The sequence below is a fragment of the Argiope bruennichi genome, chromosome 10 (assembly GCF_947563725.1).
Source record: "Argiope bruennichi chromosome 10, qqArgBrue1.1, whole genome shotgun sequence".
Lineage (NCBI taxonomy): Eukaryota > Metazoa > Arthropoda > Arachnida > Araneae > Araneidae > Argiope > Argiope bruennichi.
In genome coordinates this window covers 83,815,501-83,959,679 of record NC_079160.1, presented here as the reverse complement: position 1 = coordinate 83,959,679, position 144,179 = coordinate 83,815,501, and the positions used below count along the sequence as shown (strand labels likewise).

Genomic DNA, 144,179 nt, shown 5'->3' with positions numbered 1-144,179 from the left:
ATTGTGCAATTTCTTATTTTATTTCATTGCATTCGGAACAAAAGAACATTCGTTTAAAAATGGCGCATCCTATGTTACCCGTCCCTTGCGTGCTACTTTGTTGTCTCGTCGTTATAATCTCGTATCTCTAAATTGGTTAAGCAGACGATAAAAATGGAATATATGGAATTAAATAGATCATATTTCGCAAAAGAAATTGAATTAACAGGCAGGTGATCAATGATATGCTTATTATTATTTTTATTTGAACCATTTTGTTTAGATTTCATCCAGGATCGTTTGAGCAAAAGGAACTGAACTGGATTAAAAACTTAATTCTTTGATTTCACAACATATTTTTGAAAAATTCATTCTTGCAAAAACGTCACGTGTCATAGAAGTATTCTTCTTCTTAGCAATAAATTAGTAATCAGAGGAGATATTCTTTCTTGGTTTTTTTAAAATATATTTCATTAAAATTGCCAATTTTGTGCCCATTTTCGTCATGGAGGAGAAAGATGTTCCTTTTACTGATTGAATGTCACCAAATAAATCATAGATACGTAATTTTATTGACTAGACCATTTAAAAAATTTCATTTATTTATCTTGTTGAAATTTTGAGCTATTACGTTCAAATACAAATAAATCGCCAGACATTCAAACAGGGGACGGATTTGAAATAAAATTGAATTAATTAATTCACATCCAAACAGACAAATTTCTCATAGACTGATTTTGTCCAAAATTTGCCACGTATCTACATACTTGGTTTCAAAATCCCAAACCAAATTTGATTTATCTAACTTATTTTATTTTTGATTTACTGTGTTAACATACGAATTTCAAAAACTGATTTTCTGGATCCAGGAATATCTGAAATGTAGAGTTTCGTCAAAATATAGAGATCGCATTTTTTAACGATTACAATACAGTATCTTCCCGAGTATCCGGTTAGCGACTGTCCGACCTAGTTTTCTTTTACCGTAATTAATTGAGGAAGGCAAGGCGTTGTATCGGCAACAATGTCAAGGCATTGGAAGCGGGAGTTTGCTAAGATCCTCCTACGTGAAGTGTGCAAAATAAATAGGAAAAGAGCAGCGTTCTGCACGTTGTTCATTGTCATCTAGTAAGGACTTTCAAAAATTAAAAACTGAGTTTTGACTCTCATCTTAGAATTACCTATTCACATTTGTGTAATCATTTATTAGTGAAAAATAAAATAATTTTGAATTAATTTTCTTAAGAAGATTTACGATTTACGTTAATGTTTTGTTTATGTTTCCTGCATTTCAATTAGGCATTACAGAATTTATGTTAAAATGTGAATAGTAATAAATTAATTTACTTTTTCCTCTAATAAATTCTTGAAACGTGCAGTGCATTATATTAACATACATAAACTACAGAGCCTTCTATTTTAACTCGACACGTTACTGCACCTGCTTCTATGATTCAACAGGCCGCGAGTGCGTTCACTTCTACTTGGCTTGATATAAATGGAAGGCTTAGTATTCAATAAGAAAATACGTATTGTAACAGTAAGTTGTCTATAAAAAATTTGACTTCTGCTATAGGTGGGCAAATAAATGAGTTCATAGAACTCCGGTTTATCCGACCTGCCCCTCCGCCATATTAGGTCGGATACTTGGGAGTGTACTGTATTTTCTTTCTTTCTTTTCTTTTCTTTTTTTGTAAACTTCACATATATGAAAATAAAACTTAAATAACTCGATTTCTTGTTAAATAAACCTTATGAATCAAATTAAATTCAGTGAATGTTTTTTTTTCTCTAGTATTTTGACAAACAAAGTTCGAAGGTTTATAATATTTCGTGTTAAACACCTTTGCCGATCAGTTAATTCTCCGGATGGTTATATAAAATTTCTTCATTATAGGAGAAATTTTCATTATATTTCTGAGGAATCATTAAGGTAATATTAGTGGTTTCCTTAGCGAAGTATTTTTGAATTTCAAACATTGATATCATTAGCACAGCATTTAAGATATTATGCAATTACGTGTTCATTGTGCTACAAATCTTTTTGATTTTCTTTATTTTTATTTTCACCTAAAATATGAAGTTTAAATTTCAAAGGAAAAGTGATTTAACTTTAACAAATCAAGTAACATGCTTGCTGAATCGAAATACTAAATCGAAATCATAAAAAAATATAAAGGTGTGGTAGAAAAATCACAAAACATCGAAGTTTTGTATTACAAGATATATTTCATAACATATAATACATAAGATAATTTAATAAAAAATTTTTTAATTCAATAAAAAAAATCAACGTATATCTACTAAAGAAAAAAATCTCCAAGATAAAATAGCGATGTTTAAAAATACCCTAATTAAAAAAAGATCCACTATTCCTTATTTCTAAAGTTAAGAGCAAACCTTCACATTTTTGAAAAATAGACCAAAGTTTCATATCCTGATCGTCAACGATAGAAGGGAAAAGTTAGAATATAATATTAGCAACAGCAATGAAAACTAATTTGTGTTTCACTTACAACAATGAAAATATTGTTGTAAAATATACTTAAAAATATTTTTAAAAAGGCTTATACTTAAAAATATTTTCAATGAATACATTCATTGAAATTTGTATGATATATAAAGAAGTATAGTTTATTAATTTGATAACTCAAATGTTCCATTGAATAAAATCTAAAAGTTATCATTTAATTTCACAAGAAATACAAATTATGTGCATCCAAGGCTGCAACCATGTTAATTCCAATTTAGGTGAATCCATGATAATTCCATTTAAGTGAGTCCATGTGTCAGAATAGTAAGATATTGATTTCAAAATTTCAATGAATGATAAGTGGCAAGAGCTGGAAGACCAAGTAAAGTAAACGATGAGTAAATGATTCGATTAATCGAGGATCGGCCATCGATTGCAATTGAGGAACTCTCCAATTATTTCTGGATAGATCTCACTAGTGTACCGAAGCAATTAAATAATAAATACATTTGGGTATCTTGATAAATGAATTTTATATTAATTGACAGAATTGTTGATGGACAAACGAGTTCAGATTTGAAAATCACTGCTGGAAATGTTGAAAAAATTACTCAATCTAATTACTCGATCATTTAATCATCTTCAATTAGAAATAAGGCTACTATGGATATATTTACCAAACAATTCAGCTGGGTTTGAGAGCAAATATTTTCCAGACACACAGTAATTCACAAGAAGATCCTATTGTCTGTTTGGTGGAATCGTCTATGTCTTTCTTCTCAGTAGACAATCAGTCAATAAAAGTATTTTATGGCTATTTGGACAACGGTGATGAAATTTTGAAGCAGTATTTCACGAATGTTGTCCAAATAGCTATAAAATACCTTTGAATGCTGTTCAAATAGCCATAAAGCATTTAGGATTTTTGGAATGTCTTTGCTGTTCATATCGCTTGTGAACTACAAGGAAGTTCTTTATTTCCAAGATAGCTCAAGTCTGCGCAGTATAATAGTTACAAAGACAAAATATTCAGGAAATTTCTGGACCTATTTCATGCTCTCACGATCTTACTTCCACTGACTCCAACCTATCCCTATTCATACGGAAAAAGAATAAACTAAACAATTCTGAAGAGATCCAAAATGAAGTCATCATTTATCTAAACTAGAAAACTCCCGAATTTTTCTGAACTTTAAACTTTGCAAAAAGTGATACAGAAAAGACTGAATGTTACAGATAATAAGTCGGATTTATTTCTAAGAAGATATTTTTTGCTTGTTACTTTTTCATATACATAGTGTAGAAAAATTATAGTAATTGTCAAAAAATTTGAGCTCGATGATTTGATGAATCTCCACGTTTTAGAATTCCCTGAGTTCCAAAAACACATTTTTGGGGATCTATCAGCATATTTGCATGTACGTGAACGCGGTTATTTAAAATCGCAACGACTTTATTAAATAATTCTTATTTAATCTTATAACATAAATCTTATTTTAATTAATATCCCATCCTTTGAAGACATTCCAGTTTTCTGCAGTGACATTAAATTCAACAGGAAAAAAATCTTAGATCATTAAGTGGTTATTATTGATATTAAATAACTTTCTTTTTACCGTAAATATAAATGTACTGCTGTCCAATATTTGTTTTTACTTTCTTGCACAAGAAGAGAGAATATTGTAATCGGTGTATACTTTATGTAGCATTCGTATTATGTTTGCGAAAATGCGCTTCTGTAGCACCTCTTTTTCCCCTTGAGCAGAGAGCGCCCCCCTTGTGGCGTTTTACAGAAGACAAGCAGTTGAACAGCAGACCTGCATCCTGAGACCGACTTTTTCCCTATGCGCAACCCTTGCGCTAACGACGAATGCTTTCTGCTGGAAATGGTGGAATCCCTCCACCATACTGTTTTCTTTAACCTAATTGTCTACGTGTGTTTGTAAATTTTGTAGTGTAGCTGTGCTTGTGGAAATTAAAAATATTGTATTTAAAACCGGGCAGCTCATTAGAAAATCACAACACACCCACTATACTTCTAGTAAATGCTCTGGGCTTCACAATATATATTTCTTTTTGAAACAAATAGGTATACATGTTACTGGGCTCAGGCAAAAGACAATACTGTTAAAATGCAATTTTATATGCCATGCAACATCAATTTTGATATGGGTTTTGTGACTACAACTGCAGTTCTGCATTTTTGTTATAATAGGTTGGGAAAAAAGCGCCCTATTAAAATATAAATTCGATTTTCGAATACTAATAACCTCATGCCAGGAATTAATCGCCAAAAAATTGTGATGATGTCATTTTCCTCCAATTAAATGTGCAATACAATTTAAAATTACCGATGAATGGTTGACGTGTATCATGTGAGCATGGGTTCACTTCTTTTAAGGAGATATTGAGGTGTCAAGAGTCAGAGGATTAAGAAGAACAAGACTAAAAAATTTGAATCGACGAAATTGATATTTTTAAAAGGATAACAATATTTATTCCATTTTTTATTTTATCATTCAAGGATACTTTAGGGTAGACAATATTTTATTTATTACTAGCTGGTTTCCAACGCGTCGTTGTCTCAAAAGAAATAATTTTGGAAATATCAGTTGAAATATTTGTCTTGTTTAATTAGGAATGATAGAAAGAATGATATTTAAAAGATGTGACCATTTAACATTGCACCACGCGTGTGTGTTAATGCAGCTGCTAAAAATCAGAAGCACTATTGCAAATTACACTTAAAAATTGTGAAAATTTTTTTTAAATTAGGAAAGAAATTTTATGGAAACAAAATTGATTTAATTGTAATGTTAATTGTTGCAAACACTTTTTGTGCGATTATATGATTTGAAAATATTGAGGAAAAAGGATCAATTTTGAGTTAAAAATTAATTCTTTTAAAATGTATTTTAATTAAGAATTTAATTAATATTGTGAAAAATCTTTTTTCACTGAAGAAGTTTAGAACCAACAATTAATTAATTCCAGATTTGAAACTTTAGATAAAACGATAATTATAAAGTATTTTGAATGATTTTTATACGTATATGTCGCAGCTTACAGATAGTTTGCCAATTTATTAATATTATATTTAAAAAATAAATAAAATGAACAAAGACAAAGACAATTTTTACAGTTTTTATTCCATCGTATAAAAAACATTCATATAGATGCATCTTAGGAACAGTTATGTATGAAAAAACAGCATTTTATTTTTTATGTGATAAGAAGTGAAATCAAGAGAAATGAGAAGAGACTAGACAGACAAAGCCAATTTTTCACATGGCAAAATAATACTGATTTAAAAAGATAATTTTAACGAAATGCAGATAAAATGTTAGTCAATGAATACTAATTCTTTTAAAATTTATTTAAAATTCTTTAAAATTAAACATAAAATAGCAATTATTCTTGTTCATTGCTTTACTTTTTACAGTTAAGTACTTTTTTTTATATACGCATGAGTAAACAATTATATATTTTCCGGTTATCGGATTATACAATAAATTATAATATTTTTTTTTTTTTTTGCTTCGAATCGTATCTTTTTAAGGATATCTTTTTTATCTGTTCTTGTCTCTGAGACAGGAAATGAAGATCTGCAGATGTAAGCTCAGTACTTAGTGGTGAGGGTGTTAGCACAGGACACATAAGCTTCTTTAGCTGCATCTTGAGACATACCTGCGAAAGATTGACAGAAAACGTTCGTTTAGATAGCGGCAAACATTTTAAACCCTTTTATCTTCAAAGGAAGTTTGTAAGGTTTAAAGGATTGTAAGGAATATAAAGTAAATAAAGGTAATATTAGAGTTTTAGTAGAGAATTTGTAGTTAAAAATCCTTATGTTGTATTTATTTACTTTAGAATTAAAAGAGCAAACTCACGAATTATTTGAACACTGTTTTTTCCATCTGGTCATTAATTTTTAGATCAATAATTTTTCCCATAAGAGTTTTGAAATGAAGAAGTTTAGACCGAGTAAATTATAAGTTTAAATACCTCAAATTCATGTTTTTCTTTGTTTTCAGATTTCAGAAATGTAAAGCAAAACATTTTCCAGCAAACGATTTTATTAAATGGGTTTCATTTTATGACTTTAATTAATGGTTTATTTTTATTAATTTGGTATTAATTACATGCTTATCTCCACTTATTACTTATAATCTAAAGTATTTTAGATTTATTATACTTAAAACTAAAAAGTACATATTCATCCATTACAAAAAAAAAAAAAAATCTCATTTTTTATTAGAAAACATTAAATTACATATATCGAAATTTTCTTCTTCACGAATATAATAAATTTATTTTTAATTAATGCTAAATTCAATGCTTAGAACATAATGCATTTTTCTGAGTAAAAATAAAATATATCATGCTTACAAAGAAAGATAAACAATTAAAATGCAGCAAAATTGTTAACAGTTCAAATTCGTTTGAAAAAATTATTGTTTATTTGTTGATTGTATCATCAAAACCTTTTTATTTCTCAATGGTTTAGGACTTAAAAAAAAGAGAAAAAAAAGCTTGACTTAAGTTCCTTTTAAAACAGCAATTTCGAAACTGCTAATAATTGCTAAGATTTTCACTACAAAATTCTTTCTGATTATTCAGCGAAACTTTAAAACAAAGTGACCCTATGCTAGGACAGATGCAAAGTGAATGCTAGGACAGACACTTTTTCGACACGTGATCGATTTTTGTTCTGCTTCTAGTTCTGGCAACTTAGCAAACACCAGACTGTTTAGCGACATCACTATGGTGATTCAGTTAAAATAAATAAACAAATGAGAGATATACAGACATTCCAGGTGTTAAAATGATGAAAATGCTCTCCAGTGCTTATAATAATTTCAGCTGTTTGTAGCTCGCCTTACAAAATAGTATACTTTTAATAAAAGTTATGAAATAAAGTTTTATACGAGTATAAAACTTTTACCTTTGTTAAAACGTTTTATGAAAGTGGGAATTCTGAAATATTCTTCGGCAAGACCTTTATTTGTACAGAAAAAGAGAAAGTTATGAATCAAAGTCACGATGCATTGATATACAGCTGTTTTCTCGAAACAATGAAAGAACCCAAAACACTGAATTATTCCAAAATTAATTCTTCTATAAATAGTCTTTTAAACAACGAAATATTGCTGACTCGATTTTGGTGGTTAATAAATTCCTTTTTGATGAATTAAATGACATTTATTCTTTTAAATTTTAAATTAAAAAGGAAAAAAGATCTTAAAGGAATTTTCTTTCCAAAACTTTTCGTAAAATATTATCATTATTTTGATTAAAGGCAAATATATTACTAACAATTAATAAATTTAAAAAAATAATTATTCGAGATATCGGAGTTAATTTTTTTAAAAACTCGTCTCAGATTCATATCTTCTTTCTTTTGTCTACCAACAATCTCGTAATTTCCAAAACGGTCATTTTGTAAAATTCATTCAAAATTTTTTCCAAAGATTAAGATTTAAATTTATTTAGATTTATTTATAAGGTCTTTGATATATGTTCACACTACAGTTATTTTATCTCTAGTTGCTTCAAATAACCTTTTCTTGACTTTTTAAAAGTGCTATCTAAAAAAAGGTTTTTTAATAAAAGAAGTAAAAAAAAATGATCCTGATTTAATATTGAAAACAGATTGGTGAAATGATTTCTTAACTGAATTACAAATCTGAATGGCTTGTAACTTTTCCAAGCTATTTCTAATATACTCGAAATGCAACTGTTTTGCGCTCGTCGTGATCATAGAAGTGAACAATTATCAATTATGTATCAATTTTCTCGTCAAATAAAAGAACATTTTCTTTCTTTTTGAAAGAAGATATATTTTGGTATCGTGAGGTGGATCTATTCTTTTCAATAAACTTAAAATATTTTCTTTTATAAACAAAAATTATGTTTATAAAGAAATCATGTTTATAGAATCTACTTTTACTTGCCTCTTTATGTAAAATTAAAACTATATTTAAAACCTACTTAGGCACAATTCTCTTCGATTCAGAGTTACACCATAGCTTTCAACTGCCCATTATGCCAAAAATAATGATGAACTAAAATTATAAAAATCAGAAATAATAATTGATGATATTTAAATTTCTCAAATGGCAACAACCAGTTTATTGCGTAATTTTAAGCAACTAATCATTAAAAAAAAATTTTTTTTTGAAATTTTTACTTTTAAATAAGCATAATAAGCAGGATAACGTAAATAATAGATTCATTCATGTTTAAAAATTCTGCATTCCTCCAAAAATATTTTTTTTTCCTATTGCATTATTCTATTCTTCCTACACGTAAAATAAATATTACCTTTCTTTCCATTCCATGCTTCCCACTTTGCTTTGGCTTTCAGGTCCAGTGCACCTGGTTGGTCTGCAATAAAACAGAAAAAGTCATTCACTGATTACAAAAGCGAGCATTTTGTATATCGCTTTATTCTAAATTAAGGAAAATGCTAACACAGGGTATTTATGTCATCAGTTCGATGAACCCATGACAAATATTCTTTTTTCAAATTGGTAAAAATGGAATCAACAGCTATTATATCATGCTTTTAGTTTTTTTTTTGTATCATGTACCAGTGATTATTAAAAGATAAAAAAGCTACAATGAAAGAAAAAATAAAATTTTCTTCCTTATCTTTTTATGGTTATTGGAAAAAAGTTTTATGTATAGAAATAAACTATTCTCAACACATTCAGACATAAGATTATAAAATTACATAATTACATTCGGAAGCATAACGAAAAAAAATATTAATTAAGGTGACTAACTAATTTAAAAGAGGTTAACTAAGCGAAAATTTCTCTTGCGGAAACAACATATTTTATTTTTGGATTTTCCAATCATCTGAAACATCTGCCTGAAACTAAACGGAACAAACATTTAAAAATCGTTTTCATATTTCTTAGAATAAAATGCTACAGCTCAAGCAGAATAATTATTTGTTTTTTCATTTTTAATGATGTTTTAATTAATTAAATTCATATTTAACAGATCTTTAGCTTGTAATAAAAGTTCTAACTTAAATTAAGCAAAGCAAGGTTTTTTTTTTTTTTTAATTAAATGTGAAAAATTAGACAGCTAAATTCTTTTTTCTCAATTTTAAAAAAATAAATAAATCCAACTTTTAAATAAATTTATACGGAATATTATTTTTAATTAATTATGATTCCTACTTAAGAATTAGACCTTGCATTTCCATAAAGGAAGTTGATATTTTTATGCCGATTGTTCAATTTGATCATAGATTAAAAGCTAATTTTTAAACCATTAGAAATAGGCACATAGTACCAAATGGATTCCCGTCCCATTAATCGTATTTAGTAAGATATTTTTGACTCTTTAACATTTTTAAGAAAAGAGATCTAAAATTGATATAAAGATCTAAAATTGATCGATGGATGTCGCTTTGAATATCCTCATTTTAGACCATTTTACTTGTCCCTCCAGAAAACCCTTTCATTCATCAGTTAAGAGATGATTTTTGCTTGAAATGATTATTTCTCAGCTTAAAATAATAAATTTCGATGCTTAGTAATTTGGTCATTTTTAGTAGCAAAAGACTGGAACTTTTTTTGTTTTAAAATGTTGCTTGTCAAGAATATTTTATTAAATATAAATGATAACTCAGAAATCTGCATAAAAATTCAGATTTCGTAATTTTTTCAACGTGGCATTTACTGATACGAACCACATGAAATATAATAAATATGCAAATCTATCTCTTTTTTATTTATATATTGTATCGAAAATATTTCTTCTTTTTGTTCTTTATATAGAAAATAATTCTACTTTAGAGAAACCTTAAAAATAATCTATTTTTTCCCCCTCCCGAATTTCCATTGAAATGTTTAAGATTGTTCTTATTAATAATATTGCAACTTTGCATTATAAGTACTATTATTACTCATTCATAATTTAAAAGAGCGCCATTAAACAATTTATAAGCAAAAAAATGAACACAAACACAAACGCGACAATATTGATTACGCCATGGAACTCTGATTTGGCGACATTATAACCTTGATTTAAGCTTTGTAACTAGTAATTTTAATGTCAATCAATGATGTAGAATTTAGGGCTGACTGTTAAAAAATACAGCGTTTAACTAATCGCTTGCAGCGGACAGATTCAAGTTAAACCAATCAAGTTATTTTTAATGTCAAAATTTTTTTGAATGAACCATTTTAGGAAAAGCGTTTTTTTTTTTTTTTTTTTTTTTTTTTTTGACTAAAGAGAAAGTGGCGGATTTTCTTAGAAGAATCCATTGCAGTAAAAGAATAATTAGGATATAATAAAAATACCAGCTACCACTGATAATTGGCTTCAATGGTTTAAAAAAAATGAAAAAAAAAAAATGGAGGGAAAAAAACTAAATCAAACGTAGTAAAACAAGCATTCACTTATCTCAGTTCAAAATGAATATCATGATTCAACAATTTAAAAATAATTTGAAGCCATTTTATAGTTATCTGCATATAACTGGTTGGAGATTTGTTCCGTATGGCTTTATCCCCGCCAGCTATCTGACAGTGATCGCAACTGAGTTCAAGTGGCCGTGTTTTGTAGTCAAATGGCCATTATCTCGCATCTCCAACCGTTTTTCGGTCTGATGATTTTTCTTGCGAAGTCAAATAATTTTTACTCACCAATGTTGCAGTCTCCGATGGTGGCCTGCTTGTACAAAGCATACAACTCGAGGAGTTCGGAGTCGCTAGGACGATTTTTCATATCCTTGACGGAGGCGGCGGCAGAGTTAAATTTCTAGAGAAAACGTGGTCAAAATTAGTTACTGTTTCTAATGTTTCATGACATCATATTAAAAAATTTTTAGTAAAATATATCAGATAAATATGCTTGAATTTTTATTATCTTATATTCAAAATCTATAAAGGTGCTTATATGTATTTTTATAACATTATTCGGAACTTAAAAAGTTCATATTTTATTGCCTAAAGTACACAAGATAGGGTTATGTATGGAATAACACATGGGGCAAATGGCCTCCATGGCTTTGCTGGCACATACGCACTCTTTTGTTGAAATTTTCCATGACCATTTTGCATAAATGTTGCCCAGTTTCGTTGATGCAGCGTTGAATTTCAATTTCCTCTTTCAATGTAAGCGTGCTCTTGGGTTTTTTGGCATAGACATTTGACTTCAAATAACCCCATAAAAAGAAATCCAATGATGTTAAATCAGATGATCTAGGGGGCCAATTCTCAAACTTTCTAACTGTGGCCGTCAGATTTTTATTATTTTTGAAATATTGTTCAACAACAAAAACACGTTGTTCTATCGTGTAGCCCTTCATTTTTACTAACCCTAAGTTATCAGATGTCAAAAAGTGTTTTAATAGGATTGCTAACACTTTTCTGTAAATTGGTGGCAAATTGAGATTTTGCGTAAATTTTGGGACACTCTTTATATTCGTAATATGTATGGGTGTAAATTCAGCAACTAAAACAGTGAAAAGTGTTGTAAAATATATTTCAAAATATAATTATAACTGAAGAAAAAAATGTGCGGAAATAGAATTTGCATCTGGAAAAAGCTGAAAGTGATCTAAAAATATTTTTTGTGCATTAATATGCTTAAAAATAATTGAAAAAAAACCCGTTAATATTTTAATTAATTTTTAATTTAAAAATTAATAAAAATTTAAGAAACTCCTTTCATAGCGAGCATTCACTATCAAAGAAGCAACTACGTTCCAAATTTAATAGTTCTAAGACTAACGGCTTGTCCTGTGGAAGTGTTTGAATTAAATGATTTTTTTTTTTTTTGCACCCAATATCTTGCAATTCGCATGTCGCAGTTTATAGATAGTGTGTATGATTATGTTAAAACGAAAATTAAATAACTATTTGATAAAATAACCTTGGAATATCATCTTAATTTGATAAAAAAGAGATAGCAAGGCATATATGAAAGAAATTAAAGCATCATCCTACTTATTAAAACTTAATTTATTGATTATTTCTGTAGATAATTATTCATTTTATGCCATTTAATTAAGAAAAAAAATCAACTGGACATTCATTATTTATCAATCAGAAGTATGCTGTAACACAAATAGCAAATCAATATTCATAATTTAAGCTTTGATACTTGTATAATCAGCATAATTTAACCATTTTTCAAGGGATTACAGGACAGACGAGTTGAATTTTAAAAAAACAGTCTCTGCAAACAACGCATTCTCACAGTAAAAGTAATTTGTAACCCTGGATAAAATTAACTATTGCAGAGACTAAAAAACGCATTAAACAAAAACTAATTTAAAATATTAAAATTCCACTCTGATTTTGATAAAAGGATTTATCTCATACATAATTTCAGTCTCACTAGAAGAGTGCCATAAAACGTCTTTTTTATTAATAAAATACAAAGCATCAAGAACTTGAAAACCGGAATGCTTGTTTTTATCTTTAGCTTATCAAGATGAGTGATATTCCACTCTTCCAAGCTGTCAGAAATTATGGGGACGGCGTTCCTTTCTTTTTAAACACCGCTTCAATTATGGGAACGTTACCTTCGAGAGCAAAACAACTTAAAAGAATGTCTCTAAGGAAAACCTGATTTAGCTTCATAACTTTAATCTCTTTCGCACGTTACCGCAGATAGACAACACAAACTGTGAGGCTATTTATTGGGGAGGAATTTCAACTGTGAGGTTTTGAAAAGTTATTTCCAAGGCACGTCCGTCGGCATCTCACAGGTGTGCATTCCTTTCCCAAGAGCTACCTAACAGCGGACCTCCCTGGGTGGCTAATCGTTGACCTTTTCGTCGAAAAAAAAAGCTTCTTGAGAGAATTTCTGAAAAGACCAATTTAATGTGTGTGTCTAGTATAGAGGAAAACGAAACAAATATCAAAAAGAAAGAAAGAAAAATTACTTTAAAGTGCTGAGAAACATAACATAATCACATAATCGATTTTTGAACTTTTAAAGCTCTCAGAATTACGAATTTAATGCCATTATATTTTATAAAATGCAATGCATTATTTGAATGAGCGGCTATTTTTCCTTTATTGTTTAGGATCCGGATAGAAGTTTAATTCTACAGATTATTTTTTTTCTTTCAAATTTTGCGTTTTCTTTGAATTTTAATTTAATTCGATAAATTGATATTCTTTCAGAAAGCTACATGACAATGGCTTATAACCGACGAGGCAGCTGCCTAGAACTTCCATGTTGAGGGAGATAGAATGCAGGTAGATTTAAAAAATGTTATTTGTCTAGTTACCAAATAAAATCATAAAACCATTCTATGAATTATAAAAAATTTGTATTTTACAATACCGAGCATCTGCCTTGCATAACATCGTGAAGAAACGTTGCTGCCACGCATTCGTATTTCATAATAAATAAATAATATTACATAAATATCCCTGAAGTTTTAAATTAAAATTTAAAATAAATAATTAAAAAACGATACTAAAATGTGAATTAAATTAATCATCTTATGAAAAAGTGGGCCTCAAATACGTACTACCTAGAGCCTCTAACTGCCTATATCCCCATTCTACTCAAGAGCATTTTTAGAACGGAACAATGCTCAGATGACGAGGAAAATGTCTGATACGGTATCCTATTCTCTGAATTGACGATATTAATCTGGTTGGTATAGTTAATGTTAATTATTTGGTCTAGCAAATCTGTTAAAGTCCATAAATCAAGCATTTATGAAAAAATAGAAATGGTCTTCTTCTGTTGCATTCTGAAATAGTGCAACTCCTGAGAGACACATAAGATAGACGTCTGCCATTGATATGGAGAAGCAGAAATATTCTTCAAAGAAAACGGGCTCATATTTGTATTCCGTTTGGGGGAAATCCATAAATTATTTTCAGAAAAGAACGGGTGCCCTAAATTTTATTAACATCGCAGGAAAATTGATTGCTTTCTATATGAAGAAGGCAATCAATTATAAGACTTATATACAATTATAAGAATATCTCGTAATATTCTTTTGAAATACTCCATCATTTATTGTTTAATCGAATCCTCTATGTTATCATGGAATTAAAGAAATTCTTAAATGGGTCAAAGTAATTCTTTGCAATATAGCCGTAAATATTAATAACGTCCATATTAGTTCTTTTAATATCTTGCAATCTTGAAATATTTTTTGTTTGCTAAATTAACGCATTTGAGCAAATGAATGGAAAATAGAGGAAGTGCATAAATTTCGCAGAAAATAGATAATATTGAGAGCTAATAATTATAAATAAAATTTCCCATTTAAAATTTTTGAATAAGGTGTGCATGAAAACAACAACAAATATAAAAAAAATGAGAAAAAAAAATTAAAATTTTCTTCTGAAAAAATTCCTTACGTATATTCCTTTCCTTCTATGCATTTATTTGCGTGATAATAGCTTATAAAATAATTTTCTAAATCTTCTAAATCTATAAATTTCCATCCGCTTTGAAAGCAAAACGAAGAGTAAGTAAGAACCGATAAGCTGGTATCTGACATTGACGAATAGGATTTATTAAATCGAAATCAGATTTCATTTTCAAAAAAATGCAAACGATTATAAAAGCTCAGAAAATGAACTGAAAGGAAGATAAGCGCGCTATGAGACGAATGGAATTTATTAAATCGAAATCAGGTTTCATTTTCGAAAATTGCAGACGATTATAAAACCATATAAAGTGCACTGAAGTAAAGATAAGCTTGATGTAATTTAAATGCAACTGAATATGCTGCATTCTTTGATAATCATCTTTCTACAATAAAAAGCACTTAGCTCTTTAAAAAAATAAATAGCTTTTACTCATTCCAATTCTAAATAGTTACTTCATTCTTTTTTTTTTTTCTGTCCCACAATTCGATCCGGTGCCAGATTAACTCGACTCACGTATTCCACTCACGAATAATCTTTGCTTAACCGAACGTGGGAAAAGCAAAAGAAATATCACATCTCCGAGAACGAGAAGTCGAACGATTAAAATAAAAGAGATGCACTTCTTTTTTACCAGCTTGTCTTGGAATCTGGTTGAAACATTTGTGAATGCTGAGCTTGCCCTGCAGGGACACACAACTCAACTCCTATCTTGCGTGACGGAATATAGTAGTCGCGTGAGGAAAGTAGTAATTTGAAAAAAGAAAAAGGAGATTAAAAAAGTAAAATCCGGTCCATAAAAAGTTGCTATTTTTTTCGTGTTTTATTTCCCGCGTTAACATCAAGCACTTCGCAAGACTGCTTCTAACAGGATGTGCGATGGCGGGAAACTATTTGGCGCGCTCTGCTCTTTCGCGGTCAATGGTCGCACGTTTTACCTCACTCGTAACCCTTCCACCCTTTCGCTGCATTCCATTCTCTTGTAAGTTTGACCCAGAGGGCACAAGAGGAAAATCTACCTATTGTCTCTGGACACTACTCGTTCTCCTGGAGTGATTTTTCCAACAACTTTGGATACAATAACGTAGAAGCTTGCAAGGATCATTAAGTTTGGTGCTTATGACATCACGTAATTTTTAAAAAGTAAACTTACCTCAAGACAACAAAGGATACTCAACAACATGCTATTTTCAGAATATTTTATAATACTGAAGAATACCCTAAAATTATTCTGCAGTATCTTTGTATTATAAAAAAATGCAAAATTTTATATTTGCAATAAAAATTCTTAGATAAAGCGAAAACTAATTATTTGTATGGTGTATAGCAGTTATTATTTGTATTTGCAGTTAAATTTAACTAATCATATTTTCTCAACATCACCCCAGATGTTGTAAATCAGAGATTCCTGATCTTTCTTGGAACATCCCTCCCAACTTTTATGGGAAAAAAAAAATCATTGCAGTTTTTCCATACTATTAGGCGCTTGCATGTATTTTGATCATTTTTTCACTTTTAAAAGGCATTTATTGAGAAAAATTGGAACAATATATATATCAATGAAAATATTTTCCATCTTTTTCTACAACTTTTTCCCATTTCGTCCAATAAGTCTTGCAATTAATTGTCTTCGAATTTCTTTGATCCTCCAGGCTGTTCTTTGTCATTGACATCGAAATCACCATTCTTAAATCGTTGAAACCAAAACCGACAACTGGGATATGACGGAGCAGCATCGCCATAAGTTTTTAAAAATGTCTGATGGGATTCAGCGGCAGATTTCTTCAAATCAAACAAACAAAAAAGCAATGGATGTCGAAAATACAATTTGGAGCATTCCATGATTGGAGTCTTTATACACTGAATGACTCATTAATACTAAATGGAAAACTTTCAAAATGTTAATGATAAAGTAATAGTAAATTCGCAAAACTCAAAACCATTGTCGCTTATATAGATACTTCGCATGTTTGCCAATAGATGTCACTGATTAAAATACATGCAAGCACCTAATAATTAATCATATCAAAAAATTGTTGTCACTATATATGATCTGCTATAGCTTCCGGAAAGACATTAACGCTCACTGGGGAACGATACCGCCCACGTTGGGAATCTATACTCCAGATTTTGAACGGCGGATGAAGTCAAGAAAGAATTGGAAGATTAAAGTTGTCCGGGACATCTAATTATTTTACTATTGATTTAAATAATAGCAGCTTATATATAGAATTAAATTACATTAAAAAATGTAGCTAAGACATTGGGATTATTTCCTAAATGAGTTAACTTCTGATCAAAATGAGATTTTTGGGACAGCATTTTAATCAAATTCGAAGTCAAATCCGGGACAAAATGTCTGAAATCGATATTGACCCGAATCACCTAATTTTTAAAATTAAATACAGAAAATTCTAATCTTAAAATGATCGACGAATTAAAAAAAGCCCTTTACTTAGTTGTTTATTGGCAAGGCTTATTTCTTCTGTAACAGCTATGATTTTGTTTAAAATTTGATTTCATAAGGCCTTCTTTACTTTGTCGCATACGAAGCATAAAGAATGCACGTAATCATCAAAAGAATCTCCACCTTTTGGATGCCCCGAGTTTGAAATATGCATTGTTGGAATCATGTCTCTCTGTCTTTCCGTCCATCTATCTGTCTATGACCAGGATGGCTCAAAAGTACGTTGAACTAGACCAGGGATGGCGAACCATTGTGGCACGTGACACCATATTTTGGGCGCGCCGCCGATCAAAACGGTTTTTTTCATTTCAGTTCAAAATAACAAAGTTCACTATGAAGTATTATGAACAAATGCTAGTGTTCCCATTCCACTTAAAAAAAGACACAGATATTTGTACGGTTGTTAAAGTTGTTGTTCGCTTGCTGTGAAAGAATAAGGTTTTGGGAAATCACTTCCACTGATTATTTGTAAGAATGCCTGCAAATTATTGAAATGAGCGGCAGTAATAAAATATTCTTTCGGTTGTGACTTGCTGTACTTTTAGGAGTGTTATACAATTATGAAAACAAACAAGAAAAATTTCACAAAAAACAAAAGCATTTTAATTTTTTTTCCTCATTGTTAAAAAAGTTCTTTATGCCTTTTTTTGTTTATTTAGACGGCACTCATTCCAATGATAATTTAATTCTCTTCAAATACTGAATCCTGTCATGCCATTGTCGATATTCGTAAAATCCTAGGTTGTAAGGTCATGGTGTGTATTCAGCTTAACTAACAATTGTAGTATGCATATAGTATCTTTTAATGCAATTTTAAAGGAAGAAAACGGAAACCATAAAACTCGAAGAGGTCTTACAGAGAGACATAAAAAAAGTTAAGCTGTCTGCAACGTATCGACAAATCCATCATTTCTTCATACAAAAAAAAAAAAAAAAAAAAAAAAAAAACTTTCTTTTTCACGTTCTGATTCCTTACCTTCAATTTATCACGTTTCCCTCTCTTGTTGTTTATACGGTAAATTGAAAAAAAGAAAATAAAATTTTAAGGTTTACTTCTTGCCTCGTTTACCATTGGAGAATGTAATTACTATCTTTAAGTAATATTGTTTCAAAAACCATAGAACATTTTGCAATTACTTTTATGTAATCTTATCAAAGCACTATCTATCAGATCTATAATCAATTTCATATTAAAGTAGTATGTCATTCTCAACAATAACAAACAACAGAAACAACAACAACAGCTATAATAAAAAGCAAAAAGTGGCCAAAATTTCAGAAGAAATATGTGTCCCACGTTGTTAAGCATAGAAATCAAAGCGCATAGATGGTTTTTCAGTCCTATTGTTCTCAATCAGTGATGCCATCCTTTTTTGAAGTTATATTTAGGATTCGCTATTTTACAGAGAAAGGACAATCCATAAATAAACCGTTATTTTGTTTATGCATTCTTGTTCGGGATAAAGAATTACTTTATTCAAAAAATAGCAGTGAAATTGCTAAATATAGATTCTGTAGAAATTATCTTAAAAGTATGTCGGCAGCTTTGGAAACTATATTCTACACGAGATAAGAAATTAATTACTGAACTCAACTGAAAAATCACAGTAATTTCGAACAATTTGGTTTCGATTTTTTTTCTCGGTATTGTTATAAAAATAGATACTATATAATCAGATGCGTCACGTTTGTCCGCTGGTCAGCTAGCATTGATTGATTTAAAAAGATGATATACGATTCATTATTTTTTAGAAAATAACAGTAATTTCGTCATTTAAATTGATATTCGATGGTGTTCATGATTTGTTGAAAGTGATATTCGTTTATTCTATTCTTTCAAAAGAAACAATAGAATTTTTTTTATTGTAGTTACCACAATATAACAATTGGTCAGAATTAAAAATGTGTTAGAATTAATACATAGATAGAACAATTCTAGCGATCACATGAAAGCCAAATTTCTACAATTCAAAATATGAAGAAACGAAGACCTCTAAATACTAAAAAAATATGATATATATAAGTAGTTTACGTGTGCAATCTATAACGGATAAATAGATAAACATTCAAATGTCAATTTAATTAATGCGTTGAATGTAAAATAAGATGACGAGTTAAAAAGTAAAATAAAGTCATTTTTACAAGATTTCCCTATTTTTTAAAAAAATATTTTTTATCATTTGTTCCGGGTTTTTCGTTACCATGAATATCGATTCACTTTTCTAATTAATTCCGATTATTCTGAAAATTGGAATACTCAAGTACAGTAAAAAATTCACGTTATTAGGAAATTTGAATTATGTTTTTATTTTTTGTAATACTACATTAAAATTTCTTTTGTTATGTGAATACTCTAAGCCCATGTGAAACTCTCAAACATTTAAACCTTCTATCTCCATAGTGGTGTAGAATGGAAGAATGGGGCTGGGGCCATAATATCCTTTTTAGGAAAAGAATTTGAAAATAATTCTGTTCAAAATATCAGAGTAAAAAAAAAATGACGCAATATTTGAAACATTTGTGGATATCATCTGCATTTTTACCGCTTATAATAAAGAATTTAATTCAGTGGAGTAAATCTTTTTTCATTTTTTTTTTTTTTTTTTTTTTGCTGGAAGATGGCTCAGTCACATAGGATTTATAAGTAAATTGTCTTATTGCCCATGCTTGAATTTCATTTATATATTATTCTCAACAAAGAGAAAAAATATCAAAATATAAAATTTTAATATAAATTTTTTCGTATATTAATGTACATTGTCTCCAAAAAGTGATAAGATATTTCGGCAGGCTTTTAAATTACCGCCTTCGAAAATTACTCAGTAGATGTCGCCACGATGGAAAGACCGATGTGTAATAACTCGCAATAAGTTAATTATTTATTTAAAAACATCATTAGCATGGATGCTTAGCTCGAATTATTTCGGAAACATTTTTTAAATGCATAAATATTATTTAAATTTCTTCGTTGTTGTTTTTATATGCAAAATCTTGATATGAAAGACCATCAAATTATTTATAACAAAAAATAGCAGTTATAAAATTGTAAAAAAAATGATGTATTTACTACATCATGAAATTAAAAGAATTATCGATATTATTGGCCATGATATTATGCAGATATATTGTGATAATAAGACAAATTCATCGAAAGTAAGTTCACTAAAAGTTTCTTCGCATATTAAAAAAGATAAATAATATCGAATGATTATGCTTGGTTGTTTTTATACTTATAAATTTAGAATTAATATTCAGAGTGAAGATATTTATTTTTTATTGACAAAAAAAACTTCTTTTGAAAACGCTGACAAATTACATCTCAATAAAAAAAAAGAAGTACCGACATTTCATTTTAAGGACACAATATAACATGGAAAAAATGTATCATGAAAGGGATCTTTAAAAATTCTAAAAAAAATCCAATTTTCATTTGGTTCCTATTTAATTTAATAAATGTATGAAAGTTGCCATCAGTTGTAAGGTTTGTTGTCTATTCTATCAAAGTTTATCTTTTCAAAAATCAGGTTTACAAATTTTCAGTTGAAATTGTTCATTTATTTTGTAGTATTACGTCACCATAGTAACCAGGAAGTCTGACTATAAAGAGAAAATCAGTTCTTTATTCAGATTATTTCTAAGACAGACGATAATTTTATTTTGATACATTGGAAAGCTGAGTCACCACAGAAACAAGGAAAATAGGCCAACAAATCATCATTATGAATTTTTCCACATACAACTTAGATTGTCGGTAAGAAAAAGAAAACTTCTAAAGCTTTTGAAATACAAGGAAAATATCGTTTGTCATTGTAATACGAAGTAGGATATCATTTGATTAAATTTATTGTTTCAAATTTTCTTATCCAGTGACCTGATTTTGCAACTTCATCCTTCGATGCATATCTATACTCAAGAAAAGGGGGAAAAATCATAAAAATGAAAACTGATTAATAGACGTTATTTCGTGGCTGCTGTTGCTAGAAAATACAATTAAAAAGTGTCCTGGTCTTATTTTTAAAACTAAGATGTACAGAACAGAAGTAATCAAATGTTGTTTACTTTTACAATTTAGTTACAATTTTCGTTGCAAATTCAGAAGTATTTAAATAACTTCAGCACTGCTAGAATTTCAATAAAAACTTATTTCTAAAGATTTTTTTGTGGGGCTTTGAAGTTTATATCATAACATTTCTTAATTGTAAATTTCTTCTAAAAAATGATTCCTAAGGATTCGAATTTTTAAAGTCATAATTAAAAAAATTTTGAAGACTAGTTTTTAGAACATTTTCTTAAAAACGAATAAAGAAAAGTAAAATATCAAACGCATATTTTCGCAAGGTTTATTTGTTTTACTTTTCAAAATTCTGGATATATAAATCTAATTGGTATCTCTTTGTTTTTGTTTATATTTTCAAAAGTTACAACAGAAAAAAAAATACAGCATACGGATATAGCGTATTACAAAATATTACGATTTTGAACAAAATTAAGTACAGCCTGTTCTTTCAATATAGAATTGAATAGTTTTAGAACAATGATACCAGCACACTCAAAGTAACAACTCAAACTTCTATGTACTAAAAGAAACTATTTAAATAATACATAAATGTAATCCATGTACCTTAATATCATTCAACTAGTATATGATTTCAGTTAATTTGGTTAAAATTGCATCTTTTTTTGGGCTACACGAGAGCTATTTTTTGGATCTTGTAATTTTAGTCTGTGGCTAGATGACGAGGATGGTATCTGAACCATTTACCTCTTATGAAATTCCTTCATTTTCATTTATTCTCTTCTCTATCGTCATACCTTTCAACCAGTAACTGACCAATTATTTATAAAGAATTTTTCTTACAAACATATAGGCATATTTTCTTATTTTATACTAATATCCGCCTTTGGAAACAAGATGGCTCGTCTGAAATATTGCTTCATTTAAATTCAGTTAAATCTTTTAGACATAACTTCTGTTTATAAAACGTTCTGTTTATAGCATAAATCCGAATGGAATTCAAGTCCCATTACATCATAAAGCTATTAAAAACGCATGTATATAGTCCATTTATTTTTCAAATTGCGATTTCTCTTTTTTATTCTTAACCGCCATTAGCGACCATCTGGTGCACCGAAAATTTTAATATTTAGTTTTAATAAAATCTCTTCTTTATTATTTAATATTCATGACACTTTCAAGAAAATATTCTTAAGCACGTTTAAGCACGTTATTAAAGACGTTTTAGTTTAATAGACCAACACCTGTTAATTATATACATGAACTATACAAATTGAGTCGAGTTCGGTGATATAATAGCAATTAAAAAATAATTATATGGTTCATTTCCTTCTATGACGGCGTCCTTCCATAAGGTAGCGCATCTTCCCCGTGATCTGGGCGTCCCGGGTTCGGGCATGGTTGTTCTTCATCTGTGTTCTATCTGTGAGGTGTGTGAATGTACATCTCTGTAAAAAAAGGGTTGTGCAAGCGAATGTGTGAGTTTCATCTTCATACGAGCTAGAAGTCAGATTTCTGCCCTCGGGTGCTCAGGGGTCTTTACCCTCAGAAGCTACTGCACCCTCTTTCCGTGGTAACGCGGACACAACATCATCATTTTCTTCTATCTTGCTATTGCAACATCACTTTCTTATTTTTCATGTATATCTATTTATCTATCTATATGTATATATCTGTATCTATCTATCTATCTCTATATCTATTGCTTAAAAATACTGCATAATATTAAATTAGAATCATGGTATTAAAAAATAATTTTTTTCAACTTCAAGATGATGTAAAAAGTTTTTTTTATATATATTTTAGGGAATTATCTCTAAAAAATGGCAAAATCTAAATAACTTTTACTTTTTAATTAAAACTCTGGTTCAAATTTCAACTTCAACAAAAAAATTCAAGACGCGCATTTTCATTTTCTAAAGTATATTTCTGCCATGTTTGATAGCTTTAAGTCTAAAAATCTGGCCTATAAAACACCAACACGCATATCCTTTATTATTAGAAGAGATATAGATTATAATACGAATTATACTTTATTGTAATAATAATGCATTAAACAGTGATTCGTTGTATTGAAAATATATCTGTATTTATTCGCAAATGTTGCATCTAAATATAGGTTTAAGAAGCCTGTTAGAGTATTAATTGAATGAAACGTTTTAAATTACATAGCTACAAACAGAAGGATATTATTTAGGCTCACGCAAGTTTGAAAACTTTTATGACAATTTTCTCCGATCTAAATATCCATTTTAACAATAAAATGGAAAAAAAAAATGAATAAACTCTCTTGTTAGGAAGATTCTCTGAAAGTAAAGAACTTCCGGCTATGTAATTTTTAAAAAATATGATTACATTTAGTCTACTGTGAAAAATAAATCAAAATAAATTTCGTGAAATGTAATTATGGTGTCACATAAAGTGAAAAGCCGTGATTAAAATTGGGAAATCCTTCTGAGGAAAATGGCAACAGCGGAGAACCAGATGTAACTTATTAAGAAAATCGTATATTTATCCAATCATACTGCAAAACGCTTACATCAAAATTCTGACTCCAGACGTTTTAAGTATTTCTGTAGGCGAAAAGAATGTTCTAATAATTATTTTCAACAAAACATTAAAAATATTCCTTAAACAAATAAGGAAATCGAAAATTCTTCTTTGCAATTCAGTTGAAATTCATTGTAATGCAAATTGCTTTAATTATAGACCCTACAATGAAAAGTCATTCAAATGAATTTTAAAGCCATAAAATTGTCTTGTATTGCCTCAATATACTTGATTGCCTCTGTATCTGTCAGTTTCAACATTTTGAAGTATAAATAATCGCTCAAATCATACTGAATCATTTAACTAAAATGATTATTTATGTTAACGAATTACCGCATTGAAGAAAATTCTTTAAGTTAATTATTGATCAGAACCTCAGTGATCTGTTTTATTTTCTGACATATATGCATACTTGGAGGGAAAATTTGTGCAAAGATGGGATCACGGAATATATTTTAAACACGAAATAGAGTCGCGAATAGAAAGAGTTTAGAATCTCTAGCTTAAATACCAATCAATAAAAAAACATCTACTGAACTTGTATAACATTTTATAATATGATCACTTAGGAAAGGTCTTATTTTTTGACTTTTGAACTTTTCATTACTCATGAAATACAAATTTACAATCCTTTAAAAAATGGTAAAAGGACCATAGGAAAACAATTATAAAATAATTAAGAACTGGAAAAAAAATACAAATAAACAAGAAATTTTTGGACACAGAGAAGCCATGGTGAAGTCAATCGAGGGTGAATTATCTCTTGAGTTCGCTTTATGGACTTTTCTTTTTTAAAAAAAGCTTTAAATTTGATGGTTATTCTTTAAAATTGAAAATGCCTACTGAACAAGTTTTTAAAAAAGAATATTTTTTCAGCACATAGGAATATTCTTAATACGTTTTCAAAACGCAGGAATATTTTTTTACCAAACGATTTTTTTCGTGTACATAAAATATAAGAGAAAAAAAATCAGCTACAGAAATAAACTTCGATATTATATATCATAATATTGCATATGCATACTTTGCATTTCAAAATGCGTATATTTCTGTTTAACTGGCAATTAAATAGTTTAAAAATAAATAACTTTTTATAAAATGACTAAATATTTGTAATTTATACATTTTACAATTTTTACATCATCAACTTTTACAGGAATTTGCGAACGTTTCGATACATCGTGAATTAACTGCTAATCATTCAATATATGTAAAATTCCTAAATTTATTAATAGCTATTTATTTTAGAACAATCGAGTTATATTTCACCCATTTTAATGTAATTGATGAATGCGCAGATATTTTTTACATGAAACGGCATCTTTCGAAACGGGATAGATAAATTACTTCATTTTTAGAAAATTCAGCACAGTATAAGTATCAACCATTGCTTAATCCTACTAGTAAAAAAATAATCTTCTAATTAGATATAATATAGCTAAATTATGTTTTGTGTTTGATTTTTTTATATTTATTTTATATCCTAATTTCTTTTAATGTGTGGCAGGATTTAATGCATCGCAGACTTGAACAGCAAACTTCCAAAGAAGTAGAATCAGCAATAACCAGCTTTAATCATAATAGTAAGCCCATTTCAAATTTTCTTCATGTCTTACTTTATATCTTTATTGGACATTAAAAAAATGCATTTCCATATCTGATTTTAGCTTAGTAATATGCTAATATTAAACTACATAGTGTTCATTTTAATTATGGACCAATAACTAATTTGTAAACCATTAAAATTGGGCTTATACTTCCATTAGAAAAATGCTTTAAATAATACAAAAAATATATTTTATGTGGTTTAATAAAAAAAAAAAAACTGCACAGCTAAAAAGATTATGACATCAAAAATTTTACATCGTTCCAATTACATTAGCTATATTTCATGAAATATTGGTAATCCACCGATAATGTAAGCAAAAAAGTTCCATCCTTCTGAAGCTAAAACAGACCGAATTATTAAGCTTTGCCTTTCATTAATTTGGATCAATCAATTGTAGGCACGCGGAAAGGGGGTGCGCTGTTTTGCGGATGTCTCTCTAGGTGGCCATTTAAATGAATCTAAAATCTCGAATATATAACTATAATATAATAGCGATATAACTATAACGATCAGTTTTAGTTGCAAGAGAGTGGAACCTTCTTTTTTTTGTTTAAAATGTTAATGTGTCAAAAATATTTAAATAAACTTGGTGAATAGGACTAAAAGATTGAATATAAATTTCAGACTTTTAATTTTTTTAACAATACATTTATTGATTTGAACAACAAAAATTATATTCTTTAAGAGTTATTATTTTTTGAATTATTATTATTTTCATTTATTTTTCATTATTTTTCGAATTTTATTATTTTCATTTATTTTTCATTATTTTTCGAATTTTATTATTTTCATTTATTTTTCATTATTTTTCGAATTATTATTATTTTTATTTATTTTTTATTATTTTATTTATTTATTATTTATTTTAATTATTATTTATTAAGTTTTATTATTTTCGAATTTATTATTTTTTTATTCTTTTATTTTTATTATTTTTTGAACTGGAAGAATATGTTTTATTTCAACAGCTTACAAATTATCTCTTGTCTCACATTGAAAGTGCACATCCTATGTTACATTTGTCTGGGAATATTAATTATACCAAACGATTTTTAAATTGTGGAATTTCTTGAAAAAGAAATGCAAATTAAATCAACCGATTTAAAAAAAAATCCTTTCGCAAACTAATATTTAAAATAATTAAACTTCCATAAGTTATAATTAATAATTTTTAAAGAATGATATAAAATTTAAAGATTATGAGTGTCATTTCGGAAGCAAATAATTATAAAAATTTAAAGTATCTATAATATTTTCATTCGATCAGAATGGAAACTCTAAAGATAAAATAATCGTTTCAATATAGGGAAATATAGATTTTAATTAATAAAAATAGCTATTTAATAAACTTTGTTCGCGCTTAATAGCATTTGTGAGCTAAATTTAGAAAATATTTTCTGCATTTTTTATTTGTTTGATGAACAAAATATTAATAAATTTCTTTTTTTATAAAGATTAGTATATTATTTATAATATTAAATATATCTCACTTGTAGACTAATAACGGTTGCGAATCGATCGGTGTGATAATTTAACAAACTTGACAGGTGCGATATGAATAATGTGCGATATTTCCTAAAAATTATACTGAAATACAGGTTTCACATCTAATAATAAATCAGTACATTAATTTGGATGCGATTTTCGATAGAGATATCAATGAAGGGGTTAGTTGATTTTACATTCACTTTATTTTCTGAAAAGTCTTTAGAAATTATGTCAGGATAAACGACAACATGCCGATAAAATAATATGAATCAATGCTCAAATGCATATAAGGAACAGAAATTATTTATCCAAAGCTTTATAAATAAAATTTTCATGCTTAAAATTTCCAAATATTTCAGTTTTATTTTGCAGCCAAATACAACGAATAAATTTAAAAAGAGAATGTAATTAGAGAATTATTATTCATTAAATTTAAAAAAAATGATGAATTTTCACTCTTAGAGAAAATATAAAATTGGAAAATTATTTTATAAAATTTATTTTCCTGGTATTATCCTAATATTGAATATATTTCAATTTTTATAATTCCTAAAGGAATGAATTTTCACATATAAATTTAAACGCGCGTTTAATTAAAAAAAAATTATCGATTATTTTTTACGTTTAATTTTAATTTTTGCATTTAAATTACTGAATAATAAAATAATTAGATTCTAAATTTATAACATAAAAACTACAAACTTTAGCAAAAGATAAATTAAATCATATCTGATACATTAAATTAATTAATCGTACTTTTCCAAATTTAATATATAATTATATATTTAAAAGTAAATAATTAAACCAAATTATCGACTTGAAAAATTCTTAGAAAAGGAGGGGAAGAAAAAAGAACTTACTTCATCCAAAGACATGATTGAAATTCTTCTGAGCTGATCTGTAAAAATTCGAAACCTTTCTCTTTCGAGTTCTGATCTAAAACTGCGCGCTTGACGCAGCGCTCATTCATTTTTTGTAGCTCGATGAGAGGAAGCGACGTCTGGCGAGCTCCGCTCCAATTACTACTGCTGCCGTATCTTCCTGGATAACCGACACTTGATTCAATCCTGCATTTTTCCTTCCTCGTGTCCTTATTTTTTTCACTGAAAACGGGAAAGAAGTCTTGTTAAGGCACTGAAGGATTAAGATTTCATGCACGAAAGGGTTATGTCAGCGATAAAAGGGAATGAATCATGCTTTTGATCTGCTTTTCATTTGATGCTGAAGAAATAAAATTTGCGATTTGATATTGCATTATTTGATATGTAAAAAATGCGTGGAATCATACGAGTTATATTTGATACTGCAGGGTTACTGATAGTTTGGAAAATCAATATCATTGACTGTGAGATGGTAAATTGTCTTTAGGTAAATTGTCTTTTAAAGGGATTTGAATCTCTGACCCAAAACATAGAAGCATGATAATGTTTCAGATTTTTGAATTCAGAATTCTTTAATATTGTTACAAACCAGATAGGAAAAAATGAAGCTATTAAAATAGTGAAAACTACTGTTGTTAAAAACGTACTTAAAAATATTTTTGAAAAAATACGAGGAAAAAATTGTATCAAAATAACATTGATATCACTAAAACGTAATTTTTTAAACTTTTAAATGACGTAAAAATAATTTTTATGCAATTATATGTTTTAAAATATGTAATTAATGTTCAATAAATATGTAATTATATTTTCAAATTATGTAAAAAAAAGCAAAACTTCGATTGATTTTAATTAAAAATCTAATTAAAATTTTATAAAATCCTTGTTTAAATGGAAGAAATTTATTAGCAAAAAAATTACGGAAAAGAAATATCAATCATACTAAATTCGGTAGATCTAGATTGAAAAATTAGTCCTTCAGAACATTTTGCATGATTTTAATCATGTACATCACATCATACCTTTCACAAAATCGATAAAAGAATATTTGGTAGATTAATAAAAATATGTTCAAAAAATAGAGGGAATGTTCAACTGATTAGATCAATGTCGCCTAGCACATTAAATAATAATTCTCCTTATTTTTTTTTCCTTAAAAAGAATGTAATATAATAATGACTCGAATATGACGTGCATGAATGATTCTGATAGTGTTATAATAATGATTCAGATGTTTTACTTTAAACAAAGAATGAGTTTTAAAGATGGGTTAAATGTTAAGAAATATATAAAAAGAAATATTATTAAATTTAAAAGAAAATACTTCTCAAATTCACTTATAAATTATAAAGTAGCCTTTTTATTTTTATTTTTAGTCTTTAATTTATAACTTACTATTACAAATATTGTAGAAATTCGAAAATAATTTGTTAATAAATAACATTTGTAAAAAATCTAAATTGTATACAAATTTTTTAAATTTTACAAATTTTAAAGACTTTAGCTCACAATAAAGGGCCAGAAAAACCGATTACGAAATTCTATTATTATAAACATGAAGCTAAAGAAATTAAATGAAGCCATATAAAAAGAAAATGCCAATTTTGGCAATTAAATTATGTAACGATTTTAAAATGTTTTCGTTCATATGTACTGAGACAAAATCAGAGCCGGCTTTCTCTGTAAAAGAGCCTGGGTGCATTTAGGACCCTAATTTTTTATGAAGCAAAAAACAAAACGCAAATCCGAACATATATTATTAATGCATGTTTATTTAATACGTAATTTTTTTTGTTAATACATTAATTACTTAACAAGAAATTTTTTCCAGATTCTTTTTTGATGCTTAATATAGCAAGTGCATTTAAGCGTTCTGAACACATGCTTGATCGAATTAATTCTTTATTAATTTTAATTTGCTGAAAGAGCGCTCGGCACTTGATGTAGTAATTGGCAACGTAAAGAAAAGTTTGAACACAGTTAATACATTTAGAAATAACTCATTATAATTATTATTTAGTATGTATTTCAATACGTCTTGTGCGTTATTTACATCTCTTCCATTCAAAATCAAATCCGGTAGCAAACAAATTTCCTGGATTGTTTTCATCTACATTTCTATTATAAAACCTTACAAAGTTTTTGGAACATTTCTTTAATTCATGTTTTTTTAAAGTTTTTATATCAGTGATTAATTTGAAATCAGAAATAATATTTCGCATACTTTTAAATCTATCTTCTATTTGTACAATAACACAACCAATTACAGTGTTAAACTAATAACACATAAATTCCTCTACCGAGTTTTTTATAACTTCGGTTTCTGCTAATTCGGAATATAATTTTTTCCTTTTTCTTCGTTTTTTCAGCAAAATGTTCTGAAATGATCAAATTACGAGCAGGCACTTTTGTTTCGTCTAAAAATGGCTTAAATTTTATTCTTAAATTTTGGATTTAAGTTTTAATTTTATCGACTAAATTGAAGGCCGAGTCAAGAACAATTGTTTATGATTTAAATAGTTTATTGACAGTGTTAATTTTGGACAATAGTGCAAACCATACTATTAAACATAAAATAAAGGGCATTTCTTGTATTCCATCCAATAAACTTTTCGCTTCGGATACCGCCTGCATTAATGTTACTTACACCAATAAGTTCGTCTAAGGCATTACGTGTTTGTTCAAACTGTGCCTACATTGCTTTAACCGAATCTATTTTGGCTTCATATCGAGTGTCACATGATGGCTTAAGAGTAATGTTTAAATGCTTTTTGTAGAAATTCCCATCTTTTTGTAGATGCAGAAAATAAACAATATAAGCTTTGCAATATCCTACATTTTACAATATACAAGGAATATAATTACAATATACGAAAATATTTACAATATACAAGGTGATCAAGAAATAACAGGAGGTGTTTGGAAATCTGTAGCGTGTTATATACTGGACGAAATATAACAAAATTAATACCAAAAAAATGCCAATAGGGGAAATAATGGCGCTGCAAGCGCATAATATGTGAAAAAAAAATACATATTGCCAATGGAAACAGTACAATACAACAATACACCAAATATCAATGAAAAACGTTTATTATAACAAGTTACAAATTTGGCTCTAGGTGATCACTAGACTGATGTTCCAATAATTGCATGTTTGTACACAAGGTTTCGACTTTGGCTCGCAGCATATCGGCAATTATTCGTCTGACATGTAACGTTATTTGATCTTTTAAAGTACGAATGTCAGGAACATGTCCTTTCTATATAATGCCTTTCAAGTAGCCCTACAACCAGAAATCGCAAGGATTCAGATCAGGTGGCCAATTCATGGGAAATGTCCGACTAATTACTCTAGCGTCTGTGAAATGTTGACGCAGAACAACCTTCACCGAACGTCCAATGTGCGGTGGAGCACCAACTTGCATGAAAATGGTAGAATCGATACAATTTTTTTACTGCAGTTGAGGTATTACAAAGTTCCCGAGCACATGTCATATCTATTGGAATTGACAGAGCAAGTTACTAGTCCATTTCTAACAACTTTTTTATAAAAATACGGCCGATGATAATAGAAGCAGTGAACCCACACCAACTGTGACTTTCGGCGAATGTGCTGGGATCTGTTCACCAACGTGTGGATTTGTATCAGCCCGAATTCGGCAGTTATGTGTGTTGATATTACCGTGCATATGAAAGTAAGTTTCATCGCTGTATAATATCCGCCACGGCCATTCGTCATCCACTTCCATTCGAACCAGAAGTCTCAAAGCACACTCAAATAGGGTATTTCTGTCCCCTGGAAACAATTTTTGAATCGGCGTTATCTTATACAGATACAATTTCAGGATCTTACGCAATATCTTCTGCATCGTCGAGAACAGGATATCTGTTTGTCGTGATATTGAACGTGTACTGCTGGTACCCTGCTTATTAGCTATCGCCTGATCCATAACGGCAGTTGCAACTTCTTCAACTTGTTCTTGCTTGAAAACTTTATGTCCTCTGCCTGGTTGCACATCAAGAATTCCTGTTGTTTCAAATCTTTCAACCATTCTTCGTGAGTTAGTTATGGTCATTGATCCTCTACGTAACTGTTTTTACCGCCGGTATTCACGAAGAGCAGCACTGGCCTTTTTATTCCGTTGATAAAACAGCTTGGCTAATAAAGCACGTTCAGGTAGTAACAACGCCATCGACGGGCGAATTCTTTCAGAATGACTTGAATTCCCGTAACCTTTCATTTTATCCTCGATATCGTGTCACAAAGTACCTAAATATGCAAATTACATAGTTGAAGTTTTCGATTGCAGCGCCAGGATTTCCCCTATCGGCGGTTTTTGGTACTTTTTTTTGACAAATCGAAACCGGATACTTTAATGTGTATGATGGCCAAATTTTGTTATATTTCATCCAGTATATAACACGCTACAGGGCTCCGAACACCTCCTGCTATGTCTTGGTCACCCTGTATAAGAAAGGAATTTTGACTTTCCTTTTTAAAATTAGATTAATAAATAATAATTTGAAAAAAAATGGAAACAAAAAAAGAGTAGAATGTTCGATTAGATAAAAATGTTCTACACACACACACACACACACACACACACACACACACACACACACACACACACACACACACACATATATATATATATATATATATAATGATTCAGATACATTGAATCATTATGTCGAGACGCATTGTTCATATTTCGCGGCTGTTAAATTCGTCTCAGCACCGACGAACACAAACACTTCCTTTTATGATTATAGATATCCAAACAGCATTGTCTTGTTTTATAGAATCTGATTTTGCAATTACAGCTTCAAAAGCAATAGAATACAACATTCCGGAGACATTTAATAATAAAATGTCTAAATTGGAAGGAAGAAGCATTGTTTCCACGATCAAGTTTTTGATTGTTTTGACTAGACAATTTACCATTTCAGAAAAAACAAATATATTTCGTTGTGTTTGTTCATTTGAATGAGTAATTAAGACAGTTACGTAAAATTTTAATAACTTCTAGTTCCGTTTAGATATTTACTTGTTTTTAACATTAATTCGACATTGTTAAAGAGGGTATCACGCGATTATTATAATGGAAAACTTCCGATAGGATTCATGCTACATCCAGGAACTATTTTATTTAGCATTTATGGGAAAAGCTAAGTTGTAAAACAATACTCTCATTTAAATAATAATAAACATCATTTGGATGTTTTTAATTATTTTGTTGTTGTTACTTATGGCGCTTGTACAAAGCCCGCTGACGAAGTCATCGATTTAAGCCGAGTTTGCGCAGTAGCTTTTGAGGATAAAGGCGTGATCTCTCGAGGGTCACGCCAGGATGCCGGGTTTTTTAATTATAATGGATATTAACTGCCTTTAGAGATACGCTATATTCGTCTCGTTTTAACAGCATTAATTTGTAATGTCAACAAACTTTAATGAATCATATTTCATCACATGAAATGAAATTTACTATTTTAAATTACATTTACACACTAAATATCGAACATTCCGATAGATTAGTTTTGCAAGTAATGTATAGAAAATAATTGATGAATACAATTGACAAAATGTGAAAATTTATTAAAGCTGGCATTGTTTGCAACAGTTTATTTTGCGATATTTGTAAACCCAAAACTTTTTCACATACTCTCTAATAAATATATGCCATCAAAAACATAACTTGTAAAAAAAACCAAGTCTCGCAACTCAGTTCTTCTATCGTAAAAAGTTGTGAGATCCATTTAATACCAAGTCGGTCCATTTATTCAGTCCCTACTTAAGGGTGCTTCTGTCTTAAGTTATTACGTAATTAGCTAACTTAACAACATCTTATAGTAACCATATCAATATTAAAAATCTTTTATGGTTAAAATAAGTAGATTGACTTGGCCATCGCATAGATTGACTTGGCTTCTCGGTGAACTTCGGGATGAGACCCCATCGCATGAAATCACAATGTATCTTTACATTAAATTAGATTACATTAACATATTATATTAAATTAGATTGTTTAGTGTGATTGCCAAGTCAATCTATTTATTTTAACCATAAAAGATTTTTAATATTGATATGGTTACTATAAGATGTTGTTAGGTTAGTTAATAGGAGATACAAATATTACCGGTGCCAATCATGGAGATGGTGTGGTAAAGATTATAAACCAGTTAACATTTACGCTGCACGAGCAATTGCTTTTGTATCGTGGTCATGTTACTGGACTGCGAACCACAAAGTCCAAGGTTCTATCCTCTCTCATACCCATTCGCCACAATGGCAACGGCAACGTTGTGATATTTCGGAGTTCCGCATTGTGACTAAATGATCACGAGGACCTCCACATCTTAATTTGGAATCGCAATTATAATTTGTAAGTTTGAGGGAAAGATTAAAATGAATTGAACTAGTTTAGACGAGTTCTAACGTCAAGAAATTTGGTATAATTTTAATTAATATTTTTTATGATATAATTATTAATAGAAAAAATATTTTGATTATTTATGAGGGAATAGAGAAATGACGCTGCACCTGCCTTTCACTACGGGGACTGATTTAATTAACTATTTTGATAAGTTATTTTCGAAAATATCCAGAAGCATGTAGCTCATCGTAGCTATCTAAGACCGAAACAAAGAAAATTTTGAAAAAAAACAAAAAACTTTAATCCATCCACGGAGTTAAAAATTCTCTGTCTTTTTAAGGACGGAAAATTAACGTAAATATTGTCAACCGCAGCCCTAGGTCTTTTCCTAAAGCTAGGTTCAACAGGATCATATGCTAGCAGTTGAAGTAACTCGTTGCGAATCTGGGATAACTTTTTGAAAAACTGCTAGTGCATTTGTATTGGTTTTTTTAAACAAAATATAATCAAGAGGCGAAAAAATATGTCTAGCTACTTCATTTACTAAGTTACTAATCCATTTTGGAACAAAAATATTGAATGACACCCCAAACATCACTTACCTTCATTACCCCTCTGACTAGTACTGGTCCTCCCGCCGGTGTGGTGCGGTGTGGAGAGGGGGATGCCATCTCAGGTGTCGTCCTCGTCATCTGACCGCGGTTCAAAATGACGAGGTCTGTCCCAAAATAGCCTTAGTGTTGCTTTACAACGGGACGTTAATACAACTAAACGAAACGAAACTGACTAGTACTGACTGCACTTAATTTTCAGGATATAATTATAAATTATTATGTTTTCAGCTTTATGTGCTTTCTTTGTATATTACAGATATTTTTTAGCTTCCCTGTACCCCTATACCCATATTTTTACTTATCATAATTTCTCAATTTAAATGAAATAGTTTTTGCAGAAAACTAACTAGAGTGCCCTTCTCGAATCATTCTACTATACTTTTCATTAAATATGCCTACATGCCACCGAAGTACAATGCCTCATTACGTAGTGATTATTGAATGATTATTGGTGGATTGCTGTTTTTACGCAAGCAACAGAATATATAAATGAGACGCCTTTTTTTCGGCCGAATGAAATTAAAATTTGATGCATAATTGCAATTGTAATCACAAAGTGGCATACCACATTGCATATATTTAAGTCACTGTGTTTTTGAGTTATCACTTTATTATGTTATGCAAGTACAGACTGATACAGTCAATCCAATCTATACTTAAGATTTTAAATCCATGTACCAAATTTTATCCATTTAATTTTCTTAGTTTTCTAATTATACTGTTAACTTTCTCTCAGACTAACCAAACAGGCAAATTTTTTCTGAATGGATTTCGTTCACAATTGAATGAAAATCTATAAATTTGGATTACGATCCATATACCTAATTTCATCTGCCTTGGTCAAAGCATTTTTGAATTACCGTTCTCACAGATAAACAGACGGACAATCAGACTGACATAAAGTCAAAAATGCATTTTTCAAACTCTGGAAGATATGAAACGCGAAGATTCGTCGAAATCTCGCGTTCGATTTTTCTGCCGATTACAACATTTTCGCTTTGTATACTTTCTGCATGAGAAAAATAAAGAGGCAGGAAATATTTTACATGACACAAAATAAAACATAAAAAAAAACCCAAAAATAAAAGTAGTAAACATTAAAAACACTAAAAGATACATTAAGAATTTAAAATTAGTGATCACTACATCTAAAAACATTGTATATAGGTGCTTAGTTTGGCATTCAATAACATTTCTTGTAGGAGGGTTCTAAAGCTAAAACTAAAGAATAAAACCCAATTTCACAATCAGATACTAAAATGCATGGGACTATAAGGCCCTCCCCATAGAAAAAGGTAATGAAAATTGTCGATTCTATATTTTGTGCATAAGAAAAGCCAGCACTCTAAAAATGTTGCAAGTGGCCAGGAGAACCCAATGTTGATTACTAAAAGATTATTTTCTATGAGCTCCATTGTGTCATCCATTACTGAAAGCGTATCTTTATTTTTTCATTGTTTTTGTCGTGTGCCTATTTTTAAGTCAAATTTTTGAGCAGTAGCTTCTGAGGTTAAAGACTCCTGAGTACCAGAAGGCAGAAGTCTGACTTCTAGCTCAAATGAAGATAGCACACACACACTCGCTTGTACAACCTCTTTTTACAGAGGGGCTCATTCACGCACCTCACAGAAAGAACACAAGAAAGAGAACAACCACTTACGAACCAGGACTCGAACGCGGAACGCCTAGATCACGGGGAAGACGCGCTACCACTAGGGCAGGACGCCGCCACTTTTCATATACGAGGTATATAAAGTCAAAAAAATCTAGCTCTAGAATTTTGTCGAATTCACATTTTAGATTACCTGAGACCGAAATCACGTTTTTGAAATTAGTCTGTCCATCTGTGAATACAATAGCTCAAAAATACTTTAAGCTACACACATGAAATTAAACATACAGTTTTTACACCAAATTTGTAGATTTCTCTCACATTTTGAACGAAATCCAATCAGAGGAAATATGGTAGCACGGTAAATGCAAAACTAATAGAAATAGATGAATAAAATTTGGTACACAGATAGCTAAAGTACATATATTATCAAATTTGGAATCAAATTCATCAAGAGGCTGGCCATCTTTTTGTCTGTACTTTCGCATGCCTGTAACCGCAATAACTCGAAAACGTAGTGACTTAAATAAATGAAATTTGGTATGGGATCTTAGGGTAGCAGTTGTAGCTGTATGTCAATTTCAATTGGTCGGAAAAAAGAAATTGAAAGCATACACTCGGTGTTCTGATGCTTATATAAAAACCGCATTTTAGCGAGTAATCATCATTAAAAAAATCCCTCACAATATCGCACTTTAATAGGTTCTTTCGTAATAATTGTTCGGCACTGGCATGCGGGCTAATTAAAATACAATTACATTTATTAAAAAAATATACAAGAAGCTTCGAGGGTAGTACTTCAGCTGATTTTATTACTCGAATTTTAATGAAATTTTGAGTAATCTATTTTTCGTTTACTCGTTGCAACTATCGATCCGGTCTTGCTCCAAAGGAGCCAAAATCACTTCTACTGCGAAATTGACCTCTTCCCTTCAATTCCTTCTCTAATCCAAATATATGAAATTTAATTTCATTTCATTCGTTTTAGCCGAAGATGTTTTTAAACAGAGGAAGTTATTTGAAGACCATTCTGTATTAAAAAACGTATTAAAATATTAAGATTTTCAGGAAACTTAAAAAAAAATTAATTGAATTAATAAAAGGATAAATTGTTTATATAGTTAAATTTGGCAAGCACATCTCTGCTCATAAGAAAAACAACTGTCTGTCTGTGTGTATATATGGTGAATAATTGTATTTAGAACTATTAAATTTGAAAAAGATATTTTTGAAGCGATTTCTTTTGAAATTTTGATTACCATACAGAAATTGTTTTAAATATCATCTTGAAAATAAAATAATTGCTTTTTTAATGACACCAGATTATTTTTTGTGCAAATTTCTCCCTAAATTTTGATATTTTTAAAACGATATCTTTATGCAATATATGCACACATGCTTTGTAAAAAATAGCAAATTATATATTAGAAAATAATAATTCAAAGATCCCAACTCTATTGCTCTGTTATTTTTCTCAGCTTTTCCAATTTTTAAAAATTTAATAGTGATTCAAACGTCTAACCCTAAACATCGAATTCGTCTATCTTTATATTTCATTTTTAAAAATTACTCTTAGTAATATAGCAGAAAATAAAAATATATTCAATATTTTCGCAACTCACTTAAGCAAAAATAAAAGTTAAAACTGAAATATTAAGTTAAAGCAGAAAGAGTAGAATCTATTATTGTTAAAGACAATAGCATAACGGAAAACTTACTAAAATTAGGGAAAGAAATTATTCGGATATAAAAACTGCCATCTCTAATAACCTTATTTTTTTAATTTTAAAATGATGCAATTATAAATTTTGATAAATAATTTTTTCCAAATCAATTGGGAAAGATTTTAAAATATTAATTAAGTTTTATTTAAAAATTTAATTAAAATTTTGAAGAATTTCTTCTTAGAGTACACTATATACTGAAGAAGTAAATAGGCCGAAAATTCATTAAGCTGCCATTCCTGTATTTCATTTAAACAATTTTTGCACCCTAGAATTTGCAAGTATTATTCATTCTATAAAAGTTAACATCAAAATTTTTATTTTATCTTATTTAAAATTATTTATGGCATAAACTATTTCATAATAAATCCGTATATTCTTTTAGTATTTTCTTATTTATCAAAGATCACGTTAATGGAATTTTTTCCTTACTGACCCTTTGTCTAAGAGTGATTTCCTGTTTATTCTTTTCTCTGAAGTAATGATGAAATAAAGGTGATTATGTGATAAAAATTTCAAAATTTCTAGTCATGAAATAAATTAGATTCGTCAAAATTTAAGACTGGTGAGAAACAAAGATTTCTTATGACAACCTTTTTTGTCCTTTTGAACTTTTTAGTTATTGTGCATTTGTTTTTAAGACGAAAGACATTAGACGGGAAAAATGGACATATATAATCTTTGATTAAAACAAAAGAAATCATTCATCTATACCTTTTATCATTTAAAAAAATCAATATAAGACCTTTTCTCTTATAAGAATATATCACTGTGATCAAAAAACATCCGGAATACTTAATTTAAAATGCATCTATTGAAGATATGATTTTCAATCTTTTGTCAAACATTTTTATGATTTCTATAAACATCTTGCAGCAATGAAGAATTTATTTCAATTTATCGTCTGCTCTTTTTTAATCGTCTTTTTTAATATAAATCGAGTCGTAACTTTATCGATTTTTCCAAGAAGGTAAATGTAATTGAGAAAAGAATCTGCATTGAAATTTGTTTGTAAATGCTTGAATTTTAAAGAGGTTGAAAGTGACGGTAATGTGTAAGAATAGTTTTTGTAGGATAATATATTCAAAAGTTATTAATTAAAGTCGTCATTTAGATTATTTAAAAAAATTAAAATTTTGAAAACTCCTTTCTAACCTTTTTCCTTTTTCCTAACACCTACTACTTGAGAAGCAATTTCACATCATATTTGGTAATTTTAGGTAAATATTTACATACATAAGTACTCGGGATACACGAAAACCATTTTTGAAAAAATTAACATAAATAATAATAGCAATTTATTTACACACAAAGTAATGAAAAAATGAGAAATGAAATAGGAATATTTTTAACATATAATACAGAATTCCAAACGATATTTTTTGAACTCATTGAAATTGATTTAGTTTTAACTGTGAAGTTGCCAATTAAGGAATAAAAACTATTTTTCGGACTGTAAAAGTAGTTCAATCGCGACAATAAACAAGTTATACAGTTTCTTGGGGTAAAAAAAAGTACTCCAACGTTTTCTGCAGAGTATTTTGTACTATTTTTTCATCATTCATGAATCATCACGAAAATTACTGATAACATGGTAGAACATTATAATATTAAAAGTATTATTTGAATTTAAAAAATTGCAAAAGTTAGAAATAAAAAATTATTGCGTTACATAATTCAAATCATGAAATTTGCAATTGCTGAAAGCTTTCTGCTTTTGCATTTATTGTATACATTAACTATGATACTGGCAATTAATTATTTATTTGTTCAAATGTTAAATGATCCTTGTAGTGATACTAATGAACGGTTTTGGATTAATTGATGCAAAAATATCACATTAAATCGTTTAAAAACCAAGAAAAAGGAAGCCACATTGTAGGTTGGTTCCTAATAACATTGCAATGAGATGCAAAGGCAATGAGGAAGAACACTGAAGCTTCTGTTTTTGGTTAAAATCATCAAGCAGAAACAGTTTCAGCATCAGTAGCGATTTAAAGGATATGGAAGTTCAAATTACCAGGGAAGAAATTTTGTTGATTTTATTGAAATTTCTTCAAATCGTCCTTTCGAAAAATGACACCAGTGACAACAGCAGTCATTTTTTTCCTTCCGAGTTCGATGATCTTTTTTCACCTCGGCTTTAGGTTAACAAACTAGTTAAGACTTTGCAAATCTCTACTAATAATAAAAATGAATGCGTGTGTGTTGGGCTTTTTCAAAATAGACCGTTAGACCCAGATCTACTAATTTTGATAAGGATATATTTTGGAAGATGGAAATGTGCACCTATGTGTAATTTTTTTTTTTGAAATTTTAATTAAATTTAGCTGAATTTCAGCTTTCTTCCACGATAATTTCAAAAAATATATGCTATTAATTATAAATTTTACATTGTATCAAAATTTTATAAAATGTCTTTTTAATAATATTAATCTGATAATTATACAAATTTTTCCTGACTTTTTACTGTTAAATTTTTTTTTTTTGCTTGATTTTCAATAATAGATTACATTGTTGCTCTAAAATTCAAACCATTTTCAATGTTTCATTGAGTATTGTTATCGAGTATTGTCTTCCATTGTTGAAAGGAAGAGAAGAAGGATTTCTCGAATTATTCGCGTAATTTAGAAAACGAATAAAAAAGTGAATTAAAAATACATCTAAAGTTAAAAGATTGTTGAACTGGACATTTACATTTTTAATAGAGCTATGATATCATAGAACTAGTGTCCAATAGAAAGACTTATGTACTCAAAAAACAAAACTTTTGTGAGATAATTAGAATACCAAGGTTTTAAAATCTGACAATTTGATGGAATCACGAAGCAATGTTTAAAGAATTTAACTGAAAATAAATATGACCAATATTCCCGACGAACCATCCAGTTGCCAAAACCGACGAGCAAATAACAATAAGAGCGAGATTATATGAGTACATCATTCTCGACGAACCATCCTATTGCCAAAACTGACGAGCAAATAATTATCAGAACGGGATTAAATGAGTACATCATTCTCGACGGTTTTCGTTGTTTGATTAATTTTTAAAATATATTCTTATATTCTTTAAAATTAGATTTCCAAAAGAAGCCGAATCTTATTTCTAATTTTAAAAAATCGAAACAAAAGTAGATCAGTTTTCGAATTCCAAGAATTTTTTCATATTTTTTTTATTTAAAAGGTTAACTAATTATAAGCAAATCAAATAATATTTTATTATAGAACGATATTAATTTAAGGCCGTTCCTATTGCTTATCTTTTTTGAACGATTTTTTTTTAATCTTCAGAATATCACTAAAAGTCCAAAGTATTTTTCAAATTATATGTGATTTAAAGATCCATTTTCAAATGATGAATTTATCATGGAACAATAATCGTTTGAAGCTAAAACTCTATGCTCGATATTACTTTTAAAGAGGTTATCCACCTTTGAAGCGAAATGACCTTAAAATAGAAGTTCAGAATTCTCAAATTCTCCAGATACTGATCGGCAACTCAACGTTCGTTCCAAAACGTTAACAGCAGAGTGAATCTGAAAAAGTTAATGTTGCGTTTACTCTTTTTTGTTGTTGTTGTTGTTGATTATAATTCCAGTGAGATTGAAGACCTGTTTGTTGGTAATAGAATGAGATAGGAAAAGGTATTATGCATGTTGCTATTATTCCAAGCTCATGTCTGAGATTATATATTTTTATTTTTTTAGATAAATATTTCTCATATATTCGTGAGAAGAAAGCGGAATGATTTATTTTTTTCAAAAAACATATTTAAATGATGAAAAGTTCAGATCCATTAATAGAAATAAGTTTGTGTAGAATTCGCCATTTTCTTTTTTTGATTCATATGCTTCGGATTCTTAAAATTCTTCTGTAAAGGCAATCATTAATGATCCATCCTCTTATGGTTTCATTTTCACATGTGAGGGTTATTACCATATCGGAATTTTTTCAATAAGTAGAGATGAAATTTATCAAAAATCGAATAAAAAATAATCATATTACGATCGTCTGATGGAAATAATGATTTTTGTTTGTAAATTTAAAATTGCGTTTTGAATCTTTTTATAAAATTTTCACTGTTCTCTTATTATTAAAGCCTGTTTAAGACAACATGTTATTTTTAAAACTTCTTTAGAAGGGGGAGGAGATTCTTAACTTCTAAAGGATTTTTGTAATTTTAAATTTAATAATTTTTTACTGAATTATATTCAATATTCATTAAGTGCAGAGTAATAGTAATTCTTTTTTGCCTAAACTGTTTACTTTCTTTAAAATAATCACTTTTCTAAAAAGTTCATTTCGTGGTATTACCCCCTATAGTGGGAGTAAAGGCACAAAAATGAACTTTTTAGAAAATTTATCAAAATTTTGTTAGTATTGAAATAGTCCCTAAATATTTTTTCGTATATTTCCGGTTGTTTTGAACCGATTTGTCAAAAATTTTATACCTGTAAATTTCTTATTACACAGAAAAGACGAAAGATTTGGGTTGTAATCGGAACATTCGAAGAGGAGGGGAAAAAACCCTATGGATTGCCCCTTATCAATGCAATTAACACATTTTTAAAGATGACATTATTCCAAATCGAATGGCACTTTACTTTGAACTTAGTTTTTAGCAAGCAATATTAAGTGTTCCGGTACTTTTCTGGCGGATTGTACAACACATACTTAGAAGAAATTAGAAATACTTAATCCAAAATGATTTTCTCAAATTGTCAACTAGTAATTTATGTGTACTATCTCTACAGGATTTTTGTTCCCCTATGGCAAGAAATTTTCATTCCAGCTCAAAAAATTGTTGTAATGACGGGCAATTAAGAATTTATGGGAGACAGAAATAAAATTTTCCCTTTTTGATTATTCTGTGAATGGGAAGTTTACTTTTGGAGAAATGATGAATTAAAATATTTTTAAGTGCAATACAGTCTATAATCTGATGTGCAATGTCTTAATTCTAAATGATTTAATCTTTAGATTATTTAGAAGTAAGCAAGCTAGATTTATTTGATATTAGCCAACTTTTTAATATTCACTGCTATTATAGCCATTAATTTATGTTTGTCATTAAAAAAAAAGTAGATCCATCACGATCAAAGATGCAGGAAAACAGTACCTAAAAGTTCACCATTAGCTTTCTGAAAACATAAATTCTAAAAAAAGCTTTTTTTTTCAACCTTTAAATTTGAGTAAGAATTTTCCTCATTGAAAAACTATCATTTTTTAAAGATAATGATTGTATTGTTTTTAAAATGTACGCATCTTTTAAATATAATGGAATCACGGAAAATAAATTATTCTTACGTGCAAAAAAAAATACCTTTGAGTTTTAATTAAACTGCACAATTAAAATGCTTCAGTTAATAAATGAAACTGAAAAATATAATTAGAAATGCTCTGGTTAAAGCTCATCAAAATTTATATTCACTCAGACGAAAAAAGATGTAAAAGAAATCAAGAAATAGGAATCAAGCAAAGTTTAATTGGGCGCGAAAATAGGATCGGTCATTTCCAGATGGGTAATAGCTATGACTTACCATAGTATGGAAATTGATTACCATATCTAAAAAAAAACTATTACCTCACAAAATGATAGTTTATATCGTGTTAAAATTTTTAAAAATTAACTTTTCAATGATATCAATTTAATTTCTGCAATATGCTTTCTTTATTTTTAACAAATTGTTTTAATGTAATAGACAATTTATAATTTCAATGTTATGAAATTCAAACTCATCCATTTTATTTTTACCAAATTATTTTAACATAATAGACAATTTGTAGCTTTCATGTTATGGAATTCAAACTTATCCATTTAACCATTTAACCGTGTGGTTTTACCAATATTAAAATTAAGATTTAAAAAAAAATGTGTTCTACAGAGATTATTTACGAAGTAGGGTTTTTATTTCTGATTTTATTTCGTAGTTAAAGTTTTAATTACGAAATTTGCATGCGTTATAATTTGTCTTGATTTATACAGTTAAATTCTTATTTTTCGATTTTATCAAATAATAAGGTAAAATTAATATATATATATATATATATATATATATATATATATATATATATATATATATATATATATATATATATATATATATATATATATATATATATATATATAATATACCACATTAATATTTAACAGCCCTTAAAATTAACAACTGGTCGCCAAAGACGGCTAGTTCTTAAGAAAATTATACGAATTCGACTTTAGAAATTAGCACTGCAAATATACCTTAAAGATAAGTCGTTTAAATTAAAGCGCCTTTCAAAAAGTATTTTCTTACAGGCCTGCATAATTAAAGTTCATTTTTCTATAAATTGTTCTTCAGAACGCATAAAAAATGATCATAGAGTTCATAGAAACGAAAAATATTTAAATTAATATAATGAATGCTAGTTATTTCAAAAAATAATTCTTTATTGTGATTCCGAGATTTATTTCAATTGACCCTGAAATACATCTAGAAAATCAAAATATGAAAAGTACGAATCAAAAATACAAATAGTTCATTAGAATGAATTACGAGTAACCAAAAAAAAATAATAATAACATCAGAAGCAAATAAATTTATATTTATATTTATTTAAATATTTGTGTGTGTTTTTAAAATAATTTTATAACCAATTAACTATATTTACTTTTTCTGGAGTATCTGAAAATATAAGATTAATTAGATGCATAAAATAAAGAAGAAATTCTAAAACAGCATTTGAAAAAAATGGCCGTCTTCTCAAAATAATGCAAAAAAATCTTGAAGCTGCATTTTACAATAACTGATTATTCGTTTATAAATAGTTTGTTGTGAAACGAATTATGATTGGCTTCATTTAAACCAGTAAACAATATGCATTCAATAATAAAGTTTGCATAGTAAATGCGAAAGCAAGAAATGGTAATTGATTTCTAACCGCATAACTACATCCAGCTTAAATCCTTAAGTGTTATCGTTATAAGCAGGAAGCAGAAAAGAGGGTATGAGTAAATTAGGAAAACAATTGGAAATTTTTTTAGAGTTCATATCGCTTGACTATTATATCTAGTTACCATAATAATGCTTTAAATATGCTTGATGCATATGCTGTTGTATTACTTTTTTAAAAAATGTTTCTTTTAATTTTTACAACTGCGACAAAGAGTTTATTTAATATAATTTTGTCACAACACGGGTGAATATAAATCCAATTACTAAAACAATAAAAAATATGTTTAATATACTTGAAAATTATTAAAATCTGAGAAGAATGGACATTTTAAATTCCAAATGGTGTAAAAAAGCCATTTATGGAGTAATATATATTGCTCTTACATTTCTGTTATTTTGTGAAAACTTTTGCTTTTACATTTATTTTTAACTAGCCGCCTTTGGCGACCAGCCGGTTCGCCAATCTTAATGTTCGTTAAAATTTTAATAATTAAATATTTTATGCAATTTCTACTTTAATAGCTTCTTCATCAAAATATTTTAAAACTTCAAATTTTGATTATCATATAATTCATTCATAATATTATAAAGGCCTTCAGTCATAACGTAATATGTATCTCTCTCATTTTCTGTTAGCACCCGTAGAATTTATGCTTTAAATTAAAGTGGAAAGAATTTATCTTCAATTAATATAATAATATTTTTTACTGAAACAAAGCCTTTTTTTATAATCTGATTACTGAAAATAGAGTCACTCAGCGTTTAAACTTTATGGGCACTATAGAATATCTTTTTAAATTTATGTAATATCTCAAGAGTTGGTCAACAAAATTTTCTTAGATTCATTATGAGCAGATCGATTAATTAACAATGTTTAAATTTAAATGCATCAAACACTAAGAAAATAAAACGAATCGTTTAAAATAAACGGATGAAAACAGGTTTTAAAAAACTACTTAAAAAACGATGTACTTAAAACTATAAGCATATACAAAAAATATATAACTAACATAAATACAATTTACTTACAAAAGCATGCAACTAACCCAAAAATAATTTAAATCATCCATTGATAACGTTGTCATGGCAACAATCAGAACAGAATGCGCATGCGTGAATTTTCTTCGCCGGTTACGTAACGCAAATACGTGATTTTTTCTACGCCAGTTGGGGTAACGCTATGCGGATTAGAAATTTTTAATTTCCTTTATTCTGTTTTATTTTAATTCAAAATTACTTCAGAATGAATCTGAAAGATTGATTCCTTAACAATGTTTAATTTTAAATGCATCAAACATTAAGAAAATAAACAGAACCGATTGAAATAATCCGCCGAAAAATTTTAACCCTAGCCTCATTACTGTTGGGAGAAAAAAAAACTGAAGCCTTTCTCGTTTGGCGCTGGGGATAATGGAAGATTTTTTTGGCGAAAAAGTTGGCGGTGGGGAAAATGGAAGATTTTTTTGGCGGGAAAGTTAGTTTTTAATTAATAATTAAAATTCTAATTAAAAATTCGAAAAAAGAAACCCCAGGTGCACATTCTCAGCTTCCAAGGTATACATGTACCAAATTTGGTAGCTGTATGTCAAACGGTCTGGCCTGTAGAGCGCCAACACACACACACACACACACACACACACACATTGAGCTTTATTATAAGTATAGATTAAAATGTAATTCAAATTTGGAAAATTCTTTTCTTAGCGAGATCTATACTTAAGAAATAGTAAAGAAACAAAATTAGTAGCTTTAAGCCTCTGGAACGTTTAGAGCGATTTTATAAAGCGCTTGGAATGATTTTGGCGCCATGTAATCAGTGTTAAGCAATTTACACAAATTGTCCAGCATAGACGCATTATTAAATTTTTAAAAAAACACTTACTTTCGAAATATATTAAAATCGAGGACGTAAATTTCCCTAAAAGTATCAAGATAGTAATACAGTTGGACTAAATAAATAATTAGTACGTAAATAGACAAAAACAAACTTTTAAAATTGCAATGACAACCATTTGTCCTTGTCCCGTTGGGGTCACGTGATGTTCATGAGGTAGGCGTGACCGTCCATTGGCCTCGTTTGAACGCTGCTTTACTAATTACCCATCCATACAAAGAGATGCACTGAATCTGTGAAAAAACTGGTTAAAATAGCCCAGTTACTGGGGTTGGAGGAAGGGGGAGAAGGCAGAATGTATCAAGGTTTTTATTTTGAGAAATTTCTCTGAAAGTGTACGGAGGTGAGGGGTTGGTAGTCTATTGCTAATGTAATTAAATGTCATGAGCTATCAAACAAAACAAAAATTGCAAAATGCAGGAAAATTTTCTCGCGTTTTTTTTCGTCCTAAACAATCTAGAGTGATGTAGCATTTTTTGTGTTTCTCTCAAAATAAAAATCATGAAATAAATTTGATGTAATCAGGCCTGTGATTGGGAATTGAGTATTTTCGTAAATTTCCCTAATTATTTTAAATGTACAATTAATTAGCAGTTGTCGATTATGATGCTTCGCAGTAGTTGAAAATAACTAATAACTAAAACGAAATAATTCGATCATAAGTCTTAATAAAATATTCTGGAAGCTAATGTATATGCAGTAAAATTCAATGAATATAATGCACATTGATTTTGTAATTATATTCTAATATTTATATCATATTTACAAATTCTTTGAGAAACACTTAACAGTTCGTAAAAGTACAGTAAAAATCGTAAAAGTGCCATTATAAAGTACACAAAAAGTTGTTAGCAGAATAAACATGAATTGCATATTACAAGAATGCGATAATCAAAATTGAAAACAGTTAAAAAACGACAGACGATATTTTCGCGTTTTTTTAAGGCGTCAGATTAATTAAACTAAGAAACCAAACGATAAATTAGTAACATCGTCTGAAAGCGAAGTCATTTTATAGAAAAGCTGAACAGCAGTTAACAGGAGAAGTAAAAATGATTTGCGATTAATCTGAGAAATATAGAACTAAATTTAAAATTATCTATGAAATAAGAACTAATAATTAAAAATTTGTCAAGGCAACATTTAAATACATTTTTGCAACTGTTCTGATGATTAGAATTTGAGCAAAGCTATCATAAGAGAGCTATCATATCATATTTGTCAAGTGTGGAAAATATGGCAAATATCTTTCGAATACACTTAATTCATGCTGGTATAAGACAATTTGAAACTAGCCCGGCAATTTGAATTATTTCATAATTTGTAGGTAATCTTAGATATTTTTTTATTTAATTTCCAAATGCAGAGCATTTGAAATTTCATGCACAGTGACTAAAAATATATTGGTAATTTTTAATTTTTTAAAAATGTTTTACACATTTTTGTAATATGATAAAAAAATTCTATTTCATTACATCGGTGCTTTGAGTAATCAACAGCACAACTATTTTATTATTTCAAATTTGTTTCATTTGCTTTCTTAAAATGAATCCGATATTTTAACAAAAGCTCACGATTTATTTAATCTCTACCAATAATAAAGAATGTTTTCATGTCTATATTTCTCTTGAATATGTTGTGATTTCACAACTTTTCAGACAATTAGACCTAAAAATATTATGTAAAAACTCGATTATATCTACTTTGGAGGATGGAAATGTACACTTTGGGAAAAGTTTTTACTTTCTCGTACACATAGTATAGAGAAAGTGTAGTAGTCATCAAAAAAATTCAAACTCGGGATTTTGATGAATTTTTACATTTTAGACATCCATAAGTTCGAAAAACACATTTTTGGAAAATGTCCGTCTGTATAACAACAGACGGACATAGATAACTCAAAAACGCTTTGAGCTAGACGGGTGAAGTTTGGTATAGTCTTTACACCAAATTTGCAGATTTCTATCATATTTTGAGTAAAATCTGTTCAGAGGAAGTCCGTCTGTCCAGATGTTCGAATCTAAGTTAAAGTGATACTTACAAAATGAAGAGAGTTAAATGGATAGAATTCTGCATACAGATTTAACATCTATAGTCAAATTTTGAGCCTAATCCAACTACGGGTTGATTGTCAATCGGTCTGTACTTTCAGAAACATGCAAATGCGATAATTAAAAAATGATATGACTTAAATATATCAAATTTCGTATGGAGTTTCGTGACTACAAGTGTAGTTCTTTGTTAATTTTAGTTTTAATCAGATGGGATAAACGTATCTAAAAGAAAAATTCGATTTTCAGATATTATAAACGGCATGCTAGAATTAATCGCCAAAGAACTCACCAGTGATGACAAGATAGGTTCAGTAAAAATGCTGAATTTACGCCAAAGGTTACTATTTCTTAACTATTGTACGCCAACGCCATGCGAGGTGTTCTTTGGATAACACTTTATTGCGATAAAGTTTTGAGGAGACCACTTAAACTGATTTTTTTTTAAAGTTAATTACAAACTATGTGAAATTTTTACTTTTTATCCTTGAAATCTATCGAAAATATTATAACATAAATCAAGTTTTATATCATCTTTAAAAGATTAACACCATTAATTTTTGAATGTTACAACATTTTTTGTCATATTTTTTTTCTTTTTTTATTTAAACGCTTACTTACTTGATTTTTTGAAATATTTTAAATACTTTTTACAATAAAACAATATGCTTCATTGTTCAAGTGAAACTCAAGTCATTTTCATTGATGATGCTACTATTATTTCCTCCAGGTTTCTGCGGAAAGAAAGATATGAAATTCGTCTTATTTTTCCATGTTGTGTAAGTTTCAGTACAAGTTATGTTTTTCATAAATTTTATAATATTTTGTTATAATTAAGACTTAGTTTAGGAATGAAGCAATGAGGAAAATGTTTTTAAATGTGCCCTGTAAAGCCCTTTAAATTTAGAACCCTGTTACTCTTTTCTGTGATATAATTGGATGTCTATATAAAGATATAGAAAGAAAATTACGGAACTGTATAGCACAATGAACGAAACGGTATAAGGCATGAATGCTTCGAATATGGTAAAGTAAAATTTCAATAATATCACATTTTAGATGACTTGATAAATTAATACAAGCACCATACGAATCCATATTTCAAATTAAGTGATTTATATTTTGCGGTTGAACATTTTAGTGCGAATGAATCTTTAGTGGTAAAAAATATGACAATATCGATAATATTAACTTAATTATTGTATAAACTTTTTCTTAATCTCGTCAATTTTTTTTAAAAAAAATATTCTAATGTTTAACTTTTAATAATACTGTCCATTGTTGCAATAATATCCAAATCGTTTTTATTACTTCAACAGATATTTAATTACGCGATTTTCTTTCATTATTGAAGAAAATGTCAGAGGATAAAGACTTATTTATTGCCTGCTCAGTTTACATAAGTTTATGGTTAGAAAAGGAGGTTACAGCATACAAAAGAAAACGTGCAGTGAGAAAATAGAGCACCAAACGGGTACTTAATGCATATTATATGTTGTATATCCTCTATAATGTCATGAGACAATTCCTTCTGGAATATTCATTTACACAATTAACAGAACAGCTGATAAATAACAAGTTTTAATGTCTTTACAGTACAGTTTTTGATTCTTAAAAATAATTTGTTGAAAGAGTCATGAACATCAATTTAGCCGGCGTCCTGGCATAGGGGTAGCGCGTCTTCCCCGTGATCTGGGCGTCCCGGGTTCGAGTCCCGGTTTGGGCATGGTTGTTCTATCTGTGAGATGTGTGAATGTGCCCTCCTGTAAAAAGGGGTTGTGCAAGCGAATGAGTGATGCGTGAGTGGCAATACGTACTCTTGGCCCTAGTTGGAGCTGCTATAAAAAATAAGAGACGTTCCCCTCAGGCTTAAATCGCTGTCTTCGTAACAGTGGGCTTGTCAGTGGCAAGTGCCATAAGAAACAAACAAACAACATCAATTTAGGCATAAGCGATCGATTTGGTTGAAATTGAAAATGGAGTACATAAACAAATAAGAGCTGATAGTCGAAGGCGACTAGTGTTTGATAAATCTCAGAATATATTTCCTTAAACTCCACTTCCCCCCTTTCAAAATGCACCAGTTATAATTTTAAGAATGATGAATTGATATTTTCTTTCCCAATCCTTTTCTTTTTTAATCTCAAGCTGCATACAAATTGGTTCATAAAACAGCCCAACTCTTGGTACGACTTGATAATGATATGAAACATTATAACTTTCACATTCCTGTCGTCTTAACTTATCACTCAGACATGAGTATTTTTCTTTTAAGTCATTAACTATTCCAGACAGCTCCGGAGATGCAAATTTATAGATTCGCAAAGTGACTCCGCTTCACGATATGTTCTAATCTGAAATTCAGAAAGCGTTCCTTTTTTAAAACTTAAAAAGAAATTTAAAAAAAAATAGAATTCAGAAATTCGACGTTTTTGTGTGTATTAAATTATTTAACATTATCGTTTGACCTTATTAATAAGATCATTTATTTCTCAGTCAAAACTCTTCATTAAATTGGAGATTTCACATTATAAAATTTTTTAAATATAATCATCCAGATATGTTAGTTCACTTGCAATTCCAAATTCACAAACAATAAAATTAATTTATTATATTAACACAAGATTAATTGAAAAAGTTCCAGATGACTTCAATCTCTTTTATTTTTTTATTATTTTTTATTAATATATTTCTAATGTAAAAATGTTAAATGATATATATTTTGAATGTTAAATGATATATTCTGTCGAAATTTTTGTTTTTTTCATTGCTTATTTTTAAAATTCAAAATTTGATTTTTGACCCTTCGTATATTTTTTTTAACCAAAAACACTTTAAAAAAATTTATTAATATAATTTTACTCAAAAAGAATATTTTCGCCAATATATGGACGTGCGTTGATGATAGTTATATTCATAATATAAAGCATTTAACGTATTCTTAGAAATCTGTAATACTGTTTTCCTGCGAGTCACTTTCATAATAAGGAAGGCAACGCTAACGGATTCTGAATGGATGTTGGATTGACTCACGCGCTTGGCTTTAATTTTAAAACCATTTGACGACTTTGATGATAAAATCAGGTATTCCAGGAACAACAAGAACCTTGATCGTAGTTCATTAGCACACGAATTACTTGTTCGAATTCGATTCTTCAAGAACTTTCTTTGTCCTGTTACGGAAACCTAAAAAGTCGAGAGACAGAGCTGAAGTCAGTCAGATGAATTGAGCACAAGCGAATAATTGAATTCTCTCTGTGCACTTTATGTCGTTACATTTATTTTTACTGATTTGCTTCTTGTGTGCTACTGTTTACTGCAAGTATTGCTCTTGTGTATGCTTTGGCTGAGGTTTGTTGCTTTTTTTTTCGTGCTTCGTGTAGAATAAAGTCTTGTTACTTGTTATTGAGCTTATCGGGCTGTTTCACTCACTACGACGGTATATGATATTTGAATTTATTTTTCCGTAACAATATTGATAGAACTTAAAAAAGAAGTTTTTATAAAATTGGTCGTAAGAAATATAATTACTAGATAATTATAACTTTCATGTAATTAGAAGAATATTTATTACACATACTAAATACAATTAAGAAACTTCGTGGATTTAACGCGTTAACATAATAATTACAATACATATAATTAATAAAATTCAATCTAAAAGGCTGTTATTATAGAACTTAATGCAAAAATAATCATGAAATTTACATACAAAATGGATAACTGCAGCTAATTAAGATTTTAACTTCGAAATATTTAAATTCTAAATTAATTAAACACACTTGAAAAAATCATTTTTACTTTATTTTCTAACTATCTAGGAATAGTTAATTTTTATATTAATGACTATTTCATAAAATAGCTAATAAATATGAAGAATTATTAATTTACTACAAAATTTAATTGAGTATCGACACTAGGTTTTACGTGAATATAGCTTTAACGGTAGCATACACATTTCCCATGAGCGGAGTAGTGACATCGGTCGAGATCTGTCAGTCTCAGAGCACATATTGTCACCGAAACGCTAAACAGGAAACTCGAAAACTCAATTAATAAGCTTCGAGCTTGTGGGCTTTTCCGAACAACTTCCTTTTTAGAATGGACAGCAATTACTCAATTAGTTACGCTCACGAACATTGTTTACTCTGGTGACTCAGCCTCGGAAACGGGACCGCATCAGACTTTGCTCCTGCTTACTCACTCGGGACATAGATTTTGACGACAAAATGACATTTTACGGTTTTCTAAGACATTCCTTGACAGTTAAGCCAGTTTTAAGAAACCGTTAAGCCTTCCCACTCGAACAGAAGAAAAAAAAATGAGCATCGTAAAATATTTATCTCATAAGAGGAAAAGCTGCTTCGAATTTTGAGGAGCAATTAAAATAATGAGAGCCATTTTCTTTTTAACTAACCGCCTTTGGTGATCAGCCACTTCGTTAAGAATATTGGTTTTGCTTCATTTCATTAAATCTTATATAACATGATGTCCATGATTATTTCAATAAAGTATTTTTAAATATAAAATTACAAAATTTATAATAAAGGCATAATGATAACCATACACTTGTTCTTTTTATTGTGTACCTGAACCAAAAAGAGTCAAGTTCCATGATATCATTGTAACTTTAAAAATGTAACAATCGGTGCAATCTACTTTAGAATTTCACTTCGCCTTTGCGGTACTAACACTTCACTTTCGTATCCCACTCTCGCCTCCTGTAGCGACCATCTCTTCCGCTGGAAACATCGATCTTATTTTAAGCATAATTTAGTCTCCCAAGAACTTATTCGAATTATAACTAACATTAATACTATGTTATTTTGATATAATAAATTTATAGTTGCTCTGCTTATTGTGCACTAAAACATTCTTCATGGTATCGAGTCCCATGGATTCATATTACTATTAAAACGCAAGTTACCATGTAAGTAGTCTTATAATTGAATATTGTCATTCGAGGTATTGGAACTTCCGTTTCATTGTATGCGCTGATAAGAAACAAAGTCTTTCTTCTGTAGCTTTTGCAATAATGGAAGAAAATTAATCTATTAAATATTTAATGAAACATTGGGAAATGATTTTAATTTCACTGCAACAGTAAAAGTACTTTCGAAAATTGTGTTCAAAAATATCTTAAGAAAATTATCAAAATTCAGAAAAAAGTATTACAATGTAATTAAATTGGTATAATTAAAAAGACACTGTCTCGAATTGCTTAGAAATTATTTTGCGCAATACTATTTTAGGGAATTATAGCGAAAAAAGTTCAAAATATCGGTCAATTTTTAATTAATTAAAGTTATAATTTTTGGGAAATTGCTCCAAAATGCATATTTACACCTTTTTAAGTTTATTTTCGTCATTTTGGTAAACTTGGGTCAAACTGTCTGGTCCGTAAAGCGCCAAAAAACAGATATATACACAGACACACCTCCTTTATTATTAGTAGGAATTAAGTTAAACACAAGTTTTCCTTATTAGGTTGTTTTGATTACATTCATAATTAAATCAAAGTTCTGTTTTTTTAAAGAACTAACGGAGTTATTTGTAAAATATTGAAAAGCCTGCTTTTCTCAAACCTCTTCTCAAAGCAACAAAACATTTAGAGACTGTCAGTAAACTGATAGGAGACGTTTCTCCCCCTCCCCCAAAAAATATTTATGCCTTTTGTGGGACACTTGAAATTAAATATTCAGCATATTGTTTACACGGAACAGCAAAATTTACTGATATGAGCGCATTTGCAATTTATAACACCACTTTACATAATAATATTTGATACCAGAATTAAACAATTTTTAATTTTTATTTAATCGTATGTGAAGTATAGAGAAAGTATTGCAATCGCCAAAAACCCAAACTCGAGATTTTGACGAATCTCCACATTTAGACCTTCCTGTGTTCTAAAAACATATTTTCGACAATATGTTTGCCTGTCTGTGACAAAGATAATTTTGAAATGTTTTGAACTAGATCAACGAAATTCCATATAAAGAATGAACGCCACATTTGTAGCTTTCAGTTAAATTTTGAACGAAATCCATTCAGAAGAAATCTGCTTGTCCGCCTGTATAAGTTAAAACGATAAATACAAAACATAAAAGACTATTTAAATAAAATTTCGTTCTCAGATTTAGCATCTAAAATATAGGTTCTTATCTAATTTTGAACCAAATATGTCAAAAGGATGACTGCCTCTCTATCTTTACTTTCAGAATCATGCAAACGAACAAATTGACAGACAGATTCCCCCTGAATAGTATTCGTTCAAAGTTTGATAAAAAAAAATCTACTAACTTGATGTAAAGAACATATGCCGAATTTCATCAGCCTAGCTCAAAGGGTTTTTGAATTATCATGTTAAAAGGCAGACAGATTTAATTCTCGGACTCAGGAAATTCTGTAATGTAAGGATTTGTCAAACTCTCGTTTTGCCATTTTTTTTTTTTGACGATTACTACAACTTAATATAGAGGAAAGTAAAAAAGTAATGAATTAAATAGCTGAAAGCTGGCATTTCTGACTTAGTTCTGTGTCAAATTTTGGTTTTAAAAAGCGTTGTTGTTTCTTATGGCACTTGCCATGAACAAACCCGCTTTTACGAAGACAGCTATTTAAGCCCGTGGGGGAGCGCCTCTTGTTTTTATAGTAGCGCCAACTAGGGCCAAGAGTACGACTTTGCTACTCACGCATCACTCATTCGCTTGCACGACCCCTTTTTACAGGAGGGCACATTCACACATCTCACAGATAGAATAACCATGCCCAAACCGGGACTTGAACCCAGGAAGCCCAGATCACGGGGAAGACCCACTACTCCTATGCCAGGACACCGGCTTAAAAAGTGTTTGGTTCTATGTCAAATTTTCGTTGGAAGAAAGACGTCCAAAATACATATGCGATTTTATTTGAAATACTACGAAGCATAAAACGTTCATGTGTAAGATTCTGAAAATAAAATATGAACACTCGTCACATTCACAACCTTACAGCTATATGTGAAAAAAGGGGTAGCACATTTTTTAGAGAGTACTGGGAGACCATTTCAGCCTGGTATTGTACTAAAATTCAAACCAATTTTATTGTTCCGTTAAATCTTCCACTCGTTTGCTTTCATCATTGTTAACTTTATATTTAAAAAAGTGCGTCCTTTCTTTAAGTATTAATTTTAAAACGAAATTTCGCTTTTATCTCTACTAATAATAAATGTGAGTGTGTATGTACTGGCGTACTACAGAACAAAAAATTTGACATAGAAATACCAAATTTGTCACAGATGTACTTTGGAAAGTGAAAATGCTCATCTCCGAGCAACTTTTTGAAATTTAATTAAAATATTGATTTATAAGAAATTCAGCAAAAATTCAGTGCTTTTCTAAAATAACCACCAAGAACATTAGTTGATTTGACACCCAAATGAATACTCATTTAATCTTGCAATTTTTTTGCCAGTAAATTTTTTTCCCATTATCATTGCTGCAATGGAATTGAAACCGTTTTCATTGTTTCATCAAACATTTAATTGTTTAATTTTTTTCCATATATTGAAAACTTAAGAAGGAAGACTCTGTTTATTGTCAACGCACATTTTACATGAAGAATTAGGAGTTGAAATTAGAAGACACTGCTCAATTTGAAAATTTTGCCCAAATGCTTAAATTCATAAGCATTTGGTTGGTTAAGTTCTTAAATACTATGTTGTCATCCATAGTTTGATTCCATTAGTAACTTTCATACACGCAATGAACATAACATATATAAATTAATAAAAAATACGGTTTTAATGTCTGTCTATCATTTAAAAATTAATATGGGGAGGGGATCATGAATATAAAATCATGTGTAAAAAACTTATTCACAATTAATATTTCCAACTAACCAGTTAGTCATCAAAGACAGCTTATTAATAATGAACAATATTTATGTTTTTTAGACTGCCATTTTTTTTTTTTTTTTTTTTTGTAAAATGAGTCTTATAAAAGCGTTGCACATAGAAGCAAGAGTTCATGCAATCAAACCAAGCGAAGACAAGACAGACGATTAACGCTTAAAAACCTTATCATGCTACAATGGTCCTAACTAGAAGTTTAAAATGTTTCTTTTTCATTTCATAGAATACAATACATCTTCAGTACTCATTTTCCAATTATCATTAAGAAAAATCTGAACTGATAAATATTACTCTCACGCTGGTTTAAAAACACGTGATTAAACAGCACTGAGAAAGCCTATCTCCTCATGATAATCGTGCCTGTGCTTAGATTCGTTTATAGACGGAATAACAATTCATCACAATGTCAAGGATGTTTTAATTTTTCTTTTAACTTAAATTTTAAGCGAAGAACGTTTTTAACTTAAACTGAGTATGTTATGAGACAAATAGTGAAAAAGCTTAAACATTCATATTATATTTCTCACTGTATGCTTTATATTTGTTAAAAAAAGCGATGTAAATGAGAAATAATATAAAAGGAAGAGGCTGATAAAAAAAATAATAGATATTTGTATCTGCAACGTTATCATAATAATGTTTTACATTTAATCCATCCATTTTTATTTTATATATGCTTTTTATATGATTCATATAGCATGTGAACTGTTTATGCATATGCTATAATATATGTACTAACAGTAAGAGTATTGTTATCAAAACCTTCGTGCATACCCTCTAATAATATGTGAGTTTTATTAACCGCAATTCATTGACGAACACTATTTCTGAAATAGCCTTGTAGTATTCGATCCTTAACAGGGATTTTTTTTTTTGCAATTAATCGTCGGGATGCGGTTAATACACAAGCATCAGAAAATCGAATATATATTTTGGACGCCTTTTTTCCGGACGATCGAAACTAATATTTGACACAACTGAAATCGCAAGAGCACAAACTAAATTTCATATCTTCAAGTGATTAGATTTAAAGATATTGTGTTTACCTGCTTATGAAAATGCAGACTGACAGATTGGTCAACCCTTTGACAGAAGCTGGTAACAATCTACACTATAGCTACCAAAAGTGTGGACCAAATTTCATTTATCTAGTTTTTAAGCTTTTGAATTATTGTATTTATATGCATACAACAGAACAGACCGACAGACATTCAATCGACGGATATACTGGCAGACAGACTTCTTTGAATTGAATGGAATTTGATACTCCACAAATTTAAAGTGAAGTACCAAGTTTCATCCATCAAGCTTTTTGAGTTATCATGCTCACAGACAAGCAAATATAATTCCAAAAATGCTTTTTCAGACTCAGGGTGGTCTGAAATGAGAAGATTTATCAAAATATCGATATGGTAATCGATATCGAGTAAAAACGGGTTTAACATTGTCGTAACGAGCGTAAGTTCAAATCTGGTAACTATGTGACGTCAGGTGATCATTTTCAGCATTTAGGTATATTTCACGATGTAGACGTTTTCTTGTTTACCAGTTTCTCTGTTTTGCTGTTTGCTATTTTTAAAAAGGCGAGAGCAATTATTTTCGAAAGCAGATGCATGTCGAGATTTCAGATATTATCAAATCATTTAAGCAGAACAAACTAAATTCTGAGAACGCCGAAAATGATAATTTCTTTTCCAGATTTTATCATTAAAAGTTTGCATCTTCTATTGAGTGTTATCGTGAAATTATTTTGAACTGCTTTGAATCAGATAAAGCATTGACTTCCTGCTTTTAAAGCATAATTTTAATTCTATCTTTAACATATTAATTTAAAAATAACATATATTATGCAGTTCGGTTTTATTTTCAACTTCGATCGCTAGAGTTAATATTCAAATTGGGAAAGATTGATATTAATGGAAATTAATCCTTATTTATCCATTTGAAGCAGAATAAAAATTGAATTTTTAAAGCTCTTGAACTGTATTTCAAGCGTATAGATATTTAAATATTCTTAATTAAATCAGAGGATAAATAAATACGGGGTGAGTCTAAAATCATGGGACAAACTTTGAGGGGTGGTAGAGCACCTATTATTATTGAATAATTATTGAATAGGAATATATGACCGGAAGTGACGCGTTGAGGTTCAAACACAAAAAATAACACATGAAATGTAAAACAACAAAAAATGCTCAATATTGCGGCCACCGACAATAATGTAAGCTTGGTAGCGTCGGTGGAATGAATGGCGAAAAGATTCCCATACCCCGGGTATTTCACGTACGCATGCAGCCGCACAGGATAGTCGAACAACGAGTTCTTCAATGGAATCAACTGGAGTCACCTAAATAAGGGCTTTCAAATGTCCCATAGGAAAAAATCGAGACTCGATAAATCTGGCGATCGCAGTGGCCATCGGACTGGCCCACCACGTTCAATCCAACGCACCCCAAAAGTAGCATCCAGCAACTATTTTGACATTTTCTGTATGGAATCACTGGTTTCCTGCTAATGAACATTTTATGATTCCCTTAATGTGTTATTTTTTTTTCTGCTTGTGCCTCAATGCGTCACTTCCGGTCATATATTCCTATACAATAATTGTTTGTTATTATGAGCTCTACCAAACCTCAAAGTTTGTCCCATGATTTTAGACTCACCCAGTATATAAAAGAGATTCAATCCTATAGTCTGAAATATCATAGAATCATAATGTTTTAAGACTGGTTCCTTTATCTTAATCTCTAAATGATATAGCGGCGATATAGTGCATATAGTCCACTTGAGTAGTCTCCCCGAAACTTTCTCATATACTCTCTAATAAATGTACTTGTGTACTATTAACCACATGCCATTGGCGAACAATAGTTAAACAATAGTTAAGAAGAAGCCTATTAATGTGCAACTTTTGAGGATTAATCACTGGAATGCGGTTATTATACAATCAAGAGAAAACTGAATGAATATTTTGGACATCTTTTTTGATCGACTGAAATCAAAATTTGACTGAAAACTACAATTGTAATCACAAAATCAAGTACCAAATTTCACATATAAATCATTGCGTATTGAGGTTATCACATACATACATGTGAAAGTATAGACCGAAAAACAGTCAACAAATTGACGGATTTGGTTTAAAAGTCAATTCATATCTACTCTAACCCTCGAGGGGCACCTCGAAATGAGGATGAGATGCTTCCGGTATGGTGGTTGGATCTCGCCACCCGGGTGGGTACATAAATAGGTGGGGGATCTGGCTCCTTCCATCGATGACGGGACGTACTTCCTGCGGGGAGGGTTGTACCGTGGCCGGTGATGGCCCTTAGATCTCACCCATAGTTCCCACAAATGTTGCTATTGCAGCGGTCCGGTCATTCAGTATTCTTTATCTGTGTGCCTTCTGGCTGGTCGGAGAGTCAGTGACATGACTTATGTACATATCTAAACATGTTAAATCTGAATAAGGAATTTTATCTAGCTCTCTTTGGTTTTTAGTTATAGGGTTAACTTATATTTGGACGGAAGTCTTACACGGACCTACGTTGTTACAACTATTTACGTTTGTGTTGTTACAACTATTTATTACTGTTTACTGCAAAGGCAGTTTTGTGCATAATTCCTCTTTGTATTGTTCCTGTGAATTTGGGCTTACATGGAGAATAAAAATATAGGATAAACTAAATTCAGAAAATTATATGGCTTAGAAAAGAAACATACTCAGTAAGATCATTAAAAATTTATTAAATGTCATAATTTTATTTCGAAATTCTTATTTTATAATTTACAAAAATAAAAAAAAAATGTAATTTTAATTTCTACACTAATGTATGATTGACAAAATGATTTCAATTAGAATATAACAACTTTTCCATTACGATCGAGACCCGCTTTCTGAGAGCCATTCTGGACAGTAAGCCCGCAGAAACCAGATGTAATGCGTTTATTATCCATTTGCACCGTCAAATAACGTTTGGAGTAACAGCCGACATTCAGACTGACCATTGGCGTGTGAATAGCCATTTCACCGAGCGTTGGTAAGACAGTTATGATTCTCTGTCTGAAATTCTGCGATACTTCAATGTTCCCGTAACGATCCTGTTTGATTTGGGTACCACCAATGATCCAGACATCATCCCCATTCTGATAAGTCTTGTGAGCTGTTTTCGCTACCATTTCATAGCACCTCTCCAACGAATAATCAAATTGTTGTTGTTGGTCGTAGAAAACATCCATCGAAAGATCTCTCCTGAGATCCATAAATCTGTCGGCTGTAGATTTTGTACCAGATTCATCCACTAAATACGCCAAGCTACAAGCAGAAGACGAAAATACGATACCTCTTTGGCAAATCTTCGCGATCCGGTTCTGAAAGGTCATCACGTGCACATCCTGTCCATCCTGATAGACGCGGCTGTTCAAGTGAATGATACAACTCTTAGTTCCAGTGCTGTTGATAACTGCGACTGATTCCCCTGGAACATTCTGGACTAAAATTGCCCCTTCTGGATTCAAATCAACTCTCACCAAGTGTCTCAACATGATAGTCACTGATCCATAGGTAGTTACCATTGGATAAGGCTGCAAGGGGTCGGGATGAACAGTCTCATCGAATTGGCTTGTGGTTCCATAACAGCTTTCATTGTCTGCTGATGCTATATCTATCATTGTGGGCTGAGCGAATAATACATCATCATTTTTCCAAATATCGTAGTTCAGAAGATTGTGTTGATGTTCTAAAACGCTCTGTACATTGTATTGTTGACCAAGTTCCCCGGGAAGGCTATTGACGGCGAAATAGGAGACATCTGACGCATCTGATGGAATAGGAGCGGATTCAGGTGACAGGATCTGAGGCCAAGAAAATTGCTGAAATGGACGTTGGCCTCCATTCTCGTTGGCTGAGGCGACTTCTTGTCTTGATGGTGAACTCTCGCCAGAAAGAAGGGTGTAAGTTGATTTTAGTCTTCTCATTTTTGGGAATTTTTTTTGTCAGTTTACGATTAGAACTAATTGATTCAGTTTGGCATTCCCTGTAAAATGTTTAGAAACAAGTAAGAAATGAAACGTATCTTTTCATTAGGACAATAGCAGAAATCGTTAATCATTAGTGTTGGAGCTTTTTACCCTTGCTAATATTACTTGAATTCGGTAGTAAAGTAAAATATAATACCTTTATTATCCTTAAAAAGTCGAACTGATTCTAGTTTTTTAAAAATAATTAGATAAATATGAAAATGAAATCTTTTGTGTATTAAAAGCAGACATTTAACTACCATAACAGAACTTCTATTTAAAAAAACCCACTTAAATCTAAGCCTTAAGAATTTCCCTTTCTTATTGAAACCAAAAATATTCACATTAATTAAATATCAGATTAAAAATAAATGCAAAAAATGTAGATCAAAATCTGTGCAAAATTGTTTAAATAAGTACTATTGGAATGCCATCGCGCTTATGTCCTACGCTGACAGTTGATAAGAAAATCTCTTATCTTTGATTATAAGCAGAGCAAATTTTGAATCATAAATTTTAATTTTCATTATAAAATAAATTTAAGTTGATACTTATTAATTAATGCTAAAGGACTGGCGATTCCTTGCGGATAATTGCTTTGGTGAAAATAAGATTTACTTTCTATAAACTTTGCATATACAGCGTAAACAAATGTCTATTTTCTTTTTGTAAATTACGCGTCCTCAGGTTGGCAGATTTTCATGCTGCATTTGGCAAATTTTAGTTTTCCCACCACTAATTAACACTTTAAAGTTTGCTATTTTGTATTTAAATTATTGGCATTACTAAGCTTAAAAGATTAAAGGTAGGAATTAAAAATTAATAACTTTGGTGAGATACAGAAATAGGGTGCGTTTTCTGGAAATCCTGCCAAAAGTAAGTCCTCTGTAATATCACAAAAATCATTTGTAACATCACAAAACTACCTCATTTGGCGAGAAATTTTCAAAAACTCCAACTTTGACAACTGAACCTTATTCTTAAGTCGTGCCACATCTTTACTAATAAAGAAATAAATAACTAATAGTGAGATAATCAGTTATACGTGTATTAAACCATTTGTTATTTGTGTATTAATGGCATATCAGCAATTAATTGCCAAAGGATTGTCAAAGATGTCATATTCATTGGAACAAGTGATTAATCACCAAAGCTATCTTATTAATAATTGCTAAAATTTGTCTATGCTCGCCAATGATATAGGGTTAAGCCAAAAATTCGCCAATGGCATGCAATTAATATAGAAATACAATGATTTTTAATGATAGGTTAATGGATGATATTAAATGGCATGAAAAATGAAAATGATGAATATATTTTTCATAGAAAAATCTTACCGTCATGGTTATGCTTAGAATTGAATTAGAAGAAAATTTTATAAAAGTTTCAGCAATGAAATTCGTAAAGTGCGAATCCGTACTGAACTATTACTAGATGTCTCTCAACTATCAAAATTAATTAATACAGTGTTATATTAATATTGAGGAACTGTTCATTTTACATGACTAGTAAAAATATATGATATTAATATTACATTTCTTATTGAAGGGGCAATATTAAAAAGATGGTAGAAATTAGAATACTTATTTATATTTATGGGTCGCAGATTTTATAACAAAGTTACGAGATATAGCACCAAAATTGTTTGCATTATGTGAAAGAGAACTTGCCGACCTTGTATAATAACCTGAAAATCTTCAAGTAAATTTGGAGGCTGTAAGTACCAAAGTAAGAAGAGCAATAAAAAGTTTTCAAAAATTAGAAACTTTTTTCAAATTTCAGAAATTGGATCAGCATTTGAATCCGAAATCATGTTCAATATATTTTAAAAATTTTTAGTACAATGCCTATATATTTGCTTGTATCACAACTTAAAATTTTTGTCATAGTATAAAGATTTATAGAAAAGTGACATTCAAAGTTGGAAAAAAAAAAAATCTTAGTCTTTTTCAAATTTATATGTAAATTCTAGCGAATTAAATGAACTGGAATATGGTGTATATTTTAGTTCTGAAGTATTCAATACTATCTACTACAGAGATAATTTAACTACTTATTTTTAAGATTTTTGAATTATTAGATATTGTATAAAAAAAAAACTTTGGCCGAAAAAATTAATTTTTAGATAAATACTAATAAATTAGCACATAAACGGGAGCAGTATTTGGACATTTTTAATTTTCACTCGAATAATTTTTAAATTTAGAATAAAGGAGTTTTGAAATACCAAACAAAAATATTCATTCTAATAAGGAAATAATGAATATTCAGAGACGACAAAAGTCTTTAGATAATTAATAATGCTAATATATTTGTTTCGTCATGACTTATTTCATTATTATAACTAGATTTTTGCTGCAATGCTTTATAGTTAACTGTTGTGGCTAAGTTTTTGTTGCTATGTTTTATATTTAATTATTATAATTCAGTTAAAATTGACAAATATTTATTCTATAATAAAATTTGCCGTAATATCTTGCATCTAGAAGTAAAACTTAGTTTCTCCTACAAGAAATATTGTTCAATATGTATGTAATGATTCCATGAGATTCATTAATCCACGAATGGAAACGACAAGTAGTAAATAAAAATGATCGAACAGTTTCTTTTTCTCATGTAACTTTGAAAAAGTTTCAGAATTTATGCTTAGTACATAGAAAGTATTCTAAACCAGCCAAAATATTATACCTGTATTTCTTTTCCAGTCCCTAGAAGCGAAGCGATTTAAGTTTTGAAGAATCAATTCAAAACGAAAAATTTGTACCAAGCGATTATGTTTACCTGATCGCGTGAGAAAAATTCAATCACAGTTATAGCAAACACGGATGCATAATTGTCAGACAATCATTGGTGGATTATAGCACGAGTCATAAATATAATGACTCAAATTATAAAATCCTTTAACTAACGATCACTCTTAACAATTTTGGGAGTAATCAATTTTATGCCGGGTTTACACCACTCAGCCGGTTATAAGACGGCAAGTAGGTAGCGCATGCGTAGAAAGGCAGAAAAATGTTGTTCGCTCGAATTCAAGCAATTGTCCCGACAGGACAACTACAAGCCGCTGTATTGTATTTTTTCTTACTGCGCAAGCGTTGGTAGAATTTGGCTGTTTTTTTGGCATGAAAAAATTGATCACTTATCATAGATTAATTCCGATATCGTTTGCTCTTTGTCCTTTCTGATACGAGGTTGTGTTTTTTTTTTCATTTAATTTGCCATTTTTTTATAGTTTTCCAAATTTAGGTATATTAACCTTTTTTTTTCTATGTTTTTTTGTGTAAATATCCACCATTTTAATAGGATACGCAGTGAAAGAGAAAAATTCAGGGATGATGCCAAAACGGCAATTTATAGTCAAGCATGGTTTGCTTGAATCTATCCTATGAAATTGTTTTCAAATATAAATGTCCTTTCCTGCGTATGCGTTGTCTTACTGGCCGAGTGTAAATCTACCTTTGTTAATTTTTATACAAATCTTTATTTATAATAAAGTATATTGTGTGTGTGTGTGTTGGCGCTCTACAGTCTAGACCGTTGACATATGGCTATCAAACTTGGTTCATACATATTTTGGGTAGTGAGAATGTGCATTTCAAAGCGGTTTTTAAATTAGAATTTTAATTAATTAAAAATTCAGTGAATTGTTGGCATTTTCAACGAATAACTTCCGAAAATATTGCAGTGTAGCTATTTGGTTGTAGTGAGGACCGAACTCGTAACTTTAGGGTTCGTAGCCGAATAACATGACCACTAGACAAAAGTGATTACTCCTGTCCAGAATCTGTTATCTGGCTTATAAAGGCTTCGCCACAGCAGCACAAAAATTGTTTTTACATCATCATAAAATTCAAAACATTATATTTTCAATTATACCAACTTCATAACATATAAATTAATTTTCTGTTTTTAATTACATTTTTAAAAAAAATATTTTTAACACTTTATTTCGCACGAAATCAAAAATAAAAAATTAACCTTCAAGAGCAGGTTACACGTACGAGGGAAAAATTAGCTTTTATCGTATGTTTCCAACACGTTGGCAAATGCTTAGATTAAAAGACTAAGTTAACTCTTACAGAATTACAGTTTTTTTCAGAAGTGCATTTGTGACTGAAATAAAATGAAACATTAACAAATCCTTTTGAGATTAAAACTAAAAACAGAATTTTATATTGAATTAAATAAATTTTTGTTCAATAATCCTTCGAGATATTGCATACATTACGAAAAAAACAACAAACCCTATTTTGTAATGTGCATATAAGATTTCAGTCCAGAACAATTCGATTTTTTATACACATTAAAAAAAACAAAAACATTTTTGATTTCATCAAAAACGTCTTTGTATGGTTTGAAGTTTAATTACTTTCACTTGAATTCATAATCTAAATTTTGCAGAAGTTGATAAAAAAATTAGACAAATGCATACAATGAACAAGAACGGCATAAAGCTTTTTATAATAGAATGTTATACGACTATCAAAATTTGAAGCTTAAAAATATTTTGCTGAATAAGCAATTAAGATATCAAGAGAATAAAATATTTAATTGAAAGATTTAGCTAGCATTTATCAAGGCATGCCAGTTAATTGCCAACGATGGATTGCCAAAATTAAGGATTCATATGAAATAAAACACAAAATAACATTCTTGGTATCATGATACAAACTGTTTAATGACTACTTAACTAAAAATAATTACAAAGCAAAATTATTATTATAATTTGATAATTCATGAATTTGAGAATCAATTTCTGCATATTTTTCAGTCATTAGTTTCAATTTTTTCTTCAGTAATAATTTAATTTGCAAAGTTGTTTGTGTTTTGTAGAATTCCTTTTTTCCCCCCTGAATTCTTTTCTGCAATTTCATACATCACACGTTAATTTTATATAGTGAAACAAATCTCTTCACATCGAAACATCCATAAAAGTTTATAGCATCATACCCACACCAATTACACAAACTTCCTATAAATTTTAAACAAACATATCTTTGCTGATACTAAATCTACTTTTTACAGCTGCATTGCCATATAACAATGCAAGAATTATTTTTCCAACTTCCCAAAGAATCAGAAAATTATTTGGGTTTCAAAACGCTAAAATAGAAATCATCTAAGTGATTTTCTGCAATAAATGAATGATATAAAAAAAAATTTTTTTTTTTTCTATTCACTTTTTAGTTTTTCAGCAAAATCTCAAATTGGATCTTTGTATATCCTGAACATGAAATGGAAATTTATGCTTTGGAATAAAAAAGGTGAAGCAAATTAACCATTTATTTTTTACATAATACTACATTGTTTTTCAATAAGTGGGATTAAGCAATATGCAGTTTTTAGAACAGCAAAACTTTTGGACATGCATTCAAATATTATGTTGTATTCTTCACAAATATAGAACACTTTTCTAAAAAAAAAAATTCTCTTTTCACAATGTCTATAGTTTTACTAGTATTCAAGCAGCTTGTAATCTCTATTCTAATATTGGTATTTTTTCTGTTTTGGAAATAGGACTGATTTATGCAGAAGAAAAGGAGAGTCGGTAGAAAAGGGATACACTTCCACAGTTTCAAAAACACAAATAGTTTTGCTTTTAGAGCTATGACAACAATCTTTTATTTTTGCAATGTTTAAAAATATCAACATTTTTTAGATTTAAAAAAAAAAAAAAAAACCTAAGACATTTAAATTTTTCAGTACTTTTGGGTTTTAAAGAAAAATTTCAAAATTCTGGATTTTCCTTATTTTACAGATGATTTTTTAAATGTTCTTTTTTCTTCTCGTGTCATTACAATTTTGATACAAACTGGGAACAATATAATAATTTAGATCTTTCAATTACTTTGAACAGTCCATTTAATAACTTATACTATCAATTTTCAAATATAATCCTTTACATCATTAAAAGCATTTTTTGTTTGTGTCAAAAGCATATATATATTTCGAATAGCTTAAAAATTAGTTATTGAGCCATGATTAGAATGGATAGACACTCCTAGTATGTGCCTTTCAGAAATATTTAATTGACCATTTAATGAAATTATATTAAATAATCACTGGAATCAAGAGCAACATTTTAATGAAACACAGTTTTTGTTTTATTTTATACAAATAAACTATTAAACATGAAGAATATCTATTTACATAATGGCACAATATATAGCATTAAGCTTCATCCTCTGATGTAGATTCTTTGTTCTTTATTTCTGCATTCAGACGCAGGACAGCACCTGGACTAGGGTATGGCCTCATTTGATATAAAGGACCAGAAGCAGTAGTATCAGCACCTGTTTTAGCTTCTCCCTTGCGATCTAAGCCTGAGGACCAAGTTCCTCTATAAAATAAAAAATAAGAATTGATTTAATTATAAATCAGAGTAAAAAAATCACGCACAATTAATTTCACAAGAAAAAGTAGGACAATTTCTATCATATTTCATAAGGAAATTTTTGTTTCGTACCATACAAAAAAGAAATTTGTAATTTTTAGGCCAAACACATCTCCTGTTTATATTTTGTCACTTTCTAATTCAATGCATAAAAATAAGACATCATTTCAACTAATTAAAGGGGGTGATAAGTTGATGAGATGATAATGCACACACTAGACAATGAGAGAGAGAGTATTATTGTTATGCAACATAATAAAGCATTTAGGATAAGCAAAATCTGCATCAATATATAAAAAAAATAATTTAAAATTCTGGAAAGCAAATTATCTATATTTTTACAATTGAAATTTGAAGACAAACATCTTTAAAATTAAAATTAACTTGAATGATCAAGAGTAATGAACCATTTTGGAATTATTTACACTAAAAATTTTAATCATCATATGCTTAAATGATGAAGAAGTTTTGCAAAATTATTTACACCAAATATCTGAATTAATATTCCAATATTCAGGAATAATATTCCTGAAATAATCATTCCAGTTAAAATAATAATAATTTATTCTTTTAAATATAAAAGAAGGAAATATGATAGGTGCAAAGTTGTCAAATATATAAAAATATATGAGGAAAAAAATATAATTGAGCTTCTTTTAAACAGGAAATAAAGTTACACACATATAATCTCAATATATAATAATTTAACAAAAGCAATTTCCATTTTATATATATACTAGCCGCCTTTGGCGACCAGCCGGTTCGCCAATCTTAATGTTCGTTAAAATTTTAATAATTAAATATTTTATGCAATTTCTACTTTAATAGCTTCTTCATCAAAATATTTTAAAACTTCAAATTTTGATTATCATATAATTCATTCATAATATTATAAAGGCCTCCAGTCATAACGTAATATGTATCTCTCTCATTTTCTGTTAGCACCCGTAGAATTTATGCTTTAAATTAAAGTGGAAAGAATTTATCTTCAATTAATATAATAATATTTTTTACTGAAACAAAGCATTTTTTTATAATCTGATTACTGAAAATAGAGTCACTCAGCGTTTAAACTTTATGGGCACTAAAGAATATCTTTTTAAATTTATGTAATATCTCAAGAGTTGGTCAACAAAATTTTCTTAGATTCATTATGAGCAGATCGATTAATTAACAATGTTTAAATTTAAATGCATCAAACACTAAGAAAATAAAACGAATCGTTTAAAATAAACGGTTGAAAACGGTAGAATTTATGCTTTAAATTAAAGTGGAAAGAATTTATCTTCAATTAATATAATAATATTTTTTACTGAAACAAAGCATTTTCTTATAATCTGATTACTGAAAATAGAGTCACTCAGCGTTTAAACTTTATGGGCACTAAAGAATATCTTTTTTAATTTATGTAATATCTCAAGAGTTGGTCAACAAAATTTTCTTAGATTCATTATGAGCAGATCGATTCATTAACAATGTTTAAATTTAAATGCATCAAACACTAAGAAAATAAAACGAATCGTTTAAAATAAACGGTTGAAAACAGGTTTTAAAAAAACTACTTAAAAAACGATGTACTTAAAACTATAAGCATATACAAAAAATATATAACTAACATAAATACAATTTACTTACAAAAGCATGCAACTAACCCAAAAATAATTTAAATCATCCATTGATAACGTTGTCATGGCAACAATCAGAACAGAATGCGCATGCGTGAATTTTCTTCGCCGGTTACGTAACGCAAATACGTGATTTTTTTCTACGCCAGTTGGGGTAACGCTATGCGGATTAGAAATTTTTAATTTCCTTTATTCTGTTTTATTTTAATTCAAAAGTACTTCAGAATGAATCTGAAAGATCGATTCATTAACAATGTTTAATTTTAAATGCATCAAACATTAAGAAAATAAACAGAACCGATTGAAATAATCCGCCGAAAAATTTTAACCCTAGCCTCATTACTGTTGGGAGAAAAAAAAACTGAAGCCTTTCTCGTTTGGCGCTCGGCATAATGGCAGATTTTTTTGGCGGAAAAGTTGGCGGTGGGGAAAATGGAAGATTTTTTTGGCGGGAAAGTTAGTTTTTAATTAATAATTAAAATTCTAATTAAAAATTCGAAAAAAGGAACCCCAGGTGCACATTCCCAACCTCCAAGGTATACATGTACCAAATTTGGTAGCTGTATGTCAAACGGTCTGGCCTGTAGACAGGCCCAGCACACACACACACACACACACACACACATTGAGCTTTATTATAAGTATAGATTATACTTCATTACAAAAAGTTGCAGAAGAAGGAGATAATTACAAAAAGTTATGAAATATATCATTATAAAAATTATGAACAACTTCTTTCAGGTTTTCCAATGACAATTTAGATATTTCTTTAATAATATTTAATTATTATTAAAATTTTATTTTATAATTTTTATTTAGACAAGGAATAAAAGGTTAATGGATTCACTGAATGTTGTTTAATAGTTTTGAAATTATGCAATTATATTATTTTAAAAGACAGAAATTCACTACTTAAAAAAAATGTGGACTTTCACTAAATCCTTTAAAAAAATTATCCTTCTTTTTGTTTCATACAACCAAATTATTAAAGATATTCAAACTTTAACAATTTAACACAAATGAAATTTTTTATGGCTATACATGATACAAGCCATTCACTCAATTTCTTTAACAAATCGAGTTTAAGAATAATATTAATAATTTAATAAATAAAACATCAATAATCAAATGTAATTTTCATCATTTAAAATATTTTAACTGAAGAACATTATTAATCTTTTAGAAATCTGCAAAGCATTTGGACAAAAATAGACTCAATTATTATTATATCTTAAAAAAAAAAAGTGAAAAAATGGTATGATAGGGGGAAAAATTTAAATGTATTTACTTTTTGTCATTGTTTCAGCAATTAGAGTGCTGAAACTAAAATCGAGAACCATTGATTAAAAAATTAAAGGGGAAAGTATGAGGATATTATTTTATAATATGAAAAAATTGAATTAAAAGTTTTAACTTATTAAAATATTGGAAAATGTTTTAATTAAAATTAAATTTAGAATCCCTAAAAAAAGTAAAAAGTTATTTAAAAGAACATACAGAAAATAGAAAAATAAAAATTAAAGTAATACAAACCTTGGAGCTTCAGAATAAGCAGCAGGATCCATTGGATCTAAATCATTTTCCCTAACTTTGGGCCGACCTGCAACAATAAAAAAAACTATTTAATTACCCATAAAGATATTTATTTTATTACTACAAACTTTCCAATTCATAATATAGTACATTTTTTAATAAAAAGTTTGGTCTTTTACATTCATAAAATATGATATAGTCACATATACTTGCTTTAATCATATTTTTAAAAAGATTCTGTTTTCTACGAATACACTAGTAGATATCAATAAAAATTTAATTATTATTTAGAAAGAAAAAAAAAAAACTATTCCTATCAAAAATATTTAAAATTAAAATTCATGACACTTTGATACGGCAGAAAGAAAGAATGTTATAGAGATACAAAGAAATGAATGTCTCTGTAAATCAACTTAGACATCTTTATAAAATCATTTGTATAAAAATAATGTCATAACATAGAAACATAGCAAAATATTTCAAAATTTTGTAATTTTACAAAATTTTACCATGAATGCATATATTAGAAATGCTTTTAAAAATCAGCAAAAGAATAATTTATAAAGAATTTAAATATATTTCTGCTGATTATTAGCAAAGATTGAGGAACAATTTCCTCCAATCCTTTTTTATCTAGAAAAATATATAAATGTACAAAATATACATTAATAAATATTAGAATTATTATTCAGCACCTATTTATATTTTTAACTATTGGTACATTTAAATTCACAAATAAATAGTTATTATTTTCATAAACTTAAAAATTGTTTAAGATGTGAAGATGTGATGTGGTTAGTAACTGCAAAATAAAGTACTAAAGTAATATATTAATTGTTAATTAATAAATAATAATTAAATGTTAATTATTATTAACTGGGTACCACCATAATTAAATTAGTCATATCTCTAATTAATCACATATCAAAAGATAATTTTCTAAATACCTTTTTATTCACAAATTTATTAAAAAAAAACATAGTTTTTAAAAATAATTAATTTGTGATTTAAAAGAAAATTCTAGAATATTGTACAAATAAAAAGAAAATGGTAAAAATATACTTTGGATTTTATTTCATATACAATTCTCTATTATATATGTAAAATTCAATAATTTACAGTAAATACAAGAGCTAAACAAAACAAAAATATATTTACATTAAGAGAAAATAAATATTCCATAAATAAAAAAATATTACTTCAACTTGTTACTAAATACAACAAATTATAATTTTATGATTCACTGATTTATGAATAACCAAATTTTTTATTTAAAGTGAAAGTTTTCATATTTGTACCAGCATGCTAATTCTAAATGGTTAATAATTAGGTTTGCAAAAATAAATAAATAAAAGATGAAATAAAAATCATACAGAAAAAAAATAATGAACCATCCAGAAATAAAATTAAAATCATTGCATGTTTAGTACATTTCCAATAATATGTCAGAAGCTATAGCCAGGAATTAACATGTGTGAGAATTGCAGCAAGAAATTAAATGGCAGCTACACAATAATCAAATGCAAAATTATATATATAAAAAATCACAATAACTTGCTCTAATGGCGAACTTGTTTTTCAAGTTTTTGGTAAAATCATAAATGATTAATGCATTAGAACATTATTTAAAAATTCATTACATTAAAAAAAATGCATTTTCAATTTCAGTATAATTTTCATTTAATAATTGTGATAACTACTAACAAATCTAAAGAAAATTTTCAAATCTTAAATATAATAATATGAAAAAAAAAACTATTTAAGATTTACAAAAGATTAGAAAAAAGATTATTCAACCAAATGCTTCATTCTATATCAGAAAAAAAAAAAACTATACACAAACTTAATTTTAAGTAATATTACACAGTAATTAGCAGAAATTATAGATAGAAAAGTCATGTTAACTTTATTTTAAATTAGCATTATGGGTTAAGTATTACTATTTAGGTAAGAATAAATGCTCTATATATTCCTTTAAGATCTTGTTTATGAGACTACCACTCCATACTGATATCAAAACCTCAATCTCAAATCTCAATCCATATCTTGTTGTTTATTATTTATAAAAAAATAAAATAGTTAGCATAATCACTGTCATGCAATTTTAAGAGAAAATCTATTAAGTCTGATGTCTTCTCTTTTTTCTTATTTTGGTTGAAAATGCAATAACAAATTTACCTCTGGATCTATCCCTAACATGATCCCTTCTGTGGTGCTTATCATTTCTTTCTTTTTCTTCATTTATAGGCTCATTTTCTTCATCTTCTGAATCTTCTTCAGATTCCTACAATCGAAGATATAAATTAGCAATCGAAATTTTGATAATTTAATACAGTATTATGATGAAATTTAAAGAAAATAATGATTAAGGAAGAGGAACAAAGAAAATCTTAGATATAACTTAATAAATTATAATGATGCAGTAAATCAAGAGATGGATTTGGTACTTTTAATTTAATTTTTAAATACATAATTTCATTTTGTGTTAAAAAATTACTGCCTTCTTACTTATATTAAAAAGAGTCCAATATCAATTGATTCAAAAATACATTCTTAAATAAGAAAATAAGATAAAAAAGAAACTGACACTCATATTTTGATCTAGATCATCATCCTCGTCCATTGGCTCTAAGAAGGTTTCTTTAATCAATGCTATAAGAAAACATCGAAATGAGATAATATGTAAAATATGTTTACAAAATTAAACAAAAATGTATATAATATCAAAATCTATAATTTCATTTCATGTGTAATTTCATTCATGATTAATAATATCATAAAAAAAAATGATGGTACAGAGAAGTAAGAAAAAAACATTCCGGAAGGAAGACAAAAAATATAAACAAGGATTAATATATTTCCAAAGGAAATACATGTTTTAATAATAATTCCATATGATAAAAACTATTTTTTTTGCTTTTACAAGTTTTGGTCATTAATTTGAATTCAATAAAAGTACTCAAACTGGCAATGAAAAATGCAAATGTGTTAAGTGTTGTGCAAAATGTGTTAAATGCAAATGTGTTAAGTGAAAAGTGCAAATGTGTTTGTTAATAAAATAAAATTTTTGAAGTTAAATTATGCTCTTTTTACATTTGTTTTCTTTTCAAAAATTAACATCAAATTTGATTTACTCATTCCATGTCTGATTTCTTGTAGCCCCATTTTGGTTATAATGTCAATACTTGCCAAAAAATGATTTATTTTCTTATATATTTTCTCATTTAAAAAGTTAAATTTTAGTTATTCACACTAAAGTATCCGAGGATCTTTAAATATTTGTTTAGCTTATGTCCCCTGAATTTTATAACTAAGCATCCGAGATATATAGCCAAGGTAGTTGCATTATGTATACAGGAATTTGGTAATCTTGGCATAAAAGAAAATGACCACATAGATACGAGGACCATAAAAATAAACAAGTACTGATTTTCAAGTTGTTTAATAAATTGAATTAAATGCACAATAATGTTTTTAGCAAAGATCTTTAGATTGCAAATATAATTAATAAATTGTTGAAGCATATAAAAATAAAAAATGCAGAAACAATCCAATTTTCTAAAAATCATACTTGAGAATGCTCAAATATACAGGAGAATATTTCTCCTGATTCAAAGAAGTTAATCAGTATCAAAAGAAATAATACATTTTGTATCCATATTTCCTAATAGCATCCTATTTAAGTTAGAATAAAATTCTAAATGCCAGAAAAAAAATTAAAACATTAAATGTGAAAGAAAAATAAATGAAATATAAAATCAAAATATTAAATATACTATTTTTTTTAAATGGTTACCTCTTAGTTTCTCAGCAGGAAGAGATATTTTGCACCTTGGATGATTTGGTGGAAGCCAAGCAACTTCATTAGTAATAGTATTCCAATAATAATGTCTGCCTCTAAAATGGAAGTAAAAAAAAATTATTAAAAATAAATTAGAAATAATGACCCTTTATAAGAGTATTAATTATAAATATGATATAGCATAAAGTAAGTTATTACTAACAGGATAGAATAGTTATATAACACGATAAAATCAGAAAATTTAAATTAATTTATGGTTTTCCAAAAATAAAAACATTTTATTTAAAATGTTATCATTTAGCTATAATTGCCTGATAGTTTCATTTAATTTTAAATGTCATGGTATGATATATACATATAAGGGGTCTATACTCAAATCTGTGTTTTCCCTGTAAGTATAAGAGGAAATACACAGATAGCTCCAGTACGCTAGTTATAACAGAAAAACCATATTCCCCTAGTTTTTATCAATTAAAAAAAAAAAAAGAGAGTGAGAAGTAAGCAAAAGTTCAACATCATCTGAAATAATAGTATTTTAAATAAAAGTTTATATTTGCATACAGAAAAAAACTCTTTTTATTATTGCATCAAATTTAGCAAGACAAATTCATATGTTAAGGGAAAAAAGATATTAATTCCTCATGCTCTCTGATTTAAAGTCACTCAAAATTAAGGATTCAGATGAAATAAAACGCAAAATAACATTCTTGCTATCAAGATACAAACCATTTAATGATTACTTATAAAGAAAAAAAAAACATTCCAAAGCAATTTTTCTTTTAATTTATATTTCAATGATAATTGTCATAATAATGTCAATTTCACTTTTTTTTAAATTTTTATTTTGAAACAATTAATTTTGAAAACTTATTTAATGTTTGTTGGACTTCTTTTTTAATTTGAACTTCTTTCTGCTTTTCTGAAGCTTCATAATATCTCAAACTAATTTTGATTACTGTAAAAAGTCTCTTGAGATCAGAGCTTTTAAGATACCTTCACAGAAGTTCATGACATCATAATTATAATTAGACAAATTTTAAAAAAATCTTCTTTCAGAGTTTCAAAAAAGCATATCTTTGTTGATACTAAATTCACTTTTCATAAAAATACAATTATTTTTATGATTTCCCAAAATTCTTTATATTTCAAAACATTATTATAATAATCATCTAAACAAATTTCTTCATTAAATGAATCAAGATGTCCGTTGTATTCACTTTTTAGTTTTTTCCAGGAAAATTTCAAATTAAATTCTTGCCCGTTCTGAACATGTAGTGGAAATTTTGTTTTGGAATAAAGAAGTTGAAGGAAATCAACCATTCACTATTCATCTAATACTGCACTGTTTTTTTTTTTTTTTTGTTTTTTTTTAAATAAATGTGTATTTAAACAAAATTCAGCACTCAAAAATAGAAAAGTTTTTAAACATGCCTTCAAATATATATATATATTTTGTACTATTCTTCACAAATATAAAACACACCACTAAGAAAGTGTCCTATTTTCAGTTCCAGTGGCTTCGCTAGTATTTAAGTAACCACAGTTCACTATCAATATTTTTTCTCAACTTTGAAATGTGGACTGATCTACGTGGAAGAAAAGGGGAAAGAGAAGAAAAGAGACAAATTTGCAAGTTTAATAGTTTATTTAGCAAGTTAATAGAATGATGTTTAGTTTTTAGAATTATAATGATTTTTTTTTCTTGCAATGTTTAAGAAGATAGGGATATTTTTTTTAGTTGAAAAAAACTAAGAAATTTAAAATTCTCTGTACTTTCACAGTTTTTAAGGAAAATTTCAAAATTCTCTGCATTTTCGCAGTTTTATTAGTGATTTTTAAGTTGGGGTTTCCAGTTGCTCAGTGCTCTGGCAACCTTGTATATATATAATTTCAATCTATATGTATTCTAAAAATAATTATAGGTTTCACTTTAAATTTTTCTTATTTTGTCATACCAAACTCTCCAAGTGTTGTGATCATAAATGCTTTCTCAGCAAAATGCCATTTTGAAGATATAAATGTTCCAAATACATTCACATGCTGGTTTCCTTATTTTTACTATTGAACTATGCAAATATCTAATCACAATTCAAACAATTTTGGTAAATTTTCAAATTTATCAAAAAACTCCAGAAACCCTTCTTTAAACCTGAGGAAGGAGAAAAATGTTATTTCTAGTTAACTATGTCTGTTCTCCTTTTCTAAGAGAACCACTTTAATTTAATTCTTAATAAATTTTCTATTTTTTTAATCTTAAATTAGTCTATATTGTTTTTTTCTAAATTTTTCTCTTAATTCCTGAACCAATCATATATATATTTTTTTAATGTAATTATTGCCAACATGTACTTTAAAAATTCCTTTTTCTCCCCCCCCCCCCCCCCCCCCCCCCGATTTCATGAGTGGAGGGATACGAATCCTTGGTGCCTGTGCAGATGTTTAAAATATACTAAAGTTTCCCTTCCCTAAGTCAACATGTGTTAATAAATAAATGACATAATGTGTTGTTAACATATATATATATATATATATATATATATATATATATATATATATATATATATATATATATATGCTATTGTTTGTACTATTTTTTGCTTTTGTTTTTTTCCTCTTAGCTATATGTTATTCTCACTCTCTCTCTATATATATAATATGAAATTAATATTAATAATCCTATATTACATAGTTTACTGGAAAATATTCAAAATCACATATACTAATAAATAAAGCATTACACTAATCTTAAATTTATTTACTTTTATTTAAATTGATTATCACATCATTAGAGTGAATACAAAAGTTTAAATATGAAGTGCAAAAAATATTTGATTAAATTTATAACAACTAACTAAAATTAACATGAATCTTGAGAAGGATTTTGTAGTTCATTTTAAATGTTACACATTTTATATTTTTACAGTGAACATTAGTATTCTTTTTTGCCATATAATGCTTCACTTTATAGCTATTTTTTAATTTGAATATTTTGGCACATTTAGATAAATTTTTTTTATTTAGCTTCAAAGTTTTTTTGACATACATGTGGAAAATGCAAATTATTTAATCATATAGTAGTAAAAAATACATAAAAAAAAGAGAATATAAAATAAATATGGTTCTAAATAAAATTCATACTATATTTATATGCTAGTTTTACTTACACTCCAGGATCATATACTTCTTCCCAATTATTTGGCAATGGATATTTTTTTAGCATTAACAGACGCTTCCGCTCTGTTTTAGGAGATGGGTTATCCTTTCCTGACCCCCAATTTTCTTTACAAAAATCAGTACAATCATGATATATATTCCATTTATTTGGGCAACCTATCCAGGATTCCTTGAGCTGAGAACTTTCTACAGTTTCAACACCATTTTGTTGCACATCTTCTGTCTTTTCATTATCATCATAATCTTCTGCAATAACTTCTTCTTCAACTTCTAAAAAATTTATTCATATTATAAGTGATTATATTGTATAAAACTGAATAAAATATAACAATAGATCATTAATATTTAAAAAATTTTTTGAGAAGGTAAGATTATAAGTATAATGCAAAATAGCAGATGATAACAATATTCATTTTTAATATATAATGGCCTGAAGTCTATAGATGATGGCAATAAAAAGATTTTTAAAAAACTAACTAAATTATGAACAATATATGTCCTAATTCTATTTTATAACCCCCCCCCTCCTTTTATTTTTTGTGTATTCCAATATATATGAATTCATTTTTTATTAAATAGCAGGATAATTGACATATTTCAGTTTACATACACAACAAACATATTATCTTAGTTACAAAGCACAAGGCATCATAAGTCATTCTATATTCATACCTAATTATAAATTAATTAAAGACTAATTTCACATGAACTTCATCACTATCAACCTTGGTCTGATGATGGGATTTCAAAATTTCCATATCATATCAATATGAAAATATTCTATCCATTACAAATTTAATATAAATGTCAAATTGATATTCTTCAATTAAAAAGATGAAATTCCATCAAAAAGCTGTGTCACATATAACTGTCATTATACAGTAAATAATCAACATCCTTTTAATCAAATTTTTATTTGCTATAAGCAAAAGTAATTTTTAGAAACAAATGGTACAAACAATTTAAACCATTTATTTGAGAAAATTTTAATAAAAAAAAGTTTTATTCACTATTGATATATAATTAGAGCTTTAATCAAATATTTGGAAAAGAAATTATAAAATATTCTAACAAAAAAGTAAAACTAATCAGTAAAAGAAATAACGAAGTATGACCAATCAATTATAAAAACAAATTGTACAATGTATAAAATCACAGCATTTTTTAAAGAACACAAATGATTACATGACAAATGTTCAAGGTAACAAAACTGAATAAGAATAAAGATGAATATATGAGCATGTAAGTGCTCTACAGGCCAAATCTGGAGTGGGAACCACAAAGAAAATTTTTGAAATTTTAACAAATTAAAATTATGCTGAATTTTGGTATATTTCTGTCATAATTTCTAAAAATATTACTGCACAAATAAGCTTGATACTGTTTCAAAATTTAAAAAAAAAGTATTTTTTATAATACTTATTTAATAGTCGTGCGAAATTTTCTTGAATGGTGATAACATTTTAGAAATAATGTTTTAATTAATTTTCAACAATAGATTATATTGTTACTCTGAAACTCAAACCATTTTTATTGTTTCATTAAATATTTAATATCGCAATTTTCGATCACTGTTGAAAGCTAAAGAAACATTTGTATAGTTAAGAAGACGAATAAAAATGTAAAGTTACAATGAAAGGCAATTTAGAAGTTGGAAGAACATATGTGAGACAACTAAAATAGCAGGGCTTTAATATTTGACTATTTCAAGTAATCATGGACATGAAGTTACATTTATACGATTTAACTGAAATGAAATATAGCCAAATTCCAGGAGAACTAGCTGATCGTCAAACGCGTTTAGTAAATAATAATAACAAACAAATTAATATATTTCAGCAATGTAAATAACCAAATAATTATAACAATACACAACTAAGCAATAAAACTAAAATTTATATATAGTAGTATGATACAAACTTTGGACAATGTTCCGGCTTGTTTACTTACCAGGCTCAACTGCTTTAACTATACCACGTTTCTGAAGTCTTGCTAATAAAGCTGCAGGTAAAGGCATTTTTAGTGAAATTATCAAATAAAATCGGACAATCAATCCACGTTTTGATCAAGAGAATCAAAAACAAAACAGATTTCAAACAGTTGTTGTTGTTTTTAATTTTTGCTCACTTCATTTCTTTATGATCCATACAATTAAAGTATCTGAAAAATAATTATCTGCCTGTTTATATTAGAAAAATATTAGTTCAAAAATTTCACAATGACTGACGGATGAAAAAAATTGATTCAATTATTTTCCTTCCTGTATGAAGTTTAAATTCGTCGACATTCGTCATTATAAAATCAGCCATCAAAGCATTACTTGCTTCAAACAATTTGTTTAAATGTTTTGGCAACATGGTTACATCACCTTTGGAAACAAATCAAAACTGTAGCAGAAAGTTGAGGGGATTCGTTCAGAGAGGCTGGTTGCAGAAAGACATTGAGGGGCAGTAAATGTGAAACGTTTTCTATATTAATTTTATATATATTCTGAAATTATGGATAGTAAGAACAACAAAGGTATATAATTGTTTCTTTGAATTTAACTTTATAATATTAAGCTATGAGATATTAGTTTAATTGCTGTTTACATTTTCAGAATTTATTTCTAGATTTCTTACTTTTTAGTGAAATAAGAGTATTCTTTTTTTTTTTTATTCATTAAAAATTGCTGGTTAATTTTGACGTGTATTTTTTTAACATTTTGAAAATTCTGAATTTGGGTTTGAGGGAAATCAGAAAATTAAAAATTTAATATAAAGTTTCTGTTATGTATTAGTTGCTTGTAGTGTTTTTTCTCCATCGACATTTACTTTTTTAATTGATAGAATATTGTGAATATCATTGTTGTATTTGAATAATGACATCGCATATGCATAATATGTTGATACAGCAGGATAAATTCTTAAAGGTTTCTTCTGATGTATGTTTTGACATGTGGATTTTATAAAATATTTTTTGATTCTGGCCCTTGTTGAAGGAGTTATAAAATTGAAATTTTTCATATTTATCTATTAACTTATTGATTGCCAATCTAAATTTTTAAAAACCCATATTAAATAGTTTTTTTCTGTCTCTCTTATTCTTTTAATTTGCATTTTACATTGTATCTGACCGAATAATATTTTAATTTCAATGCAAATATACAGTTAATGTAACTTTTTAATTAGTTATAAATTAAAAGCACCAAGTAGATTTAAAAGATGAAAATAATGAGATGATAGAATTTTCGAAGGACAAAAGTTGGTGTATTATAAATTAAACTTAAAAATTTTGGATTTATTTTAAGAAAGAAACAACCTTCTTTTATGGCAATTATTATCAAAAGAATAGCATCATTATTTTTAGTTATTTTAATATAATGTATTTTTAAAAAATATTTTGTGGGAAATGCAATCTCAACTTCATTTTAAGTATAAAGTGGCATCAGTTGATTAAGTCATTAAGTTTATTCGTATCTAAATATTTGTTCAAATCTATCAGTCATTAGTCATCTATTTGAAATCGTCCCTTTTAGCATTGTCATTGTTTTAAAATAAAGAATTCCCATAAAAACCAACATTTTCATTACTTTCTTTTCTTTTGATGCCTGAATTTATTTATTCTTGTAAATCAGTACGGATATAAAAATGTTATATAAATTGTATATTCATGAAATAAAGTAAAATGTTTTAGAAAAATTTCAGTATTCATTTATCTAATATTCCCCACAAATTTTCAAAAATTTTCTTAAAATTTATTACCTTAAAGCAATTTTTATATTATATTTTAACTTTCAAAAGCCATAATGTCAAATATCTTCTAAAAAAGTTTAATCATGCAAATTATTTTTTGATAACTTTATTTTTCTTGCATTAAACAACAAACATGAGTTATTTACATTTTTATGAATGTTTACATAAGGTAGTGTTTAGGTAATATGGAATTGTTTCTTTAAATAAATAGCAGTACAGATTCAAGGCAAATTTTTTTTGTCAGATTTTGATAATACAGTATTTCATCATATAAATAATATTACTGATTAAATTGTATAGTAGAAAATGCATTGTACATTAGGAAAAATGTTATTTGTAACCAGTTTTTAAAAATAATTTATTTGAAAATTTTGAAATGAAATACTTTATGAATATTCTTTTTAAATTATAAAATTCAAAGTTTAAATTATTTGGAAAATAATTTTTCCTCTTCTCATTTTTGATAATTAAAAGCTCATGAATTTTTGTTACTGAATATTGGCAATTATATTTTGCATTTTTGTTCATCTCTCTGATGCTCCTGAGTATTATTTGAAGTAACCTGTATTGATTTATTAGAGATATCTGTGAATATCTTTTTTTCTAAACATCTGAAAAGTACATAAATCATTTTTTTAAATCTCGCATGGAACAAACCCCAAAATGTATGTTTTTTAAAGAAATACTTTTGAGATGTTGAAAAATTCTTGAAGAACAAGTTAAGAGATGTCCTTTTTTATGCTAAAATGGCGAGAGAAAAGGGAAAAAAAAAAAAAAAATTATCGAGCTTATGACTGAGATTTCTGAAATGTTCTCTGAAACACAAAAAGAGCAAACGATTTTGTTAAACCTACTAGAAAAGAATAGAAAGCGGTGTAATGATCTTCCTTGTCTGGTGTTTTTTTTTTTTTTTTTTTCAACCTTGAGTCTACCGATTTTCGTATAAGGAAGCAAAAACTGCTTCGAAGCGTGACCTTTATAGATAGATATTCATCAATTCTTGCTCACAGCCGACTCTCACGCAAATCTGTACTTTTTCAGTGGGAGATACTGAGTGAATTTCCGATATTAATACGTGTAACACTAATGCGTGAATTCTGTCGCGGAAAAATGGATCTCAAAATGTAAAATTATGAAACCTGTCAATTATTTTTAGAATGATTAAATACTTAGTGCTCTCTAATATATTCCCTTACATTTGTACTTTATTAAAATTTCCTGCCTTATCCATGTCAAACATGCGGGGCGGACATTGAAATATTTACCATGCATTGTATAAGTTATCAAATATCTTAAAAACCATTTAAAATTCGATAAATTATCGAATACCTTAATTGTACCGATATATATACATGATGAATTATCTATTTTTAATTAGCAAAAGAATAACAGTCCCTAACAGTTCTTTGCCCTTTTGCATTTCAACCGCATTTAAATATTAAATCGATTATATGATGTAGATTACAACAATGATCGGTTCCATTTGGTGAATTTTGACTCAAATGTAAAAAAGTAGTAGTTGCTTCTCAATAATATTTTTTATTTATATCATTTGTTTGTTAAAAAGCCTCGAAAACTAGTCTATATCAACAAAATGTCCAAATTTTTAAAAGGGTTTATTTATTTATTTTGACATACTCTTTTACGAAATCGATCTGCCCTGATATTGAATTTTGCTCTGTAAAACAGAAAGAAAAAAGATTTTTTAAGATGCTCTCTTCTCCTACACCCACAAAAAATAAGCGAATAACTTTTCTTAATCAACAATTTTTGTAGTCTGTTTCTAGGTAATTCCCGGAAAACATCGCATTACTTGTCATTATATCTTTGCAACTATTACTATTATATCTTTGCAAAAATTAAACCTGGCATACACTTTCAACAATGGAATGCTATAAAATGCTTTTATCGCCTGTCCTTTCCCGCATCTCCATCTTTTTCTCCAGAGTTTGCAAGCAAATTTATTCATTTCAAACTTGCATATTTCTTTTGTATATTACCTTAATATTATGATGTATTCTTTTATAAACATCCATTAGCTTCCTCTTAAAAATTATCTTAAACCACTGAGCCATAAATGTTTTATTTTGAAATTTCACACTCAACATCGGACAATAAAATCATAAAGATTCATCATATTCTTAGCAAACGATTTTTTAAACATCCTATGCTCTAATTTCACTCAATTTTGAACGTTTATGTAAAATATCTGAAAAAATGTGTACTGTATTTTCATCCAAAATAAACGGACATTGAGTTATAGAATTTATCATAATGCAAATAGGAAGCATTGCAACCTGGCCAGCTAACGAATCCATTGTTTTCTGTTGATCAACCGCATCCAACACTATGACGTCACAGGTCGCTTTGTTATGAATTTAAGTTGGCAGCAGATGATAGCTGTTTTCTTTTCTTATTTATTTGTAAAACTTAAGTAGGAAATACAAAACTTCTAAACAATTCAATATCATTTAAATTTTGAAGTAACTGTTTACTTATTTTTTTTTTTCCCTTAGAAGAAACAATTTTCTTCTTTCGATAAGACCTTTAAGACTCTAAAATTATCTAGAAGCATGTTTTTCTGTTTTTATAGGAAATGCTGATTTCGTAAATCTAGAAATATTATTCTTAGAAGCTTTTAAATAGTTAAAAATGTCTTTTTTTTTTTTTTTCGTAAAATTGGATTAAAAATAAGTTTTAGCATTCGTCTGTTTTACATTCTTTGGAAAGGGAAAAAAAACAAAAAATGAATTTCTGTTCAGTTTTTCTGTTTGATCTTACAACAGATAAGTGACTTCATTGATATATATATATATATTAAATTTTCCCACTAAGTTCATATTTTTTATTTGTTTTCTTGTTTTCGTATTTTTCTTTTCTTTTCTCATTTCATTGAAAATGAAATTAACTTGTTAACTGTTTCGACCTTTTCAAAAAAGGCGTATCTAAATTTTGTCGCAAAAATTTAGCGATGACGTTTATACTCGTCAAACGCAGAGTATGTGTAATATGAAATTATGCTGTAATGAAATGACTTTTATGTTTTTATTTCAATAATCACATTTTTTTTACTTACCTAAACTAACGTACGTTTTTTTGCAAATGAACGAAAAGAAGCATAAATTAATATAACAACAATATATTTAACAAAAAATAATTCGTATTAAATGCGGATATTTTTAATAATAATTATTAATCTTTTATTTGTTCCTTTGATTTCAACTTGGCTTCGAAATTTTTTAAACATCCTTGAAATGTACGAATATGTTTGAGTTTTTACTGAAATTGTCATTCAAACTGCAGATTGTAATTATTTATTACTATTGACGAATAAATTTCGTCATAACGCAAAATATTATACTTTTCCCTTGACGAGTATACTAGTCAAAACTAGCTAACTAGCTAATTTTGAAAAATTATATAAAATTTTACAATTAATAAGTATTTTGGATTTCCTACAATAAAATTTTTTGGATAGTATTTTTTTTTTTTTTTGCAGTGATGTACTGATGTTTTCAAAAACATCCTCCATTCATTTATCGTAATTGATTTTTAAAAAAAATAGAATTCCTTTTTTTTTTTTTTTTTTTTAATTTACAACCATTTGATAAAAACTCTTGAAAACTGTTTTTTGTTTATGTCACCTTGTTATATTTAATTTTTAATCGCTTTGTTATCTGTTAAAACGTGTTCTATTTTATATCAATATTGCATTGATAAAATTAACAATCACAGGACATAGTATTGCATGCCCACCTTAAAATATCTCGCTGACCTCCGATTTTTCTAACCTTCAGAATCTCGGGAAATCCTGTACAATTCATTCCTCAAACCTGAAACAGGTCTTTCTGTTTCTTTTGCATCGTTTCATTGTACTATCTGTACCCAGAAAGGAATGATATCATCCATTCCAGAACATTCTGTGCAAGTTAATGAATCCTTCCACCGTCATTCCAGTTTTTTCCCTCCCATCCCGAGTTGTTGCTCTTTCCAACTTAGTAGCTTGGCGTGGACAGTTCTATATGCATCCACTTAACAGAGATCGCCTTTTGCCCTTCGTGCTCTAATTGGCAAGATGTAGGAAGGAGTTGACTTTTAGTTATTTTAAAGATTTTAACCACTCTGTTCTGTCTTTTTAAAGAATTATAAATGGTTCATGTAACTTTAGTACTGTTCCTTGCTCGGTTGCAACTAAGACTAGATCTGCGAGAGTTTTTGAGACACAATTCGCAGGTTTATGCGTATGAGCTTTTGCATGAATTCTGTGTCTTTTTGTGGATAATATATGTAAAATACTTTACTTTGAAGTCATATTTTTGTTTTATGCATTGCCAGTGAATAATTAGGTGGTTTAAAAAGATAACAAGCTTGAATTTAAGTGTATATATTTTAATTTTCTGTCAAAGGAGCGAATCATGACATGAATCAATTTGTTGTCTAAAACTAATAAATACCACAAAATATTGCTAAATTTATATTTCACTCTAAACTCATAATAAAGACCGAGTATTCTCAAATACGATTTTGGAAAAGATGTTTTTTTTGTAGAAGTCAGATATTTTAACGGGTGGTTGCATAAATTTTATGTATTCAGTATTTAGCTTGTACTTTACAGTTTGCAAAAACTAAGTACGTTTTACACGAAATTTTCCATTTTATTATTACCTAAGAGCAAAAATAAATCTATATTTCCACTTTTGCCTCCTCTTGTGTGGATTTCTTGAAATATATAGAAATTGGCGTGGTAAGTTATTGGATAGTCACAATTAAAAAAAGAAACCTTGAAATCAGAAAAATTCTTGAGTCGCCAAATTAAAATAAATTTGAGAAAATATTTTTGGTTAAAAAACTTCATTTCAAAATAAAGGCAATATTCTGATATTTTAAAATCAAAATGAGTTCATTTTGTCAGGAACTCAGTAATGACAACATCATAACCGTTAAAGATTCTCATGTTCGTCACGTAATACCTTTTCACAAAATGAATTCAGTTTTTAGATAAAATAGCTCAATTTATTCTGAAATTTATTTTATTACCTCATAAATACAAAAATTTTATTTATATTTTGGGTCCGTCACGATTGATGAGCTTATGAGAAAGGTTAAAGTTATTTATAGTAGCAGTTTCTCTTCCCCTCAAAATTTTATTTTTACTTATTTTTCTGATGAATCGAATTGCAATCATCGGTTTTTCATAACATACAATAGCCCACATGAATGCAAATTTTTTTATGCCTTGTAATTGACTTGCGCATATGAGGAAGTGTGCACTTCTTTTTTTTTTTATATAATTTTCAATTATCGTTAAAAGAGTATGCTCAAATGGGTAACCTTGACAAACTTGAAGAATATATTTCGTTGAGGAAGTCTTGTCCATTTCATTATTTTCCATGTGAATTACAGTTATAAATTTTGAATTCGTCTTTTGCAATTGCTGAATTTGCATTGCTGTTTTCCTAATGATCAAGGCGAAAAGTGGAATGTAATTAATTTAAACCTTTGTAAGCTTAATAATGAGATTTATTGAACTCTGCTATGAAAACATTGAGGCTGTTGTAGAAATAGCTTTTCATGATGTGGGGAAATTTAAGTTCGCTTTTAAATTTGAAACTGCTACAAAAATATAAGGAAATGATGAAATTTGAGTCACGATCTTAAAGATGTCTTGTTGGAAAATAATGAAATGTTTTATGCATTGTATCTGACTTGCGCATATGAGGAAGTGAGGCTCTTCTTTTTTTCGAATAAACTGTTCATATTTGCATTCCTTTTCATAATTGTTCAATTCATCTCAAGAAAGATACGTGTACCTGTATATTCAGTGTTCTTTTCTTTATAATTAGGCATTATATTTTTGATCGCATGAGTGTTGCTTAAAGCCTTAAGCCATTATATTTTTGACATGCCTTATATTCGTTATATATAGTTATAATATTCGTCAAAAAAAAAATCCGAACTCGAGATTTTGATGAATTTCTACGTTTTAGACCTTCCTGAGTTCGAAAAAGACATTTTTTGGAAAATGTCCGTCCGTCTGTCTGTCAGTGACAAAGATAACTCACTAACGCTTTGATCTAAACGGATGAAGTTTGGTTTAAGGTCTTCACACCAAATTTGTCAATTTCCATAAAGATGAATGTTTTTATTTCTTTTAATACAAGTTAAATGTTCTTGTGCAGTATGAATGAAATTTGGCCTATACATTCTTTCAGGGCAAGACTAAGATTACTGTCACATTTTGGAACATAGAAAGTTAATTAAAATGTAAGATATTTAAAAACGAATCGAACTTTTGACGTTTTCGTCTATGCCTTCAAAAATACCTCGCAAACATTATTTTTATACCGAAAACTGAAACAGTTATCTTTTTATCAATTTTATAACCAAAATTTTCACTCTAATTCTAATAAATTACTTCCTCTATATTACGTATACGAGATACATATGCTACGTACAAAAATAATTTAAAAACGCTTTGAGCGAGACTGTTGAAATGGGTATAGGGTCCTTACACCAAATCTGTAGATTTCTATCCAATTTTGAGCCAAATCCGCTTAGAGGAAGTCTGTCTGTCCGGCTGTTCAAATGTAATTTAACATAACGGCAAATCGAATACAGCTAGATAGATAAAACTCGATACAGAGCATTAATATCTATTGCCTAGATATCTATCAAATTTTGACCTAATTCCAATGAACGGTTAACCATCTGTCGGTCTGTACTTTCAGAAAAATGTCAGCGCGATAACTCAAAGACGCATGACTTAAATATATCAAATTTGGTATGGGATTTTGGAAAGTAACTGCAGTTTTCTTTGTCACATTTTTGTTTCCATCTGTTGGTAACACGAATTCGATTTTCGGATACTATTAGCCGCATGTCATCGATTAAAAGCTCGCCAAGGATGACACGATAGATTGAGTAAAAATGCTAAATTCACGCCAAACGGTAATATTTCTTGACCATTGTACGTGAATGCCATGCAAAGCATTATCTGGGTTAACACTTTTATTAGAGACTATGTGAGAAAGTTTTAGGGGGACCACTCCTGCAATTTTCTTTTTACTGTACGGCTAGTATAAATATAACAAAAATAAGCAGGTGAATTAATTCTTTCAAATCATTATTCCCAACAATATCACTAACTAAAACTATCAAAATCACCTCTATTCACAACTCACAATTATATAAAACTACAACAGTGAAAAAAAAAGTTATTCTTCCTATTCATTCATTCATTCGTTAATAACAGAACGTATAAGAAGAATGATATTAACGAATGAATGGATGAATAGGAAGAATAACTAAACGTATAAGAAGAATGATATTAATGAATGAATGAATAGGAAGAATAACAGAACGTATAAGAAGAATGATATTAACGAATGAATGAATGAATAGGAAGAATATTAGAACGTATAAGAAGAATGATATTAACGAATGAATGAATGAATAGGAAGAATATTAGAACGTATAAGAAGAATGATATTAACGAATGAATGAATGAATGAATAGGAAGAATATTAGAACGTATAAGAATGATATTAACGAATGAATGAATGAATAGGAAGAATATTAGAACGTATAAGAATGATATTAACGAATGAATGAATGAGTAGGAAGAATATTAGAACGTATAAGAAGAATGATATTAACGAATGAATGAATAGGAAGAATATTAGAACGTATAAGAAGAATGATATTAACGAATGAATGAATGAATAGGAAGAATAACAGAACGTATAAGAATGATATTAATGAATGAATGAATAGGAAGAATAACAGAACGTATAAGAAGAATGATATTAACGAATGAATGAATGAATAGGAAGAATAACAGAACGTATAAGAAGAATGATATTAATGAATGATAGGAAGAATAACCAACAGACCCGAATTTCTGCACCAACAGACTCGTGAACCGATTTTAACTTGGTTTCCCCGACTTTAACACATTGCGGGCTACGATCACGTGTATAATATATCCCTGGGGCCATGACATGTTTCTGTAATTCGCATTATCATTTTATTTCAAATATGCTGTATGATTTGTTATTTTTTAAAAAAATTTAAAACAGTGTTTTGTTTATTTTGAACTTATTTTGAGGATGTGCACGTATTTTATTATTTTACACATGCGAAACACCTCTCTTAAAAGTCATTTCCCTATAAGTCACAATATCAGACTCTCATGGAAAGTACATTGTAATGTCACTCTGTACAATGCGACGTGGCTATGAAGATGAAAATGCCCGACGTACGCATGTGTACGACACGGGCCTTTTTTTAAAAAATGGCACTGACGCTCAAATATGCAGGACGTGGCACGTAAGATCTTAATATCGTGTTTGACAGCTTACTATTTTGAACAAAATTTTAAATAGTGATCTATTTTTTTATAGAATTTATATAAAACAAATATTTAAAATAAATAAATATATTTAATTTTTTTATTTAATAATTTATATAAATAACGATACGCTCTCTTGTATATAAAACATTTGTACTTGTTAAATCTGGGATTTGTGATAAAATCGTGCTTGTCGGAAATTATTTATTTTGAAATAGATAATATTTTAAAAAGGGTTTAACAATTATTTGAATATTTTACAAAATTATTAAAAGCACTATTTATTTTTAGATCCTTTTTTTTCTTCTCCTGCGACCTGTGTATTTAAAGATATATGTATCGTTTACTTTAGCCTAATCGTTAACTAATTAAAATGTAGTATTAAAATAATTTATGGAGCCCAAGCAATTCAAATTTTTTTTAATTAAATCTGTAATTTCATTGGATTCTCATATTGTGTTCAGGAATTCAACTGTTATATATTTACACTGTTTATTGTTACTATTCCTGGCATAAAAGCGTTTAAAACCAATTCTCAATTGTTTAATGTGTTACTTCCAAAAATCAGTAATTATTCTGCAATATGCTGTTAACAGTATCGCATAGAAGCTTAATATAGCTTTTTAATAAACAAAATTACGAATTACCGAAAATAAATCTTTTCCCGTTATTTTAAATTGATATAAATTAAGATAAGTATAGCGAATAATTGTTGGTAATTTCTTTTTAAATGGTCATCTGATCTAAAAGGTATTTTTTGTGTGCAAATATATGTTTTGATTCTAATTCTTTTCATTCATTTAAAACATCTAGCGTTGGATATTGATCCTCTGTCAAACTAATCATAATTTAAAGAAATGATATTTTACCAAAATTGAATGATACTGTTTCGAATTTCGATCATTACATTTGTTCTTTATGTTTGGCATCACAGCATCAACATTTTTGGCTCTACCGCCAATAAGTGCTTATATTTATGTTCATCATTATGTGAATCTGTAATGTTTAACCATTTTAACGTTGAATTAAATTAGTAATTATTAACATCTTGAAAATATCTTTAAATGAGTCAGAATTTCTATTTCATCATTTTAATGCATCGAACAAAGTACGCTAGTAAAAATCTCTGAACTTCTCACAAGCTTATTTATTATTGAAGCCTGAAATTGAAGTTGTCGTGAGTCTTTTGTGTCTCGCAGGTTCTTTTGGTGCCAACGGTTCTTTTTTAAGGTTTCTTTTTCTTTCTTTCTTTCTTTTTTTTTTAGCTGAGCTTCATGCGCTGAAGTTATTTTTTGGTCTTCATTTAGCAAACGATTATGATTTCTAGAACATTCTTTATTCTTAAATTATTTTTTTAAAGAGGCGATTAATTCCTTAAGATTATTTTTGGAAACCATTGTTATTCCTAACCCTTTTAAGAATCGGATATTCGATATCAACTGCTTTCTTTAGTAGAAACCTGAACGAGATTAGTTTGATGAAATTTTCTGTCTGAAGTTGATGGCGAAGATATGAACGCAGAATTAAAAGAAAAGCGTTTTTATATCTATGAATGGCGAAACAGAATTCATTTTTTTTTCTCTTTTTCGCGATCTTTATAACTTTAGTGTTATTTATAAGTCACTATTTGGATTTTAATCTACTTAAAATAAAGAGCTTCAAAAATTCGATTTACATGTCGAATCCTGGCAGACGATAATTTGTTGCTGAATTTAAATACAGTCGTTAAATATTATTTCTAATGGTTTAAAAATGAATCATTTCTTATCTAAAGTGATAAATTTGTAAAATAATCATAAACGGTTCCGGATTGTTTAAAAATATATAGTCGTTATTTATATTATTAGCACAAATATTTATAAATTGAAGATTTGTATAAGAAAGTATGAAAATTCCAGACATTTTTTTCTGTATGTATGTAATTTCTGTTAGTTCTTTCGAATAATTTTCTTATTCTTGAACGGATGTGATTAAATTTTTGTTTCATATTAAATTGTTGCCACTTTACCGGAGAGTGGGTGGAATGCATGAAAGGCTTCAAGGTTTTTAACTTCTGGTCATGACAGAAGAATGAGAGAAAAGTGGCTTAACAATGACATTAAACAAGATAGTTTTAAATTAATTAAATAAATTATGACAATTATATTAATTATATCCTCGAAGGTAAAGAATTTTTTTTTTTATTTGGAAGTGGTGGAACAAAATTTCCACAGGCAAAGCTATAGAGGAAATCTGTTTTATGCTATAAATTGAAATTCTGAATTTTAAGATTTAAAGTTTTAAATTATCTAGAAGAATGTAAACATTGATTTATCTTAAACATTTTTTTTGTTCAAATTTATTTCATTTGATTTATTAATTAAGCCGTTTGAGATTTTTCTGATTGTCAGTATATTTAGAGATAGATTGTGAACTCTAAGTTGTATTTAGCTTGAATAATGCGTAAAACAAAAATTTTCTGATTAAAAGCATTATCAGCAGACGTAATGATTAATCAGACGTTCTGGTACTTTATGCAATTGAATATCTGTAAAAACTATTGACCGCAAAATTACCGATTATATTATTGGCTATTTTGTAAATATTTCATACAAAACCTTTATGCAGGTATATTACTATTCTTTAAATTGTAAATATATAATAAATTCAAAAGGCACAATCGTATAAAGAAAATTGAAATCTGCTGTCACAAATTACAATTTATGATGCGAAAACAATTTTAATTGACAGTACGAAATTTGAGAGCAAAAATTAAAAATTTAAATCATCATTTCATCTATGAAATGCATTAATAAATTGAACTTTGAACCATTATCATTTTTCAAACATATTTTTTAAGAAAACTGTCAGATAATTTTGATTCAGAAACTAATCTGAAATGTTCGAGATGTTGAATATTTTCTCATATTTGTGGTCTCGATCAGAAAAATTTCCTACAATTTATGAGTCCCAACAAATCATACCCTTTATTTTCTATCTACGCATTTTGAGGTTTCAAAAACCCCATACCAAAATATCATGTTCTCGCATGATAATAATGTAAAGAAAATTTACATTTTATGGCAAACTACAGATAATACTTATACATGAAAAAATTTTCGCAATGGAAACGATTTTAAAATATATAATTAAAAATATGTTTTTATTATGTTTTTAAAAATATAAGTATGTAAAAAGCCTAACTAATCAATACTTGTAATTCCGGCATAGAAAATTTCTCAGATTAACTCGTTAAATATTTATTATATTAAATATTTTTACATTATTTCAATATATTTCTCTTTTATTTTCATATTGAAAATATTTGACCTCTCTTTTAGCGATTTATAACATATATTTGAACCAGAGAAGAATTATGTTGATATATTCTCGTTTTCGTTTTGATCAATAAGTTTGATCAGCCGCAAAGAATTTCTGCTATTGTTCAGAGCTTCCATCGTTGGAACGCGATTCAAATAATAATAAAAAAGTATATCTTATTTATGCACATACTTTATCGAATTACGAGTTTACCGGCATAGCAATCCGTAGAAAAAACTGAATACGTGCATATGGAATTCAAATACAGGAATTTGTAGACTAGTTCCTTGTATCTGCAATTTTCCTTTAGGTTTTGTTGTTATTTCTGATGTTCTTCATTAAGATTACAATGTTCTTCATTTTCCGCTTCAATGCATTATAAAATGAAACTGGTCTTTACCTTAATACCATATCAGATAATAAAATAAAAATTTAACATATGTGTTGCAGATATTGAATATATTTCTAAAATCCGATTTTAATTTTTACTTTCTTGTATAGATAGTATAGAGAAAGTAATCAACAAAAAATTTGAACTCGATGTTTTGACGAATGTCCACGTTTTAGACCGCTCTGAATTCGAAAAATACATTTTTGGAAAAGGTTCGTCTGTGTGTGACAAAGATAATTCAAAAAGATTCGAGATAAACAGTTGAAATTTGGCATACGGTCATTATCCAAATGTGCAGATTTCTCTAAAATTTTGAGTAAAATCTGCTCAGAAGAAGTTCGTGTGTCCGGCTATTCGAATATAAAACAACAATTATAAAAAGAAGAGAACTAGAGAGATAAAATTCGGTACACAGATTTCACATGTATAGTATAGACAGCTGTCAAAATTTGAGCCAAATCCAACTACGAGTTAGTTGTCTGCCGGTCTGTACTTTCAGAAACATGTAAATACAATAATTCAAAAATTTAATGAGTTAAATATATCAAATTTGGTATGGTAATTTGTAACAATAACTGCAGTTTTGTGTCAAATTTTTATTTCAATCGATTGATAAAAACGTGTCTAAAATACAGATTCGATTTTTTGATACTATTAATGCATACCAGGGAGTAATCGCCAAAAAAGTTCTACAAAGATGACACGTTATCTATACTTATAATAAAGCTCAATGTGTGTGTGTGTGTTGGCGCTCTACAGGCCAGGTCATTTGACACACAGCTATCAAATTTGGTACATGTATACCTTAGAGGTCGGGAATGTGCACCTGAGGTCCCTTTTTTTTTGAAATTTTAATTAGAATTTTAATTATTAATTAAAAACTAACTTTCCCGCCAAAAAAATCTTCCATTTTCCCCACCGCCAAATGAGAAAGGGTTCAGTTTTCTTTTTCTCCCAACAGTAATGAGGCTAGGGTTAACATTTTTCGGCGGATTATTTTAAACGATTCTGTTTATTTTCTTAATGTTTTATGCATTTAAAATTAAACATTGTTAATTAATCCATGTTTCAGATTCATTCTGAAGTACTTTTGAAATAAAATAACACAGAATAAAGGAAATTAAAAATGTATAATCTGCATAACGTTACCCCAACTGGCGTAGAAAAATTCACGCATTTGCGTTAACGTAACTGGCGAAGAAAATTCACGCATGCGCATTGTTTTCTGATTGTTGACATGACAACCAACGGATGATTTAAATTATTTTTAGGTTAGTTGCATGCTTTTGTAAGTAAATTGTATTTATGTTAGTTATATATTTTTTGTATATGCTTATAGTTTTAAGTACATCGTTTTTTAAGTAGTTTTTTTTAACCTGTTTTCAATGATTTAAATTATTTTTAGGTTAGTTGCATGCTTTTGTAAGTAAATTGTATTTGTTTGTTATATATTTTTTGTATATGCTTATAGTTTTAAGTACATTGTTTTTTAAGTAGTTTTTTTAACCTGTTCCCAATGATTTAAATTATTTTTAGGTTAGTTGCATGCTTTTGTAAGTAAATTGTATTTGTTTGTTATATATTTTTTCTATATGCTTATAGTTTTAAGTACATTGTTTTTTAAGTAGTTTTTTTAACCTGTTCCCAATGATTTAAATTATTTTTAGGTTAGTTGCATGCTTTTGTAAGTAAATTGTATTTGTTTGTTATATATTTTTTCTATATGCTTATAGTTTTAAGTACATTGTTTTTTAAGTAGTTTTTTTAACCTGTTTTCAATGATTTAAATTATTTTTAGGTTAATTGCATGCTTTTGTAAGTAAATTGTATTTATGTTAGTTATATATTTTTTGTATATGCTTATAGTTTTAAGTACATTGTTTTTTAAGTAGTTTTTTTAACCTGTTTTCAATGATTTAAATTATTTTTAGGTTAGTTGCATGCTTTTGTAAGTAAATTGTATTTATGTTAGTTATATATTTTTTGTATATGCTTATAGTTTTAAGTACATTGTTTTTTAAGTAGTTTTTTTAACCTGTTCCCAATGATTTAAATTATTTTTAGGTTAGTTGCATGCTTTTGTAAGTAAATTGTATTTGTTTGTTATATATTTTTTCTATATGCTTATAGTTTTAAGTACATTGTTTTTTAAGTAGTTTTTTTAACCTGTTTTCAATGATTTAAATTATTTTTAGGTTAATTGCATGCTTTTGTAATTAAATTGTATTTATGTTAGTTATATATTTTTTTGTATATGCTTATAGTTTTAAGTACATCGTTTTTTAAGTAGTTTTTTTAAACCTGTTTTCGACCGATTATTTTAAACGATTCATTTTATTTTCTTAGTGTTTGATGCATTTAAAATGAAACATTGTTAATGAATCGATCTTTTCATGATGAATCTGAGAAATTTTTGTTGACAAATTCTTGAGATATTACATAAGTTAAGAAAGATATTCTTTAGTGACCATAAAGTTTAAACGCTCAGTGACTCTATTATCAGTAATCATATTATTAAAAAAAATGCTTTGTCTCAGTAAAAAATATTATTATATTAATTGCACATTAATCATTTACACTTTAATTTAAAGCATAATTTCTACGAGGGGTAACATAAAATTAGAGAGATGCATATCACGTTATGACTGAAGGCCTTTATAATATTATGAGTGAATTATATGACTATCAAAATTTGAAGTTTTAAAATATTTTGCTGAAGAATCTATTAAAGTTGGAATTGCGTAAAATATTTAATGGTACGACTGGATTTTAACCCCCTGCTTGGTGCAATTTTTAGAAATCGCCAACAACGGCCTTGCGAAATGTTCAAAAGCAAAGGAGCAGATGTTCAATTATAGTGCATAGTAAAGATTGCCAGCTTTGCCGCGTTATCTCAACTTGGCGAAGAAGGGGGTTAAACTCCGGTTCAACCTATTTAATTATTAATATTTAAACGAACATTAAGATTGGCGAACCGGCTGGTCGCCAAAGGTGGCTAGTATTCAATAAAAATGCTAAATTCTTGCCAAAAATTATTTCATATTTTTTTTGTACTCCAGGGCCATGTAAAACATTCTCTGGCATTACATGTTTTAAGGAAACAACTCCTTGTTTAAAAAAAAAAAAAAATGTTCTTCCTTTTAGTTTCTTAGCATATGCTTTCATAATATGGCACGTTTTATGTTTAGTTTCATAGTATTGATATATATTAATAGTGTCTTTCGTTTTTGTCATTTCCTTTTATTAATTTGATCCAAAATTTTCTATAAAAATAAAAATATTATGTAAAACTTACGTTGTAATTGTGATTTCTTTATTGCAATTTATGTTACTTACATGTGTGTCCTATGGCGAAAAGTTTAAAATTCTTTACTGTAACTCTTTTAATAACATTTGCTTATGTGCTTATATCATACTTGAGTTTCTGTTCTGATATTTGAAGGATTAAACGTAAGGTCATTATAGATGTTTAAATGTTTTGCTTATTATTTTAAATAATTATATAATTTATATTAAATTGTGAGCATAAAAAATATTTTTAAAAAATGAACAGTGACATATGTGTCTGTTTGTGAATTGTTGCGTGAAATATTAATTTTTTTCTAAAATTTAATAAATATTTCTTGCCTTTTCTATGAAATTTTTAAAAAATTTAAATATTTTATTAAATTTTGAATTGAAACAAATGAAATTTCTAATGCTATTTCGTATTAAACTATTTTCATGGTTTTTTTTTTGTAATGAAAAACTGACTATTTAATTGTCATGAAACTTTCATTAAAATCTTGCTTATATTTTAATACTTATTTACATGTGTGATATATCTAGATATGTGCTGTAACGTGTTTTATTAAAAGCATTTAAAGTATGATACACAAAATCATTATCGCCTGCAACTTAAAAATAATGAAGAACACACTAGTCAAAAAATAACTGAATACACCAAACGATTTTTAAAAACCGCAAAGAGCTAATTTTCCCCTATAAGTTATGAATTTTTAAAAAATAATATAAAGTTCTTTGAAATATTATGAATGGCAGCTTAGATATATATTTACAATATGGAACATGGAAGTAACCTTATTTTCGATACAGAATGTCAATTTCTGTTGATTTTTAAATGCAAATAAGTTTTGAATCAAATTATAGGATATCTTAAAATAATTTTCAAATTAAAGAAACTTTTTAAACAGCAATAAGGTAAAATAAATTTTGGTTAAATATCTCGATTGTTAAATATTTTAAGTTCAGTTTACTGAACAATGTTAGAGCCGCCATGCTGTTTTCTTTCTCAATATTACGCCTGTTGATTGCAAGCTTCGTTTTTAATTAATAATTAAAAAAATATTTAAATTATTGCCTCGGAATCTTTAATAATGCTATTCTTATGTTTCATAATATTTTAAAGAAAAATGTGAAGTAAACTTATTTAATAATTTTGATTTCAGTAGAATACAAAATAGATACTAAATGGAACGATGTAGCGTTTCAGTCTCATATTTAAAGATTATATTGATTCTTATTCCTCGGTGGAAAATATGTCCCAGATATCTTGATAGTATCGATGGTCACGATTTAAGGATTATTTTAGTTGAAAAGCAGACGTTTCTAGAGACCGGAAAAGACTTGATAGATTGTTCATCAAGATTAAAAGCTGAATATGCAGATCTTTTCTAAGCATTAAATTAAGGCTTCAGTATTCAGGTTCTGCAAATGATGACTTCGGTGCTTATACAACAGTTTGCAACCGGTGCTTATACAACATTGGCAACAGATATGGAAATAGCTATTCCTAGAATTTGAATAAAGATTTAAATCATAACCTAAATCAACTCACCGTCTAGAACTTTATTTTCAATGACAAAACATTAGCGTTTAATGCATTTTTAAAATGATCGCGGAACTTGTTTTAATGAGGTAATGGCCTTTTATTGTTTTAACTTAACAAAAAAAATTGTATACTTTCTTTCTCTTTTGCTTTCTTCCTTCTGAAACATCATTATTTACACTTAAAAGCATTTTCCTTTTCGAACATCTTTCTCGTTCGTGAATATTCGGCACTTTTTTTTTTAATTGTTTGACGTGTTCATTGACGCCATGTTTCTTTTCCTTCTTTTGAGTTCCAAAATAGCTTATTCATTTCTTCCATTGCATCATGTGCCTATCGTGCCATAACTCATCATAATACAGATTACTAACTGGAGGAAAGACAGATACGTTAATTTCAAGCCACTCTGTTTATCATTAGCATATTACATATTCTTTTCCCTCTGAGCATTTTTTAGTCCCTTGAAATGGCTTGTGTTAAATAAAATAATAGTTTTCACATTTATTATTAAATATGGAACTTGTGTATTATAAACATTTTTAATTCGAATTCTTTGTTACCCATTAATTTAAGGCCCCTTAAATTTCCCATTGACATAATGCTGAAATATGTCTGTAGTTTGAATTTGATTGATTCCATGCCAAAGCTAAAAATAGTAAAGTATGTGTGTACAAAATTCAATTTATACGCATTTTTAAAATTATTTTCTAATCATTTGAATTTAAATTTCACTTTAATTTCTGAAGGATTCCTACTTTTTTACATTTCTCAAAATCTTATTTCTCTGTAACTAGTGGCGGATTTAAGCATTTTGTGGTCCGAAACAGTGCAGATTATGAGTCCTTTTAATATGCCGATAATACTTAACACATTTTCGTTATAATCTATTTTGTCAATTTATTTTCGTAATTTTATGGAAGTATTTTATTTATTTATTATGATTTTGCCTGTGCGGTATAATTGTACATACTTATATTTAAATAGACGCTTAATATTTCTGTATACAGTAATAATTAAATGCATGTAACGTAAAAGATAGAAATCCAATAAATTGTGTTTAATCTGACTTAATACGATTAATAATATTCTGATTCATTACTTAATAAATAATTAATGCTTTCATATTATCCTAATATTTTATAATTCATAGAATTTGTATTTTTTTTTCTTCAATTTTCTTTTTAATTTGACAAATTACACTATTAGCACTTAATAATAAACCTTCTTTCTTTCCAATTCACTACTCAATGCAACGGTCCTATGCAGCTGCCTTGTCGCCTCTGACTGTAACTGTTCAATATGAAACTGCCTTATTATGTAAAGATAGTACCTTTAAAATACATGTTTTCTAAGCTAGATTTCGATAAAATCGGATTTTGAATGTACTATATATGCCTTGAATGCTTTGTCACGAGTCTTTTTTCTAATCTTTGTCGTATACGTGTCATTCAAATACTGGCGATGGTTTAACAAAGAACCTTTAGAAGTTTCTAAAAGGTGGAACTTTAATTCAGTTATAAAGAAGAAAGCTGTGATTAACCTCCCCCCCCCACACACACACAACCTGATCATTTACTGAAATGTACATTTCGTATATATTTAATCTCACTGCTTTTGTTAATTAACATGCCCTTACTTTCTGTTTTCAGTGATCAGAAAGAAATAATTTCAGATGTTTACTTAATATTTTACAGTCGTTCACTGTAAGTTTGCGAAAAAAAAAAATGAAACTTTTATCATTTTTTAAAAGCACTTTTAATTCGTGAAATGTGAATATTTGTTTAGAGGTTTTTATTACTCGAATTTTTTTCTTCAAATAATTGTACAATGTTTGTCTGAAGTGAATATTTAGCAAAATATTGTATTTACAATTAATAAAATTTTGAATTGTAATAATTGTTAAATTTCTAGATAATACTTATTGGTCGTGTATTCAATTTTCATTAAAACTGTTTAATATGGGAAAATAAGCTGTTTTTGTTAAAAGTCGTTTTTTTCTAACTTCACCTATATTTAGACCCAATTATAATTAATTTGTGAATAAATCGAATTTTTATTGTGGTTCCAACAGATTCGACTAAGCCAAATTTCACTAAACAAATCTTTTTTCTAAAACTTTATTATTATCTAGAACTTTATTTATTATTATTAAGATAATCTTCTTGTATCTTTTCTCTGTGGCGTGGGAAAAATGGTTCTTATCCGATAGACTTCCTTCATTCTTGTGCTTCTCTTCAACATAGCTTAAAAAATGACAACTTTGACATGTGTCTGCGCAATAGATGTTGAATCGATGCACCGAATCTTATCTATCTAGTTCTCTTCGTTTTGTAGTTATGTTAACTAATGTTCAGACAGAAGGATTTCCTCTGAATAGATTGCACTTAACAACCAAATTTCAACCGTCTAGCTTAAAGCATTTTAGAGTTATACTTTTCACAGACTGAAAGACGGGTATATTTTCCAAAAATGTGCTTTTTGAACTCAGAGAGGTTTAAAACGGGGAGATTCGTCAAAATATCGAGGTTGATTTTTTTTTCTTTTGATTATTATTATCCTTTCTCTATACCACGTATGAGTAAAGCAAAATGTTACGCGCTAGAAATATACGACGAAGAATCGTAACATATAACTTGTAAAATTCTATCTGGTTTTAGATGAAAATTGTCAAAAAGAAATTTATTTTGTTTACCCGTATGCATGTGAACAGGACGACTAAAATCGCAATGAAATTGATGCTGATTGCTTTATTTTTATCATCAGAATTGGAGATATAGATGAAATTTAAACCATATCCGTTCTCGCGTTGTCTGTCTGTGCATTCATTTATTTCTGAACGCAACGCATCAAACCAAAAAAGGAAATCTTGTATAGTTTTTTTTACACCAATTTGCAGGCTTCTATGAAATCTTCATTCCAATCAATCAGCTAGTGTGGCGAATTGTTATGAGTGAGGATAGAACCTAGAACCTCGTGGTTCGCAACCCATTAACATGACCATGATACAAAAGCAATTGCAGAAACAGCGTAGTTGTTAACTGGCTTATAAGCTATTCACTACAGACTCTTCCTCCAGTGAGTCGAACGATATGACTGTTGAGTGATGATGTATTAGCTGTTGATTCTAATGCGCCTGTACCCATTTGAGTAGCGCCAAGCGTTATGGCGAGCGTGTGTGGGTGAGTGGTTGCTGCGTCAAGTGAGTCTGACGACTTTTGTTGCGGGTAGATGGCGCCACAACAGCTGTACGAATGTTGAGGGTTCATCGTCCGAGGTCACCAATGTGGCAATATGTGATAAGCGAGGATAGAACCTGGGACCTTGTGGTTCGCAGCCCAGTAACATGACCATGATACAAAAGCAATTGCTCGTGCAGCGTAGTTGTTAACTGTCTTATAAGCTATTCACTACACTAGTAAATAATTGTTTTCTCTGTAACAGATTTTTTTCATTGTTTCTGTTAATAGATTGTTTTCTCGGTCATTACAATAGATTGTTTTCTCGGTCATTACAATAGATTGTTTTCACTGTATGATGGAATTAAACATTGCATTCTAGAATATACGAGAAAATCGCAAGAAATCATTCCTGATTGTTAAAATGTCTTACATAGGTAATAATTCCTTTCCAAACATCAGGAGTTTGCTACTCTTTCTACTTTTATTAATTAATACATCTATCAATTACGTTTTACAATCAATAAGTCGTGCAGAGAAAGAGCGTGTTATAGGTTCCTAAACTTCTAGCCGCCTTTGATGACCTGCCCAAATTATTGACTTTTTGGACTGTTAAATATTATGGAATGCACACTGTTTTAAAACAAATTTCACCTTGTAATTTGATTTGACCGAAAAACATGAATTTAATTAAGATTAAATTACTAACAAGCAAATTAAAAAATGTATATTCTACGAAATAAATGGTATTCTGAATGAACAGCATATTTTAAATCTTCATTTTAACATTGGCTTGAATGTTTTGATGAATCGGTTTGAATTTCATAACATTAAAAATTAACTTTTCAAATAGTGTGCAATTGCTTAAAAATTTATTAAATGTAAATAAAATATTGTACAGAAAGGAAATTGATATTGTTAAAAAGGTAATTTTATGATAAAATAATACAAAAATCATTTTTATGAGATAATAGTTTTGGAAAACATGATCATCAATTTCACATTTTTAAGTCACAATGATGACCCGTTCGTAAATGGTTGAATTTATTTTCACACCCATTTAAACTTTGACGCCTATACCTTGATTTCTTTGACATCTTCTTTTCTTTGAGTGAATAGTTTTTGGCGAGTCTTCTCCAGAGCATTTCTAATAATAATTTGCAGCTTCATTAACTATCTAAATATTGAACTAATTGCAGTTCTAATAACACACACACATTGAAGCAGCCTGAAATGTTTGGATAGTGATTCGTTCACTCGTTACTGTTGCAATTCATCAATATGTAATAAGAACGATTTTTGTGCTTACGTTACGTTTGTACATTAGCGTTTTATATATTTATAGATACATCAATACTTAGCTTATTTGGGAATTGCTTTCATATTATGCTAGATATGTTATTGTTTTGCTTTTATTTAGCATTCATATTTTGTTTTAACTTAACAATTCGTTACTGTTTTGACAGATTGCATGTAGTTAAGGTTTTTTTTTTTCCCCTTTGACTGCATAATTTGGTTTCATAGGAAGTACTGAAAATTAAGCTTACTTTTTTGCAATTACCAAATTAGCTCAATTGCTTTCTTTTTTTATTTTGCATTAAAGAGACATTTTCTGGAAAAGGAAGAAAAGACAAGCCTTAATTATTTTATATTTTGTTCAAAGTTAAGGAAAATGCAAATTTTTTTTCTAGTTTCCTTATTGCATGTTAATAGCTCTTTACCCTTTCAGTAGTAATAAAAAAATACCGAGTTTTAATTGAGTTAAAGCTAAACATAATTCATTTTGTATTTGATTGACTTGTAAAACTTCTACATTTTGACTCATATAATTTGAACCAAATCTTTTATACAAGTAGTTCCTCTTGTGAATTATTAAGGATGCCCTAAAATTAACGCGAGATTTAAATTTGCCACAATTCATGCGGTAAAGTGTTGGCAAATCTATTTAAAAACAATTTGACAAACTGATAGTTTAGGATTAGCAAAAATGGCGCGTTACAATAGAACAACGTGTTAACGCAAGAGTTGAATTAAATAAAAAAAATTTTTTTTCTTTAAATTGTTATATTTTTATTGAATCGCACAGTACTCAGGATAGGGTTATATATGGAATGACACATAAGGCGATAATGGCCTCGACGGCTTTGCTGACACATGCGCACTCTTTTGTCGAAAATTTCCATGACCATTTTGCATAAATGTGGCTGAATTTCGTTGATGCAGCGTTGAATTTCCTCCTGCAATGCACGCGTGCTTGTAGGTTTGTTGGCATACACCCTTGACCCCAAATAACTCCATAAAAAGGAATCCAATGATATTAAATCACACGATCTAGGGGGCCATTTCTCAAATTTTCGAACTGGGGCCACTAGACATTCATTATTTTTGAAATATGGTTCAACAATGAAAGAACTTTCTATCGTGTGAGCTCTATTTTTATTAAACCTAAATTGTCAAATGGTTTTATTTTAGTAGAACTGCCAACACCTGAGTGCTCGAATGCTAGCAAATTCAAATCTTGCGTTCATGACACCCTTTATTTCACGCACTCCCTCATAGGGCATGAAGGACCTGGTATATGTTTGAAACTAACAAAGTCAAAATGGTGATTAAACTATGTAAATGCAATAAAACGCAAATTAAAAAAATCCATGCACATTCTGTTTTATTCATTGAAATGATCACAAAGGATATATGAACATAATTTACTGAAATATAAATCTATTTAATCATGCGAACTATGATTTTTCTGTTCTATTTATGTTTTTTAATTATTTTACTGTTTCGAAGTATGTAAAATACACGGAGAAAATAGAAAAGAAATAAAAAAATAAATAAAAAAAAATCCTCAATTTTGATGAATTACCAGATTTTAGTCTTCTTGAAACTCGAAAAAAAAAAACAAAAAAAACATTTTTGGAACTATGCCTATCTGTCTGTGAAATATTACTCAAAAATGGAACGATTAGTTCCAAATTGCAATATCCGTGAAATTGTGAATGAAAATCGGCTGAAAGAAATCTGTCTATTCCTCCATGTACGTATGAATACGATACTATAAAAGCTGAACACGCTAGATGATTGAAATATTGTATATACTGGTTACTCAAAAACTGTCCAGACATTTAGCATTTTTGGATTAAATATGTCTGGCTTAAAATGCACTTCAAATGCTGAATCAGTTTTTCTCGTATGTGATGAACCTAAATTCAAAATGCACTTTAATGAGATAAGATGAACACAAGTTGAGATGGAAACAATCTCATTGGTTTTCGTTAACAGAAAGTTTCTTCTTGGCGACCTAAACAAACTGCTGCTTGTTTTTCAAATAACATCACTGGCTTAGGAATGAATAAAAATTATATATCATTTTATTGAAAATAACAACTGAATTTTAGTTTCTTGACTTAAGGAAATTTTTTTTTGGAAACTAAAGAAAAGTCAAACCTTTATTATTTTGAATTTTGTTAAAAAAGGAAAATGCAATTTTTCTTGTAATTTCCATATTGCATTTTAATGGTCTTTTAGCCATTTATTGATAAAGATGCTGAATTGTAAATTACAAGGTAATGCTTATTATAATTCGTCTAATAATCTATAGATTTCCGTGACTTTACGTCATATATTCCTGTCGGAATTTCATAATGTGCCAGATCTGAATCGCATATGTAAAGCTAGTGTTAAATATTTATATATCACACACTTCCTCTTTGAATATGAAAGCGCGTAGTACATGTTTGAAGCAGAGAAGATCAAATTCGTGAATGAATGATTAAAATCAGCTGGAGTGTCTCCGCAAAACTTTTTCACATACTCTCTAAGAAATTTATCGTGCCAGAAAGCGCCTTGTTGGACACTATTACGAAATATTTTTTGGCGTGAATTAAGTATTTTTACTGAATCTGTTGTGCCATTCTTGGCGAGTTTCTTTTTGGCGATTAATCCCTGCAATGCATTAATAGTATCCGAAAATCAAATTTGTGTTTTAGGCGCGTTTTTCTCAAATTAAAATTCGTTACAACACTGCACTTATAGCCACAAAAATCAGATACCAAATTTAATATATTTAAGTCATTACGTTTTTTAACTATCGCGTTTACATGTTTCTGAAAGTGTAGACTGACCGACCGACAGTTAACCGGTGGTTGGATGTGGCTAAAAATTTGACTGATGTCTACCTTATAGATATTAAATCTGTGTGCCGAATTTCATCTGTCTAGCTCTCTTCATTTTGTAATTATCCTGTTAACGAGGAAGTATAGGAATCGTTCAACTCAATTTTGACGGATTTCCTCGTTATAGACCTAGAATTCGAAAGGCGCATTTTTGGAAAATATCCCTCCGTCTGTCTGTCCTGTAACAAAGATAGCACTGAAACGCTTTGATCTAGACAGATGAAATTTGGTATATATCCTTTATACCAAATTTGTAGTTTTCTATCAAATTTTGAGGGAAATCCGTTCAGAGGAAATCTGCCCTACTGTTCGAATATAATTTAAGACGATAATTACAAAACGACGAGAGCTAGATAGATAAAATTCAGCACATAAAATTAACATCTAATAGTCTAGACACCTGTCAAATTTTCCAGGAAATTTTTCAAAAAATCCAGGAAGGTTCTGGTCGGTCTGTACTTTCAGAAACATGTAAACGCGATACTTAAAGTCTTAAATATATCAAAATTGGTATGTGATTTTTTGACTACAAATGTAGTTTTATGTAAAATTTTGTTTCAATCGTTTGACAAAATCATGGTGTTGATCAAAATTTGATAGAAACCTACAAATTTATTGTAAAGACCGTAGGCCAAACCTCATTCGTCTAGCTCAAAGCATTTTTGAGTCAGACAGGCAGACGGACATTTTCCAAAAATATGTTTTTCGAAGTCAGGGAGGACTGAAACGTAGAGATTCGTCAAAATCTCGAATTCGATTTTTCTTTCTTTTTTACCATTATTATACTCTTTCTATACTGTCTATACTATACTATACTATACTCTATACTATAAATACGGGAAAGTAAAAAGTGTGACGTAATTGTCCATCCTCATACTAAATAGTAATGTCTCATTTATGAAGTCTTAAAATATAAACGATAAGTATTAATTTCAACCGAATATACTATTCAAAACTTGATAAAAAAAATACCATTTACTTATTACTTTATTCGGATTTGTGTTTGTTGAGGGAGAAAAAAGCGTTGACAATAGATATTTTAAGAATTGTGTTGACATAACGCCAAGACTGAAATGGACTTATTACCGATTATGAAAAGATCAACACTTAGCTTTCAAATCTGTTCATTTTTTTTTTTTTATTAATGCCTTGATCTTGCTTTGTAATCTTTTGTTATTTTGAACAACTTGCATCATTCAGAAAAAAAGACAGAAATGAGTATAAAAAGCAGCTTTTCTATTGTAAGCAGATTTTAAAGGTAGTGGGACAGATGCGTACAACCATTTGCGTACGAATCATAAAACTGTCAATCAGTTGTCTCGTTTACAATGCGGTTGTGTTACTGAGAAGGTTCAGTTCTAGAAGAGGTTACAACATCTTAAACGTTATCTAAAAGTGTCATATTTGGCGAGAGTTAGCCTGATGTTTGACACAATTTCGAACACTTAACGATACGTTCATTAATATAATTTCATGCGTTTTAATACTATAGGAGTAATTTCTACTTGCTTTTTATGAAAGATGGATTGCTTTTCAATGTATATATTTAAAAATGTAAGATAAAAACATTGGGGAAAGATATTTCTGCTCATATAAATAGTGTAGCCACTTCGAAATAATAATCATTTTTTCTAGATTTCAGATATAAATGCATTACTTTACATAAATATAACGTTTTGCATTAAACGAAAGAGTTTGCGTTTCATTAATTTTTGATTTATTTCTTCTTGATTCGTTTATTTAATTCAATAAGTTCGTTATTTAAATATAGGCAATTAAAAATTATTTCTTAAATTTAAAGTACAATTAAATGAGGTTAGTGGAATTGGAAGGATTTGTAAGGAGGGATTTGTATTTGTTTTTAAAAAATCGGTTTCCAGAGTAGAACGCCATTCAAATTTAAACTTTTCTGTTTATCATCGCAGATTTAATTTAAATGTTGTTACATTTTTTTCAAAAATCTGTACTCTGATAAAGATAAATTATTTGTTCATTATACGACTTTGCACTTTATGTATGAAATATTTTAAGTATAAGGTGCGTAAAATAAGCAGCTTACTAAATCAGAAGTATATTAATATTTTGAAAACTGATCATTTGTACCTGCGAAAATTTGTAGGAAATATTAGCTGAATTCAAATTTAATTTTCTTCTAGTTGCACTATTCATTAAACTTACTGTTAAATATAAAACAAAATTAAGAAAAAGGATTTTTACATTAATATATGTAGTATATGTTCTTCAGAAACTTTAATTTCATTAAAGATCGTTCTTATATGTACAAAAAGTCATTAAAAATAGTGTTGAATGAAGTTCTGGTAAAATACTCTTCAACAATATGCATCTACCCCTTTATTGAAATGTTTACTTATTAGCTATGCGTTTTTTTCCATATTTTAAACAATGTGATTATTTCTAATTTCAAAAGAATTCATGGCCGTTTTAAACCTTCCTGGGGCCCTGAGATAATGCAAATCTCAAAGCCCCTTTTTCCCTCCAAATTTTTTATTGATTTTAATTTAATTTTTATTCACCAATTTTAAGTAGTAAATTTTGAAAACTGAAGTCGCAAGTCCCTTTCTAAAAAGTCCATTTCAATATTGTACAAATAAAAAAAGTGCACTGTCAAGACGTAAAATTAATTTTAAGCAAAATATCGAAAACTAAAGGAAACTTTCTATAACACTCTAAACAATATTGTAAAAGGAGGGAATATATTTCTTTAAACTGTAAAGCTTCAAATTTTTTAGAATTATAAAATAGCATAACGAGTAAATGGTAATTAGAAATATTACTAGAGTAAAGTCTCAAAATTAATTTATAATTTTGATTATAACTTGAATAAATTTGACTGCACGGCCCACTGTCATTAAATGAAAGTATAAAACTATTTACCTTTCTACAACTATTAAAAATTATCAAGAGCTGAAGGGTTCCTTGACAATTGCCAACTTTACCTATTTAAAAATCTTGTCCCCTCCCCCCCCCCCCAGATTAGAATTATTTAAATAATTTTTTTGGACTGTTGACATAACAGCTCCTGTATAGTAGATTCAAATCTCTTGGGAATTTAATTATATTTAATAGAAATGACTTCAAGGGCATCTTTCGATTTTACCATTGATTCGGACGTTCTTAAGCGATTTTTTTCGTGAAAACAATGCACAATTTGCAGATATTTTGCTATGGAAAAAGTCTGGTTATCTCACAATGAGCCCATAGTTTTCAGAAGTCCAGTCGAGATCCATATAAGATTTTAAGAGTAAATGAATTTAGAACATTAGTTTCTTTATTTAAAAAAATAAAGTCAGACTTCTTTTACTGCATTGCAGAAGAAACTCTTGCTGTAACATTAAAGAAGTTTTTAAAGAGATGTTTTATTTCTTCATAACTATACAAGTGAACATTCACTTCTATTTCTGTAATTTACTTTCATTCATAATACATGAAACTTTGATTAAATCTTCAGTATTCCATTATAGTATTTCCATTATAGAAATTTGCAATCTTGTAATTAAAATAAAATGAATAATTTCCTATTAGTATATTACTAAATAAAAAAAACTGTATTATAATACTTATGTAACAGTTATAATTTTTTTTTCTCAATATAGGCTAAAAGTTTGGTGAGTTTGTATTGGATTTGAAGGAATATTTCACAGAGCATTAATTCTTTAATGCTACTATGTACAAAAAAATAATTTAAATGATTTCTTAGATCATAGTATTCAATACACTGCAATATTATAAAAATCAAATAAATAGTAAATGCGGGATAAGTTTAAAAATTGTGAAAAATGCTTTCTTACGTATTATTATTCCATTTCCATTTGTAATGTTCCATTAAAATATCCTGAGTTTTATTTTTAATTCATAAAATAAAATAAGGACTGTTTTAGGAACTTAAATAAAAAATTACCTAATAACATACGCACACACACACAAAGGATGGGGGGGGGGATAAAATTGGCTTTTAACACGGAAGCATATATTTTAAATTTCACAGATATCTCCAAATTTTTCGTTTAAAATTATTCAAAAATTAAAGTGTGGAATATTCAGACTTTAATCTAAAAGTTTTAATTAACAAAATAAGATTTTCTTCCAAGAATGAAAGTGAATGTATATATATGCGTCTATCATTCTATTTAAAATATCGACCATTGGAACTAGAGATACTAAATTTAACACACGTATATTTGGAAGAAAAAAATATGTAATTCAGTGCATTTAAAAATATTATGTCTTACGTAAATTATCTTAAAATTTTTAAAAAATTCATTAATTTTATTGGTTTATTAGTCTTTGCTTAATTTTATTCTGTAAAAAGAATACAGATCTTAGATAGCATGTATGCTTTATAGTCAAGATCTTCCGTTTATATTTACGTACGAAAAGATAAAGTTTTCACATAAAAGAGAATACTAGATTTTTAAATATAAGATAAGATGTATTTTTATTATATCAGGCTTCTTAAATTATTTATTTCATGTGTATTTGAATTATTTATTTGAGTTCCAGAAATTCAAAAGCTTTGAACAGATTTAATTTCAAATAGTAGTAAATTTATCACTGTTAAATTCTCTTATTGATTTATGTGCTATTAATTAGCTGAAATGCACATTTAAATGATCCATTTATTTTAAAACAATGGGAATCGTTTGTGATGGTAATAGTTAAGTTCAGGTGTATTTTTGTTTTTTTAGAATGGAATTTCTATTTCGGATTTTTTTAAAGTTTATTGATTTTCATTTCATGAGAACTATATTTAGCATACTTTGATTTTGAATGAATAATGCAGAGAATTTATATGATTTGGAAGTAAAAACTATTTTTTACTGTAAATTTTTAGAAAGTTATCAAATAATTCTCTTATTTTTTGATAAATTAAAATTCTAATTAAAAATTCAAAAAATCACTTTCCTACCCTCCAAAATATATATTTGCCAAATTTGATAGGCAGACGGCAAGGTGTGTACAGAGCCAGCATATACACATATAGACAAAAGTTTTTTCCCTGTGTTTAAGCATCAAAATTTAGTTAAAATACCAATACATTTTCTCGCCAAATACTCTTGCCAACAGATAACATATGTTTTAGCAAACCTAAACTAATTACTCCTTACCCCCTTTTTTCAAAGAGCTACGCGTGATTTATTGGCTTTTTTATGAGCTGTACGGAAATGGTTGTACGCATCTGTCATACAACCGATTTTAAATATTATTTAAGATCCTTTCGCACATCATTTGCTTTTGACTTCTCAAGGATATCACTTTTGAAAGGATTTATCGCTTCACGTCTGGAATGTATTCTTCTGCAAAATTGGGCTTGGATATGGTAAATATTCTTTTCTAAAAATGTTAACGATTCACTTAATTTAAATTTCTTAGATACTGAAATGAATTTTTAAAATGATTAGATTTGATTTCTGAGAATTGTCAAATGATTTGTGTTATGAATCATAATTAATGAATTTAGTTGCAATTGAAATATAGTTATATAAAAGAACTATATTAAGGTATTCGACTAGGTTAGAAACATCAATTTTGATGAAAGCACGCATTTTTATTTATTTTGTAGTTTCAAAAAATAAGTACGTTTCTATTTCCAATTATCTTTTTTTTTTTTTGTCTCTGTGTCAATTAAAAGTTAAGTTATAGCAAACTATTAACATGTAAGTGATGCTTATTTATAAGCATGTAAAAACTTTATATGCATTTTCTTAGAAACGAGTGTTTTCACTATTCTATTTTACGAGTATCGTTACATCTGAAAAATGAATCAAGGTATCTTAATGAAATTCGTAATGAGTGCAAATTATGGATGAAAAATGTAATGAACTATGGATTTGATGTTGAAGGCTCTAGTAGTGGATTTATGATTGTTTAATGTAAATATTGTTACACTCTAAGATATGTTACGCATGTAATGTTACAAAGAAAAATGAAAAACTGTAACAGATTTCTAGAACATTCCTAGTTTTTGTAAATAAATGCTAAAATATACATCAAAATATGCTGTTTCTTCAAAAGCTACATATATATGTGTGTATATAAATAATTTCACTTTGATTCATTATTTTATCTTTAAATTAATAAAAAAAACATCATATAAATATTAAAATATTTGCTTTTTTTGAAAAATCCCCTCCGAACCTATTCGGTTATGTTTTTTTCAGTCTGTAAACTTTATTGGTGGTGGCAGCTCGTAAGCCGTATACGAGCCTCGTAACAATATGTAGCTCAAACTGTTTGGGCGATGTGTAATTCTGAACTGTTTGGAATGCGCATTTTGAAGTCAAATTTTTAGTAACACTTGATTTTAAATGCAGTTTATTCTTCTATTGCCGCGTCCAAATTTTCCATCAGTATTGTTTTCTTTCTTCTATTCATTCCAAGAAAAATTGCTTGGAAATTATATGTCTCTGTTCTTTTTCAATGGGATGTGGGATGTTTAAATATTTCCGTTCTATTTGCCAATTGGGTTTTGATGACTAAATTGATTTTATTCATTTGAATTCATAAGATTATAAACACTTCTTCGCTGAGTAAATGGTTTTGTATCGGATTGTTATGGGCGAGGATAGAACCTGGGACCTTGTGGTTCGCAGCCGAGTAACAAGACCATAAGACAAAAGAAATTACCCGTGTTTCGTAGCTGTTATCTGGCTTATAAGCTTTTCACCACAGTACTCTCCCTCCAGTGAGTCGGAGCGGAGACGAACGATATGACTGTTGAGTGGGGATGTAATAGCTGTTGAGTCTAATGTGCCTGTACCCATTTGAGTAGCGCCAAGCGTTATGGCGAGCGTGTGTGGGTGAGTGGTTGCTGATGCTGTTGCGCTAAGTGAGTCTGACGGCTTTGTGTTGCTACTGTGGTGAAAAATTTATAAGCCAGTTAACAGCTACGAAACACGGGCAATTGCTTTTGTCTTGTGGTCTTGTTACTCGGTTGCGAACCGCAAGGTCACAGGTTATATCCTCGCTCATAATAATCCGATACAGTTTTTTAGTAATTATTCCTTTTTTTATTCAATTTAACGTTTACAAATTGTAATTTCGTAATTGACCCAGAGTGGAGTATGGTCACTATTCAATAAGCATATAACACAAATTTGTACTATTTAAAATGGAAAGTCAGTAAAGGTATTAAGTGTGAAATGCTGGGACATTTTGTGTGAAAATTGACTGAAACAAAAAAGACTCACATAAACATTTTGATTATTTGATCGTTTTTTTGTTCAGAAATATTTTCCATTCAAATGAAAAAATGCACATAGAAAATATTTGTCGCTGTTTTTTTTTTTTTTTTTTTTTTTACTAATGCAACTTATTTATGTCTTGTTCGGAATGATTTTGCTGCCATAAGTTTAAAAACGTTCGCTTTCGCTGCAGCTTGATTCTCTTGAAACTCTTGCTGTCAGGTGCTAATTCTTTGGTCCAGTTGCTCGTTCAACTTGAAGATTGGCTTGAGGCCCTGAAGGTTCTCAAACACAAACTCTCACTACTTCCTTGTTAAGTACGTAATATTATTACTTCATCGAAATAGGGAAACCGATTGCTGCTTTACATTTCAAAACCATTCTTTTTTTGTGAAGGTTATTTATATTCTGACAGTAAATTTGACCGTGAAATTCTATTTTGTTTCGATTTCTAAATAGATTTTTGCATTCAGACGTCAATTTGACATTTCATGCAAGTTAACACTTGACGTTTTGCCATCTGGTACAGGTAGCCTAGGTCACTGGGTCGTAGAAACCACGGCCAGCCAGCCAGCCAGCCTCCCTGGCGTGCCACTTAGGCGTTTTTATTAATTTTCTTTTTTGCTTTGAAACTTGTGTGTGCAGTTGGAGGGTAATTTTCACTCATCATTGCTTCACTTAGAAACTGGTTTAAGGGGGGGGGGGGGGAGGGAGGCTCCTAGCGACCGTTTATAAAGATTGAGAAATGATTGTTTTGCATGTACGTTGTACGATTCCCTCCCTCTTTCACTTTTCCATTTTTCTTATGCACTTTGTTTCTTGTGGAACAATCGATGCCGGTCAATTGACATAAGTTTAACCGTGTTGTGTTGCAATATATTTACTGATTTCGCCTTTAGACATGAACTTAGTAGTTATGTTATGTAATGGAAAGGCAACTTTGGATGTTCAGAGACAGATTAACCCAGAAGTTACGAGTATCGACCTCATGTTATGTTTTATTATGTCCGAAAACGAGAAAGTGTTAAAAATTGTAGTATAAAATATCAGTTTGTTATTAAATTATTTTTTACATTCATTTATATTTCACAGCTCCTATTTAAGAATTTTTACATTGCAAAGATGAAGTATTTTTTTGTTCCAATTCTTAATAAGAAGAAAAAATCTTCTATTAGATATTTTATTATTTACACAGTGAAGATTAACATTTACAGGAAACACTTTGCAATAATAAGGTATTTCTATTTATAATTGAGAATGTGTGTATTTTGATGCTCTACAGAATAGACCGTTAGATCTAGACTAACGGTCTATTCTGTATCTAACGGTCTTACCAATAGACCTTTAGATCTTTTCAGTGTAAAGATTAAGTATTTTTTGTTCCAATTCTTAATAAGAAGAAAAAATCATCTGTTAGATATTTTATTCTTTACAGAGTAAAGGTTAACATTTACAGGAAACACGTTGCAATAATAAGGTATTTCTATTTATAATTGAGAATGTGTGTATTTTGATGCTCTACAGAATAGACCGTTAGATCTAGACTTACCAAATTCAGCTCAGATATATTTTGAAGGATTCGAATGTGCATCTCGAAGCAATTATTTTTTTGAAATTTCAATTAAAAATTTAACAATTTTTTTGATAACTTTTGGAAATTTTATAACTCAAAAATGAATTTTAGCCATCTTAAAATTCAAAATATTTTTTTTTTTTTTTTTATAAATGATATCAGTTGAGTTCTCCAATTTTCCCTCTAATTTTCAAAAAAAAAAAAAAAAAAAAAAAAAAAAAAACGCTTAGTTTACAATACTTCTCATTGTTGTAACGAAATTCAAATTTTCAGTGTTAATTCCTTGCTTCTCTGCCGTTGTTGAAAGCTACAATAAGGTTCTGAAAACTGTTTATTTCATCAATTTCTCTGTGAAATCTGCAAATGAAATTTTTTTCGATTGAAACCACAATAGGAAATACAGCCGGTAAGCTCAATTGGATCTTTTTAGTGATGTTTTAACTCAGTTAGCATGCCTCTGAACATAAATTGTGACGCATCATTTCAATATTGAGATCAACTGCATGAGGAGTATGAAAGTAAAGTGAACGTCAATGTGCATTTAGATATTGAGATCACATGACTCCTTTGGGAACGTTCATATAGACTTAGAATAAAACAGATGAAAGTTTAGTAAGAAAAGACATTGGTTAAATGTCTGTCGTGACTCGAAGTTTGAATTGCTTTACTAAAGGATTCTTGAATGTCAAATCATGCATAAGAGATTCAAAAGAAATGAAATAAAATTATTATTCCTGGCGAGCACGATGGTTGCCACACAAATTTTACTAAATTTTCATAAATATTTTTGTGGATTAAAACCATATGTGATATTTGAAAAATAATCGTCCATTATTCTTAACTGTAATTCATTACCAATAATGATAAATAAAATTATTTACGTTTTTATTTTCAATTCGTATTTGCTGATATAATGGCATGGCTTTGGACGAAAAATGTTTTTATCGAAATTTTAGTGCTTTATAGTATTTGTAAGTAAAATTTTAAGGAACCTTATTCAGGAGCTGCTGTGAACTGAATTTTATATGTATAGTGCAGATTATTTTAATGAAATCACCACCAAGGACAATTTACTGAAAAGTTTGATATGACGAAAAATATTTTCTGGTAAAAAAATGTTTTTTATTTCCATTTTTGGTATTTTTTTGCTGTGATAAAATGACATTTTTACCCCTAAGTGAAGCATATGCACCATATATTATAATTGAATTCGAATTTTACTCAGATGCCAGATCTCTTCTAAATATGATTCTAGCTATAATTATATTATGTTTGAAATGGAATTTTAAGTTATGAAAAAATTCTGCACGAGTTTTATGAATGTTGCAATTTCGAATCTTAAGAAAATGTACATTTATATATAAAATACTAACGTACGTTTTAATTATTTATTGTTAAATGGTAACAATCAAATAAATGTAAACAAACCGTTATACAAATACTTCAGAATCTTCTTTGAACGTTTTTACAGGTGCATTTGTTATTTTATAATTTCATTACTTAGCTGCTTCATTTATTTATTTAATACTTATACGAAATGTTATTAGAAACTCCCATGAGAGGACTCGTTGTGTCACCAAAAACTATTCAACCGGAGGAAAGAACATTTAATCGAAATCAAGGTTATAAAAATAGAAGCCAAAGTTTAATAGAGCGTGAAAATATCTTCAACCATCATCACATGTCTAATCACTATGATTTGCCTATGGAAACTGATGTTCATATCTTCCAAAAAACTGTTATGTCATAAAAATGAATATTGCATTATCTTAAAATAAACAAAATTGATTTTTAGTGATATCATTTCATTTCCATATTATTATTTTTTCTTTATTTTAATAAATTTTTTAGATATTATTTGGTACAAATTTTGTTTTTAATGTTATGATAAAATTCAAATTCATCTACCAAAACACTTAATCGCGGACTTTTATCAATGTTAAAACTATATTTTTAAAAAATTGCTTTCTTTGGATTTTTAGTTCTTTTATTTCATAGTATATACAGGGTGTTCATTAATTATTGTCGGGGTTTCCGTACCTCATAACTTTCGAATAAAAAATATTACGCAAAAACCGATTACGTATTCGTACATTACAACTCAAAGAATCTTATTAATGATATTAGTGTAAAGCTTGCACAATTTGAATTTTGTAGGCATTCATCTGAAGGCGATTATGTATTCGTAAATTACAACTCAAAGAATTTTATCAATGATATTAAAAAGATGAATGAATTTGCACATGGCTGCCCTTCGAGACGAAATTCGATTTCCCTCCAAGTATTCTCCAGCATTTGTGGGATAACATTTTGGATCGCAGTAACAATTCTGCGCTTCAGTTCATCAAGGAAGGGCACAGGGGTCTTATACACAATGTACTTGACAAACCCCCTAGAAAGAAGTCCAGGGTGTTATATCTGGTGATCTCGGAGGCCATGGGATGGGTCCACCTCTTCCACAGGATCTGTCGGGAAAGTTCTCGCTCTAAGATCGCATTGTTGCCACGTAAAATTCTTTGATATGTAATTTACGAACACGTAATCGGTTTTTGCGTAATATTTTTTATTCGAAAATTATGAGGTACGGAAACCCCGACAATAATTAATGAACACCCTGTATAACTTTAAAATTTGCGCCCATAGTATTTTATAGTAGACGGATTCTATTAATCATGTCTTTCATTCTTATCAAAGGTGAAATTTTTAAAAGAAGTGATTTCCATATTAACCGTTTAACAGTCTAAAGTTGGACACCAACGGTGTTTTTGAAATTTAGAAATTAACATCCATTGCATTCCACTCCATTTAAATGCCGTTACATTTATTTTATTAGGTGCTAAAATCACCCTGAATACACCGTCTTGTCACTTTCCTTCTGCGTCATTGTTTTCACAGCTGACAGAGTATTTAACGTTTCCAATAAATCCGGTGCAAGGTATTTAATCACCCGATTTCTTACCTTATGATTTTCACATGACTGGCGAGGAAATTGTCTAATGGCAATTCAATCACGAGCGTTGATGAGTCTTCTGCAATTGAATTAGTAATGCCCGTGGTTAACGAACTTTATAAAATGACTGTTGATTCTGTTTTTTCGACTCCGCCCGCATTATATGAGGAACTCTCCCTTCCCTAATGAGGCTTATTTTTAAAAAATCTTTGTTAGTATATTAAAAATGAAGTACAATTTTTGTATTCACAATTCATTGGAAGGTCAAATCAAAAATTGTAACAGCGTGAAGCATGAAAAATAATAGGAGGAATTTATAAATCCACAATGTCTTTAAAAAATATGTCAATAATTCATTATATATAAATTAAAATATATTACAAATAAGATTACTTTTGAAATATACTGAACTTTTTAAAATGTGCCTCACGCTTTTGTTTTTATTTCCATGTTTCTGATGAAATGTTTTTTTAATCTTTTAATATATTTATAAAAGCGTTTTTTTTAAAAAAAATTTTTAATATTATTATAGTTTGTGTTAAATTCTGTAGAGGGAATATGTTACATTTCAGTCACCCCCTGCTCCCTTGTTTATGTATCTCAATTTATAAAGTTATTTTTAACGAATTGTCTTTATATTGAAATTAACGAGATTTCATTAAATAAACTCGATTTTATACATTTACGGCCAATATAATTAATCGATCAATGTGATAAATCGATTAATTTTTATCGATTATTATTAGTAACTGATTAACCCCATTGTCCGTAATTTATATTATATACTAGCTGTCTTTGGTGACTAGCTATTCACCTGGATTAAAGCTTTCTGCAATTTTTAATTAAATCTTTTTTTATAACTTGGTTTCATAATAGCTTCTACAGCAAAATATTCTTAAGCTTCAGATTTTGATGGTCATATAATTTATACTATGAAGGAAGGCTTACACTATTCTCTTCATTGCATTGCATATATCTCTAATCTTCTGTCAGCTCCCATAAAATTTGATATTCAAAATAAAGCAGAAGTAATTAAAATTTAATCAATACAAAAACTTTTTTAAAACCCAATGTATTTTTTTAAAGATGTGAGTACAGGAAACAGAATCGTTCAGTTTTGAAGGCTTATGTGTATTACCGAATATTTTTTATAATGTATGCAATATCTCAACGAATTATTTAATAAAAATTGCTCTGGTTCATCATAAAATTCGGTTTTGAGTTTACTTTTTAAAAAAGGCTTAATTGCCTTGAATAATAACATTTTTTTGTACTAGTCAAAAAAATTATGCAATCAAAATTTTATATAGTCTTTTGGCCCTAGGGAATCATGTTCATTAAAATATTTTTGACATTTCAACTTTTAAGTAATAATAATAATAACAATAAATGTTTTTATCTTCTGTGACCAAATTTGATCCAACTATGAATATCAATACTTTAAGACAATCAAAAGTTTGATAATTTTAGACTATCAACATCGGGAAATTCCGAGTGCTAACTCACATAACTTTTTTGAGTGCATCGAGTTAGCGTTTTCTCGAGTTAACGTTCATCGAGTAACTTATAAACTGTAATTAAATAATTCTAAGACACTATAATTTAATAAAAAATTATTCATAATTCGCAAACATTAAGTGTTTCTGTAGCTACTTAATTGAATCAGTAAGAAAACACATTTCTAAAATGAAAAGCACTATTTAATTAGGCAATAAAAAATGCATGACAGTTAAGGGGTAATAATATAAGATGCAATTTTTTTATGTAAGATAATTTTATTTTTGATTAAAAGCAGTACTGGAGTTTCAAAGGCATTATATGGGCGGAAAATCAAGCGGCCAACGCGTGAATTTGACTAGAAGCTGAACTAAATATTCAATTCCGACGATGAATATATTTTTTTTTGGATTAAAATATGCTGTTCTACTCGTATCACTGAGGTATAATGTTTTATGTTTAATTACAGAATGTAAATAATCAACAATTCAAAACTGGTTTTCACGCCACGAAGGCATGTGAAATGAAATAAGGACAAGTTCTAAGAGTCGTCCTTTTGAACAATATCAGATAATCATTATTTCGAATGTGCATATTTTTAGGAAAATGTGAAGCCGATTTAATCTAGTTTCTTGGAAATCTAGACGAATCCAGATTACTGAAGGAAAAAGCTGCTGCTGGGAGTATAAAATTAGTGAAATGATTTTGTCTAATTTGCGCATTTGTTAATTCCATCGATAAGAAATATTTGGAAACAGTAATTTAGAAAAACCGCGAAATAATCAGAACCCAGCAATAAGTATTTGGTTTTCGGATTTATTATTATTATTATTTTTTTTACTTTGCATTTTTATCGCCAAAATGGCTAATTTTTTAAAATCTCTTTTTATATAAGTCGATATTTTTTTATTTTTTTTAATCTTGAAAGTGTCAATTCCGTGAATTAGAAATGAAGTCATAATGATCGATTTCATAATTAAAAAGCTTCACAATAATTTTGAATTCAGTAAATAGTTTGCAATAACCAATGTATAATATTCAACTTCAGTTCTTCCCGTTTACTCTTTTTAGAGAAGCTTATATCATTCAAGCATTTATTTTGTTCCAAAAATCTCAAAGGCTTTTTAAAAAAATTCATTCATTGATTCGCGAAGCTTCGAATTCGATATGCTATTGCTTTCACGTTGCAAAATATCTAGTATCCATTGGCTAACTGGAAAGAGGGGGAGAGACTCTTTTGCATTGGCTATGAAAGAAAAGCGAAGATCAAGTTTATTAGTTATATAGGTATCGTGATTCTAGCAAGCCAAACTGATTCCTAGACTTTAAACACCTAGGGAAAAAAAAAAAAAAGAATATAAGGTCGTTCCCTGGTTACAAAAAAAAGTATTACGAAGGAACCATTGAACATAATATTGTAAAAATTTTATTACAGTATAATCGTCCAATTTTAAGTCCGACAGATTGCGCTGTGATGCAAAAATAGTGATTCGTTTATCAAAATTGTGTCTATGAAGGGGAAAATTCAATGTGTTTTTAGACTCTACGAATTCAAAAGAGTCATTACTGCTCAGTGTCAGTTTTACAGTTACCTTAGTCGTGATCTTAATAGTTTTAAAATCCAACAAATAGCTCAGTGAAGCAGAAATAGGGATTTTACATTTGATTATCAAAATGGCATCAACGATGGGAAAAATTCAATGTGTTCTTTAACTTTACGAATTGAAACTGGCCATTACTGCTCAGTGTCAGTTTTAGAGTTGCATAAAGAACAGTGTTTGCAAGGACAATCGATGATAATGATACACTCAAAATAAAGATAACATACTGTGCCAAGTATGACAGCCGAAATGTTGGACAATACTTGGCGACAATTGGAATACCGTCTTAATATCTTCGAGCTACCAGATATGCTCAATTTGAAATTTATTGACATTTATCGGTTTTACTGTTAACTTTATTAACTTCTTTAAGATATATCGAAACAACCATATGTCAAATTATAATAATTTTTCATCACCAGAAGAATACTTTATGACCACCTTGCATAATAGTTAACTTTGTAAAATCAGTCGTTTTTTTAAAAATATTCCTCATAATTAAATGCACTTTTAAAATAAAACAGTGGTTCGAAAAATCTTTATGTAAATAGCTGGTATTTCGAAGGGGTTGAAGGTTATCAAACTGTACACCGGACCTGACGCATTCAGTGGATTAATGCATTAGTTGATCAGATTGCCAATTTCAAAACTAATAGAAGTATTTGCAGTTTAGTTTCAGATAAATCTTGTCTGACTCTAAACAGTAACGTTATAGTAATGCAGACTTCTTGAACTTTCCAGGCAGTGAAAATGGGTTCTGATATTTCACTTGTAAATTCTGTACATTATCTCTTATGAAATAGAAGAAAACAACATTATCTCTGATGAAGTAGCTTTAGCATTTTGTTAAAAAGATAGGGAAAAAAAATCTTATCAACATTCTATCCATTATCTATGTTATGTGGCGCTTGTTTCAAACTTCAAAAAAAAGTTTAGATTATGGATTTAGAATTGTCTAATACCATAGAGCTAAAAATGTTTTTTAAAGAATCGCCATTTTTCCTTTGTTCAAGCATAGAATTGGCGGTGGAAGTACTTATTGATTCAGCTGCACGTAGTTCAAAAATGAATCGTAATGCTAATTGTGGTCATTTACAACTGCGCATCTTTTCAGTTAAAAAAATGATTTAGTACGATTGCTTTGGAGTTCATATCAGTTATTTAGATTTTCGAAATCATGTGTCTTTTATCTTTTTGTAGGAATAAAAAAAGCATATGGAAATATTATTACCGTAAGCATAAACCGACGAATTTCAGTATGTGATCTCTAAAGCCAAATTGTAAATCTGTCAAATTTTGGCGACACAAATAGTAGCTGCGGATTTCTATTCCATATATAATGTTTATTTATGTATGTCATATATAGATGTTTACAATGTCTGTCGATTTTTATCATTTATCATATTTTTTTCTCTCATCAATTAGTATTCTCTCTTTAGTTTACGCACAGCTAACAGCCACAAAAATGTAGAATGGTTGCGTCTGTAAATACCAACGTTTCTCTATAAGTCCAACCCATTTATTTTTAGATATTTCTGCTCCTTTCATTTAGATATTATTTTACTAAAACATTAAATATAGCTGGTTAAAACGTGACACGGATGGGATTCTTTTCGGTGATCTCTGGATGTTTTGTCGTTTCCTTCTTTCTTTTTTTCCTCTTTTTCTTCCATCTTGTGCTCATCCAACTGGTTAGGTAACTCAATGTTATCTATCCAAGCACCAGGGGCGCAGGATGACATTATATTATGTCACATTTTGGATCAGATCTTCTGCTTATTTTTATAATCTAAATACAATAACTCAACAATGTAGTGGATGAATTAAACGAAATCTGCTTGATAATCTTAATATACAAATCCTAATGTAGTCGAAATTCACTTTAATGCGCCCTTTGTGTTTGTTGCTAATATGACAACTCGAATAATCAAAATGAATAGATTACATACCAAATAGTATACATGTATTAAGTATAAAAGTATAATAGTATACATGTATTAAGTATAATAGTATACATGTATTAAGTATAATAGTATACATGTATTAAGTATAATAGTATACATGTATTAAGTATAATAGTATGCATGTAATGCATGTATTAAGTATAATAGTATGCATGTAATGCATGTATTAAGTATAATAGTATACATGTATTAAGTATAATAGTGTGCATGTAATGCATGTATTAAGTATAATAGTATACATGTATTAAGTATAATAGTGTGCATGTAATGCATGTATTAAGTATAATAGTATACATGTATTAAGTATAATAGTATGCATGTAATGCATGTATTAAGTATAATAGTATACATGTATTAAGTATAATAGTGTGCATGTAATGCATGTATTAAGTATAATAGTATACATGTATTAAGTATAATAGTATACATGTATTAAGTATAATAGTATACATGTATTAAGTATAATAGTATACATGTATTAAGTATAATAGTATGCATGTATTAAGTATAATAGTATGCATGTATTAAGTATAATAGTATGCATGTAATACATGTATTATAACAGTGTACATGTATAACAGTGTACATGTATAACAGTGTACATGTATAACAGTGTACATGTATACATGTATAACATGTATAACACATGTATAACACATGTATAACAGTGTACATGTATATGTATAATAGTGTACATGTATATGTATAATAGTGTATTATGCATGTATATGTATAATAGTGTATTAAGTATGCATGTATATGTATAATAGTGTATTAAGTATGCATGTATATGTATAATAGTGTACATGTATACTACATACAAATAGTATATATGTATTAGTATCTATCGACCCCCCCGGGAAAGGACCAAAATGTATACTCGATTCTCTTTTCTATAACCTGAGGTTAAACCTTAAGAGCACGTCAGCGTATTATGATAAACATACCAGAAAAACCACTTGCTGAAGAATGCGTTTGAAGACCTGAAGACTGACGGCTAATGGTGACCATTTTGAAGAATAGTCATTGCGCCTATATTCATAGATAAGTTATTTGTGTTCAGTTAAACGATTCCTCAAATATCTTTGCAAACTCTTTATAATTCTACTTCTAAAGAACTTGTAAAAAAAGACTGTGTAGTTAAAAGCTTACGATTTTTTTAATCCGGAAGAAATCCAAAGGCAACCATTTATATAATTATATTTTTTAAACAATGCAAGTCTCAACGTAATCGAATCATTAGCACTAAAGAAATTTGCATTTTTATTTCATTAGTATGGGTTACTGAGCAAGATAATGATCTGGTGATCTTGGAGATGCAAGTTCCTTGAATATTGACACTGATGCTGCGATTGCAGTCATCTTATTCCATACTTCATTTTTCTTTTTTTTTTCTTTTGAATTTTTTGATACTAGAGATATTATGTTATAGGTATCTCAAAAGCTATTATCATGAGTATCTCATATCATTTCTTATTTTTAAAAAAGTTCATCGATTCTTGTTATTGCAAATTGATATATTTTTTTTAAGAATCGATTTTTTTATTTGTGATATGACAATCTCGCATTTCGATGGCATTCTGGTTATCTAAAACTAAGGGTGCTGATTGTTGAATTTAAATTTATTTAAACAATAAATGAAAATATATGTAATAAATAAAATTGCTGTGCATTAATGTCTGTGCTTATTTGAATCAGGTACTCGAGGAAACATTTTTTTAAGGCCCTCTTAGTTGACATCATATAAATATTTACTATAGCTTGTTTAGAAAATTTTGCATTTAAGTTGTATTGGTCTTCAATTTTTTTTAAAGTTTTCTTGCAATTATACGCTAAATTCGAATCAAAAAATATACGCTCATTATGCAGTTTAACAGCTGATTTTGGAGTTAATGCAACGCAATTGCAAGTGGCAAGATTATGGCAATAAAAACTTAGTTTGCCCCGCTTATATAACAAATTTGTAAATTTCTACGCAGGAATATTGTAATTTAATTTTCTGATTTAAAATAGAAACTACGTTGCGGTTTTCGTATTTTGCTCGCATTTATTTTTAAATTTAGTTTGTCTTCATTAAGGTTGTTCGTGCGAAAGTGTTTTTTTCTGGCTTGACCGAACTTCAAATGTCAATTATATTGCATTGATTTTTTTTTCCATAACATTGTTAATCTGTTTTTAGGAGGTGGTCCTTTCTCTCTTTTGAATAAATGTTTAGTAGCATGAAAATTATTTGCATCTTGATTATTGAAGTCTATTTTATTCAGCGTTATAAAATTTTATTATTTTAATTTATTAAAATGTGAATTTTTAGAATAAAAGCTCTTTGTATATCCTAAATGTTAATGTGAGAAATGGAAGTCTTGATAAATCATAGATTTTAAGACGTCATGATCAAAATAAACAATGCATACTGTCTTTACCTATATAAATGAAAGTTCTTAAGTAGTTTATACGCTTTAGAAATCCAAGCTGCTAAATAGATTTTTTTCGAATTTTGTTCACAGTTATTTTGAAACACAAAAGTATTGAATGAAAACTTTGTAAGTAAATTAAATGTTCCTATTACAAAATCTGTAAAATGAGAGTATAATATATTTTTTAATTTTCTAAGTTGATTCCACTTCCAATAATTTAATTTCATATTATTCTTTGAAAATTACAAATTGTGCATATAATAATAATAATAATAATAATTTAGAATTGTCTGACATTTTTTGTGACGTTGAGTATTTGAAAGTTTTCTGATGCAATTGATATTCGTATTTTAATTTAAAATAAGGTTGCAGACGATAATATTATTTTGCGTATTGTAATATGTTTTGCAAACATGCAAATATTTTCATCCTGAATGAAACTAGGGTATCAATTACTAAAAAAAATTGATAAATGTAGAATAGATTCTAAGAGCGAAATTCGAGATCTTCTGTGCATTTAACAATTGTCTTCTATATGCGCATGTGAAAGTTTTGTAACTTTTTAAAAATCTATATAAATAAAACTGAAATACCGGAATTTTTCTGCCAAATTGTACTATAAATCCAGATTATTGAACTGGTTTTCATCAAATTTCGCACACAAATATTATTAAGCATAAGAAAGTTTTTTAAATTTTTTTATGAAGGTTCCATAACAGTTAATTAATTACTTTTTTTACTAAAAATCATGTCTGCATTGCGCATGCAGACAACATGGCGAAACTCAAAAATTGTTTTGTAAACTGAATTTAAAATAATAAAAACATGGGCAGAAAAATTATAAAATTTATTTTGGCTGATTAATATTAAAAATATTTCTCTTTATTTTAATTTTTTGTGCATTTCAAAATGGATTCAAAATTTGAATACTTACTTTTAACGGTCGTTAAAGACTAAAATTCGCTTTTAAAAATGGGTGCCTTCATATTCAAAATTGTAAGCGTATTCAAATTGTCATTCGCAATGTAAACTAAATTTAGCTTTATAATTTTCTTTAGAAATTATTAATGACTAAATGGAAAAAAAATAATCTTTTTGCAGTTTTTAAAAATTGTTTTAGATATGTTTTTTGAGAAATTGCGAGTTATTTATTTTTTGTGTGCAACGGATTTTTTAATTAGAATATAAAATTGAGAATGATATAAAGATTTTACGCGTTGTAATACCAAATAATATTATCAGAACTTTTTACTTTAAAAATATGATATGCTTATTTGATGTGTGGTGATAACTTTAAAACTTTTCATATTTTTAGCAAAAATTATTGATTTTGTGATGGCTAGATTAATTTTAATTAATTATGAACATGAAAATTATTCCATCCGGAGTAAGCAACGTTGAGTAATCAGCTATATAATATAAATTCTATTTTACAGACCGAATGAACTTGTAAAACAGCTTGATTATTTTTTATTAATTACAAGGGGTGTTCAAATGAAAAGGTACGAAACGCCGTAACAACGTAACCGTTAACATATTTACCTGTGTCGCTATGGGAGAACGTAGCGACATATCTAGGGATGCGATTCGAGTCTCCGGCGTAGATCGGAGCATGAGCGGGCGCCCGCATGCGCAAGTGAGAGCAGAGGCTCTTATAAAGAGTGCCGTCGAATTGATGTGGCAGTGTATGAGTATAGCACATTCCTCGAGGACAGAAAAATCATTAACTCCGATGTATACTGTGAGACACTCCGAAGACTACATAGGTCTAAGAACAAAAGACAAAGGCTATTCACGGAGGGTGTGGTTCTGTTCCATGATAACGCGCGTCCACACGTCTCCAGGATCACACACGCGGAATTGACCACGTTCAAGTGGGAACAGTTCGGTCATGCACCCTACAACCCGGACATGTCTCCCTGCGATTTTCATGTGTTTGGTCCCCTGAAAAAATATCTGAAAGGGAAGCACTTCAGATTCGTGAAGCACTGGGTCTCGTCACGGCCACAGGAATTCTGGGAACTAGGAATCCTTCGGGATCGTTGTGCTCAGGCCTACGGTGAATAAAGTCTTCATTTATACCCATATTGTCACTTCGTATCTTTTCATTTGAACTCCCCTTGTACGGACATGAAAATTATTCCATCCTGAGTTAGCAACGCTGAGTAATCATCTATATAAAATAAATTCTCTTTTATAGACCGGACAAAATTTCACGTTTATGCAATTCTAATGCCAATACTTAATGACATGATTTTGATTTCCTGTTCATGCGTGCAGAAAGGCTGAAAAATTTGCGTGTTTCGTACTTTTATCTGCTTATTTTGCATTCGGTCTGCAAAGTATTTGATCTTAAAAGATTTTCGTGACGTAAATTTCCAGCACTCTTTAGCATCTCGGTATGAAATGATGTGATAAATGTGCCGGCTTAAAATATTAAAGAGACCAAGATATCCGCTCGGTTGAATTTACAAACTCAAAGAAATACGAATTATTTAGATCAATGGTCTAATACTTATCGTGCCGTGCCGACTTAGCATGTCGGACGATTTAAAAAAGAAGTCTCCTTTTATCGCTTCATTTATTCTTCAGTGATGCGTTAGTAGGGATTTGCTCCTTCGAGATGGGGGTTTTTTGTAGCTTGATTCTTTTGACATGCTTCCATTTTTTTTTTTTTTTCCCGAACGATTGATTTGTTTTTAATGCCAAAGATAAATTCAGTCGTTACGTTTTTCTACAAAATCTTGTTTCGAATTTTACTTATTTTTATAGTTTAAGATTTTGCTGATGTGATTTTTTTTTCTTTCAAATCAGTGTATAAAAATAACTGAAATAAGTTTTTTCACCTTTGGATAGTTGCTAATTTTAAGGCATTGAGTTAGTTTTGGCGCAATTTATACAGTGAGTGGATTTTTTTTGTTAAGGTAGTATCTACATAATTACGTCTGAACAGTTGCTAAACTAAAAAAGTTTTGATAATTGTTTCTTTTTTTTACACTTATTTCGTGATATACCATAGTCATCAAGAACACACTACTGTGAGAATTTCTGTGATAATATTTTTAATACCTTCAGGAATTAATTATTAATTTAAATTTTATAGGCATCATCTGTTTGTGATTTAAAAAAATTTCTGATTAGAGGATATTCCATAAATAATAATATAAAACAGCTGCCTTTGACAACCAGTGGTTCGTTGGGAAATTGATCATGCTTAATATCAATTAAATCTTTTATGCATAACATAACGTTCATGACTTTCTCACTAGAATATTTTAAAATATTAAAATTGTGACATATCTTAAAGACGTTTAGTTAATAGCTTTACATTTGGTCAATTTATTGTGAATATGAACTTTATTAAGGGAGTCGCCCCAAGACACCACAATGCCTTTGAAAACTTAATGCTTGAGTATTTATTCTGTTTGAAATTTGCACGATGTCTTTGGCTGTAATGTAATTTCACTTTCCGATTCCTTAATGCAAAATGCACAAATAATTGAATATAACCTTTCTTCTTTAGCTTCTTTTAATAATTGAAGAAAACTATGCAATCAAATAGTGAATGAAGCTATGAATGTTGTTTCAATTTCGTAGCAAACTTAAAATCTAATTTTGAAAATTCTGCATAAAATCATTTTTAGAAAATTGTTGAAATTCTTGAAAAGTTTTCACATCTGTAATGACATTGTTAAAAAGTTAATTTAAAAAAAAAATTATAATGATGTAAAAATTGGATTTAAGCACAAAAATTTTCTAGAGTTCCCTCAAAAAGTACCGAAATCTCGTTTCATTTTTAATTAAGATCTTAATTTAAAAAATAATTCCGAGTTGCACATACCCACCCCTTAAGAATGTCTGTGCTAAATGGGGTTTTGTTGTACTTTTGCGACTGCTCTGATGCAATTTAATTTGAAAATATTTAGGTTCGGAACGAAATGTAAATTACTGCGCTGTAAGACAAATTATAGAGATGTATTTATCATATTTTTTTCGCTAATATGTGGATATAGAGTTATAATCCAACTCGCCTTAAAAATTGGATGATGCTTTGGCGATGCCTGTAGGCAGTGTCAGATTGAATTGGGGTCGCCATTGTTAGGTTAGAAATATTTGGAATTAAGCCGAAGTGTGCGAGGTTTTACGAAATTTGGCTATGATTTACAATATTAGGCCATGCAGTTCTTGAATGCATCATAGAATTCTTTTAAATATGGTGCTTATATAATAGACTAAACCAATTTATCATACAAAAGGAGTTTCATGAAAAAATATGCATTGAATTTGAGTTGCATGTTAAATTTCAGATCTATGAAATTTTACAAATATAAGAAAGTATGTTTATTAGCATCAAAGACTACCTATATTTTTTATCATTCGTATCTTAATAACTGCAGACGATAGAAATTGGGAAAAAAAATGAAAATGAAGAGAAAGATACAATGGAATTAGAAGGATTGATGCAACCTATGTTTTAGAATTCGTATTATATAAAAAATAATTTTGATGTTTCTTGATTTCCTAATTTGGCTCTTTGCCAAATCAACTAAGCAATATAAAGTTTTTTCCTGCGGATCGGAAGAAAAAATCAGCAAACTCATTAAAAAACAAATAATTAAAAATCAGTGAAAATATATTTAAATCATTCATCTTTAAATCAAAGAGAATAACTTGAATATTGAATAATATCCTGAAAAAAAATTGTAGAAAAATAATGGTATTAGAAAGTCGGAGGCATAAATTTCAATTTGAATTCTTTGAATCTTTTTGGAGAAAAGTGGCACTTTTTTAAAATTTACCGAAAATTCATTAAATTATGACAAGGTGCAAAAAAAAAAAAACTTTAAAACGATAATTGTTTGTTTTTATCGATCATGTTTTTTCTAGAATTATTGAAAACGATTTTATCAAAAGAAAAAAAATATCCAAAATAAAAAAAAGATATTCAATTTTTCTGTAAATTATTTTAAAATTCTAACTTTAGACATCCATTAAATCACCATTATGACTACTTGTATATCAAATTTCATGGCTATAATTATTTGGCCCCGCAGACTCGCACTTATATATGTGCATTAACATTTCCTTTGATAAAAACAAGTGCTTGTTCCGATGTTCTTTTAGTTGTATTAGCTGTTGTGAGTTTTTCTAAGTGCATATATTAGAAGTGATTATATTTCGATAGAATTTCGTTTAACTATCGAAGCGTTAACCAGTGAAGCAAAGCGTTCGAAATGACATTAAATTCCGCAAAGTCTTCTGGAAGATTGCGTCATCCGCAGACATGCGTCGGAAGATTTAGGTAGATTACGTTTTTTGCGTGCGTGTTCTCGTTTCGGGTAATCTTTCCAACCGACCTTAGTTGACCCGCAAAGTTCACGCCGTACCCCCGTTGTCCCCGAGGGCCCGCCGTGTACCATTTCTGCGTTTCTTTTCAATGAAGGTGATGATTTTCGCGACGAGTCGTTTTCGTAATTCTAGGAAGTATTTGCGTCACATAACCTAGTAGTTATGTGTGTGTGTGTGTGTGTGTGTGTGTGTGTGTGATTACTTTGATAGTTAGTCAGTGTTATTGCAAAACAAATTTGTGTTCTTTTGAAAAATTGTGTAATTTAAAGTGTTCTCTCCTTTCTGCTTAGCAAGCATAAAAATATTTTTAAATCGAATATTGACTTACATTAATTTACATTTCTAAGCTTTGTTAAATTGCCAAAAATTACTTAAAGTATAGTTTTGGGTATTAAAGGAGACTAACCTTCAATCCATAACTTTATAGCATGATAATGTTTCGAACATAACTCATTACTTTTTTTATATAAATTTATTCTCATTTTCATCAATAATATGCACATGAAAAATGCTTTAAATTAAAATCTTATCACGCAGGCTTATAAACATATTTACAAAAACTATGAAAAGTTTTTTGTTGTAAAATTATTTAAAACTGCTTTTATAAAAGTTGTTCAAATAAAAAAAAATCGTGAGATAAAATTGGTATAATTTAAAAGCTTATTTTTTAAAATATAAATGGTTAAAAAATGGGATTTGTCCAATAATATGCTCAGAATTTATCCAGATAAAAAAAAAGAAACTTTTTATTAATTTTTAATTTAAATCTGAGTGTGAATTGAAAAATCTTTTTTTAATGACCTGTCCATTAAATATCTACATTACAAAGTTGGTACCTCTAGGCTCAACAATCTGCCTTGCAGAGGTTTAATTTTCAACATTTTTAATAACGCAGTTCACAGTTTGATGATGGTATGACAGCTTATAAACATTATCATGCTATTTTTCTTTGTTCACAATAAATAGTATATGAAATAATGTACTTGAAACATGACGGCATCAACTCATGCTCACTAACTTTCTGCATCGATTAAAGTTTGAAATTTATGATTAACATTGCAATATATTGCATGCCGTTACATAATATGGGCAATTACATGTATTATGCTGCTGTGATGTCATTTGAAACGCTTCCATTAATGATTTCAGCAAGCGTATCTGAAGAATTTAGTTAAATTTAAAGACAATTGTTGCGTCAAATTATATTACTATCTACCTCATGCTATAATTATGAAAAGAATTCATATTGGATAAATGTAATTTTGTACTGATATAGTATTTTCTATTTCAGAATCTACAAATATGTCAAACACTTCAAGTCACAAAGACATATCAGAAGTAAGTTAACTTTATACACATTTATTTCATTTGTTGCATGCTCGTAAATATATTTTGTAATCGATTTTATATTAACTTCCTGATGTACCAGATTTTTGTTCGTATATATATTTTGCTTTTCAGTACACTTTTTTAATATCGTCAAAATTTAACTGTTAGATCATTCGTTTAATTAATTTTTTATTCTATTTTAGTGGCGCCATCTGGAAGTGAATTTTCAAAATAACCTAATTTTAAGATTATTTAACATTATGATATTTGATAATATAATTATAATGATATTTTAAAAAGATTTAAAATATTGTTATAATAATATTTTAAATATTATTAAATAATAAAATATCAAATTTTTAAGATTTTTTAAAAAAATATTATAATAATAATATTTAGAAAAAGGTTAAAAAGTAGCAAATAATTAATATAAAAATTCTATTTTTTTTAATTCCTTGATAAAAACAGTTATTGAAAAAACTTTCTTTCATAAAACTAGAAAGTAAAAAGACATTGTAGAAATAAATTCACGATTTGAAAATTCCATATTTAATCCATATTTTTTAATTTTAACAGTTTCTTTTATTATCTCGGCCATTTTAATAAAAAGTGAACCTAGTCGAATTGTCAAAACAATAGTCGATTGTCAATCAAACCGAAACTGACAGGTTTTAGTTGAGCTTCCAAATTGTCCAATATAATGAGTTATTTGGAAAGTCTCCGCCAATTTTGGGGATAGATTCAAAACAATTTCTTTTCACTAGCAATGGAATTTATAAGATAAGATATGCGTCAATTTATTTGATAATGATTCGAAAGCATTTAAGAAATGTCATTATGCCGCTGTCCTAGAACATCTTTGGATTATCACTAAAAAAAATAATCTGACATAATTTTCTTATATATACACATGCAAAAAGAATATAAAGCTCTAAATTTTATGAATTTAAGCCTTATTAGCCTGAATTTAGGCTATGAATTTAATATCATGTCGTTTTATAAATACTTATTTTATAAAATCCGTAACTTCAAAAGTGCTTTTTACGAAATCAGAATTGTTGTGTAATCATAAAATATATTCTATATTAAACACATATATAATGTAAGAATTATTTTTTGAAATCAGATGGAAGTTCGACGATAAAGAAGACACTTTGCATTTTTAAGTTCGTTTTATTCTCTTTAATCCATCCCGGGAAGGCATAATTTATTTACAAGAGGAGACGCGGACAAGGCACGTCCGCTCTCTGCGCGGAACAACAACAACAGAAAACACAAGAGGAGAGGTAAAAGAGAAAGAAACAAATTATTCCTGTCTTATATAACATGAGATCTCGATATGGATTTCTGACACATGTCGATTCTGGCATGAATTTCTTACACGTTTCGACCTTGACACGAGAAACAGAGGATCCTTTAGAAGAATCTGTTTACATCAGCGATTCTCAATCCCTTCACTCGGTACGTGATAACCACTGACACAGTCATTTTTACAAAGCTTCAATTGTATTAATTAGAATTGAAATACGAAAGTTTTTTTGTGGAATGGGTAAATGAGTTTGTTTAGAACATCGAATTTCAAATTAAATTAAATACAGGTTAATTATATGTAGTAATAAACATACTTCTAAAAAGTAGGTAAGATTTTAATTTAATGCACTTTTTTTTAATTTAATTTTTTTTAATTTTTAGAAATCCACATCTGGTCCTACAGTTTTGTTCTTCTGGATATGGAACTGGTTTGCAACTCTTCCTAAAACTATAACAAACCTATACACTGACATAAAGGTGAGTACATATTTGCAAATGGAAATATTACTTTAGCTCACACTTACAATTCTTATGAGGATGAATCATTTAATGAAATTCGAATTCTGTTGCAAGCAAGAGATTTAAAACGTTACTTTATTTTCAAGAGCTGCTCCATTTTCTTGGCGATGTTTTTGTAATAAAAAAAAAATGTCTTGATTTTTTCCCCCCATAAAAATTTGATTTATGACATTCTATTTCATCACAGTGGCACGGCCTGGAAAATTGATGTTTAGAAAGGGGGAAAAAATCAGTAAAATTTTATTTTTGAAAAAAAAAATCGCATGGACTTTTCACTTTATTTCAAAGTAACTCGTGATAATCAAATAAAAATATGATACAATATTAATCTACATATGTATAAACATGACTGTGTGTACATCTTTTATACAGATTTATGATTTTTTTCCCTTATGTTATTGAAATTTGGTAATCGTTCTCTTCTAGATATGAAGATCACTGTCAACTTAAATCCCCCCCCCAAAAAAAAGAACATTTAGTTATAAACTAATTAAAAATTAGTCTTGTTTGATGTTTCTCATCTTTTATATCTCGAAAATATTATAATTCGATAAGGATTTTTGATGCTAACCGATTTCAATTCCATGCGATATTTTTCTATAATTTTTAATCTTTAATTTGATTTACATTCTATAACATTGTTTTTGTTATGTCGAAATCCAATAGCTTTGCTCCATCAAACCATTCAGTCGCGTGCTTTTGTTAATATTGAAAGCCGTTGCATTCTTTGAACATTAACTCTGAAATTTTCACTTAGACTTTTATTTTGTAGTATTTACAATTTTTTTTTTTTTTTTTTTTTTTTTTTGCACCCTGAATAATTTGTAGTGGATTGAATCCCTTTATATTTTTCAATCTTATAAAATAACAAGATAAAATTTTAAATATGTGCATTCTATATAAATAGTTTAAAAGTTATTTATGTGAACAAGCTGGTCACCAAAGGTGGTTAATTTTTAAATCTAAAAATTATATGGGGTACTTAAAATTGCTGTATTTTGTTGCTGTTTAGTTCAACTATTCTATTAGTTGTATAAATGTTAAATTAATATTTTAAGGGTCAATTCAGTCGAAGGAAATTAATTTATGCTTAAAGAATATTTGCTTTAGTTTGGCGCAATGATTGAAAAGGATTACCTGCAACTTAGCTAAAATATTCGTAAAACTTAAAGCATCATAATTAATTATATCATATACGCTTTCATATCAGAAATTTGCTATATTTCGATATATTGCCGAGTTTATTTTCATGGCCCGACAATAAGTCGCCATAAATGCAAAACGTCGCCAAGAGAAGTTCGCAACCATTTATTATAATGGAACTTAATGATCTTGGCGCATTCTGAAAATCGCCTAATGAATACAAAGGTCGTAAAAATAACAAGTCTCATATTTCTTATCTTGAGGAATGATGCAAGAATGAGCATCGGCTTATTTTTTGGCGAGCCGTTGTACCCTGTTGGTTTATTAACGGAAGGATCGAGAATTCAATTACACGTTTAATTTCTCAAGATTAGACATTTCCCCATTGCCATGGCGGAAAAATTTGGAGCAAAAGCATGACATCTCAAATATCTTCATTTAACTGCGTTTCAAAATGATGAGGTCCGTCAAAAAATGGCTAACTAAACGAATCTACTTAATTTCATAGCTGATGACTTTAACTCTTTATTCAAGTTTAATATATTCAGATACCGCAAAAAAAATATAACATTGATAGAATTATGTTCCAATTGTGGTGTATTCTACCAACTTTGAAAACATTCGGAAAGGAGAATCTAACTAACTCTAATCTCTGTTCTTCCTAAAGAGAATGTTTTCCCCCTCTATCTCTGTGTGTATGCTAATTTTGATAGAAATATAACATATTTTATATTAGAAATCTTACGCCGTTTTGCTCATTGTGCTATGTATATCCTTATTTTTCTGTCTATTTCTTTATATTCTTTTTTATTCTCATAATGTCATCACAGAAGCAAAGAATAGCAATATTTAAAAATGGGCACACTTAAAAAAATGCACCATTGTTTAAACTTTAAAATAAATCTTATTTGTAAACACAGAATATCATATGATTTTACTAAAAGCATTCCTTACAACGAAACCTATTTAACATTAAAAAATAAGCCGAAGGTTTATAAGTTGATCAACATTGAGAAAAAAGCTTTGATGAAATAGTAGTACCAACAATGATAACGATTTCAATTTCACTTCATATATCGTAGCCAAAACAGGCTGAATTTGTTGAAATCAATTTTTTAAGAAATTGGTAACCTTGATGCCTTTCGAATTTGAAGGTGGTGTAAAAATTACTTTTGTGCCATTATTTGCTTGGAAGTTATGGCGGGAAAACGCCAAAATTTGGCTCAGTTTTTAATGAAATAATTATGTAATTAAAATTTCAAAATATTTTAACCAAAATATTCATTTACTAAATTTGGTAGTTTTAGTCAAACAGTCGATCCTGTCAAACAACAAGCAGATATACATTCATCTTTATTATTAGCAGAGAAGAGCCGCCATTGGCGACCAGTAGATTCTCCTGGAATATTGGTTATATTTAAGTTAAATTTAATTAAATTAATAATTTAATTAAATCGCTTAGACGCAATTACATATCCATGATTTTGTCAAATTATTAGGCATAAAACTATATTATTTCGATAAGTCTAACAAATATACATGTACTTTGTGTACATGAATTTTCCTAATGGTGACCAATTCCATAACATTTTAGCGCTCTTATAATTATAAAAATGTGGTTCATCCATCTTTTAAATTTCACGATTTATAACTTCATTTTTTTAAAATTCTTTTTGTTAAATTACAGAATTTTACTTCTTTAGCTTATAACAATAAAAAAAACCAGGCCATCAAATATTTGATTAAACAATGAAAACGGTTTGAATTTCAAGTTACAATGTAATCTATAGTTTTGCAAAAATATATTATTAAAATAAAATGTAAATATTTAAGAAGAATTTGTGCGGCAATTAAATTTGTATCATTAAAAAACAATTTTCAGAACTTTGAAATGATGTAAAATTCATTTTTGCAATATTTTCAAAAGTCAGCGAAAAAAAGTGCTAAAATACAATTTAATTTTTATCTAATGAAAATTCTAATGAAAAAATTTCAAAAAAAATTGCTTTCATGTGAACATTTTCTCCCTCCAAGATAAATATTCTTTGAATTTGTTAATTATAGATCAAGCGATCTATCTTGAGCGCCAACACATACACATTCATCATTATTATTAGTGAAGATATTATAAAAATTACTCTAAGAAATGTATAATCAAATAATAATTTATTCATTTTTTTGTACATATAAACGATCGTGAATAGGACTTTGCCTATAGAATAGCCGCCCTATTCGGTATGCATGAACTGAACAGGGACCTTGTTATGCGCAGAAGCATTAATGTGTGTGGGTGGAGCTAATTGTAAGGGGATGAGGGAAGGCACCACCTCATATTACCTTTGCACTATACTGCACCGAGCCACAATGAAGAAGACATACGCCGCGCCTGGTGCCCAGAGAACATTTCAGCTTTTCCTGGTTCTTGATCAGATTTTATCTTTAGCATTGCAAGATACTATAGTTCTCAAGATAATTATTCCAATTATATTTACTGTATATTATTATTGCAAATTATCATTTTTCAAAATTTACTGATGTTCCATTTTATCAAGGAGGATGTGTAAGTTTTTGTATTCATCTACGTTTAAAATATTTTATTGGTATGTAATAAATTAATAAAAGTTAATATTTATATAAATAAATATTAAAATTTGTAATAAAATAAATGTATTAATTTTTTTACTGCGATTAAAAGCACTGCTGTTTCCATGAGAACAGATTCTTTATCTGAAATCGAAATAAAATGTAAAAATTATTTTATAAATATTAATTTAAAATGTCTGGTGATAATTTGTGTTATTCTGCCTGTACTTAAGTTAGATCACGAGGGAAATCGTAATATATTAAAAGTGTTTAATCGAAGAAAAAAAACCATTTAGTGATTTTTAAATTTAGTTACCTTTAAATTTAACACATATTCTCTTAATTTTCATTAATAATCCCTTATCTTTTAATCATGCCCAAATCGAAAAATTGCTAAAAATAAGCAATTCAATTCAACATAAATTCTTGTTTTGGCTCTTTGATTTGAATTAGTATAAATATATTGATTCTTTTCCCAACAGAACGGTGATCTTCTAGCCAGATTTACACTGTTGGATGCCATGTTGCAGTTCATCGTAGCTGTTGCTACGTCGTGTCATCCTCAAGGTAACTACCCAGCTTTCTCTCTCTCTCTCTTTGCCTTTCAAGATTTTAAAGGAAACAAAAATTACTTGCTATTATATACAATTGTGTTTGTATATATATATATATATATATATATATATATATATATATATATATATATATATATATATATATATACAAAGTCTATCGCATACAAAGAGAAAGTATTGTAACTGTGAAAAAATTAGAATTCGAGATTTTGACATTTCAGATGCCCTTGGACTGTACAGACCTGTGCTGCACCCGAAAAACTATTTCTTTTTTTTTGGAATCCTTTAATTTATATCAGTTTTTATACTTATAATAAAACAAAAAAAATATTTTGAGCTTAACAGATGAATTTTATGTGTAGTCTCGATACCGAATTTGTAAATTTATTGTCAATTTAAAAAACTCCAAGAACTGGAAGTTTATCTTTCTGGTTTCCGAATACAAAGTGCACTGACCGATTACAAAATGTATATGGATGAAGAAAAAGAAAAAGAAAATAATTATACAAAATACGATACAATTAGAGTGGACACTTTGTATGAACATTTTTGTCTTAATAAAAAGAAATATATTTTCTTGCTATGAAAGATTTTTTTTTCAAAAAATATTTAGTTACTAAAGCAAGTGGTATTTTTTTTTTCTTAATGTACAATAATCTTAAGGAACACAGTGTACAATAATCTTTAAAAAAATTAACTTCAGAATTGATTTCTGAATACGAAAAAAGCTATTTTTTGGAATTGTCTGTCTCTCTGTGAACGCAGTAAGTCCAAAAGGTAACTAGCTACAGACATGAAATGTATGTGAATTTGCATATTTCTATCAAATTTCCATCTTTAGGAAGTTTATTCGCCAAACCGTGCCCATATGAACACAATAAATCAAAAATTAAAATAGTAGGTAGATGAAATTAATTTAATCGATTTATTATTAAGAAACGAGACAAAGGTTGAGCAATCTTTCAGACTTGTATTTCAGTATCAAAATATCTTGTTTCGATAAGAAATTTGACTCCATGAAGCAGTGCCAGCATTCGCTTTACCGTAATGGAATGATTCCCCGTGAAAATTGTTTTTTTTTAATTCCTATAATCGTGAGCTAAGCGCATGCGCTATACCCGATTGAATTTGGTGATACCTGTTCTGACTAGTCGATCGCTGATATTCATCGCTTACGTTCTGCAGGAAAAGAATAACTCATTCATATCTGGAAAATGGAATTTATTGAAGGTATTGGTAGATCTAATGTGAGCGAGATTTAAAGCAATGGCGGGTTTTTGACTAGGTAGTTGCCAGGTCCATTGACTGAAGCGGGGGAGATAAGCATTTGGAGTGAAAAAATGTTATTCACCTTAATAAGTACATTTTTAAAAATACAAATGTTATAAAATGTATATTTACATTGAATTATTAAAATGATTATTAAATAAACTGAATTATAAATAATTTCTTATGATTTATATAGTGGAATATTAGTTTTTCGTTAAGGTGGTTATATCATATGCCATTTGATAGGTTCTGCTAAATAATCACTTTTAATATATTTGCTTCGGGCTTGTTATCTCTTTGTAAACTATCGTAATAAATAAATGATTTTATATATAAAGAAATAATTAATAAGTGCAATTAATTTTTCAAGAACTTGATTCTTTTATTTTAAAATAAAAATGTGTTGAAATGTGAAAATAAACTAACGACTTAATAAAAGAGATGCTTCGTAATATGTACTACTTGGGGCCATAAAACGCAGAAATCTGCCACTGAATTTACCAATACATATGTGATAATAAAACAACGTAGAACAGATGAAATCTATGTTCTTTAAAATTTACCTCTTTTTCTATTTCAAATAACGATCCAATTTAATTTTTAAGGAGTTTTAATTTTTTCAAATACATTAACTTGAAGGATTTTTTTTTTTTCAGAGGACGGTATGGGAGGAGATGCAGATGAAGTAAGTAAATTTGATTCTTTGTATATATTTCTGTGCAAAATTTGAATTGTTGCCATGTACTTGACATTTTTAAAGAATAAGAAATCGTTTTCAAAAATAGCATTCGCCAAAGCAGTGATTTACAAAATCAACAGCAATCAGCAACAGCAGTTATTTATAATTAATTGATTAAATTTTGATTATTATAACTGATTAAAAACAATCTGAAGGAACATATTTGTATTCGTTTAAATGCATTTAATGGATGGTCAATTTCATTTTTACTTTCATTATAAGTAATTTATTGAAATAAAAACGCGGAACAATGAAAAAGGTGATAAAAAATAACATAATATAAGTGTTATGGTTATATTAAAAATTTTCATAAAAAAATTCTCCCACAAAAAATAGATTTTGGTTTATGCTTCTATAATAATTCAGAACAGATATTGCAAATTAAAGTTATTGTATTTGTCAGCGTATACAGCATCCGATTCTTAGTCTAATTAACTATTGTTTCATGCAAATTCCAAACAAATTTAAACACATACTGTGATGTTTGACAAAGAATTCTATTCTATCTATTGTCTTCTTTTTTCTGATGCAAATTTTCTTTTTCCAGCACAAGGCAGAGAATGACAAGTCCAAAGATTTTCAAGTATTCGGAGGTAAGATATGATATGTTTTTTCAAAAAAACTCATTAATACAATGATCAATATTCATCTCTTGTGAACTGTGCTGATACTCCCACCCCCTTCTTTTCATTCATCACAAAAAGTTTTCCAATGCCTCTCTTTCAAAGTCATATTTTTTATACAATTAAACCTACAACAGTTGTAAATTCAGGTAGTATGTGTGTTAAACAAATTCTTTCGACATCTTGTGTATTCAAAATGTATACCTTTTTCACTATCGCTGCTTTTACTATTGGCTGGTGCTGTAAGATTAATCCAATTCTTCTCCCGTCATTTTTCGATTAATTCTCCAACTTTTTGAGTTTCCTTACCTAAAAATCTTGTAAGAATAAATAAAAATGCATTTTGCAGAGTATATGTTGCCAAGGCAACACGGCTCTAATACTAGTATTAGACAAATTAAAATAATGTGCATATACAAAATTGTTTTCAACTTATTCGCGCTAAACAAGGGTTTACTGTATTGCAGTTATTGAATTATTTGTTTTCAGTGTTAAACACGTTCTAAGTTCCATTTGATTCGATAAATACCAATAATTAAAAACTATGCAAAATGATAAATAATTAAGATCTAAATTGTTTTTTATTATATAATAGAATGTGGCTAATTGAAGTTAAGGGGAAAACTAAAAACTTTTCCAGTTATCTAAAAAATTTGAATTTAAAAATATCAAAGGCTAAAAATGAGTGTTACAATAGAAAGAAAAATCACTTTTAAACTAAAAATTGCAGTTATAAGTTTTTTTTTAACAATGAAAATCTGGCACCTAATGTATTTAACTAACAAAAAAAAATTTAAAAATAAACATTTGTTTTGTAGTTTTGACTCCAAATTAATTGAAATAAATTATAATTATAGATGATACTTGAGTATTATATTAATAAGAAATTTAAAGAATCAGAAATTTCAATGTATTTAAGGATAATATTGAAAAACTAGGTTTACATACGATTTGAAATAAAATTATAATCTGAATAAAAATGAAATGAGTTCATAAACTGTTACCACATATTGTAAATTCGTCCTTATTTTATATTGCAGGTGCTGGCAGAACGCTTCGTTCTCGAACAGTTGCTGCGAATTCTTAAGACTTATATTTATATTCAGTCATGAAACTTCTCCAATATTAATGCATTTATCTCATTTACTGCTTTCAATTATAGATTCATAAAAAAAGTATTTTTAAGGAAATAATGCCCTGTATATAAAAGCGAGCAATCCTAGATTAAGAAAATGAATTTAGCTGTTTTAGAAATAAGATACTGTTTAGCTTTAAAATTTTTTAAAATAATTCACCTTATACTGATACTTTTGATAATGTTTCTTCACTTTATGCAGTATCTTTTTCAAGTAAATGCATTTTTTTAATAAGCAAATAGATTTTAAAAGCACTTTCTTTTTCTTTTTAACTCTCCAGCTGTTATAATTTTTTTTGTAGTTATTAATCAAGGTCTTTTCATGTTTTACCAATCAGCAAATAAAAACAGCAAGATATTAATATATTTTTACACTTTTAAATGATTGTTAGTAAATAGGTAGTTTTTAAATTGATTGTTTGTTATATTTCTTCTATATCTTAAATGTATGGAAATTGTTACAAACCATGATCTTTGTTAAACAATATCTACTAACATTCCATCCTTTTTGAAAAAAAGTTTCTGTGATAATACTCCGCCCGAACACCATATGCATCTCTGTGAAATTTAGTCTATGATTATTACTGTACAAGATTATATTTTCTGTTTTGAGAAATTGTTTTTTTCAGTTTCAGTTATGTTAAATAAAATATTAAATGTTTACATTTTTTTTGTTTTTTTAAAAATTGTTTTAAAAATAACCTTCTTTTTATTAAGTATAAATCGTAAGTTATTATTTTATTTCTAAAAAATTATGCATATGTCTTGGTGCAATAAAAGCTTTACAGATTGCTTCAAATGTCCTTTATTTTCCCCTATCTAATTTTATATTTTAAGTATATTATCGCATCTATATTTAAGATTTCATGAGTCTGAGTTTTTTTTTTTTTTTTTTTGTAAATTTTAATCAATGCATTAAGGTTGTTTTTATACAATAATTAATTCTGTAAAGCTATATCCATATAATGAAATACTTCTTTTGTAATACTGGAGCTGATTATTTAATCCAGTTATTTTCACATCAGTGAAATAATAAAATATCATTGCTCTGTGATTATTTCTACAAAGAAATATATTCAATACAGAAACATGTTTCGGGATAGGTGTACATGAGGTAGGAAATAAAACAAATCCAAAACTATTTATACATAAAACATTTATTTTCATCATGTTATTTTTTATACAATATTAAAAAATATACACAAAGTTACAGAATTAATTCTAAGCTGCTTTCAAACTCAACTAGAAAACATTGGTAAAAACAGTAAACCTGAGAAAAGTTAAAACACCTGACAAATGGCCATGATAGCTAAATAATACACACAGAAGTTGGGGGTAGAAAGAGCATTGAGGGAGGCCAACTGAAAACGTCTGGTGCCCTTCGAACCAAAGATGAGGTCCATGTTGAACTGAAAACACGCTTTAGATGAGACAATGATGGTGACGTTGTTAAAAATTCTAGAATGACAACACGCAACACATGGACAGCATCATTGGAACACAAGAAAGAAAAGAATTTAAAACAGGAACAAAACTATATTATTTATGGCAGTCCGCAAAACTGCATGCATATTTGAACTTTCGTGATTCATATATTCGTGGCACTATATTTCAAATTCATAAATACAACGGACAAAATTTAAATAAAGGAAATAATAAATACGTCTTTGTTCTTGAACCACTGAGTCGGAAAATAAAATTAAAAGGAACCAGCACACAACTTAAGGAAGCTGCTGCAGATCAGAAAGCAAACAACTAGAATCTATGTGAAAAAGAAAAAATCAACTGGACGTAAAGAGAAGAAATAAATGCTGTATAAAAATTGTAAGTAACAAATATTGCAAAAATAACAACAAAAGCCATAACAAAAGAATTCCAAAAATAAATTTTAGAAAACATAAACAATTCACCGGGAGAAAGAATAAATTTTCTTAAAATAGGAGAAGTAATAATTAAGACCAA

General features: G+C 28.6%; 3 protein-coding genes across 3 annotated transcripts; 1 reads left to right on the top strand and 2 right to left on the bottom strand.

Moving 5' to 3' along the window:
- Positions 1 to 5,618: 5,618 nt before the first annotated feature.
- On the bottom strand, positions 5,619 to 27,962 carry LOC129988456 (putative acyl-CoA-binding protein). Its single transcript, XM_056096686.1, has 4 exons — positions 27,813 to 27,962; positions 11,119 to 11,233; positions 8,777 to 8,839; positions 5,619 to 6,139 (listed from the first exon to the last, which is right to left on the bottom strand). Exons 1-4 carry the CDS (start codon positions 27,825 to 27,827, stop codon positions 6,072 to 6,074), a joined length of 261 nt encoding a protein of 86 aa, XP_055952661.1. The 5' UTR covers positions 27,828 to 27,962; the 3' UTR covers positions 5,619 to 6,071.
- A 40,098-nt stretch (positions 27,963 to 68,060) lies between these two features.
- On the bottom strand, positions 68,061 to 80,603 carry LOC129988766 (polyglutamine-binding protein 1-like). The gene is made up of 7 exons (XM_056097032.1): positions 80,438 to 80,603; positions 78,478 to 78,757; positions 75,308 to 75,408; positions 74,099 to 74,163; positions 73,690 to 73,795; positions 71,512 to 71,578; positions 68,061 to 68,299 (listed from the first exon to the last, which is right to left on the bottom strand). The coding sequence occupies exons 1-7, from the start codon at positions 80,502 to 80,504 to the stop codon at positions 68,131 to 68,133; spliced, it is 855 nt and encodes a 284-aa protein (XP_055953007.1). The 5' UTR covers positions 80,505 to 80,603; the 3' UTR covers positions 68,061 to 68,130.
- Positions 80,604 to 80,868: 265 nt separating this feature from the next.
- Positions 80,869 to 143,009, top strand: LOC129988013 (uncharacterized). Its single transcript, XM_056096085.1, has 7 exons — positions 80,869 to 81,007; positions 132,283 to 132,329; positions 134,013 to 134,108; positions 138,359 to 138,443; positions 140,377 to 140,405; positions 141,007 to 141,052; positions 142,123 to 143,009. Exons 1-7 carry the CDS (start codon positions 80,986 to 80,988, stop codon positions 142,167 to 142,169), a joined length of 372 nt encoding a protein of 123 aa, XP_055952060.1. The 5' UTR covers positions 80,869 to 80,985; the 3' UTR covers positions 142,170 to 143,009.
- Positions 143,010 to 144,179: the final 1,170 nt, after the last annotated feature.

Bases quoted from the DNA above. Each gene is read 5' to 3' on its own strand.
- LOC129988456 (XM_056096686.1), bottom strand. The intron at 8,840-11,118 runs GTGAGTAAAAAT...GTTTTATTGCAG, and splicing joins CATCGGAGACTGCAACATTG to ACCAACCAGGTGCACTGGAC. The intron at 6,140-8,776 runs GTAATATTTATT...AATCTTTCGCAG, and splicing joins AGCATGGAATGGAAAGAAAG to GTATGTCTCAAGATGCAGCT.
- LOC129988766 (XM_056097032.1), bottom strand. From the start codon at position 80,504: ATGCCTTTACCTGCAGCTTTATTAGCAAGACTTCAGAAACGTGGTATA. The intron at 74,164-75,307 runs GTAACCATTTAA...GTTTTCTTATAG, and splicing joins TCCTGCTGAGAAACTAAGAG to CATTGATTAAAGAAACCTTC. The intron at 71,579-73,689 runs GTAAATTTGTTA...TTATTGTTGCAG, and splicing joins TGTTAGGGATAGATCCAGAG to GTCGGCCCAAAGTTAGGGAA.
- LOC129988013 (XM_056096085.1), top strand. From the start codon at position 80,986: ATGGATAGTAAGAACAACAAAG. The intron at 132,330-134,012 runs GTAAGTTAACTT...TTTAATTTTTAG, and splicing joins GTCACAAAGACATATCAGAA to AAATCCACATCTGGTCCTAC. The intron at 134,109-138,358 runs GTGAGTACATAT...TTTTCCCAACAG, and splicing joins ACCTATACACTGACATAAAG to AACGGTGATCTTCTAGCCAG.